At 45.3% G+C, this 124,886-nt stretch overlaps 2 protein-coding genes and 1 long non-coding RNA gene across 5 annotated transcripts; 2 read left to right on the top strand and 1 right to left on the bottom strand.

Moving 5' to 3' along the window:
* The first annotated feature begins 5,697 nt into the window (after window positions 1-5,697).
* Window positions 5,698-18,578, top strand: Umod (uromodulin). Its single transcript, XM_038316531.1, has 11 exons — window positions 5,698-5,862; window positions 7,447-7,578; window positions 8,670-9,455; window positions 9,540-9,647; window positions 10,829-11,037; window positions 11,904-12,052; window positions 13,804-14,049; window positions 15,299-15,461; window positions 16,058-16,139; window positions 16,816-16,857; window positions 18,354-18,578. Exons 2-11 carry the CDS (start codon window positions 7,485-7,487, stop codon window positions 18,413-18,415), a joined length of 1,941 nt encoding a protein of 646 aa, XP_038172459.1. The 5' UTR covers window positions 5,698-5,862; window positions 7,447-7,484; the 3' UTR covers window positions 18,416-18,578.
* A 5,141-nt stretch (window positions 18,579-23,719) lies between these two features.
* Window positions 23,720-38,241, top strand: Gp2 (glycoprotein 2). The gene is made up of 10 exons (XM_038316545.1): window positions 23,720-23,810; window positions 26,288-26,713; window positions 28,081-28,197; window positions 28,679-28,890; window positions 29,370-29,518; window positions 30,642-30,887; window positions 31,835-31,997; window positions 33,523-33,607; window positions 35,217-35,261; window positions 38,130-38,241. The coding sequence occupies exons 1-10, from the start codon at window positions 23,720-23,722 to the stop codon at window positions 38,186-38,188; spliced, it is 1,593 nt and encodes a 530-aa protein (XP_038172473.1). The 3' UTR covers window positions 38,189-38,241.
* Window positions 28,103-95,495, bottom strand: LOC119804824. 3 transcript variants are annotated; one of them, XR_005283848.1, is made up of 5 exons: window positions 89,297-89,481; window positions 88,364-88,488; window positions 69,521-69,610; window positions 33,660-33,780; window positions 28,103-28,214 (listed from the first exon to the last, which is right to left on the bottom strand). It is a non-coding gene; the product is annotated as an uncharacterized LOC119804824 (long non-coding RNA). The 3 variants fall into 3 exon arrangements; XR_005283850.1 differs by lacking the exons at window positions 88,364-88,488; window positions 89,297-89,481 and adding an exon at window positions 95,426-95,495; XR_005283849.1 differs by lacking the exons at window positions 28,103-28,214; window positions 33,660-33,780 and adding an exon at window positions 66,871-67,941.
* Between the last annotated feature and the right edge of the window lie 29,391 nt (window positions 95,496-124,886).

Here is a 124,886-nt window from a genome sequence, read left to right as displayed (position 1 = left end):
GAATCATGCTGAGCTTACGTTTCATCCTCACGTCCCATTTTCTCGGCATCCGTCTTCTGTACACTGTTGTGATGGCATCCAACCTTTAGGATCCCTTCTCCATTTCCCTCTCCTTAACATCATCACAGCCACACAGTGATTTTCATTCTGCAAAGCAGTATTCGTGGGTTCCAGCAATTAGGATGCGGGTATACTTGTGGGTCATTATTTAGTCCTTCATATTCATGCTGTTTATATGATTAATTTCATTGGGGGCTAGTGGGATTTCTGAGCAGAAGTGAGATTATTATTGCAGGGACTGTGCGCTCTAAATACCCTCTGGGCTTTTGCACTTTTCATTCGTCACACAAGGCAAAGTCTGTTTGTGTTTCCAGACTCTTAGAAACAGTTCCCATCCCCCGACACCTGACTTATTCACATCCAAGTGAAGCAGGGAACAGCCTGGGGCCCTGGAACTCAGTAGAGCCAGATGCCCCTACAGGGGCAGGTTTTAGTATTCAAGACACGATGCAAGACTCACCTGCTTCCACCTCACAGCCATGTGGCTGCCTGTCAAAGGAGGGTTCCGTGGGGGTTTGCTGGGACTAAATCGCATGGCTCAGAGCCCATGGCATCCAGGGAGATGGAGAACAAGGCTATTGCATCTTCCACAGGTGCACCTGGAGTCTCAAAGGTGGGGAGAGAAGAAACAACGGGCAGCGTGAGGGGGCACAGATACCCTCTGTTGGGAATGGCTTCTCTCTGCTCATTTCCTGTTCCTTCCCAATGTGTCCTCCACCTGTCATCCAAACCCCTTCTGTTCTGTCTGCTTAACTTCTCAAAACCCAATGTCAACTCCCGCCTACCGAAAAGGCTAGAACCACTTATCATTCTAAGATTCTTCAATGGATGATCAGGGAATACTCTTTACCCCTCAGGAAATAAAGTTGAATGAAGTGGTAAATCTGAATAGAATTTGGGCATTAGTTTGCAGTCAGTATCAGCTAGCTCTGTAACCTTGGGAAGTGATTCATTTCTCTGAACTTCCGTCTTCTCTCCTGTTTCATTGAGACAACATGAAAGTAGAGTCTAGACATCTCTTGTCACCAAATGCAGTTTCCAATGGCAGAAATGAGCTACATCTAATCCAGTTGTTGGCCCAAAGGGTCCCATGGGTGCCTACAAACATTTCAGGCTATTGCCAAGACTTTTGGTATCTCTCCACAAGCTGACCATAAGGCCCTGTTGCTGAAGACAACACAGGCACAACTCGTTGAACATGGAGTGAGCTGGTGCATACAAAAGGCCTTCTCCTCTATAGACTAGTGTTCATGGTCCTAGAAAGTCCTCTGGGTTGCCACCAGAGGAAAAAGGTAAATACCAACTCAGCCCAAAGCCTTGAACCTACAAGAGTAATCAGCCTGCAAAATATGCCAGTGCAACAGTGGCATAGAGTTTGTGGGAGCAACCAACCAATATCTCATTTGAGTTAAGGCATGAGATGGAACCCATACCCAGTGGTGCTTGGGTGGGCAAGAACCTGAGACCTAATAGGTGAAGAACCTAGGGGGAAACCAAACACTGTCCTACTAAAAGGACTTAGCAATAAAATGACTCCTAATGACATTCTGCCTTACCTAGTTCAGTGCCTGGCTCAGAGAAGCCTCCTCCTGCCACAGATGGGAACAAATACAGAGATCCACAGTCAGAAAATATGCAGAAAGTGAGAGACCTTGGGACACACGACCCTAAAGGGGATTTCTCCAATAAATCCCTCCCCTTCGGGCTCAGGAAACCTGCAGAAGAGGAGGCACAAAGAGTATAAGATCCAGAAGGGATGGAGGACACCCAAGAATCAAGGCCTTTTGGACGCCACAGGGAAGGAGCACATATGAACTCCCGAGACTGTGGTAGCATGCACAGGGCCTGCGTGGGTCTGCACCAGGTGGGGTTCTAGAGTTTCTGCACCAGGTGGGGTTTTAGAGTTTCAAGGAGAAGTGGACACCGGCCTCCATTCCTAACCCAGAAGCAAGTCTCTAATTGGTAGCCACTTGCAAATGAAAATGTTTCCTCCAAGGGAGTCTCACTTGGGAAACCAAACACTCAAGGGTAGTCCCCATGCCCAGCCCTAGATGGCCAACACAAAATGAACTGAACAACATCTTTGGAGGGTCTTTGTTTCATAATGTTAATTTAGGGAGCTTTTTTTTCCTTCCTACCTTATAGGTTCTTTACATATTTATTATGATTTCCAGTTTGTGGTTTTCATAGAATTCCTGAGTATGCGAATGTGTATGTTTCTGCACCCATATGTACTTCTTGTGGCTTTTCTTTTAGCTCTTTTACTTATTTGGTTGTTTCATTGTTTTCTGATCTGTTTGTTTATTTATTTTATTATCATTCCTTAGATGTCTTTTTGTTTACTAATGAAAGTCGGAAACAGGGTGTTCCCAGATGGGATGATAATTAGGAGGAATTGGGAAGAGTAGAGGGGAGGGGAGGATACCATAATCAAAGAATATTGAGTATAAAAAAATCAATTTTTAATAAAAGAAAAAGCACAGCCTGTCCCATGAGAAGAACTTGATAAGCAACAGTTGTCATGCCCTGTCCATATTGGTGAGTTAAGAGAGAAGAGGATTTCAAGGGACCCAAGTCTCCTTCAAAACCAAGTATGTACTGATGAGGAGTGAGATTGCATCCGGCAGCATGGCTAGCTTTGGTGGTGTGGAGTAATTTCAGTGGAGTTGGCCTTTCAGAAAGCACACTATTTTGAACTGGAGAGAGTATATACATCCTTTGAGAAATTTTGTCATGAAAAAATAGGGCATAAAGAAGCTTGGCAAGTGTGGGATCAAAAAAGTGTCACTGAAGGTTGTTAGTCTACACAGGAGGAGAGGATAAATGAAGGAGAGAAGGGAAGATATATTGGAGTACCAGAGGAGAGAGGGATCATCCCAAGAAGTGAATGGTATGGTCTTCATCCCAAAGAAAAGAGATGCAGATAGCCCGAGAAGATGAGGGACCAACAGCATCCATGAAGGATGCCAAGAAGTCATCTAGTGTACATAACTGGCAAGAGATGACAAGGATTGAGGAAGGTAGGATGAGCAAGAAAATGACCGATGGAGACACACCAAAAATGGTCTAGCTATATTGGATAAAAGTAATGGTTCTTTTCTTAAAATGTGGGTTTTAGTATGACCATAAGTCAAGGCCATCAGCAAGGCGACACTGCCATCAACAAGTTGTTTGCTATGTTCATAGATCCTAAGATAAGGGTATGTGGTATGCCATGGAGGCCAGGGGAATGGAGGAGAAAGGTATGTGCAGAAGTACCAGAGGAGTCAGGAAGGAAGGGAGCAGGGGGGACAGGAATGCACAAGTCTTTGTTTTTTCTTTGTGTGTATGGTGTGCTAATGTGCATAGATGTGCACATGAGCATGTGAAGGCCAGAGGTCAATCTTGGGTGCCGTTCTTCAGGCCCTATCTACTTTGTTTTTGAGATTGGTTCTCTCACTGGCCTGGAACTCATCAAACAAACTCTACTGGTCCTCCAGCAAGCCTCAGGAATCTGCATGTTTCTGCTTTCCAGTGCTGGGATTATAAATGCACACCTTCATATCCAGCTTTTTATGGGAGTGCTTGGGGATTGAACACAGGTCCTTATGTTTGTGTGGCAGACACTTTAGTGACTGAGTTACTTTCCTAGTACCCTACTGAGGTTTCTTCAGTTTGGAAAGGAGGGTGGGCTAAGCAAGTCTAGAAAAGATTGGTTTCTTGAATTTCAGTGAGTTCTGGGAAATGGCAGCTGTATTCCATTTGCTAATTCCCGGCTGTCTTCCTGGGGTGAGCAGAGCAAGGAATAGTAGTCCTGCGTGATAGCCCCACCAAGGAAACAAGTATGGCTCTTCAGTGGTTGGTGGACATAGGAAATGCTCCTTGTAGCAAGATGTCTGCATCTCCAGGAACTAGCTAGCCCAGGAATATCCACCCTCCCAGAACTAGCCAGACACCGAGACTGGAAAACATGAAATCTAGAAACGAGAAAACATGGTGCTAGCTAACACTTAAGAGTAGACGCTAGTCCAAGCTCTCCTTTCTCTTGCCTAAAGCTTTGCCAGAAAACCCTGCAAGGCACAGAAAAATCTTTAAATCCAGGAGGGATACCAGTGATGCTAGAGTAGCCCTCACATGGGCCCTTGTAAGAAAGGCATAGGGCACCAATAACTAGAGTTACAAAGAGAAAACTACGTGGGAAATAAACAAATGAGGTGGAAATGTTCTTTTTCGTAAAAAAGAAAAAACTGCAAAAGTGAATAAGAAGATATTTCTCATTGATTTTTGGCAAAGGAGATGAAAAATTGGTTAAAGCGATGCTAAAGTTATACTCAGAAGTAATTTGGACTAGAGGAAAGGTTATAATCATTATTACATTTTATTGCATTGTTTGCGGCAGGGTCTCATGCAGCCCAAGATGGCTTCAAATTCACTATGTAGCTGAAATGGCCTTGAATTTATAATCCTCTTGTCTGTACTCTCAAGCGGTCTGACTACAGTATGTACCACCACACCTAGTTTATGCTGTGCTAAGGACTGAGTCCAAGGTTTCATGCATGCTAGACAAGCATTCCCATAACCGAGCTGCATCCTTAGTCCCTGAGACTCATTTTAAAAATATCACTGGGATGTTGTTTGGAAAGCGCTATCAATATTCTTAAAAGTACACACTGTTTTGATCCAGAACTTTCACTTCTAGGAAATTAAGAAGGGGACAGAAAAAGTCCCAAGCAAAAGTCAATGTGGTTGTCATGGTCATGCTTCTTATGCAGTCAAAGTGGACATGTATTTGATATTTTTCAACATACTGACATCTATTCTACCAAATTTTGGGTTGTCACCTACATGGGATTGGGTCAGAAGGTATGTGTGACTTGTGGCTCGGCCTCTAGTGACCCTATCTCTGTGACTCCCTATTAGCAAAGCATCTGTCACAGAGTTGGCTCGAATCAAACATCACCATACATTTCCACCTGTATCATCTCTGTCAGCCACTGTCACTGCTCATGTGGAGTGAGGGGCATCTCATTTCAGAGGAGAAGAAAATGGTCTCATGAAAGAGAAAACAAATTCCTTGGGATACAATTCATGGAGGACCCAGGCAAACTCAGCCTGTTCGATTCTAAGGTTGTTTCTCAGCCCAGGGAACCTTCACTGTTTGGATCTCAGCCTTCTGTCTGACAGAGGATGTCCGGATGGTATTGTGGACTGCTGTTCTCAGCAACTCTCCTGCTCCTGTCTGAACTCTGGAGAAGAGAGCTGATCTGAGGCTGTTCCTCAGAGCAGGTGTGTATTCCAGACTGAAGCTAGTACTCCTTTTATCCTAACACAGGGATCTTTCAGATACTGTATTCTGCTTGGTCTCCTGGGCTTGGGTCCCACCTTGTCCTTGCCCAGAACCAAGGTTTTAGATACTGTCTTCTGCTGGGTCCCCTGGGCTTGGGTCCCACCTTGTCCTTGCCCAGGACCAAGGGAAAGCTCAGCATTTTGGCACTGCTTTGCCAGTTAATGTCTAACTGAGGAATGTCTTGCTGCCAAAAGTTGAAACACGGAGACCTTGTATTCCCAGGAACACGTGTGACCTTCAATGTCAATAATTTTGTGTCTCTAACTATTAGGGAAAAATAACAACCATGGTCTCATGGCTTGGAAAAGGTGAACACTATGCCAAAAGGAAAGAAAAATTCTGCCCCCGCAGGAACAATCTCAAGGAGCAGGAGCAGAGAATAACTGGAGGAATGAGTGCCTGCCAAGGGCAGGTGTATATATATTGATCAGAAGCACCTACTTATGAATGGACCAGTCCTGTCCTCCTGGGTTCAGGTAAGGCAAACTGGAGCTGTCATCTCCTGGATCCACTTCTTCTCTATCTACTCTCTTTCTCCTTTAGGGAGGTGGGAGAGGAAATTTAGCATCTGGATACTGGGGTAAGAGCAGAAAGATTCATTACTCCACTGATAGTCAACTTTGTGATCTGTGACATATCAACTTCCTTCTCTTTGAGGCAAAGCTTTTGAAATAGCCATGCAAGATGATTTTCCTGCATCCAGTGGTTTTCTTGAAGCACACACTATGTGCTAGATACTGGGCTTGTGGCAGTCAACAAAAGCATCTGCTATGTGCTGGGTCCTTGCTTTTGTTTAGTTAGCCATAGGAGTGCTATAGTGCTTTTCAAACTATATCATGTAGTTTCTACCTGAATTTTCTTCATTAAATAGACCATGTCAGCAGGCAACACACATTGTAAGGATAAGAGTTATCTTATAAACCTTTACTTGTGTCTCTGTGTGTGTTTCTTATATCTCAGACTCAGAAGGTGAAAGAATATTTGTTTTTTTAAAAAATATCTATCATTTTATTTATGTTAGTGTATGTGTGACTGCATGAATTTATGTGCAGCATTTATGTGTGGGTACCCACTGAGGCTGGATTGGAATTACAGACAGCTGTGAGCTGCCTAATGTGGGTGCTGGGCACCTGACCTGGGACTTCTGCCAGAGCAGCGAGTGCTCGTCACTCCTGAGCCATCTCCCCAGTCCCGAGAACATTTGTCATCGCAGTACAAGTTCTTTGAGCAGAGAGAAGCAGGCCCGACAGTTCCTATACACCAGCCAGTGGAAGAGAAGGTCCCTACTGCACAGACGAGAAGACTAGAACCTGTCACCTGGTGTCACAGTGCTGTGAGAGGTGACTCAGGGACTGGCCTCTGTTTCAGCTCAGTTTCCAAGAGTCTACCTCTGATGCCATCCTCGCTTGCTGCTGTAAAACTTAGGGCAATACTAGTATCCATCTAGAATGATTTTGGCTGTTGCAACCACAACCATTTTGAAAAACATTAATATGCCATATTGTTAAGTTAGTCATCTCCAGAGTTCCTTATCTTGTGTCTTTCCTTTACATGACTTGTCTAAAGATGTCAATTGTATTCGTTATTCTGCTTGGTGTCTAGCTCCTTGTTTGGCACAGAGCAGCCAATCAGTAACTATCTGTTGTATGAATAATTCGGTGTGAGCAAACTGTAAGTTCAGACAATCAAGAACAACCTGTAAAAACCCAAAGCTGCCTCTAATAAGGTTCTGAGTAGAGAGCACCACCCCATCTTGTGATTTTTTGCTCCAAACAAAAGATTCAGCTCTTCATAATGTGCAGTACATGGAGCATGGGTGGATGGGTATGGGGTATGGGGTATGGGTAAGGTGCAGGGGTGTGTCCACACACACAGAAGCCCACCAAAGCTAGAGCTACAGCCCGGCAGTTTTCCTGATCAACGGTGCACAACCGAGGCATTTCTTCTGTCTGTGGGGAGGGGAGTTAGACCACACATGTGCCTCACTCATCTCTGCTCTCGGGATTCCAGGCATCAGAAACACAAGGGAAAACACCTAACCCATCATTACCTTTGGGCAGGTGTTCCAGTACCAGAACTAGAGGGACGAGCAGGAAGCATGAGGTGGCTGTTCTCTTTGACCTGGTTGCTGGTGGTAATGGTGGTAACCCCTTGGCTCACTGTAGCTGGAGCCAATGATTCATCAGAAGCAAGTAAGTGTGAGTACGAGTGTTTGTGTGTGTGTGTGTGTGTGTGTGTGCATGTGTGTGTGTGTGCATGTGTGTGTGCATGTGTATGTAGTACCGTTCCCTGAGCTTAACTGAATCCTTAATTAAGTAAATCCTTAATTAAGATTAAGCAATCTTAATCCTTCTTTTAGCGCATTTGACATGATCTGTATCCTAAGCCCATTTCATGGATTGTAATGTGCCGAGACCCACTCAGAAGTTCTGCCAAGATGCAAATCCTGCTTTAGTATGTCTGACAAGAGGCCCGAGACTCTGAAGAAATTACAAAGTTTGGGTGATGCTGATGTTGGGCTAGAGCATCTCTGAATCCTTCTTGCGCTTCATTGTAAAGTCACAAACATGCGCAGTTACATAAGCGAATTGAACAGCCCTGGGTAGTTGATAGGCCCCTCTTCTTTAAGTGTGGGGCCGTTCCACCTGGCTTCCATCCTGGAGTAAATACAACTGTGGGGTCGTGGTTAAAAGCACATGTTCTGTGGTCATGCCATGTATGTACATCATGTTTGGCAACTTGTGAGGGACTTACCCCTCTGAGTCTCAATGTTCATGTCTGTAAATAAAGATAAATCAAAAGGGGGCCGCTGGTAAGTAAGCTCTAGAATAAAGGGTGCACATCCTTGTGTCTGACACGCAGTAAATGATGCTAAACAACTCTTTCCTTTCCAGTGTTGAAAGCAAGTGTGAATGTCTTGTCAAATGGGCTGGGAACAGTCTTCAGAGAGAAGGGACACAGGGCAGGGTCTTGGTGAAGGCTGCAGAGGCAGAGAGAGGACCTGGGCAGACTAGGAAGGAGTGGCAGCTTCGTCACACATCCTCCCCAGTTACCGAGGATATTGTGTGTTCTGCCCTTGGATCTGACAATGTGGACATTTTAAAAGAAGGCACAAAGGAAAGGCCATGCTTAACTAGATGAATAGGAGAATCTACTCGGTTGGTTGGATGGGCGGGTTCCAGGGGTGCCAGTAAGGTAACCAGTACTTTAAGAAGCAAGAAAGAATCTGTTTGGGTGATATCTGCCCAGCTGCCGGGTTCTGAGGTTGTGCTTTTTCTGCCAGCAGTAAAGTGTTCCGAATGCCACAGCAACGCCACCTGCATGGTGGATGGAGTGGTCACAACATGCTTCTGCCATCTGGGTTTCACCGGTAACGGGCTGGAGTGTGAGGACGTGGATGAGTGTGCCATCCCTCAGGCTCACAACTGCTCTGCCAACAGCGTCTGCGTGAACACACTGGGTTCCTACGCGTGCGTCTGCCAGGATGGCTTCCGTCTGACGCCTGGGCTGGGCTGCACTGATGTGGATGAATGCACAGAGCTGGGACTCAGTGACTGCCATGCACTAGCTACCTGTGTCAACAGGGAGGGCAACTACTCGTGCGTGTGTCCCAAGGGCTACGAAGGGGATGGTCGGCACTGTGAGTGCTCCCCAGGCTCCTGTGGTCCGGATATGGACTGCTTGCCCCAGGGTCCGGGGGGAGCACTAGTGTGTGTAGACCCCTGCAACTTATATGAGACCCTGGCCGAGTACTGGCGCAGCACAGAGTATGGTGCCGGCTACTCCTGTGACACACATTTGCAAGGCTGGTACCGGTTCACGGGCCAGGGTGGCGTGAACATGGCCGAGACCTGTGTGCCGGTCCAGCGATGCAACACAGCTGCGCCCATGTGGCTCAATGGCTCGCATCCGTCGAGCAACGAGGGCATCGTGAGCCGCACGGCCTGTGCGCACTGGAGCGGGCACTGCTGTCTGTGGTCCACAGAGATTCAGGTGAAGGCCTGTACAGGTGGCTACTATGTTTACAACCTGACGGGGACCCCCGAATGCAATCTGGCTTACTGCACAGGTGAGCAGAGCTGCACCCTACCTCCTTGGTCTGTAGGAGTCTAGAGGAACAAGGGGTTGACTGTTTGTCTTGATGATGTTTCAGATCCTGGCTCCGTGGAGGGGACTTGCGAAGAGTGCGGGGTGGACGAGGACTGCATATCAGAAAACGGCAGATGGCGCTGTCAGTGTAAAAAGGACTTCAATATCACAGGTGAGGCCCAGAGGGAGATGGGTTGAGAAAGTGATCAGCGCTTAGGGGTGAGGCTCATGCTTGTGTGGGTCTGGGACCAGAGGATACATAGCCAATCAGTGAGAAGGAAAGGTCACTAAGACTCTGGGTTGTTTGGGGCTCCTCCTCAATGGGCTCCAAAGGCACCCTAGGTAACCAGAAGTAACCAGAAATTACCGAGTCACCCGCCACATCAGAAACTGACTGCAGCTGGTCGTTCTGTGGCCAGTGCTGGATGCTGGCCGTGGGCCAGGGCCTCTCTCAGCCAGTTTCATCATGGTGTCATTGAAGATGGTGAGGTCTTTTCCAGACTTGTGTCAGACCGTCTGATGTTGCTTGTTTCCAAGTACTGTCTGTGTAGCGAAATGTGATGAAGACGTTCCTCTCCAGTTTGGTGGGATTGCTTCCTTGAGCTTGTCAGGGTGTGGGTGTCTTTGTTGCATTTACAAGTAAAATGTCACAACGTTAAATGTAAAAAGGAGCACAATGGTAAGGAAGTCATTGCACTTCTACAGATGTGCAGTGCTCCACACTGAAAAGGAAAAATTAAGAAACACTTCCAAAAAATTGAAACTTACTTGAGAGTCTTTGTCTCTCTATCATATAGGTCCTAAGGAATGAATTCAGGTAGTAAGGCTTGGCAGCAAAAACCTTTACCCACTGAGCCATTACACCACCTCCCGAATACTTGAAAAATAAGGAAAAATTCTAGTTATTCTTTATTGCCTACTCCAAACTTTGAGCCTGCTCTTTATCTGAGAGGGAAACTAACCAACAACATCTTCAGAGTCACTGCCAATGGGAAGACTGGCACCTGTGTGTAGCAAGGATACCAAAGGGTGGCAATTAATGTTTTCTTTTTTCTCTTTTTTTCTTTCATCTTGGTTGGATGTTGTTTAAGGCAGGGCCAGAAAAAGACCCTCAAACTACCTTAAATTGTATATACAATGCACTCTTAGGGGAACATGGAGCTGGATGGTTGATGATTGGATCCACACAGTGATGTTCATAATTTAATTTTGGCTGAGAGGGGACTATGATTAACCCAAGGCATCTTCAATGCCACCATCTGATGGCCAGTCCAGCAAGCATGCTGTGTCCCGGGGGATGTGTCTGGTCCTGGAGGAGAAGATTCCTAATCTTGTTGTATCTGGCCTTTTCAGATATATCTCTTCTGGATCACAAGCTAGAGTGTGGGACCAATGACATCAAAATATCCCTCAGCAAATGCCAGCTCCAGAGTGCGGGCTTTATGAAGGTTTTCATGTACCTGAGTGACAGCCAGTGCTCGGGCTTCAGTGAGAGGGGTGAACGAGACTGGATGTCCGTGGTGACACCTGCCCAGGATGGCCCCTGTGGGACAGTGTTGAGGGTAAGTCCTTGCCCGTGGTAATATCAGGGTTGGAATGACTGGTGCCTATTTAAGATCTAAGTCCACACCTTGTTGGATCTTTGGGTGAGCTGTTTGACCTGACTAGGTAACTTCAACACGGAGGGGTTGCCACTTCTCTGTAGGGATGTTAGGGTTAAATTAATCCATGTGTCTGGTGTGAGCTTGATCTGTAAGAATGACTCCCCATTCTGCAGATGGGAAAGGAAGGGCTAGGCTGACAATGATGGCTTCCAACCACTAAGGTTCACAATGGGACCAGAAGCAAGCCTGTCTATGTTCAGGGATCCCAAGAAGAGTGTCACCCCCAGAGGCCTCTGTGAAGATCAACCATTAAATGTTTGTGAGGCTGGCACCTAGTTTCCTCTTGACTCCATCCCTGGAAAGAAAATGGGGATAAGCAAAAGGAAAGGAGGGGAGGGAGACATTGCCACTGTCAAGGACAGTGTGAGATGAAACGTGATTCTCAGTTTTCAAGAGGAAACCTGCAGGTTTGGAACTAGCCCAGGTTTTATGGAGAACCCACAGCCACCATTCAGGTCTTGTAGATCCTGTGCTCTGCATGGATGGACTCAATTCTCAAGGAACCGTGAACCTCCATCCCTTTATCCACAAAGCAGGAATTCAGCAGCTCTGCCTCTTTAGGTTGTGGGAAGAATTGGTAGAACAATGCAGGAGGAGAATGTAGCTCAGTGTCTGGAACATGACGTCTGCTCCTAAAGTGACTGTTATTGTAACACAGAGACTGGGAGGGCAGCTTTCAGGGCTCCATAGACCAAGCCATTGGCTATAAAGCTCTGCTTGGGGTCTCATGTCTCTTTCTCCTTACCTCTCCTCACCCAACACAGACCAATGAAACCCATGCCACCTACAGCAACACCCTCTACCTGGCAAATGAGATCATCATCCGTGACGTCAACATCAGGATCAACTTTGAATGCTCTTACCCCCTGGACATGAAAGTCAGCCTGAAGACCTCCCTACAGCCCATGGTCAGGTGTGGCCATCAGGGGTCTCCAGTGCTCTGGGGAGGATTCACCCCACAGCCCTGCAATCCCTCAGCCCCTCATTCCTGAGATCTTCAGCTGCCTTGACAAGTGGGAACTGGCTTTGGAGTCTAGGGGTGCAGGGTTGGGAGGACACATAGTGAGGAATTCCAGAGCCTAGATTTCAACCCAGGCTCTGCCATCTATTAAGTTGATAGCTTTGGGAACCCATAGCAACTGTCTAACTGATGTCTTCATTTACCAGGGGGCTTTAATAATACTTGTGTGGCTTTTCTTAGGACAATCATGTTCTGCAAAGGGGATCAAATATCAGTCTCTGTCTTTTCATAAAGCTTGGGTGGCCCTGCTTCTGGAGGGGATTCTGAACAAGCATAACTTTTATTTAGATCTCAGCTTCCATTCTTCTCTGAACTGAAGATCTACGATTAAAGAGGCATTTACAGATCTCTTCAGAAGTGCCTTTTTTGGGTAGAAAGGTAGCTAGCTGGAGATGCGAACCAGGGATGCTCCATCAATTTTGGTGGAAAGTAACATCTCATTACTATGTAAAATTGAAAGTCTTTGAATATGATGGGCCACAGGCCACTGATGCTCTATGATGGGTCACAGATGCTCTATGATGGTCCACAGGCCACTGATGCTCTATGAAGAGCCACTGGCCACTGATGCTCTATGATGGGCCACATGCCACTGATGCTCTATAATGAGCCATAGGCCACTGATGCTCTATAATGGGCCACAGGCCACTGATGCTCTATAATGAGCCATAGGCCACTGATGCTCTATAATGGGCCACAGGCCACTGATGCACTATGATGGGCCACAGGCCACTGATGCTCTATGATGAGCCACAGGCCACTGATGCTCTATGATGGGCCACAGGCCACTGATGCTCATGTGGGAAGGATGACAGCTGCAAACACTAGTATTCATTGAGCATTTGCCATACGGCAGAAACATGTTAAGGATGCTGGGCTGATAATGTGTGTGACTTGCTTATATTGGGTTATTGGATGGAGTACAACCTGGCAAGGTAGTGCCCTGGAGTAATGTGACCATGTCCTAGGCCTCCCTTCAAGGTGCCTGAGAGCAACAGGTATGTGAGCAAGCCTCTCTGGGGTCAAAGATGTATCAGACTGTTCTCTCTTGTGAAGCAGATACTTGTATTGTTGGGCATTTCTCATGAACCTTATTTTATGTGACACCACTCTCTCTGTATCCTGTGAGAGATCAGACAGTGAAATTCACACCAGTGTGAGTGTTTAGATTAAAAACAGCCCATTTATAAGGCCCGATCTGATGTCGGTATTGGAAGGAACACCTTGACAGAGCCTCAGAACTCAAGTCTATAGGGCTCCTGATAGCTCATCTCTTTCTACCTGTTGAAGACTGAGACTCAAGAAGCCCAGGAAGGTCCCTGAAGAATTTATTCTATTTTGAAGGATGGTAGGAAGGGGGCACCCACAGTGCCTTGGACATGTGACTCAAGATATGGTCTATGGATCTGTAACACCAGAATCACTGATGATGAGTCCCACCACAGACCTGCTCAGTCAGGGAGGGCTTCTCTCCAGCATCCCCTAACACCCCATGCCTCTGAGTGCTCACAGAAGTCTGCCAAGCAGTGGTGAGGGGTCCAGGCCTGCTACTGAATGAGACAGTCCGAGAATACTGGTCAGAAAGGGTAGCTGTCTGCGCATGTTCTCAACCTGGTCCTCTAACGGCTCTTCCTCCTCTGCAGTTCCCTGAACATCAGCTTGGGTGGGACAGGCATGTTCACCGTGCGGATGGCGCTGTTCCAGAGCCCTGCCTACACACAGCCCTACCAAGGCCCCTCTGTGCTGCTGTCCACAGAGGCTTTTCTGTATGTGGGCACCATCCTGGATGGGGGTGACGTGTCCCGGTTTGTACTGCTAATGACCAACTGCTATGCCACGCCCAGTAGCAACGCCACAGACCCTGTGAAATACTTCATTATCCAGGACAGGTAAAACGGTGGATTCTATTTGGATGGGGATGGGGGTCATATTTTTAGAATTAATGGGAGCGGGGAAATACATCTTTATGTTCATCCTCCTTTAGCTTAAATTTAGCATTTTGACCCAACCCTGTGGACCTACCTATGCTATTCAGTCGTTTTTAGGTGCTATTCATTAGGACTCCCTAGATCTAATTATGTAACACATTATCAACTGTATTTTCACAAGTATGTAAAGCACACATATCAAATGTTTTAACATTTTAAGAAGTGTGCTTTGATTTAAGTGGTTTTCTTGGTATTTCTTGAAATATCTTATTTTTATACAATATGTCGTCATATTTGAAGAGGGTTGCATATGTTCACTGGAGGGCCAAGTGGGCATCCCTGACTTAGAACGTATAAGAAATCTGATGGAAAGGCAGGCTCAGAGCAACAGGCAGGCCGTGCCCAGCTGGGAAGAGTAAGGGATGGGCATGGTTAGCCAAGGAGCGGTTGAAACTGGGAGGGTGCCGGTGTGCTGTCTCTTCCTTGAGAGGCTATAGATAAATTAAACAGATATTTTGAAAGTCTGCTGTGTACCAGACTTTGTGGGTACCATGGTGAGGGGAAGAGATGAAATTACCTACCCTCATACAAATTAAATTCTGAAGGCAAGACAGTTAAATGGAAGTGAAATACACAGTGAAGAAGAGGCCTTTGGACAAGTGAAGCAGGGAGGGAAAGGCTTTGCAGCCCACACTGCAGGACCTGCCCAGAATGCCTGGCACACACAGAGCTTCTTCTGCATGTTGGTTTGTTTGGATGCTGCTGTGCGCATTGCAGATAGGTACACACACTTTGGTTGGCTCAGTGGCTGGCTGGATTCCCTCGTTTCTGTGATTACAGACATACATTTGACAGCATAAAATACTTAATAATTCTTGAATATGTTTCCTTGTAAATGAGAACGAACTTCTGGATTGTTCCAACTCTGTGGTCGAAGAATTTCATCATTTTTCTTTAGCCCTAGTCACAGGCAGCGCCTATTGTGTGCCTCACTCTGTTCTAAGCGCTTTGAAAAAAAATAACGTAATCCTCAGTTATCTTTTAACATTATTCCCATATGTGTATGGAGACGTTGAGGCACAGAGAAGTTTAATCAGCTGCCCAAAGTCACACAGCTAACTGATGGCGACGTGGCATTTAAGACCAAGAAGTAGAGCTCCAGAGTCTTGGCTTAATCAACCCCACCGGATGTCTTAATGTTCCCATTCAGATGTCCAAACACAGTGGATACAACCGTTCAGGTGATGGAGAACGGCGAGTCCCCTCAGGGCCGGTTTTCTGTTCAGATGTTCCGGTTCGCAGGAAATTACGACCTTGTCTACCTGCACTGTGAGGTGTATCTGTGTGACGCTGTGAATGAACAGTGCAAGCCTGTGAGTCATCTCCCTTCCTCCTCCTCCCCCACAACAGAGCGCTGGAACCCCCTCCCTCCCACCCCCTCCCCCCGCACAACAGTCTGCAGGAGTGCCTGTCTCTACCACCAAGACATGTGGCCAAAGGCATAAAGGAAGACACGTATTTGTGGCATTTTCCTATTTTAACATAAGGGCACATAGCTGCAAGACAGAGTGGGCAGGACCAATCAGGACACCTGGGCTACCTGGCAGTCAGGAAACAGTGGTGATATCAGGGGGCTTGGCCAATAAGTGGACCTTATTAGCAGACTACAAGCTATTCTCCCCATAGCAGTAACTTAAATCTTCAGTGCTGTGTGCAACTCAGGTGTATTCAAACACCACAGAAATTCACCGAGGGAGCTACTAGCTCATTTCCTCAATTGGAAAAGCTCAGTGAGCTGAAGTGACTAGTCCACAATCCCAATAAGGACTGGGGCTGGGATATGATCCACTATCTCCTGTATGAGGGAGGAGGATGCTCTTCTGAGCTGGCTGCCCACTTTTCATGCCAGGATCACATGTCACCTTCCTCTTAACCATGAGTGATTTTCTGTGTCACCCTTCCCCTGCAGAGCTGCTCTGGTACTAGACTGAGAAGTGGGAACTTCATAGATCAGGCCCGTGTCCTGAACTTGGGCCCCATCTCACGGCAAGGTGAGAGATTTATTCTTCTGTCATGTCCCTGAATGGGGAAGAGTCAAGGTAGCAGAGGCTGGCTTCTTAGGTCTGACTGGGAATGGAAGAGTGAGGAACAATGGACTATCAGGGCGATGAGCTGCCTTCTGCTTTTACCAATTCTAGTGCAATCATTCATTCGTCCATTGCAGGCACATGCTTTGGTGCTTGCCATGGTTTAGCATCTTGTGACAAGAAGAACAGATCCCACTGCCTTGGATCTTCTGGATCATTTTGGGGGAAACACTGTCCAAATGGCACCATTAAGACGCGTAGAACTGCAGTTGCCTTGAGCGCAGGGAGAAAGTGCACACAGAGTTTGAAGTTGTTCTGACTAAGGAACCAGACCCAGTCTTGGTGATGGGGAAGACTAGGGAGAAGCCAGCCTGTTAGGAGAACTGAGGGGAGCTAGGCCAGTGGTGGTGGCTAAGCTAGTATAAGCGAGGCTAGCCCTGTGGAACTGTGTAGATCCCAATGTGTTTTCTGTCTTTCTTCTGAAAGCATTATGGATGAGGCTTTCTTCAGATCTAGTGTGGGGGAGTGGGCTTCAGAAAGATGACCCTGGCTGCAAGGGGAGAAGACAGAGGGAGCTAGTCTCAGCCTCCTTGCAAGCCATGCACCTCACTTCTCATGAATCTTTCTGTTTCTCCCAAAGGAGTCCAGGCCTCTGTATCCAAGGCTGCTTCCAGCAACTTAAGTAAGTTAGTAACTTGAGTAAGCAACGTAACTATCCTTTCTGTATAGTAACCTGCTTCTATCTGGGGTTCTTAGTGGACTGGAGGGCTTAGCCTTCAGAGCCTGGGCTGCCAAAGGTGACTTGTTCTGGAAATGACTGGACCTCAGCTGTACTCATGTGCACATTTGTGCTGGCTCATAGTAGTGTGTTGGAACACAGGTGCAACCCAACAAGCTGAGAGAACACAGTATCTAGGTTTGTTTGCACATGTTCCTATCTGTACACAGATACCACACACATTTACATGTGTGCATACTTGTACATATCTGCATACACACAAAGCATTCACATTCCTATCTGCACACACACACACTCACATGTGTATGCACAGACCACACATGCTCCTATCTGCACACAGATCACATACATGTCTGTATACAAACCACACACACTCATATACACACAGATCGCACACATTCACATCTGCACATATATTTACGGGCATACAGACCATACATACTCACATCTGCACATAGATCACCCACTTTCATGTCTACACACAGATCATACACACTCATATCTGTGCACACAGACCATACACATTCATATTTGCATACATATCCCAATACTCATATATACACATACATATCACAAACGTTCATGTATGCACATGCTCATTACACACACTTCTATCTGCAGGCACAGATCACACATGTTCATGCTTTATACAGAGATATACACACAGTTGCAGTTGCCTGCATGCATGTAAGCGACTCAGATGTCCACATATATCCATTACAAACCTCTTCCCCAAGGCCATGCACACCTGCCCTTTTCTTGGCACACCCTGAAGCTGAAGCTCATCTCTAACACCTCACAAGCTGCTCCACAGGTTACAAATATTTGCTGAGAGCTATCATTTGCCAAGAACCCATATTAGTCGTGCACTGAGCCTATCAGACAAACAAGAAGCTCCGTATTTTGAGTCTTCAAGCCTCAGACCACAAAAGTCAGGAACTGGTGACATTGTTGCTGTCCTTTTCTGCTGCCTGCTGCCTGATTTGTCACCCCAGATGAAAACTGAATCCACACAGCCATTGCTGTTCTTGGCTTGTGGAACCCGGGTCTAAGAAGGCTGTTATGATGACCTGGGGTTTGGCATGAGCTCTGTGCCCCTGAGCGCAGAGCTGGAAAGTACGGTTCTCCCATGACATAGGTGTGTCCTCTGTGACTAGCCTTCAGGTCTCTGGGGGTGGTTGGGTCTGTTATGTGTTGCATGAAGGGCACACGCCAAGTCCTTTAGGAGACACTACTGTTTTTTTTTCCAGACTAGTCCACATAGAATGGAGCCTGAATCTACCCCACCCCCACCCCGTTTAGTGTAGACAACTGTTTTGAACTTCCTTGTCCAGATAGGGTACCTTCCTTCTTGGCTAGTCTGTAGGAAAGTGTCTTACGTTACTTTGCACGAAAGTCCACCAGCACCTGCCATGCCTCTCTAATTGTTTTCCTTTTAGGGATCCTGAGCATCTGGCTGCCTCTGTTTCTCTCAGTCGCTTTGACCCTGATGTCTCACTGATGGACAGAAGGAAACCTGGAGTGGCTCCCAGCTCACTTCCTGCCGGCCAGGAGGGGAGATGCAGGCTGGTTTCTGGCCATAGGAGAGGACTCACACTGCTCCCAGATTGCACTTACTCTCTCCCTTTAATCCTCACTCTCAAAACCTAGTTGTTATCTTTCAATGCTGCTCTCTCTCCAGATGGGACTTGTGGTACATCTGCACACGGAGCCCCTGTCTCCTTAAGGAATAATAATAATAATAATAATAAGTTTAAAACATCAGCTTTTGGAGTCATTATTTCAAATCTTCACTGAGCACACCACCACTGTGGGCACTGTCTGTTGTACCGAGCATCACATGGTGGGACTAAAGCAGACCCTTTCCCTATCTTAATGGACTTCACAGACACTCCAAGAAACTGGGATCTCAGAACAAAAGTTCTGCTATGCTACCTTAGAAAAAACACACAATGTGTCTGAACATCACCTGTATAACTATACACACACACACATACACACACACACACACACACACACACACACACACACACACACACACACATCCATCCATCCTTCCATTTGCTGAGCTGCTACTGTACCAGTTACTAAGCTATGCCAGGCATGTAACAGTGGATACAGACCGTGAGCAATGACTCAGAACTTGAACATGCAATTCCTTAGGCTGCCAGGGACTCCAGACATGGAGAGTTTAACAGACAACAGGAGATGGCTGATTCTTTGCAATGGGGGCAGTCAAGAGTGCTCTCACAAGGACACACTTGGCTTTTCCACAAATGAACTTTGGGGACTTCACACGTTCCAGGCTTACACTGGATGCTGAGAAACATTGGCAGATGAGACAAAGCCTGTCCCTGTCTCCGGGCATCTCAAGTCTTAGAGAAGAGATGTAGAAGCAATGGCAGGTGTCTTGTGTCTCCTTAGGACTCCTGCTCGCTAGACTTCTACAGCCAATCCTAAAGCTGCAGATCTTCTCTCAGACCCCAGCAGTAGAGGAAAGCACACCCAAGCCTTTTCCATGGGTAGAGAGACTTTGTGGGGCTTTATCCATGGACAGGGACCAGATCCCATCCATGCTCAGACACCCAGAGATTCCAAAAGTCTCTAGAAAAAAAAGTGTCACCAATGCTGATGGGAACTCTTTTCTCTGACCCAGCTGGTTCCCTGGCCTCTCACTGGGCCTTCCCAGGGTAGCCAAGGCCTCAGATCAGGGAAAGACACATGTGTGAGTCCAAAGCAAGGGCTGCTGGAACAGTATGTCTTATGTTAAGAGCTCTTATCTCACACAGACACGCACAGCACATGCAGGCTTCTTGCTATTATATAAGAGCTATGCAGGTGACCCACAGGCTAGTCCAGTGCTATCCCAACCACGATTAGTCTGTGTTCTGTTTGGGCCGGGGAGTCCATACGGAACGGTCTGTGCTGTGACTCAGGAGCAGCAGGACTTGAAGGGAAGGTCTGGGGCAAAAGAGAAATGTCACAATGCCATTTTTGCCCCTTCCACGTCTTTTCCTTTCTTGCTTTCTGTCTGCTAGTTACACAGCTTAATATAGCCCCTAGTTATTAATTAATTAATATTAATTAGATACCAAATTAAATGCCAGACACTTTTATGGTAGTGAGGAAGTAGCGAATTATCAAAACAGCCACTCTGGTAACAACAATACCTTGAAATAATAAGCATGCAATGTGACAAGTGGTGACAGGCACGGGGGAGGGGGAAAAGGCAAGCACAACATAATAGTCCAATAGGAGTGCCGTTTCACAAAGAAAGAACGGTAGGGTATGATAAGGTATGGCCTCCCTGACAGGCAGGAGTAAAGGAGTGAACCAGCCTGCTCGGGACAGCTGGAAAAGATTGTCCCAGGTAGCTGGAATAGTAACTGCAAAGATCCCGAGGCAGAAACTTGCGTCTCTCCATCAAGGCTGACGACACCTGGACATGGGACACATGACTCATGATAGGGGACCTAGAATATAAATTTGCTTTTGTCCATTTGTTTACTAAACAAATGCTTTCTCAGGGAAGATCAAGAGCCAGGTCCTCAAAGCGACTGCAGACTTGACAGACTAGTTACCAGGCCACGGAATGTGATTGGAGTTGTCCTGGAGAGATGCAGGGACAGAGCAGAGAACCAGACCGGATGTAGAGCTAGGTTCTCCATCCTAGCTTCCTGGCAGAGGCGATAAAAGGAAGAAAGCTGAGCATGGAGGAATCTAGGCAGGGGGAAGATTATGCAAGCATTTGGGGATGAGAAAGAGTTCAGAGAATCTGGCATTGGCTGAAGCTGAGCTGGTACAGCGAAGTCGGAGTAGAAACAGGAAGTGTAAACAGGGTCAGATCCCCAGGGCATAGTGAGCTCACAGCAGGGGATAAGACAGGCTGAAGAAACGGAGGCCAGAGAGAAAGCACAGAGACCAATCTGTAACCAACACTAAAAGCACCCTCTCGCGAGATAGAGACCTACATTTAGACTGGTCAAGTGAAAGCCAAGAAGACTCGATAGAACCAAGAGGAATTGGAAATGCAGAACGAAGAGCTTCCTGGAATTGAGGCCCGAGGAAGAAAAGAGTCAAGTCTCCAGCTTGGAAGACTGGTGAGCAGCACTGCCGTCGGCCAAGGTGGATGGTAGACAGAGGGAGAGGAGGGCAGTCAGGAGTGCTGATGGACTCCAACTGAAAGCTGTTGAGTTTGAGGGACCTCAGGTGTCTGTTCCCAAGAGGAGAAGCTCAGAAAGATCTGGGGACTCAGGAGAGCGATCTAAGATGGGACTCAGCGTGTCGGGGAATTTGAAATTGAGCTATAGTTTGCATCTAAAATGGCCTTCATGGTCCCTTCTTTCCTGCATTTGTTCCCCAGGTGGTGGTGCTATCTGGGATGCTGTGGTGCCCCTAAGAGATGGGGTGCAGTTGGCAGAAGTCCACCACTGGGGGCAGACTATTCAAGGTTAGGTCCGAGTTCATGCCTTCTTTTTCTCTCTACTTCCTGGTCTTTGGTGATGTGAAAAGCCTCTGTCACATGCTCCCATTGCCATAGACTAAACTAAACTGTAGTACTCTCAGCCATCATGGACTGAAGCCCCCTGTTCTGGTTGGTCTTCTGTCAGCTTGATACAGGCCAGTGTTATCAGGGAAGAGGAACCGCAATTGAGAAAATAGTTCTATGCTACTGGCTGGGAGAGGGGAAAGTCCGTTGTGTTTAAGGGTGAAGCCCCTGGTCGGTCAACTACACCCCCAGGGGACACCCATACATCCAGGAATATTTGGGCAGTACGAATTGGCCTTGGAGGAAAAAGAAGACATTAGGTAGGGGACAATGGGACTAGATCTTGGAAGACTTGGGCAAGGGACTAGATATGACCAAACTTTTAAAGTCTTTTTCACAGTTCTATGCCTTCTAATGTCTAGGCTAGCCCGCATATTTTGAGGACTTGAAGGGGCGGCTATACCAATGCTGACTTTGTCCAAAAGCCTTGGTCATCTCTTTCCATTCTACAATTCAGCCCGTTTCTTAATATGCCATTGGAAATGGGGTAATGGCGTTTCCTCAACCCCCTTCCTTCATTCTCTCACACTCCCTGGCACCAGATGAATAAAGAGGAAGTGCCCTAATGCAATTAGCTCGGAGCAGGCATTACACCGGACACCTACTGAGCAAACAAGCCTATTTGGTTTCTGTCTACTTTCCTCTGGGCATTTTTGCTTCCTTCTCACTCGTGTTTGCTTTGTGGGAATGAACATGGCATTGGTTTTATGAGTTTATTGGAGGATTAGATGAGAGAAATCGTGATTGCAATGATGACTGGTGTAGGCAACCTTAAGTACATATTGCAATTGCTTGCGGAGAACCATTCATGTGGAATAGCACCTTCTGGAAGAGTTTCCATGCAGGTGGCACAAAAGCCCTCCTTTCGCTACCCTTACGGTAAATGGCTTATCTTACCTACGTCTAACAGGCCCTAGCGCCTGGGAACTTAGCGCCAGTCCAGCCTCAGCACCAATCATGAAGAGCCACATGAGTGGGGAGTGTCAGTATAAATGAAGCAGACAGCAAGTTCTGTTCCCACGCTGGGCAGAAGAGGAAGGAGCCTCTGGGTTCTTCGTTTACGGTAAGTCCTGCTCCAAGGCCCAGCAAGCTTTCTCCTCACCTGCAGGTGAGTTTCACCCTCTTTACCTACTTGACTTGCCTGGGGCATCTGTAAACTTTCTGAACCCAGAAGTGATTCTGGACCTTAGCCATTGTCAAATGTTCCCCCAAATCAGTCAGCTTACAGTCCCAGCCATTGGCTGGCTCTGGCCAGCTTATATAGAACATCCTTTCCCTTCCTACTAAGAAGAAAGACACAGGTCTCCACTTGGGTTAGCGACTCTCAAATCGCAGCCCTGGGTGCTTCTCTGACCCTGCTCTCTTGTAATGACTCATGATATCCCATCAGAAACAGGTTTCTAGCTCCAACTGAACATTTTTTAGAGGCTGCAAGAAATCACCTAGAGGTCTCCTTTCAGGGCACAGAAGGATAACTGCCACCTGAAGTTGACATACATTTTATCTATCTATTATTTACTTGTTTCTTTGCTTTGATTATACATTCATTAATTATTCTATCATGTATTTTTTTTTAACTGGGAGTCAGTGTGTGCTATCTTCTGTACCGAGAGGGAGAAAAAGGGACTTAGGATTTAATCTAACATAGCACAATGCTTTTGAAATCCCAGAGGACCTGATGCTTATAATTAAGACAGACTACACTCCTACTCGTAGGTACCAGCAGGCATTAGAATCCCTGCCTTCAATTTCTCAAGAGTGTCTACTTCCACCTGCGAAGGAACTTTCCAAACACCGCTCTAAGATACTCTGCAGCGCTCATCCACCTTTGGCTTGCTCGTTAATGGATTTCATCCTGGAAAGCCCTTAATACAGTCCCTCTCCATTTTGCACATCAGGCCAGTAGTCTGGGTTTTGAAAACCCGGACCTGTTGCCAGGTCCATGTCATGTCCATAGCTGCACAGAGAAGCAGCCGTATAGATATGGTTTGGTTTAACTTAACTCTCGAAACTAAACTTCTTCACCACCAAATGGGAACCATGACATCACCTTCCTGTGGAGTGGGGCAGAGACTTAAGTGAGGTAAACCATGCAAGGGCCTTCAAGCAAATTTTGTCACATGATAGGTGCTGGACTGAGTTTCAACCTCACCCCCAGGCACAGCGGTCTGTTGGTCTGACCTGATGGGAACCTTTCCTTTCCTACAGTTACATGGAGAGTCTGCAGACTGCGGTGTGACCTGCAAGCCTCAGTTTATGGAAAAGATGGTGGGTTGTGACCTGCTGTGGCTGGCTGTGGCCTCCTGCATTCTGACGCTGGCCTCTTCATCTATAACAACACAGCAAGGTGAGTATCTGCTCGCCAGAGGTCACAGATACTCAGCAATACCTAGGGAGTGAGCAGGGCGGGGGAGCAGAAAAGGCCACTCAATTTGGTTCTGGAAAAGGGAATTGGGAGCAAAGACTCAAGACTCAGAGATAGAGAGAGCAAGGAAAGCAGCAATCTCTCGTAGGCTTAAAGGGCAGGGGAGCCAGTAACCTCAGCTTCTGCAGCCCCATTCTGAGGTTGATCAGAGAACACAGACTGGAAGATAAGAGGGTCACCCTATTAAACCCTTTTTCCTTCCCTATCAAGTTGCTTATCTGTAAAAACAAAAGTGCTAGAATTAACAATATTTCTGTCCCCCCCCCTCTCTGTGTGTGTGTGTGTGTTTGCTGTCTCTCCATCCTCCTGCCTCAGCCTTCTGAATTCTAGGATTAAATTCACACCCCACCACCCCACCCAGCTTCTAAAATCTGTGAATGACAGCAACCCAGACACTTGCAGAAAAAAGTTCCTAGCTGGGAGTGCAAATGTGAGCCCTATCTACGGTGGGAAGCGGGGAAGAAAACTGAGCTCCGAGAGCCAAGCTCCTACTCCCGTGGGAAAGCACAGGGTGCTCTGGAAATGACCCAAGAATAACAAGGACAATTCCTCTCCTAAGAGCAAACACAGGCATGATCAAGACTGGAAAATGGCCTTTTCCTCCTTTTTAAAAGCAAAGTCTCACTGGCACACATAAGATTGTGAGCCCAAAGAGACGCTTAGTTTATCATTCTAGGGGTAACTGGCTGCATCCGGGTGTTGTGTGTGGCATTGTACAGTAACCACCTCATTTCATCTTTAAGGACTTATCTCCAAAATGAAGCACTCCTACCCAAAACGACCCTGGCAGCCTGGAAAGTGCTTCAATTTTTTTAAATGGTTGTATATTTACTTATGAATATTAAATAATATAACAATACAACCACCCCTACATTCCTATGTTATCAAAGACATTCTTCCTCTAGATGAAACTTACCTATATATTTATAACTGTGTGTATGCACATGCATGTGTGTGTGTGCACGTGCGTGCACAGCATGCACATGTGGAATCCAGAGAACAACCTTAGAAGCCATTCCTCCAGTACCATTCACTTTTCTTTTGAAGACAGGGTTTCTCACTTCTGCCATAGCTTAGGTTGACTTGTTAGTGAGCCACTAAGGACTTAATATCCCACTTCTCCAGCACTGGGATCAGAAGCTCATGCTACTGTGCCCAGCTCTTTAAAGCGAGTTCTCTGTGACTGATCTCACATCTTCATGCTATCTCTTCAGTATCCCTTAATTATTTAATTTTTAAAAGGAATCACTGGAAAAGTCTCTATATGTCAATCACAGGAACGAGATTACAGGTGTACAAATGTCAGGGCTTGAGGTGTGGGAAGGGCATCTGGAAACCTTGAACAATTGGGGCGGTTTTGCATGTGAGTCTTAGGAGAGCCTTATCACTTTTCAAGGTCACCAGCCAGCAGATCAGAGTTGCCTTTAAATCTCCTCTTCCAGCCTCTGACCATCCCCTTCGTTACTTCTCTGCCTCTTCATACACCGTGGCTCACAAAGTGAAAAAACCAGCAGCAGAAATGGCCCTGTTAGATGCGTGGCTTTCAGTGGAGGTGATTTCAGCATTCTGGGACCCTCGGAGATGCCCAGTTTCTTCAGAAACGGCTACTGGCATGGAGAGGGTAGAGGTCAAGGATTCTCTGATTCTGTTTTGATGGCAGCTACACAATAGTGAATAACACAGCCAATAAAATACCAGTAATACTAAGCTTGAGATTGAGTGGCCTGATTGATTTGTGGATGCCGACCGGTGCTATTACCTACTGATAGGGTGGTACAGTGCTGGTTTTGTAATACATTACAGACTACAACCGATGTTTTAAAATGACTCTCTGTCCCTCCCTCCCTCCCTCCCTCCCTCCCTCCTTCCTTCCCTTTCTGTGTGTCTGTGTTTGCACAGGCATGGGAAAATTCCAAGGGTTATACAACAAATTTGTGCTTACTTCTAGAGATGTGTCCAGCTTAGGACAACTTTCATTTTATGACATATTTTGCCAAATCAAGCAACATGACATTTATTTCTGCTTAATTCACTTCACTAATATCTGGGGGTTTTCTCAGGGGTCCTGTATTATATATTGAGAAAAACAAGCATTGACTGAATGGACACACACAGTGTCCTGCTAGTGGCCCACAGAGAAGCTCTGTGAAACCTTGGGTGGGGCAGTTGGGTTATGTAAGGTGGTGGCTGGGATGTCCTTGCTGTACGCAAAATGCCATGGAACGTTCTTCCTGACCCTTCTGCTCCCTGAGTGACAAAATCTGGCATTAATTACTGCAATGTGTACTGATTGGCCTCCCTGGAATCATTAGGGCATTCAAAGCAGAATGGAGAATCCATAAAAACCCTGAAGGCTATGGAGTTGTTTAATAAACCTGCATGTTCTCCATTCTTCCCAGATATTGGAGGCCCCAGGAACAGTGGCTCTGATGGGCTGGACTGTGGCGCCTCTGGCTCCTGCTTTGACCCTTGCCAGAATTACATCACCCTGGATGACCCATCCAGAAGCACAGAGTACACGGAGGTGTCAGATGAGTGTGATGAAAATCTGCGAGGCTGGTACCGCTTTGTGGGGGAAGGAGGAGTGAGGATGCCAGAGACCTGTGTGGACGTATTCCGGTGTCATACCTCTGCTCCCATGTGGCTGAACGGAGCTCACCCCAACCTGGGAGATGGCATTGTCAGCCACACAGCCTGTGCCAACTGGAATGAAAATTGTTGCTTCTGGAGTTCTGAGGTCAAGGTGAAGGCCTGCTCAGAAGAATCCGAAATCTTTCATGTGTACAAGTTCCAGGGCACCCCTGAATGCAGTCTGAGATACTGCACAGGTAAGAACCCCTGAATGCAGTCTGAGATACTGCACAGGTAAGAACCCCCTGAATGCAGTCTGAGATACTGCACAGGTAAGCAGCAGCTGCAGGACAGGGTGACTTTTAGTGCCCAGGACTCAGAGGAGCCAGTAGAGGTGGTCAAGAGGAGACTAAGCAAAGTAGCCACCACTGGGCTCCTGTAAGAAACACAGATGGAAACATAATTTGGTAGCTGCCAGGCATAAGCCAGAGATTCACATTTAAGTGTGAGATAGCCTGAATTATAAATGCATATTGCCTAATGTCAGGCTAGTTAGAAGACTCAGTAGCTAAAATGTGCTTGCTATATGAGTGTGGGGACTGTGGGGACAACCCTCAGCACCCATGTAAAATGCTGAAGGCAGCCAAGCTTGCTTGCCTGTTACCCCAAGACTGGGAATCAGATATAGGAGTATGGGGTTTACTAGCTGCCAGTCTCGACCCAGGTTCAATGAGAGACCCTGTCTTAGGGGAATAAGGTGAAGAGAGGCTGAGCAAGACACCTGATGTCCTCCTCTAGTCTCTGTGCATAAATGAGTGCTCACACCCACACATCCATGCACAACACACGCACACACACACACACACACACACACACACACACACACGAATCATATCAAGAACCCAGGCTCATTCAAATTTTACTCTTCTTAGAACCTGTTTTCTTATCTGAAACAAAAGGGCAAAACTAACAGCTTGCATTGCTCACAGTGCACCTGTGACCATACTTTAAACATATCGATGCCCTGAATCTCCCTAGTCAGTCCATGAAATGGAGTCTATGTAGTCATTCATATTAGGATCTGGAGCATAGAAAGGTCCAAGAGCTCTCCCTGTGTCACAGGGCTGGGATGCAGAAGAGCCAGGCTTTAAACCCAGGTCCTATAACCCTGGCAACCATGGACTTAAAATCTTTGGCCTGGCAGCTTCAGGGATGTTGCTTACTCTGCTGGAATTGGGAATCAGGAAATAGGAGTTGGAGGTTTGTCTCTTCTGGCAAGAATCTCATATGTTTATAAAGACTGAAGGAATGACAGAGTTGGCTTGGGAGAACTCAGACCCTCTCTGCTCTGCATCTTATTCCTCTTCCTCTGTCCCTCTAGAACCTGAAGAACCCACCCCCACCCCTGAATTCACCACTGAACCCACCCCCACCCCTGAACTCACCACTGAACCCACCCCCACCCCTGAACTCACCACTGAACCCACCCCCACCCCTGAACTCACCACTGAACCCACCCCCACCCCTGAACTCACCATTGAACCCACCCGTGCACCCACCCCTAGAACCACCCCTGCACCCACCTTTAAAACCACCCCTGAATCCACTCTTGAACCCACCCCTGGACCCACCCTTGAACCCACCGAGTGTGATATCACTTGCCGTCCTGAGGAGAAATGTGTTCTACTCCAAGATGGCTCCTGGACCTGTGTCTGTAATCCGGATCTCAGTGTTTCTGGTGAGTAGCTCCTGGGGCTGAGAAGACAGGGCAAAAGGAATGAGACTTAAGAGGGTCAGGATAAGGCAGGGACCAGCGTCAGGGGCCATGGAATGGACATTGGGGAAATCTTGAGATTTAGTTAGGCTACTTGTTACAAAGCCAGTGGGTTTGCAAGGGTGAGAGGGTGGGGCCAGACTTCCAGGTCAGCTGGTGGAACACTGGTGGCACGGGCATCTGGCTTTAGTTTAGCGTCGAATATAGAACCACTTTGATTTTCCAAGAGCAGGTAAGTCAAGCCTGTATCTGAGATGCTTAGAAGTCTTCAATCAGAGACCTCTTTATCAGCGTGAGTGTGACTTCTGTTGGGGTCTCTGACCCCATCTAGGCTATCCTGCAGCTCGATGGGCATGGTCAGTTTGCCAAAAGGCAGAGAAGGAAGACATTCCTCATTGTTTCCAGTCCTCAGTCCACACCACTGACCTTACTCTTGGCCTCCTAGATCCTCAGAGTTTGCAGCCTGAGCTGGACTGCGGACCTAGTGAGATCAAGGTGAAGCTGAACAAGTGCTTGCTGGGAGGTCTGGGTTTCAAGGAGGAGATCATTGCCTTCCTGAATGACCGGAACTGCAGTGGAATCATGCAGAATGAGCCCAACAACTGGGTGTCCGCCACCAGCCCCGTTGGGGCTAGTGCCTGTGGGAACCTTCTGGAGGTAAGTGATATTCACACGGCTGCTAGTAGAGGGTGGGATCTGGGCTAATGGGAGCATCTTTAGAGCTGTGAGATTGTAGGCAAATAGCTTGTCCTTGTCGGGCTGCCAGGGTTCTGTGGATTTACACATGTTGGTCCATGTTGAAGAGGTTAGGCTGGGCTTAGCACTTCAGCTTCGTGAGGTCAGCTCTGATCACAATGATCTTCATTATGGGTGCTGTGGGAAGAGCAAGCATGGCAGCCCCTGACTCTTCCCCAGAGTTAATCATTCAATTTCTAGGGTTTACTCTGGGCTTCCTGTAAGTTCTAGCGCTGCAGGAAAAAGAGGACCCCTTTCTTCCTGCGGGGTTGGGGGGATCAGAATTCAGGGTGCCTGCATAGCTGGGAACACTGACTACGGACTCAGGCAGATCTGAGTTTGAGATAAACACCTACACACATCTGCATAAACTCATGTGCTTTCATTTTTTTATACCAAAGAACAATGGGACCCATGCCATCTACAGAAACAACCTCTCCTTGGCCACTGATTTCATCATCAGGGACTTCCTCGTCAATGTCAACTTCCAGTGTGCCTACCCACTGGACATGAAGATCAGCCTCCAAACTGCACTTCGGCCCGTTGTAAGGTATGATCACACACACAATCCGTGATGACCACACAGTGCTACCACTACAGGAGCTTCCGATCGTTACATTTCTGTACTGTAGCTAGGGACATTGAGAATGATCAAGAAACTCGTGACTAGTAAAGATTTTTTACTATGAAGCAATGCTGTACCATGGATTGGTGCTCGAAATGTGCTCAGGAAGCAAAAACTTCAGACAAGTTCACTCACCTTGAGGAAAAGGCAGCGAACAACCAATCATATCAACAGTCAGAATTGATAATCGTTTGCAAATCAGATAATGCAACGTAGGAGAAACATAGGGTGCTTCAGGTCAGTAGACATGGATCCCAGACCTGATCTTTGTATGGTAGAGATCGGAAGGGGTCTAGGAGGCTTTCCTGTAGGCTTGAGATTTAAGTCAAGTCTACTTTAGAAGAAATGGCACCTATACTCACAAGAAAGAGAATGACACAACGGTTTGGTGTGATTGGATCCAGGCAAGGCTTTTGTTTGCGTTTTGTTTATCACTGCCCCCTTTTCCCAGAACGAGGCTCATTAAGCTAGGTTTTATACAGCTCTAGAATTGCCAAGGGGTTTTTCTAAACTGTCAGCCAGAAATCCAGGGTCCTTGTCTCATCCCCCGATGGCCTCCTGGGCTCACAGAATTGCAGGATGAGAAGAGTTAAAAATGTCAAAGTTCAAAGGTTTTCAGGCTATATGGTGTTGGAGCCCATGTTCATAAATATAAAAATGAAAGTCATTCGTCCTGTTCAAACTGGGTTAGGCTGAAGCTTGTGGGGTGGATGCAAGAGACATAAGGCTAAAAACTGTGAGCCTGTAAGAGCTGATCCCAGGTGACAAGATGGTACTGTGTTCTAACCCGTGTTCCTTGAGTAAGAGTTTGATGTAGCTGCCACACAGGGGGAATGGGTGCACATCCTGGAGACAGGCTTGCCAGTCTGTCAAGTTCAGAGCTTAAATGCCAATAAGTGGTCTGTTGCAATGGATTATCAACTGGTTCATTTACAGATCAGAGATGCATCGTTTTCTCCATAATATTGTCAGAGTGTAAGGCTTGATTTGGTTGCTTCTTTCCTGTCAAAGCCTGATGTTTCCATTCTTGTGGTTTTCCTCGTCTCAGTTCCCTGAATATTGATGTGGGCGGGGCAGGAGAGTTCACTGTCAGGATGGCCCTCTTCCGAGACCACAGCTACACACAACCTTATGAAGGGGCCGAAGTGGAGCTTCAGGTGGAGTCCATGCTCTATGTGGGTGCCATCTTGGAGAGAGGAGATGACTCCAGGTTCAAGCTGCTGCTGAGGAACTGCTATGCCACACCCACAAAAGATAAGAATGACCCCGTGAAGTACTTCATCATCAGGGACAGGTATCAGTACACTCTGGGATTAATTGTTTTTGTTTATTTTGTTTTGTTCTTTTCATAGCTAAGTTTGGGATTAAAAAAAAGTTGTCTCATCCATTGCTTGCTGAGGTGCAAATTGATTCACTTTATTTGGAAATAATTTGCCTTTACATATTTTAAGCGTCCTGTTTGATCTTGGAATGTTATTCCTGATATTTTAACCTAAAGTATTAAAGCAAACTGGAAGAGTGGGGTAAATAAATGCAAATAATTTTCCATTTTAGTATTTATGATAATTTTTCTATTATGTTTACTGTTAAAATATAGTTCAGTTGAGTATTAATGGACCATTATATACATGTTTATATTGATTAAAGTGAATGTGATATATGAATATTACAGGACAAGATATTCTTGTATGTCCTTTAATGACAAAACAAAGGAAATGCCTGCCTGGAGGTTACAATTCAAATATTAATGGTGCTTCGTAAAATTCATGTTTGAGCTCAGCTGTGTGACCAGCTCTGTAATGAGAAATGCACACAGTGGTCTCCCTAAGTGCTCATCTCAATGATAAGAAATGTACATGCTTATCTCTGCTTTAAAGTCAAGGGATACATGGAGGGTTGGAGGAAAATGGATGGCATGATCACATTTCATTGTATATGTATATGGAATACTTGAGAATATAGAAAAATTAAAAAGAGTATGGAGGAAAAAAAATAAACTGGACCATGGAGGCACAATAAGAATAATTAACCAGACCTGGATCACTTACGTAGAAATGGGGACTAGAATCTTCTGATTCATCCTGGAAACTGGGCACCCCAAAACTTAAGCCATACAAACTTATTGCGGAAAGACAAACTAGAAAAATGGGAGAATGATGGAAAGAACCTGGGGCAGAGAGCTCTTTAATGCTCTCCAGTGTGGGGTTAGAAGTTACACCTTTGCCCCTTTCATTCTCCTAGCTGCCCAAATCAACACGATTCCACCATCAACGTGGAGGAGAATGGGGTGTCCTCAGAAAGTCGGTTCTCAGTACAGATGTTCATGTTTGCTGGAAATTACGACCTAGTTTTCCTGCATTGTGAGGTGAACCTGTGTGACTCCAAGAACGAAGAGTGTAAACCTGTGAGTGTCTCTTTGGACTGGTACCCAGTTGGCTGTCCACATTCATTTATTGGAGTCGTGGTTGGAAAGAAGGATGGACAGATGCATAAACAGAAGGAAGAGAGGGAGGGAGGGAGGGAAGGAGGGAGGGAGGGAGGGAGGGAGGGAGGAAAAGGAGTGGTAGTAGGGAAGGAAAGAAGGAAGTTGGTTGAATGGATGGATGGATGCTTGAAGCAGTGGAAAGACAGATGGGTGGGAGGCTGGATATAAGGAAGAGAAGAAAGAAGAAAGAAGGTCTAGACTGAGCATCCACAAAGCCTATTTATGAGCAAATTATTGTCTCTCCATAAGGCAGATCAACTTTCCTTGGCACAACATCTGTTATAAATGATTATGATGTTACCGGTTGAGCATCATTGATTCAAAAATTTCAAACCCAAAATGATCCAAACTCTTAAAAGTTTTTGAGGGACAAGATGAAACTCAAAAAGTTTCAGATTTTGTAGAAGGTTGGGTTGCAGATTCTCAGATTATAAATGACAAACTTGTAAAGACCATGAATGTTCCAAAATCTGAGAAAATCCCAAATGCTGACTACCTCTGGACCTCAGGTTTTCAGTGAGGGACAAGTGTGACCCTGTGGTTGATGAGGCCTTCTCAGTCCCTTCTCTGTGTCAGACCCTGCACTAAAGTGCCCGCATCTTATCTGCTTGAGCTCTCACAATGACCATTTAATCAAGCCTACTATGCAAATAAAGAAACCGAGGCTCAGGGAAGTCCCTGACACAGCCCCATATGGGGCTAGAGTATCAAAATTGGAGTGTTCTCCATCTGAGCTGTGACTCCTGAGCCCATACTTTTACACCTAATGGGCAACGTGTGAACAGCTGATATTTCTTGGGAGCTTACAATGTGTCTATATGTTGCTGTCATACTTCATGTTAATGTTTAAAACCAAATGTGCAGGGGTGGGGAGATCCGAATGGTAAAATGCTCGCTATACAAGCTGAAGGACCTGGGTTTGGATCCTGGCACTCATGTAAAAACTAGGATGCCAGCGTTGTCTGTAACCCAAGTTCTGGGAGGACAGAGACCCGAGGATTCTGGGGTCTCACTAAATCACCAGCCTAACCAAAAAAAGGCAAGCTCTAGGTTCACTGAGAGATCTTGATCAAAAAGGAAGATGACAGCAATATAAACAGACACATGATATCAATCCTTTGCTCCCCACATGCTTGTATGCATAAATGAATGTATGAATAACTAGCTAAATAAAACTAGATATGAACTATTTAATCGTAGATAGATAAAGACATTTGTCCCAATTACACAAGAGAGGATAGAGATGAGAGCCAAACCCAGGCATGTTAAAGCATGACTATGAATTCTTACGGATGAAAGAGACCATAGCATCAAAAAGAAGGCCATAGAGTAGGTTAACCAAGTGCTTAGGCCAAAGACTCACAGATGCTCATACCCTTGACAACCTGTACATAGGAACCAGGTGTTTACGTTTTGGTATAACGAGAGTCCCGTGTCTCTACAGTCTTGCTCTAGAAGTCAGCTCCGCAGCAGTGGATCAGGCATCAACTTGGCCCAGGTTCTAGATTTAGGACCCATCAGCAGGAAAGGTAAGTATGTGAGTCCCGGTGCAAGGACAGCTGGCCAAGTGTCGGTAATTACCTGTGGACGCTTGGGGTCACCAAGGCCAGCCCCCTCTGGGCTTTTCTTCTTTCTCGCTGCACCCATCGCTGTGGATGTGTCTTTCTATGAAGTGGAACTGTCTTGGCATTTAGGGCGGCGCCTGTGGAATAGAGGCCGGGTGTAACTCTTACATTCATCAATATACTTAATCCTCCCACGACTGTGTTCATTTAGTTGTTAGAATCCCAGGCTTGGAGAGATTAACAGACTCGCCTAAAATCACTTGCTTATGAGCGGCAGGAGTTAGAATGAACCCAGATGAGTCTGATTTCACCGCTTTCCCCCACAGCTGGCCCAGGGTCCTGTAATTCCTCTCTAGCAGGGTGAATGAGGTTTCCAAAATTTAACCACGATCCTCTGGAGATAGGAAATGGGGGAAACTTTGCAACCACTCTCCAACGCTTCATTCATCCCCAACAAGTGTGGAGACTCTACTGTCGTGGTTTTTTTTACCACCTGACTGGAGGAATAAGAGCCCCTCCCGCCAAGAAAGAAAAAGCTTTCTGCTTTGACGAAATTAAGATGCAGTAATATGAATTCTCATCAAATAATAGTATTTTTATCTGCACTCTGTGCTGAACAGCTTTATGTGTATCATCAGCCTGGCTGCTCATGGCAACCTCAGGCGCTCAGCACCGTTCCCTCTTCTCCCTCTGGGATGAGCAGGCTGAGCTGTCTCATGAGGAAGTTCTGCCTTGAGTGGTCCCATCCCCTCACTGAGCTCTCAACTTATAGCCTTGTGCAATGTCACAGAACAACTTGAGGAGGGGGGATTGTGGGCTCCCACAGTGGGAGCAAACACACAGGTCTTGTTATCTATTCATTGTGGTGACTGGATTGGTGGGGAAAGGACTAGAGAGGAAAGACCTGTTTGGACTCACGATTTCAGAGGTTTTGATCTACGGTGGCTTGCCTCCATGTTTTGGGGGCTCTAGCCAGGCAGAAGGTTCCCGAGGAAGAATGAGGTGGAACAAAGCTGTTCAATTCATTGCAACCAGGGAGGAAATGGGGAGGGAGGGAGAAGGGAAGGAGAGGGAGAGAATCCATGGAGCTTTCCCCATTTCCCCTTTAGTCCAGGCGGTAGAATAGTTACATGCACATTCAGGGTAGTCTTTTACTCCTTGAGCTGATCTCTAGAAAATCCTTCACAGACACACCGGGAACTGTACTTTGCCACCTCCTAGGAACCTCTCAACCCTTTCTAGCTGATGGTGGGAAGTAACCGTCATGCTGGAGCTGCGATCCCAACTCTGACACTGTCTGAAAAAAATCAACTTAGCGAGTTCCTTGACATCACTGAGCCTCTGTCTTCCCCCCAGCCAAATAGGAGATGTAAAGACTTTCTTCAGAAACCTGTTAGGAAGATTAGACAGAAACTGCATGGAACGTACTTAGATATGCGCCTGCCAAGTCACTGAGGCCTCCACAGTGAGGATTGCCAGTGAGGGTGGTGATCGGGTCCAGGAGGGCTGGGAGCAAGACTGAAGCCACCAGAGGATGCCCAAGGAGACCCTCACCTTCTGCTCTTGCCCACAGGTGCTCAGACTCTCGAGACCTCGAGTGGGGCTCCCGGCACTGCAGGTACATGACTTCCTTAGCAAATCACAGCACTGTGGAGTCTCTTTCCTTCCATCCCCCAATCCTCTGGACACCAGTGTACCCCCTTCAATGTGCCAGGCCCTGTTCTGGGGTCCTGACTCAGGAAATGATGCTAACCCAAGGGTGGTTCTGTAATCTAGCAGAGGAGACACTTGCTTAGCAGCAAGTGTTTTCCAAGTGTTACCCTGTGCCAGGAACTGTTCTAGGAACTGATAATACACTGCTGATCAAGACAGGCCAGGGTGCCTACCCTCATAGAACTTATGTTCCAGGACGATAAATAGACAATAAAAAGCAAAAAGAAAATAATTAGAAATAAAAGATGGGTAGTATGATAGGAAGCTATACGCACAAATAATAAAGTCTTAAATCAGAGAGAAATTTATTTCTCTAACAGATAAATGAAATCTTTGGGTAAGAAAATCCATGATTGAGCCATCAATCAAAGATTCAAGCTTCTTTCAGCTTACTCTTTCAGGTGTGGCCGTCATTTTTTTCCAGACAGGATTTCTCTGTAGCTTTAGAGCCTGTCCTGCCTGCCTCTGCCTTCCGAGTGCGGGGATTAAAGGCCTGCACCACCACTTCCTGGCCTGTGGCCATTATTTTTATGGTCCAAGATAACAGCCAGGCTTCAAGAGAAACAGCATGAAGGAATTCAGTAAGCATTATGGAATATTCTGGCAGCTGGCATCTCACATCTTCATTTATATCTTATTGTTTATTATCTAGCTATGTGGCTAAACCTGGCTGCAAATGAACATGGGAAATGGAATCTTTGTTTTTGATGGCCATGTGTCCAAACAATGTTTGATGGTGTAATGATCGAAGTAGGAAGATAGAGTAGGTCAGAACTGTTAGAAGAAATAATATTTGACCAAGAGAGCAAATGTCTCTAGATCAGGAACTACTAGATGAGTGGAACTCTACAGGCAGAGGCAACAAGAGCTGACTAAATAAGTAGACAGGGCATAAGCTCTTAAGTGTCAAGTGGGTGGACAGAGCCTGAGTGCATAGGGACCTAATTAACCATACCAGAGACAAGAGAGTTTCACATGGCACAGATATACCTGAGTGGGGTGTTGATGAATGACAGAATTTAAGACCAGAGCCGGGCGGTGGTGGCGTACTCCTTTAATCCCAGCACTCGGGAGGCAGAGGCAGGCGGATCTCTGTGAGTTTGAGACCAGCTTGGTCTACAAGAGCTAGCTCCAGGACAGGCTCTAAAGCTGCAGAGAAACCCTGTCTCGAAAAAACAAAAAAAAAAAAAAAAGAATTTAAGACCAGAGACATTGAAGAATATGTTTTGGATACTATGGAAAATACATTTTTTTTCTATCCTCTGAAAGACAGATATTAGTGAACCCAGATGGGAAAAGGTTCTTTTTGTGTTCAAATCCTCAACTTTGCAGCAGTCTAAGTGTTTCCCAAATAAGTACGGTTCAGTGGTAACTTCAGATGGCATTCAGAAAAGAAAGACCCATTGTGTGAAATGCATAGAGCACAGAATAAAAGCGCCTGGAAGTCAGGGACTCACGTCTCTGTCATTTCCACCACTTCTTCAGGTTAGCATCTTGCTCAGAACTTCCCAGGTAGGTTGCAGACATTGGACCCTTCTAGGTGAGGGGAATGGAGCTGCTGAGAGGGAACAGCCACCACAAGAGGGCTCTGTGCTTCCCATAATTTGCAATCACTCAGAATCACTTCTGAGGCTTCAGGATTAACTGATCAAATGTCTAAGTCTTATTGTAAAAACTGTCATACATTTGTGTTCCTGAGAATCACACTCCCTTCCTCACGCTCTAGGTTATTATCAAGTGACTTTCAATTGTTGGGGGTGGGGGACACTGTGATTTGGCAGTGGTCTCAAAGAGGTCGACATGCTTATACAAGACAACTGTCATTCAATATTTTCCCCCTCCTTAACACTGAACATTAAATAGTGTGCAGAAGACACACACATATGCACACATGTACACACACGCACACACACACACACACACATACACACACACATCCTACATATCGCAGTTTAATTTTCAAAACCAACACTCACACAATACTTAGCACATTCTAGGTACATATTTTATATTTTATCTTATTGAAGCATTAGATACTGAACCTAAAACCACACATTTGCCATGCAAACATGTTACCACTGAGCTGTAGCTCTCAGTCCACAAATGATATTCCAAATGCTTGATATAAATTGATTCACTTAAACCTTATGAAATCTGATAAATCAATAGGTGCCATTTTGTACATAGGTACCTTTTGTACATAAGGACATTTGGGGCACAGAGAAGGGTAATGTCTTATTCAGGTATACCCAGGTAGTTACAGAGTTAGATTCCTAGCTAGCTAGTCAAGCCTCAGAGAGAGCACATTCTAATCCTTCCTGCCTCTGCATTCTTAGTCACTGTAAGTAATGCTAGTGCTATAACCAATAACCCTAAATCTTCTATGCCTTTGTGCTAGGTGATACAGTTCTGACCTAGGAAGTCCTTAGAAAGCCAGGCTCCTCCTACCCTCTGGCAACATCACTGTGTTCCGTGAGTCAGATCTCGGACACTTGGCAAATGAAAGAGCTTGAGGGAGGCTTTTATGACTAGTCCTACAAATGGAATTTAAAACTTCCCTTATTTCATTGACAAGATGTAATCAGATGGTACCACCTACCTTCAAAGAAGGCTGAGAAAACTGCCCAGAAGAAAATGGGAAAAGCAGTTGTTGTCCCAACCAAATCTAGGGCGATGTTGCCTCCCCCTTCCACAGCAAGTGACAGGGAGGCCAGCTGGCATTGGCTGCTAAGCTCCAAAGCTCAACACTTGACTCATGTCCCTTGTGTTTCAGGGTTCCTGATGGCCTGGCCCATGCTCTTCCTGCCTGTCTTCCTGCCTTGGCTGTTCTGAGAGGCCAGATGGGCATCTGGCCGAGAAGCTCATGTTCTTCCCTCTGGCGATGGCTCTCATCCAGCCTTCAGTAGATCTGGATCCCTCTGTGTATCATGTATACAGCCCTGGTTCAAGGCTAGGCTGGGTTTGGAGAAAGGGAAGAGCATGCTCCGTTATGTTCCTCTTTTTCTCGTGTTGAGACCCTGCCAGCTTGTCCTAGGCCAGCTTGATCACTCATTAGTGAGGCTTGGAAAGAGAACCCAGACCCGCTTGGTTTCTCTTTGATGCTAGTAATTAGTGGAAATACAATGCATATTAATAACTCCTGGATAGAGGTGTCCTGTGAGCGGGTAGGAAATCCATGGTTCTTCCTAAAAGTCTCGCATCCTGAAAGCTGGTGAATTGAAACCCATTGACCCTGGCATTCATTCTCTCTGCTGTGTTTCATTCTGGCAACAGTCACATGGGAACATGCAGTTGTGGGGAGGAGAGCGAGGACTCTCAAAGGGGAGATTAGTACCACTCATCTATGCCCTCCATCATTACAGTGGCACCTAGAACTGTACACATCTCTACACTTGGGGCCCAGATGCTGGAAGAACTGTATATATAGACTTCCAATGGCAGAACTGCCATTACCATGGGGAATAGCCCTTGCTGCTAGCATTGTGGTGTGCTTGCTCTGGAGGACTAAGCAGGGGAAGGCAGACTGAAAATGATACATCAATGCTGTTGTGGGACTCTAGCCACAAAACCTGGAAGACAGGTGATGTCCCTTCCTGAAGACTTTTAACTAATTATTCCAAAACACTTTACAAATGCTTCCTTTCCTCACAGCTACATGTCGGGCCTCTCCAAGCTGACTTCTGGAAGAACCGTAGAAGCCAGAGTCAGAGCCTGGGTGCTAGGCATGCCTGTCTGCTGAGAGTTTCCACTGCACAGCCTTGTTCAGACAGGATACAGTTCCAAAACACAGAGACTCACTCCAACTAACTCAGGCAAAAGGGGAATAATTGTAGGTATATCACATTCTAGTCTGATTAATTTATGATTTCTAGAGATTATATTATTGTATGTATTGTGATGATATCAAAGCAAGAAGGCCAGGGGCAAGGAGTACATCCTAGTTACATACACACTAAGAATCAGATTGAAGAAGCCATGATGCACCCCAGTGTGTCCATCTTTCCATCCATCAGTCTTCCTGAAGCTACATAGATGATACATCTGCTGAAGCTACATAGATGATACATCTGCTTATTATCTGTTGTAAGGAAACACTTGTTCGTCCCAGCCATCCAGAACCGAAATAATCACACAGAAACTAAACTTTATTAGTTAAAACACTGGTTGGCCCATTATCTCTAGCTTCTTATTGGCTAACTCTTACAACTTAATTTAACCCATTTCTATTAATCTGTATATCACCATGAGGTCATGGCCTACCAGCAAAGTTTCAGCATGTCTCTGGTGGCAGATCCATGGCATCTGACTCTGCCTCCTTTCTCCCAGCATGCCATTTAGTTTTCCCTGCCTACCTAAGTTGTGCCCTATCAACAGGCCAAGGCAGTTTCCTTATTCATTAATGGTATTCAAGCATACAGAGGGAAATCCCACATCAGTTATCTTTGGGTGTCTCCTGCACTTCAGTTGCACATAACTTCCTAGTTCAAAGAGCGGCAGCGATGGTCTAGCATGTTGCTGTCCCCAACTCACACTGCCTTAGGACGATCCAATTTGCTGTTTGAATCAGGGTGTTTCCTAGCTCCCCACAACTGAGACTGGGTAAGTGGGACCAACCAACACTAAGTAGACAATGAGACTAACCTCATGGGTGGGTCAACATCCCACAGGCTATGAGGAGGGCACCTTCTGTTTCTCTGAAACCTTTAAGGTCTGTGTCTACTGCATTCCAAAGACAATGGTATGGTAGGAACTGGCCTACAGAAGAGGTCTGGACATCTTAAATGTCTCCTCTCTCAATGGCCCACTTTTTCTTTTAAGTAGAATGAAGGGTTTGGGGCCAGAACAAGGTTCTTATATCTTTTAAATGGTACAGTTCTTCTTTTAAGTATAATTCTACACGAACCCCAATAGTTTGAGACTAAAGCAAAAAGATTCCTGTTGCTGTTAGGTAGGAGGCTTATGTCTTCCATCTGTGACTCTATTTTCATCAGGACCTGATAGCAAGCACAAAATAACACATAAAGCTACCAGGAGCAAAACACTGGGACTTCCTGGGAAGTAGGAACTTGAGTATCTCCTCCAAAGAAAGTCAACAGAATTCTACCCAACTAGAACCAAACTTAGGTGTACAAATATCTGCTGTCTGTATGCCTGTTGGTATTATCTGTCTAGCCCTCCATCTCATCTACTTATCAACTTATTTAGCCACCTATGTGTCATAAAGCTAGCTAGGTAACTAGTTGTACTGCTTTTTACTCTTCCTACAAATGAGCATACTATTTGAGCAATAGTCTCTGACTTTTCCCTCCACTTTGTTCATATATACATTTTGTCAATATCAAATTTAACAGTACCAAATATCTGCTTAATCTCAGGCGTGGGTTATAGCTAAGATAATACATGACACATAATTCTTTCCCTCATATTGGTTCTGACAGAACATCCTTAAAAATACAACACTCAAATACATATATGCCCGCCCTTAGTTGCCAGTCCTGTGCACCTCAATGCTTCTGTCTATACTAACATACAAAGTCTAATAGATATGCATGATAAGGTTGTTATGCCCAAGGCCCTATCTTTACATGCAGAAAGTCTCACTTAAACCCTCCAGATCAGTCACTTACATATTTATTACTAGCATGAATAACTTTATAATGATCAATATTTTTAACATGCATTATGAGCATCCTACCTTCACATTAAATACCAAAAATAGGTACAATTATTCTGTCCATTTTAAAGATGAGTTAACCATATTTATGGTGGGGGGAATATAGATTTAAATGTTGAGATCAGGTCTTATGCCCAGGTAGGCAGACTTTGGAGCACATGCTCTTAAACTCTATGTTCTGCCTCCATTAATCAGTACACACACATTAGCACAGGTTCATATCGTTATGTGCCAGTAGAAAATGTGTACATGTATATATGTTTACTGACACACATGAACAGATATATGAATAAATAAACAGAAGCATGCAAACAGTTGCTGATATTCAATGCTAACATGCATATTATCATATGCATTACTCTGTGTATAAATACATACACAGACATATACCATACAGGGAAACTCACAGCTGATGCTCATGCATGAATGTATACTTACACACACACACACACACACACACACACACACACATCACCTATGAGACACAGGAACAACATTCTATATTCAAGCTTGTGAGCTAGGCTAACTCCAGCCATGTGTTCTTTCCCATGAGCTTTCTTCTTCCTCCTTGACTCCAAATGCTGCCCAGTGAGACACTGAATAAGAAAATGTCTGATCCAGGATGTCAGAGTTTCTACTGTGTTTTGGGTTAATGTGCTCCATTTCCAGCTTCCGGGAGCTGTGTAGTAGAAGGATGACAGGAATAACAAGAAAAAACTGACTCACATTCACAAAAACTGACAGTCCCAAATGGAGCCTCTATAGTTGGTGGATGATACCAGGACACAGGACACAGGGCACAGAGCACCAGGCACAGACAAGGGCACAGGGCCCAGGGAAGTCTTACCCTCTGGGGGGTTCAGAGTTTCCTTAGTGAAACAGGGCATACAGATTACAGGCAGACAAATCTAAGTGAAACTGAGACGAACTTGTTCATCTTGGGGAGGAGGAACGTTCTCTGTCCCCGTGAGCCTAGTCCTTTCATTCTGTAGATGGGAACTAAGGTTCAGAAGAGAAGTGGCATGTCCGTTCTTATCCCTTCTAAAATGTGCATGTCAAGGGGCACAGAAAAGAAGTATGGGCAGAGATACAGTTGGTGTCCTGTAGAAGATGTGGCATCGGGGCCTCCAAGCATCAGTTGTACCCAGTCCACTCCATTTTATAGTTCCCCCTTATTCTTCCCTCTCCCCAGCTGCAGGGATCAGCCTTTGATTTTCCCTTCTCATCCCCTCAGACTCATCTTCTAAGACTCTCTGATATCCACTCACTTCTCCCGAGCTGCTGCCATCCCTTCCCTGGGACACCAATTGCTTCCCAATTGGTCTTTCTCCAGGTTCTCCTCTTCCCATGCATTCTCTACAGTTCATAAGCTCTTAAAACAAATTTATTTGTTTCAATCTCTCCACCGTCTATGGCGCGAGTGGGAAGAATTTTGCCTACTTGAAACAAAAGCCTGCCACCCGCTGAGCCGCTGTTGGACTCTCCTGACTTTCCTCTTATGCTCACTCGCCTCATAAACCACACTCTAGCGACAGGCGTTTTCTAGAGCTATCCTGTCTCAGTTTATCTTAATTTGCTAGGGTTGCTCTTACTCCCTTCTCCACGCTGGAAGTGCCAACTTCATGATTTGAATTTGGGTCCTTTGTCCTGTTGTGTGATTTAGAGCTGATACCTTGCGGTGTCCGTGATCACACATATCACCTGCCCCACACACTCTACCATCCATCCCAGGATACCAGTTTCTGGAGGGCAAGGATTTTACAAATCCAAACACGTTTGGCTGAACAAATGAAGAGGCAGGCTGCCTTCTTTCTTTCTACCTGGATCTCCTAAACAATCACGCTGTCCTCTTCCGTAAGGAGGACAAACAGCTGAATAACTTAATTGTAGAAATAAAGGAGACCTGCTTAATTAGATAAGTATTGCAAAGAGTCAGTTCAGAATTTTGGACTCTTCCAAAGACGTTCATTCCCCTTCTGCCTTATAGACAGTGAACTTCTTTTCTGTTTATCTCTCATCCTCTGTGGCTTTGGGAGAGGATTGGTGAATTGATGGTATTCTTAAAAAAAACATTTTACTTATTCTTCGACAACTCCTTACATGTATAACACATTCTAGCCCTACTTACTGTCTTCCTTTTTAACCTCTTCCCACCTGCACTCTCTCCCGCTCCCCTCATCAGCTCCCCATTCTACTTTCACGCCTTCTGTTTCTGTTTTGTTGCCCCCTGGGTTTAACCAGGGTCCGAGTGGGGAAGCTACCCACTAGAGCACAACTCACCAGTGGCTACATCACTGACGACAATGACTTCCTGTCCCCCAGCAACCCTCAATCCACCCGCCATTGTCTCCCCTGGGGAAGCCTCATGAGGCCTTCTCATCAGGAACCGAATCAAGGAAGGCTGGGTGAATAAGGAGGAAGGCTGTGATCCTTTTTCTAATTGAATTGAAGAGTGCATGACGTTCGGATCAAAATAATAGTTATCGGCAGAGGGCCAGTCAAGAGAAACACAAAGGCGGTTATTATTTATTTGCAAAATGGGGGAGGGAACAAGCTTCAGACCTTAATGCTTGCAGTAGACAGCCTGCGATCAAATCTTGGGAAGTGTATAGTGACACAGTATCAGAAAAGACATGTGGGGCTTGGGACATAGCTCAGTACTAGAGCCTTGTCTAGAATGCGTGAAGTCATATATTCAATTAAAATATAAAAATATTTGTTTGGGAGCAAGTGACATATCAGATTCTTGGAGTCCTATCTAGGAGCAAAACTAATTTTGTTTTTACAAAATGCCTTGTGAATTGACTGCGTTGGTGAGGATAGGTGGACCTGTTTGAATATGTTTTATCCCAAATTCTAAATTGGCTCTAGGTTTCTTGAGAAGAATTAATTCTAAGGGACGGAGCCCTGCCCTCTGGTCTCCAGGCTACCCGTGCAAATGCTTCCTTCTTTACATGGCAAAAGAAACAAGCTGCAGGCCAGAGGTTGCCAGAAACAAAGGAGATACAAACTGTGGTGTCGTTTTGAATGTATCAGAGGAGGACAATGGCAGCATCACCACCATCAATCACTGTGCTGATTGTCATTCTCGTGAGAATGGATGGGAGCAGCTTCTCACCGCTCATTATGTGCTCTCTTACCCCCTATGTGTGGCCAAAAGGCCAATCTTGAAAATCAGGTTTTCTAGGTCAGGGAGGACTCGAAGTCAGCACACCACAGAGCGCTTTCTGAACACCTGTGTTTGTTGCTGCACTATACGCGCTAGTCAGGCTGTGGAGAACGAGCCTATGTGTCCATCGGTCGTTGACTAGCAGAAGGCTCTGTGGTGTGTATGTACACAAGGGGGCTTCACTGAATCATAAAGACGAAGTTGTGCTGTTTTCATGAAAATGGATGGCAATGGAGACCATCGTGTAAGCAAAATCAACCAGGGCCAGAAAGACAAATCTCACATATTTTCTATCTCCCGTGGACCCGTCAATCGTTTCTATATGTGATAGAAAAACGAAAGTGGAATTTGGTGGAAAGAGACATGGGGTTAGCAAGAGGGGAGGTCAGGTGAAGAAGCCTTTATGAGCTCATCTTTACGTCCATTGAATATCCTTTATGAGACCATCATTGCGTACATTGTGGTTTCGTTTCTGTTGCTGTGATAAAATACCCCGACAAAAGCATCTTTAAGAAAGCATTTCTTTGGCTGCAGCGCCAGGGTACAGTCCATCATTATGAGGAAGTCAAGACAGGAGCTTGAAGCTACCGATAACATCACATTCATAGTCAAGCACAGAAAGAAATGAATACATGCACACTTGTTGGTGCTCAACTCACTGGCTACCCGTCTTTACACTAAACACAGTTCAGGACCCCCTGCCTAGAGACCAGTGGCTCCAAAATGGACTGGCTTTTCCCACACTAACTAGTATAGTCGAGACAACCCTGACCCTGCAGACAGGACCACAGGTCAACCTGATCCAGACAATCCTTCATCATAACTCTCTTCCCATTTCATTCCAGGTTTTGTTGGCGACTAACACTATATCATACTTGCCCAGTAAACTCCCTCTTCCCCCAAACTGGGTTGAAGCCAGAAAGCTACTTATTTACATTGGACCTAGTTATAGAGGACAAAAGGTGAGCTAATTGCTGGCTCAGAAAGACTCGTCAAGCAGTGCTTGTGGCCCTTCACTTCCAGGGGTGGGTATCCCTTACCTTATTATATAAGACATGGTGTTATAGGACAAAGGAAGTTTGCTCTGGGTGTGAGGGGTCAAAGCCTACACTCCATACCAATGCCCTGCTCAGAATGATTTTCCTCTTAATAAAAGTCATTGCTGTGTCCTCCCTCCCACAAGAGGCTTAGTCTTTTGATTACTGGATGAATACTTCTTTAAAAAGCATGGCATTCAGTTGTTACATCTTGAATTTTAAAGATTGCATTTGCCATCATTTAATACATGCAATGTAGTTTGTGAATGCTTAGTATGTTTTAAGAAGCCTGTAAAATATTGTATATTGTTTGATTGAGTCTTTAACTCAATTTTCACAGTAATCCTTTGGCAAGGCTCTACTATTCCATTTTATACAGGGAGAAACTGGGTGACAGAGAAGCTTAATAGATATCCTCAATATTATTCAAATATCACACACCTGCTGCTTATTTGGTGCCTCTATGTGGGACAGTGCATCAAAGGTCACACTTTGCATCGGAGACACAGGTTCAAGAGTGTTATGTCACTTGCCCAAAGCAGCATAGTTCATGGGAGACCAACTATAAAGACATACCTTAGCTGATCTTCCTTGACACATCAGCTCCCTGTGTGACTCCTGATGGTCTATAATAGAAAAACCCTGACTTAGAATTTTGCCAAGTTGTCTGTGTACATACACATGTGCAAATGCATGTTTATATGCATGTACATGTGTTTCCATGTGCGTGTGAATGTGTGTGGTGACATTCACCAGTTCTGGCAAGGCTGAAGAATATTTAAACCACTCTCCCTGTGATATTGTTAAACTCAGAGCAGGCTTTGGACCTCACAGACCCAGAAGGACATCACTGATGATCTAATCCAACTTCCTCTCTGTCCCCAAGGAGGCTGACACCCTGAGTCCTAACCCAACCTCCTCTCTGTCCCCAAGGAGACTGACACCCTGAATGCAATGGAACTGGAACAAAACGGCTCACCCACTAATGTGAAAGTTCCAACACACCACTTGCCTTTCCTGGAGTCACTGTAAAAGAAGATGCTTGACAATCTGACTCTGCCATTGGCAAGCTGTGCATTTCAAACCTTCCTCCCCCGGCTCAGCTCTCTTTAACCTGGTCCAGCGCTGCCCCAAGACAAAGTCCCTCTTATAACCTTGGCCTCCAGTTAGATCAGAACCTAAAAGAACACCTCTCTAATCCTGAGAAGCCCAGGTAGAAAGAGGGTTCAAGGTCAGAGAGGAACAGGAAGAGGACTTGACTTCCTTGATTCCTTCAGACCCTAACTGAGGAACCCAATGAGGCAACCCATTGGTGAGTGGTTCCTAGGTGCTCAGCAGAATTGGTTTGCCCTGTCATGCTCTCCTGTTATGAGTAGAAGATAAGCACTTAGGATATCATTTTCAAAACAACCATATCTGTGTTATTCGGGGAAGCAGGCATGGCTGTTACAAACAAAGCCAGGTCCATCTACAGCCACAGAATACCTCTGCTATAGTCTATTGGCATACATACACAGCTCATGCCATGCCTCTCTGAGCGGTGAACACTCTTGTCCTGAAATAAGCTAGATGCAGTGATCCACGTTAGTAACCCTAGCCTGGTGGCACAGAAGGGTCTTGAATTCAAAGCCAGACTGGGCTCCATAGCAAAGGCCCGTCTCACAGGAAGTAAAACAGAACAGTAGATGCTCCCCAGGAGCCATCCTTTACCCCTCTCATCTTTACACCCCCCCCCAGGCTAACCATTCTCTCCTCCTATAGCTTCATTTATTTTTTGAAATTTCTACAAAAGGAATCATACGATAGAGATTTTTGAGCCAGCTTTTAATGTTCAAAGTTACCTTTGTAGGTTTTGTATTGTTTGTTGCATTTAATTACACTTTGATCATTCTGATTGCTGACATCTTTTTATTGGAAGAATAGAGCTCGCTTTACTGATGTTCATTGATCCGTCCTATTGTTGATGGGAATGTATATTGTTTCCAGCTTTCAAGTGATATGGACTTCTCAGACTCATTTACGTTGCAGTGTATATATTCAGCTTCAAATCTGCTGAATTCCCATCCATTCCCCAAAGCCGTTCCCCAAAAATGTTTCCTAGGCATGATGACATGAACATTCCAAGACCCATTAGCACCCAGTAGTAACAGCAGACTCCATGCCCTTCGTTTCTTTGGGTCCTCATACAAACAAGTCTTTATTCCATAGCCTCATGTGGACACAGCCCTTCTTAAGCAGACCCTGGGATCTTTGTACACAACACTTTATAGAGACTGCAGCTAGTCTGGGAGTTCTTTATCCCTAAGCAACTGTTGGCTTACACTGCTTTGATGCAATGATCATAAGTCTCTTTCCCTAAACTCCCATGATTCCAGGAAGTCTTTTGTCCCAACTCTGATCTGGGGTTCTAAACCTCCCCACTGGAAAGGGGCTTCTGACCAGCTGATTTCCCACTGGCCCCCAGAAGAGAACTTCTGAAGTCTGTTTGCTCCTGCTCTCTGCTGAATGGCCGATAGAGGGCACTGTGAGAACACACCCACAGGAGGGGCAAAGCTGTGGTACCAGTTCTTACAACAGCTATTGCCGGAAGGGATTTGCAAAATCTATCTAGTTCCAAACCTTCATTTTACAGATGAGCAAACAGATAGCCAGACAAGAGACAGGACTTGCCCAAGGTCATATGGCTGCTGTGTGGGGAGTGGCGATGACTCTTAGCCCCTTGGCATTCTGCACGCTGAGGAGGAGTTGCCAAGCACCCAGTGTGACAGCTGCCCTGGAGCTTGCCACAGCCTGTTTCAGGCCCTCAGTGCCAAAGGGCTCAGCTTTCTCCTTTCCAGGACAGACATAGACATTGCCTCTTTGACTTCATGATTTTGAGAAAGGGTTTTTTTTTTTTTTTAGATTATGATTATGGAGACCATTCAAGGTCCCAGTACTGTTGTGTGGAATGATTTTTGAGACTTGGTTACTTGTTTTCTGGTCTCCAAATTCACAGACCTCTGTCATTTCCTGTCTGCTACACCATCCATTTTATAGTCCCCACAGCTCTGAACTTATTCTTTATAATTATTCTGCTTATTTACTCATCTACCTTTATGTGACCTGCTCCAAGGCTTGTCTTTCAAGTCAGCTTCAAGTTCTATGGAATAAGCATCTGAATTAAACAGGCCTGGGTTCAAACGCCAGCTCACTGTATGCTTGCCAGCAACATGGCCTCCAATCATTCCCCAAAGTCATTCTCCCTACCTCTGTGAGGTGAGGATCCGTGCTTAGCCCTAGCAAGCTCTTGATTGCTTTTGTCTCTGGGCAGTAAACCCAAGAGAGAAGGATACATTTCATCTGTTGGAAGAAGAGTCAGGATGCTCTGAGGAGAGCTTCAGATGGGGGCACTGTGGGGTGCAGTCTATACTTCGCACGAGTAAGGCACTGGGTTCAATTCCCAGTACCCCTCTGCCAAGTGATCTGAAGTATTTAGAGGGGGGCAAGTAGAATATATAGACATTACTCCTACTGTGAAGTCATGGTGTTCTAGACACAAATGGAATCAAGAAAAAGAGAAAAATGGGAAGACTCAATTCTAGCATCCACATTATTAACCACTGCCTCTTTTCTACTTTAATTACATATGCTCCCTCAAGTTCTCTGGTTTGGTTACAATAGACAAACCACTGAACTTGTAACTCAACAATCTTGATTCTACGATACCTCGAGCTCAGCATCACCTACCACGTCGGAACTGAAGCAGTCAAGCCACATCCATTCTGGATGTGTCTAAGTGTCTACTTCCTGCTGTCTTCTGGGGGAGTTTTCTTGTCCCCAAGCTAAATCCCAAGGCTGTCACTCACCCTGGCCTTGTTCCTCCTTGCAAACATGATCCCTATGGCCCAGAAGTCCTCAGTCTCAGCAGCCAGGGCTATAAATGGCTCATTGGATTTTCAGCTCCCATCAGCACCCAGCAAACAGATCACCATAGGCGAGTCCTCCCACCTCTTAAAATTCCCTGCTGGGTTCTGCAGCAAATTGAGGTGATGTCTATGTGTCTTCCTACCCCTGTAAGTTGTAAAATCTTATAGAGAGTGATCCATCTGACTCCCCTCAAGCATCAAGTACAGAATCTGACACTTAAAGATAGTACATAAATGCTTGCAGAACATTAAGGGAGATTGACGGGTGGTGGATGGGTGGCAAGGTAGATTGTTAAGCAGATAGATGAACATGCATGCGTAGACAGATAAGGGATGGGTGGTATTCAAGTTTCTTTTCTGTTGCTATGGTAAACACTGTGACCACAATCAACTTGAGTAGGAAATGGTTTCATCTTACATTTTACAGTGCATCATTGAAGGAAGCAACTAAAGGCAGGAGCTTAAAGTAGAAACTTTGAAGGAATGCTGCTTATTGGTTTGCTACCACTGGGTTTCTTAGCTGGTTTTCTTATGCAACTCAGACCCACCTGCTTAGTACAGAGCCCCCCTGCAACAATCACCAAATCAAGACAATCTCCCTCAGACATTCCCGCAGGTTAATAATAATGGAGATATTTCTTCAACCGAGGTTTCCTCTTCTTGAGTGATTCTATTTTGTGTTGAGCTGATAAAAAAGTATAATTTGATAGATTGGTGGATAATTAAATGGTTATATAGATGAGTGGATGCTGCATAGCTAGTTGGATAAAGAACTAATAGATAGAAGGGTAGGGTAGGTGGTTATATAGATGGGTGGACAAATGGATGATCTATGAATTAATGGGTGATGAAATGGTTGGGCAGAGGGATGGGCTTATGGATAAGAGCCTTAGGGGTGCACTGATAAATAGGTGCATGCATGGATAGGTGGATGATTGATAATAAGATAAGTGGATAAGGAATGGGTGGGTGGATAGCTGAAAGATACGTGGTTGGGCGAATAAGTGGAGAGATGATAGATATGTGGAGAGTTTCATGAGAGGATGAATGAATAGGTAAGTGATTATGCCAGATTACTATCCAAAGATTCATATCTCATCATGTCAGCTATGCCCTATCTCTGCTAATGGCTTCCCATCACTTTTAGAATAAAATCCAAGGCTTATATGGCTCAGCAAGACGTAGCATCTTTTAAGTAGTTCAGCCTTAATCTATGCCAGCTTCCTCCTTATTAATGGTCTTTAGGCATGCTGGTCATTTTTCACTTTCCGGAATGAGTCAAGCTCTCCTCTGCCTCGGTACCTGTCTAACTCTCCTGTTCACTGTCTAGGGTGAAATTCCTCCGACCTCAAACAGTGTACTCCTTTCTCCTTTGAAGTTTAGTTTCAAAAGAAATAAAGTCTTGGGGAAGCCTCTTCCCACATCCTCCCTTCAAGTCACATCCTTCTCATCTTCTCCACAGCCTTTCTGTACCGTGTTCACACTCATTACGGTACTCCTCTGAACATTTGCAGTGTTATTGTCCATGGCTATGTTCCTGGTTGATCTGTACGCTTGAAGCGGGCAGGAGAGCAGGACTATGTCTGTCTTGCTCATCAATGTGTCCCTGGTACTTAGGAGATGCATCATGCTCTTGTTTTAGCAGGTGGTTGGATGAATAGATGGTTGGTTGGTTGAATGGTATGTTCTGACGTCAGTGGTGATGACACACAGCTGGAGTACAGCACGGACCACAACTCGGCCGCTCTCCTGTCAGGGAGCATCACCAATGAATAGCTTCAGGTACATAACCATGAAGTCCAATAATCTTGGAGTTGGTTATGATCTCTCTGATAGATACATTCAATTCAGTTTGTATTTGGAGAAATAACATAATAACAGGAGAAGGTGCCTCCTGAGTGGAAGAGACAGCTGGTTACATGACCAGTTATCTTCTTTAGCCTTAAAGGCAGAACCCATATTTTTTTTTGGAGGTGACAGATCCAGGTTTAAAAATAAAAGAGGGGCAATTGAGGTGACTCAGTGGTTAAGAGTACCTGAGGCTTTTTCAGAGTACCCATGTTTAGTTCCCAATACCCAAGTCTAGCAGCTCATGACCATCAGTAACTCTAGATTCAAAGGACCTGATGCCCATGGGCACCCCAGACATTATCATAAAAATAAAACATTTTAAGAATTAAATGAACAAAACCTCATTTTCTCATCCTTTTCAGGGAGGGATGTGTGTGTGTGACAAAGCTCTGAGCAGACGCAGTTTCTAGACCATCTCCTTCAGAGATGCTCTCACCTTGGAAGCAGACCCTTTGTACCTCTTCCCTCCATGCTTTTGGAACACAATCCTGGGGACCAAAGCTGTGGTGTCCCTGAAGCAATGGTAATGACAGAAGCTGAGGATGGATGTTAGAGAAAGTGGGGTGCTGAATTCAGAGTCTGGAATACTGGTGACATCTGAAACTTACCATAAGCTCTGTACCACCCAGCTCTGCACCAATCACCTCTGTACCACCCAGCTCTGCACCACCCAGCTCTGCACCACTGACCTCTGCACCACCCAGCTCTGCACCACTCACCTCTGCACTGTCCAGCTTTGCACTGCCCAGCTCTGCACCGCCCAGCTCTGTACCACCCAGCTCTGCATTTGTACCCCCCCAAAAAAAACTATTTTCAACAAGTCAATGTCATTTAGATTTTCTATTATGTGCAGCCAACTTGATCCACATCTGCTGTAGCTACTAACAATTTGGTTAGCCCAGCTGGGATTTGAAAACAAGTCCTCTATTCTCAATGCCCCTTTCATGAGATGGTGCATGTCACCTATAACCAGCCTGTCCATCCACAACCTTCTCTGTTCTTTCTGCTTTCCCCTTTAATGACTTTCACTCTTCCCTGAGACATACATACATACAAACATAACACAAACATATGTATGTGTATGTATATATATATATATATATATACATACATATATATAACACATACAGAGATAAAGAGAGAGATGGAGGAGAAGAGAGAGGGAGAGAGAGAGAAAGCTACCTTGCTTCAACCTTACAACTTCTTGCCATGTGATCTGTAAGTCTGAGCCTTGGCACTGACTTCAAGGAGTTGTCATGGAGATTAAGTGAGTTAGTGCTTCTAAAATACCTAACCCAGAGCGTCATGCTGGAACTATAGCAGCATCCCCTAAGGACTTTATAAAACATACCGTTGACTGGGCCACCCCAGACCACTTACATATGAATCTGCTGGGATGCAACCCAGTAATCATATCAAACCAGACCAAAGAGAAGTCTCTGCAGATCTTTCTAATGTTCAAAGCCACAGTGGATGGACAGACAAACCACAGGCAGACAGACAGGCAGACAGACAGACAGACAGACAGACAGACACACACACACACACACACACACACACACACCCCACTGGCCTGCCTAACATCTCTCTTCTAGATCTATTCTTTGTCTTAATGACACGCTTCTCCCAACAGCTTTCCCTCTAAGACTCTGTAGGAGGCTTGGTGCTTCTGAGAAGTACTTTCTAACAGAACCAACCATGTCTTCCTCAGGGTCCCAGTGTCACTGAGCAGATATTACCTGCCTGCATGTCTGTCTCTTAGCGCCTGTGTGTCACATGTCATCTGTGACCTGTCCATCCACCATCACCTTCTCTGATGATGTTTCTGAATTCCTCTACACCTTGGGAGGAAGGAGAGAAGAAGAAAGAGGGGAAGAGAGAGAGAGAGAGAGAGAGAGAGAGAGAGAGAGAGAGAGAGAGAGAGAGAGAGAGAGAGAGAGAGAGAGAGAGAGAGAGAAAGCTTTTCAACTTTAGGGTTTTCAAGAGCAAAAAAATGGTGTACAGTTTATCACTGTGATTCTAATTCTTGTGGTAATTTAACTAATTGATCATCAGGAGAGGGTATGACATATATTGACCCACTATGTGCCGGACATACTACTATGTCCTAAGACAAGAAACTATAGCGCTTTCCTCCTGTGATAAAAAAATGCCCAAGGAACACCACCCAGCTACCTTCAGCAAGCCCTGCTCTCTATGAGCACTTCCTCCTTGTCTGTAATTAGAGATAACCATGTGACAACATCATAGAACTGGATTATGCACACGAGACACCAATTCCTAGCTTGCGTGAGCTGCTATTAGCATCTTATTCTGTCATTCCCCATAACCTAGAAAAGTGCTCACTATTTCTGTATTTTCCATTTCAACAGACAAACCTGTTCCAAGAAACCTTTGCTTGCAGGATTATACAAAGCTAGAAAGTGGCAGCTCAGGGAGTAGGATCCAGGCCCATCTGACTTTAGGATCTGAGTTCCCCCTCTCCAGTTTCTTCCAGGCAAAGTGGCTCAGTGACATTGTGCCCTCTCCCCAAGGAGACTTGGGCCTGGGAACAAGGAACAAATGAACTTTCTGTGAGGTAGATAAAGACTCCAACTTGTGTAGCCAGGAACAGGAAAAGATCCCACCCACCCCCCATCCCCTGAATCTCTGTGGGTGCCCAGGAGACAGCCATAGGCTGCCTCCACAGGACCTCATGGCCAGAAGAGCTGTGCAGGAAGAAGTGAGCAATGGGGGTTGTCAATCAGAAGAGAAGGGATAAAGAGCTGGGGTGAGGGACAAGGAGGGGCAGTGACAGCACAGGACAACTGTCAGGAGCAGAAGGAAAAGCATCTGGGATTGTGGAGGGGGGCAGAGAGCTAGAGGGTAAAGAGGGCCCAGTGGTGCCCAGCTGATTTCTCCCCGGGTGGAAAAGCAGTTGCTATGACAACATCAAGAGGCAGATCGATGCCTGGCTTTGGATGGAGCTCTCAGTCACTGCCAACTAGCTCCCTCTTCTCTCCCTGAAGTGGGGAATGTGAGAGTGAGCATGGGGGAGGGAAACCACAATTCCCAGGGCCCTCTGGAGCCCCAGTGTGGGTCTCGGTCGCCCTGGCTAAGGCATAATGCCCTCCCTCTAGAGTTAGGAGATCTGAGACATGATCCTTCTGCCTCCTGTCCCTTTGGCTTGAGAGAACAGGGATGATGAGGAGTTCTCCAGAACCTGAGAGCCGGGAACCCTCCTGGTTGCTGTCACTAAGGTTGGAGGGCACAGGAGCCAAGCAATCATCTTTCTTCTATAGTCATGCAAAGAGAGCTGCTAAGGGCTGCAAGGCAAGTCTCCCTGTGGAACACTGCAGCAAGGACCCTTTCTCGGGCAGGAGGGGAACATTTCTGAGCATAGCAAGGATGTCTTCTATTAGCCTTAGGAGACAGGGTCACAGGGAGGATCCTGCAGAACCTGTCCCTGTCTCAACAACCAAACCTCCATTCAGTGATCATTTCTTTGAGCTTATAAATATATAAGCGCTACAAGACAGACACACGTGTTGACATCTTACCCAGGAGACAGGCAGGTAGGCTGGAGGTTCAGGGAAGGAAATTCAGTGCTCCATTCTTTAGCTCTGGCATGTTATTGGACTTCTTGTTTGTTTGCGTTTACACTTTGTTTTAATTTAGTTTGGTTTTAACCTTCTGGGCGAGGGTCTTCGTAGCCCAGGTTGTCTTGGAACTCGCTATGGACTGGAATTTATGGTGATCCTCCTGCCTCTGCCTCCTGAGTGCTGGGATTACCGTCATGAATTTCCAGGCTGAAGTTAAGTTCTGGGGCTTTTTAATCTATTCCTCTGCAAAGTAGGTCTTGGAAGAATTAATAATAACCCCTATTAATACAGGGGTTACTGTCAGCATTACATGAGTAATTAATGAGTAAAGGCAGCTCTCATTCTGTAAGTGATGGAAGTTGCCATCAGTTACACCTGGATAGATTGGCCTTGCCTGGCAAAGGTTTTCTGAAAGCATGGAGAGAGAGGAGAAAGGCTGGAGTCCCATGGGGTGCCAGGCACGATACCAACATTACCCAGCTTATGTTCCTCAGCAGTGCCAGAAAGCATGTCACCCTCATTTCTCAGATGAATAAATGGAGTCCTGGAGAGACCAAGTGTATTTATTGCCACAGTCACACTGAAGGCTAGGAATGGGCCCGAGATTTGAATGCATGCAGGTCTCTCTGGCTGCAGGTTGTTCATTGAGGATACAGTTGCAGAGCAGAGGCTCCTGCCCACAGAGGGTTAGGCTTGGGGGCCATCTTGGCATAAAGATAGATAGTGGTGAACAGGCTGGGGAGGCACTGAGACCCATCTCCCCGTCTCCCCTGCAGGGGCTCCATTAAGACATATTCTCAATGAACTCAAGTTCAAGGGGACACAGGCACTCTGGATAAACACCTGTGAGCAGTTTGCTACTGGCTTCAGCTGAAGAAGGAAGGGGAAGGTGGATGAGAAAGACAGCCTGCTCCAGAGCAACAAGCTTCCCCATCCTCTCTTCTCCAAAGCCAACAGACTTCCTTCAAAAGTCCTATGTGAGCAATCCTATGTCCTGTGGGTCAAATCGCTTCCCAGCAGTCACTTCTGACTTCCCACCGAGTCTGTCGTCATAGAGTGTGAGGTAAGGAGAGCGTTTCCCAGCAAGGAGGGAAGCTGACAGAGACTAGGGCTTTTCTGGGTGGGTAGAGGGAATGACGTTTGGCCAGAATGAACACACACGTGCCAGAGGACCTAGGAAATTCCAGGAAGGGCAAAACTGCTAAATGTCTCCAGCTGCCAGCCTGGAGCAATGTGCAGGAAGCTGTGGGCAGGCACTGACCCTGAGGAGAAGGAAAAGGGAACTTGGGGGATAGGGCTGCTACCAAGAAGACAGTGAGTTCTGCTAACAGCACCGGAAATCCAGCCCTCTGTGGTCTGCTTTGGCTTGAAAATGAATAAAGCTTTAATTAGTAAATTAATTTAGCTTGTGTGTTGCATGTGTCCATGTGATTGTGTGTGTGTGTGTGTGTGGTGTGTGTGTGTGTGTGTGGTGTGCATGTTTGTGAGTGTGCAGGTATGTGATCGTATAGTATGGAGCCCTGGGGAGATGTCACTCACTCTACCTTGTTTTCTCAGGACAGGAATTCTCACTAACCCACAAGAAAGCTTGTCATTTGGCTGGGCTGGCTGGCCAGTGAGCTTCCTGTCTCTGCTTTCTCCTCAATGCACACACAACCATGCCAGCTCTTCACATGGGTGCTGGGGATTTGAACTTGTATCCTCATGCTTGGACAGAAAGTGCTCTTACCCACTGAGTCATTTCCTCGGCCCTGAATGGAGCTTTTAAAACTGAATTAGAAGCAATCCTGAGACTGGTTCCTGATCCAGTCTATTGTTAGCTGATTAAACCCCAGGTATTGGCATCACCCTCAAAAAATAAAAACAAACGTGTGCAGTTGGGACCTCCTCCTTGGATGGCGATCGGGAAAATGGCATGATGTATCAGAAAACACCTGATGACAACTCCAACGATTGAAAGGCTTTGTGAGGTTTCTAAGAGGATCCGGTGGGGAGTAGGCTCCAAGGCATTCAAAGCCACACCACCATGGCTGGGAAGGGAAGACTGCAAGGAGACGGTGGTAGTCATGGCATCCTGCAAGAGCAGAGCGTTCCCTTTCTGTGGGTCAGATGGCATCAGCCCTGTTTTACAGATGAGGGACACTGAGCTACCCGAGTTCACCTTCTCCCTAAGTTGCAGCAAGTAAGGAACTTAGAAAGCTATGTAGGTATTTCATGTTCTAGTCTGATGGATTTTTCCTTAAATATTTCTACTACATGTTTTATTTTGAGAATTTTATACATTGAATTTTGAAATTTTCATTCTCCTCCCCCATCCTCTACCGGATCCTCCTCAATCTATATTTATCCAACATTGTGTCATTTTTTTAAATCCATAAAGGCATTAATGCTGCCTTAGGTTTATAACCATCTACTGGAGAATGCAAGTCCTACTGGGAGCTAGCTGTACTCTTCCAGAAAACTATCTCACCCTCTTCCCGAGACTATAGATCACCATGGATCTTCAGCTAGGAGTGGGGCCTCATGTTGACCTCTACCCCTGTCTCACTCCACGCCGAGATTTCCCCCTGGATTGAACTTCTTCAGACCTTGTGCATGCCGTCACAAGCACTGTGAGTTCCTATGTGCAGCCCCCTATGGTGCCTGGAAAACACCGAGTCCATGCAGTGATCCACTGTCTTTGGCTCTCACAGTCTTTCCGTCCTCCTGTTCTGAAATGATCTCAGAGCCTTGAGAGGAGGGGCGTGGGATAGATTCTGTCCCCAGGGAGGGCTGCATCTGAGGACAAGCACTCCTAGAGACTAGATATACCTTTGTATCCTCAGGCGAGAGACTTTATACCTCCCTGTGTCTGGTTCTTCACCTGTCAACCGAGGACTAGATGTGGTAAAGTATAGAAGAGACCCCCCCTACGCACTGTCAGGTATTGGAAACGCAGTTTAGAGAGCTTAAGTTCCTGTCTTGTCTCTTACTAGGCTTACTATGTGGCTGTTGTGATTAGTCTAATTGTTAACTTGACATACTCTAGAACCGCCTGGGAGATGGGGTTCTGAGAACATTTGTGAGGGGTTGTCTTAATTATGCTAATGGATACAGGAAGATCTGTCCACTGTGGGTGGCGTCATTCCCTAGGCACTGGCTATGCTGAACTGTAAGAATGGGAGTTGAGCAGTAGTAGGCGTGAGTTTACCGGCCCCTTCTTCTGGCCAGACAGGTAACCGGTTGCTTCAAGTTACTGCTCTTGACTTTCTTGCTATGATGGGCTGCAATCTGGAGCCAAAATAAACCCCCTGCCCACTGAAGTCACTTCTGTCAGAATACTCTGTCACAGTAACAGGAAACCACACTAAGACATTAACCCTGGATAAGCCACAGCCTCTCTGGGCTTTAGAGCATCAGAATTGCTAGGGAAACACATGAGCTTCCCATCTGGAGATTTCCATTTGGATGGTTGGGAGGAGGCCTGCACATCTGTTTTCTTTTCAGCTCATTAGATACACTGGCTATACTTTCAGAGTCAAAATGCCACGCATGATCCTAGGAGAATGTTCCCTGAACTGGCAGTATTAGCATCACCTGGGAATTTTCTAGAAATAACACATCTTGGCACAATCAGCAATTTAAAAAAAAATCAGAATGAAAAAAAAGCAATCTTTTTTTCACAAACTCTGTGTATAGAGTGTCTATTCAAATTTTGGAAATCTTGAACCAAAGAATTCAACCCTAAGTTCAACTGTGTTTTGGGTCATAGGCATTGGAGAAACAAAATGAAGGAGCTCTACAGGAACAGGAGAAGGTATGCATGGAACAGAAAAACAAGCGAGGTGGAGAAGAGCCAGAGAATCAGCCAAGACCAGGGTCCTTCCAAGTGTGTACGCTTGGCACACTACGAAGCCTGTTTTAAAAAATTAAAGGATTGGGGCTGGGAAGAAAACCCAGTCTGCCAACTTCTTCCAACATGAGCACAAGGAACTCAGTTTGATCCCCAAAGCCCACATGAAAAAACCAGGTGTGATGTGGGGTACACACCTGCAATCTCTGCACAGGGAGGACATAGGCAGGACCTGGAGCTTCCTGGCCAGCTATCCCAGCCCACTAAGAAAAGTCCAGGCCAGTGAGCAGCAGCGTCAGAGACTGGCTGCTGATGTAGGTACGTGTTACCCCCCCTCACCACACACAAACCCTTTAAAGTCTTCCGAGGATCAGATCAGGTTGTGCAGCGGGAAGGGGCTATGGCACAGAACAAGAATGGTCTGTCTTCCTGGAAAGTCAATTTACCCGAAGATGTTTTAGGAGGAAAAAGTTAAATGGTTGTGCCAGTGAGCGAAAGGAAGCACGACAGTTAGATTAAAGCCAACAGACGTCTTAGGACACAGAACGCCACCTGCTTATTCACTGCCGAGGTGGAAGAAAGTCTGCACGAGCCCTTTCTACTGAAATGTGGGCGTTCTGGATTGCAGTCTTGGTCCCAAGTCCCTCTCCTCACCCTGGGGACTCCTCAGTAAAAAACATGGCCTTTAATGACTGAGTTAATGGACTAATTTATCAGTTGTTTGACAGATCAGACAAATGGCTGGGCTCATACCTTATGCCAAACCTATTATTGAGTTTCAAGAAATTCCTGAAACAAAAATATACAGATATTTATTCCATTTCAAAGCTTACAGCTTAGTGTGTGTGTGTGTGTGTGTGTGTGTGTGTGTGTGTGTGTGTGTGTGTGTAGGGGTGTCATGGACAGGGTGGGGCATTAACCCAACTACTGCACAGATAGATTTGTAGTAGCAAGCTGAAGTTTTCTAACAAGTGTCCTAAATAGCAAGGACGTCTACAAACAGGTGACAAGATGAAGCCTACAATCGGGTTAGAAAGGGTATTTGGGGAAAATGCCATTTGAGCTCTGACTGGAGACACATGAGAAGCTTTGTGCCCGGGGTGTCGGGAGGTTTGTCTGATTTTGCCCACTCAGGTTTCTCGGCCCTGAAGTCCCTTTCTACTTAATCTGTTAACACCGACCCTTGTTAGGGGTGCACACCCGGCCCAGCCTGACCCATTTGACCTCTTCACCCTCTGAACTTCCATGGTGTACTCTTTCAGCACCCGTTGTAATCACCAACTCCTGATTTCTGTCATTTGGGTCCCATCTACGAGCCTCTATACCCAGGGAATGGCAACAGTAGACATGACTTGATCATAGTCTTCTAATTGTATTTATGGATATTTATTTTATTTTGAGACCATCTCATGTGGTTCAGACTGGCCTCCAACTTACTATATAGCTGAGTGTGGCCTTGTATTTCTCATCTATCCTGCCTCTGCCTCTTGAGTACTGAGATTGCAGGGGTGGACCACCACACTTGCCAAGAACTGTATTTTAAAGAGAATCTTTATTCAGCTTATTATAAGAAAGCCATATGCAAACAATGTCATAGGTATGCCTATGTAAAAGGTAACTAGGTGGTCCATGCTTTTGATCCCATCAGCGCTTGGGGGGCAGAGTCGGGTGGATCTCTGTGTGGTTAAGGTCAGCCATGGCTACATGGTGAGAGTCTGTCTCAATAAAAGGAGATTTCTCCCTTTGTGGTAAAAGGAGACATGTGAGTGACAGAGAAGGATGTCAGAACAGAGACATCCTCTAAGACACACAGGACAAGGGAATATGGATACTTTGTCTCATTGGCTTCTCTTGCTGTCTGTGTAGCATCATAAACAGCATCACGAGCTCCCAGGATGCTAGTGCTGGCTAGCTTTGTGACTGCAGCTTGTGAAGGTTACATTTGTTGTTGTTGTTGTTGCTTTGGGGAGGATGCCAGGGCTAACAAAAGTGCTGAGTCTCTAGGGACAGGGCTCTCTGCCATCTCTGTGGCACTCACGGCAGCTGTTCACATGGCTCTTAAAAGAAAGGGTCATTAACTCACCATGCCCCTGTCTCATGAGTGCTGGGATCTGTTGAGTCCTTAATCTCTTCCTTGCTCTCTGCTAAGTGCTGTACGTGTGTTTCTTCTTTGAATTCTCACTGTGACACCTCTGGGGACAGAGGTGGTCTTGTCCTTTCAGTTCTACAGAAGAAACTGAGGGTCGAGGCAAGGAAGAAAAAAAAAACTTGAAGAAGTTTGTACAGAAAGGAAGAGGTAGGGCTGAGTCTTGAACTCACATCTAGGCACTGCTGTTCCTAGCTGTGGTCTTAGCCCATGCCCAAACGCTTATGGTCGCTACAAACAACTCAGCATCCAGGCACTGCAAGTCTTGTTCAGTCCTGAGCCACAGACATCTCTTCTGAAGAACAGTGCCCACTTCCTCAGAGGAAACCCATGCCAAAGGACTTTTATGCAAAGAAAATAAGGACATATAAGTAGAAAACGACAGAAGAAAGAGATGATGGACTGCCAGTTAGCCTAGTGGAGTTGATCACATGATTCTTCTCACAAGTTCTTTTAATGGTGTCAAAACAGTTTGCATTCTGCAGAAAGCAGGCTTCATTAAGAACTACTTCTCCTTCCTTCCTTCCTTCCTTCCTTCCTTCCTTCCCTCCCTCCTTCCTTCCTTCCTTCCTTCCATCCTTCCTTCCTTCCTCTCTTTCTTCCTTCTTTCCTCTCTTCCCCCTCCCTCCCTCCCTCCGTCCCTCCCTCCCTCCGTCCCTCCCTCACTCCCTTCTTCCCTCCCTCCCTCCCTCCCTCTTCCTTCCTCTCTCCCTCTCTCTCCTCCTCCCTCTCTCTCTCTCTCTCCTCTCTTTCCTGGGTCTGTGTGTGTGCACATGTGCTTGTGTGTATGTCTGTACATGTGTGTGCCTGCATTCCTGTTTGTGTGTGTGTGTGTGTGTGTGTGTGTGTGTGTGTATGTGCCACAGAATGCTTGTATTGGAGGACAACTTGAAGAAGTCAGTTCTTTCCGTTCACTGTGTGGGTTTTGGGTATTAAATTCAGGTCATCAAGCATGGAGGAAAGTGTTTTTACCCGCCGACACATTTTGCTGGCCCCTATGCTTCAAACATTTCACCCTTTCCCAGGCTGGCATTCTGTAGCCTAGCACTCTCCAGAGATGCTGGGCAGTGGTCTCAGCTGTAACACCCAGTGAATCCTGACCCCTAATGCTCTACTGTGTGCTTTGTTGCTATGCTACTGCACTCCATTGGTTAGGTATGTTAAATACATTTCAACTCAACATTTTCAACTTATAATAATTTAGAGAAACATATGGACAGCCAAATCTGTCCCACCTACCCTATTAATCAGGTCTCACTCCTGTGAAGAACCACCATTGTCAGTGACCTGACTGTCTTTACACACAGTTTACATGAACAACCAAGCTTACACACGCACATGCACCACCCATGGAAAACTCCAGTCCCACATCCTGACCTATTTGTGCTCTCCACCCATAGGCCCAAAGCAATCACTTGTCTGCACATGCCTCTATGCTGGCCTACATATAGGTCTTATTCTCATCTATCCAACTATAATAACCTATCATTGAGCCAATATCTCCACACCCCTCTATTCGCTAGTCTACTAATAATCATCCCCTCATTTTTTTAATTAAAAAGATCAACTAACAAATTTTATGTGTATGTATGTGAATACGGTGTGTGCCTGTTGTAGAATAATCTTTTTATACACTGTTAAGATGTATCTTTGCCAACGTGCCTTCTGATTGGTTTAATAAAAGAGCTGACTGACTGGTAGCTAGGCAGGAGGTATAGGCAGGACAGGCAGACACAAAGGATGTTGGAAAGGAGAAGGGCAAAGTCTTGGGAGTCAGGAGAAGATGTAGAGAGAAGCAAGACGAGTGTCTGTGCTGAAAGGAAGTACCACTACATGGCAGAGAGTAGACAAGGCATACGGGTTAATTTAAAATGTAAGAGTTAGCTAGTAACAATCCTGAGCTATTGGTCAAGCATTTATAATTAACATTAAGTCTCTGTGAATTTATTGGGGAGAAGTAGTTCTGACAAAATCTCCACCTATATTCTCCCCTGTGTGTACATGGAAACCAGAGAAGGATGTCAGGTTCTGTAGTCACTCTCTACTCTCTCACTGAACTAAGAGCTAGGCTGGTAGCCAGAAAGCCCTAGAAATCTTCCAACTCTCCTGTCTCTAATCCTGCTGTCTCACAGCACTGGAGTCACTGTTGTATGTGTGACCACGCCCAGCTTTTAACATGGGTGTGGGGATTTGAACTCAAGTCCCCATGCTTGCACAGCAAGCACCCGCATCCTCAGCAATCTTTCCAGCCTTCACTCCATTCTGAACCCAAATCCCTGATTGGTGAAGGGGGCCTAAGAGACATGCCTCTGCCTCTGGCTTTCCTCTTGGCACTGCTTCTCCAGCCATACCACCATTTTTGGTCTCTCCTCAGGAACATAAAACATGGCTTCATCACAGAGTTCTGCACCAACCAGACCTCTGTCTCCTCTTCTACCAGCTCGTCAGTGGTCCCCATGTAAGTACTTCTCAGCTGCCATGTCTTCTGGCTTTCTCTGACTCCATCTTATATGACCATTGCTTTCCTGCCCCTCTCTATTCAAAGAACATGTGCCATTCAAATTCAATGTTGATTTTTGTTCTTTTCCTCTTCCAAACTATGTGTCCCATAAGGACGGAGACATTATTTACAATGCACCCCCAGTCTCAAAACTGGGTCTGGAATATAATAGGTACTCAAAACCTCTTTTCTTGGTGAGAGGCCAGCAAGGCCGCTCGGCAGGGAGGGACACTTGCTGCTAAGCCTGCTGACTCCAGTTGATCCCCAGGACCTGCTTGGTGGGAAGAGAAATCTCACTCCTGCAAAGTTTCCTCTCTCCTCCACAGGCATGCTCTGGGATGCATGCCTCGCCCAGGATAAACAAATAGACAAATAAACACAAACAGACAAACAGGAATGTTTCCTGGGTGATAAATGAAGAGTTCAAAACTCATTGTAGGGTTAGGAATACCTAGATGGTTCAACAAACATTTGGAGACCATTTGAAAGAGGGAGGCAAGAGGACAGAAGGGGGGAGGGGAAAAATGGAGAGAGGAAGGAAGGGAAGGAGGGAAAAGAAAACCAACAGGATCAGTTTTAGGTCTCGTGTTTTCTTGCTGAAGTATAATGGACATGCCATAGACGGCATACATAGATGTAAGCATACCCATCTGTAAATTTTAGCAAAATTTTATGGCTGTACAACCATTGCCACGATCCAGTTTAAAAATTCTATCCAGCGTATCTCCCTGCTGACATTCTCTCCGAGCTGGTGCGCATCCCCGCTCAAAGCTCCAGTCTCCAATGACCTCTGATTAGCTTCCTGACCATAACTTCACATTTTAAGATTAATGTAAATGTGATGAAACATTCCATTAGCCGTGCTATCTAGCTCTCCCCATGACAATGTCTGCCTTGCTCTCTGAAGGTGCATCCGTGTTACCACGTGCCTTAGCATTGTTTATTTTCCTTGCGGGATAGTATTTCATGATACGGGTAAACCACATCTCGTTTGTCCATTCACAAGTTAATAGGTATTTTTATTGTCTCCAATTGGGGCTCTTAAGCATGTTTCCATATATGTGGTTTGGTGAGAGGATAGGTTCTCAGATCTGTGGAGCAGATATCTAGAAGTGAAGTTGCTAAGTCACATGATTAGTGTATGAGAGATTTTACATCCTTAGAATATGTCTGGAGTTTCCCTAATGAGGTAAGAAAGTGCTCCAAACTGGAAGAGGGAAATGTGGGTAAATTCCTGAGCGGCAAGCTTGTCTCCAAGTCTGAAGTGCATGGCCAACTCACTATGTCTGTGCTTGAAATTCATCTGTGGCTGCGTGAGGTATCGCCTATGGGGAGACAGTGAAATCCTCCAACCTTCAAGCTACCACCTGAGCCTAACTTTTCACCCACCCAATGACTCTGAAGAAGTTTCTCCTCGAACAATGGTTTGAGTGATAAAACTGATTGTGGCAAATCCATGTGAGAGGGAGGGACATGTTCTTTACTGATAGATGGTGCTGACCAAACGTGAAGGACTGGAAGCCAGTGAACTCATTTGCAGGGTGGCAGAGGGCTTCCTGGCCACCGTCAAGGGTCCTCTTTCTATCACCATCTCCATCAGCAGAGATCCTGAAACCTGGACCCCTGCCTCTAACAATTCAGATAGTTCATCCTGAGAAATCCTGACTTGGATTTGAAGCTCAGCTCCTGCATGGCCTTGAGCATCATTTAAGAATCCTGTCGGCTCCTGGTACTCCACTTTGCTCTGATTGTAAACACCTTCACTTATTGAAGGCTGACCTCCGGGAGCGGACTCTCTCGGCCACACTTCCTCATCTACATGAGAAAATAAGGTGTGGGCGTCCTGCGGCCCTGTCCTTGGAAATCTTCTACAGCATGAAATCAGTATCGGCCCCAGGTTACAATTTTGGCTTCAACAGTCAGTGCCTGATATTCCTGACTTACCAATGTCTAATTTGAAGAAAACAAAGAAACAAACAAACAAAAAAAAACAAAATTAAAATAATGAAAATCTGCATGCAGAGCTTCTCAGCTACTAGAGTAAACAAAGTGTCCTTGTGGGGGCGCCCATTTGTCTACAAAAAGGACAGTGAGAAAATGATCGGCCAGGTGGACAGACGCCTTAGAATGTGCATGGTGCAATAGGTTCTAGCTGAGAAAATGGTACTGAGACTGCCTTGCAGGAGTGGTGGGTTGGGAGACTTGTGACTACTCGATGACCCATTGTGGGAAATGATTGATGGGAGTTGGGAGCAGAGGGCAGAGAGAGGGGCCATGTGGCAGGGGGCTGAGCTTTGAGGAAGAGGCTGCCAAGAGGAAGGGGTCCTGGCAATACTGCTGAGATCTCTAGGACCGCCTCCACCCTGTGTGCTTCACTGACAGAATTCCTGATGCCGGCTAGTGCACAAGGGAAAGAGATTCTACCAGCTCAGTTTTTTGTTTGTTTGTTTCTATTTTTATTTTATTAAAAACACAAAAAACTATCATTTTTATTTTACATAGCAATCCCAGTTCCCATTCCCTCCCCTCATCCCATTCCCTCCAACTTCTCCCCGACCCCACCCCCATCCACTCCTCAGAAAGGGGAAGGCACATTGCTTTGGGGAAGGGCCAAGGCCTTCCCTACTCTTTCTAGGCTGCCTTGCTCAGACTAGCTCAGTTTTAGAGGGTGAAAGCTCTTGATCAGGAGGCCTCAATGATAAGCCATCTTGATTGTCAACTTGGCGAGAGTTAGGGTTATCTGTAAACACATCTGTAGCTGTGACTGTGAGGCTGTCACCAGAAAGGTTTAACCAAGCAGAAAATTCCCACCCTGAATTCAGGCAGAGCTATCCTATGGGCTAAGGTCCCAAGATGAATAGAAAGGAGAAATGGGCTGGGAGCAAGGGAGTCCTCTACCACACTCATATTGGGTGCTCTGATACCTAATTCAATCCTGCAGCTGTTGAGAGTCTCCCATCTGAATGAGCTCATTACTACATTACTACCAAATTGGGCATAATGGAAAAGGATTTGATGTTTGTGCTGTCAATAAAACATTATTGGAACACGATCACGCCCATTTGTCTATACCTCATCTCTAGCAGCATTCCTGTTACAATGACAGAATTACGTAGTCACTACCAAAATGTAGTGGCTCCAAGAATTTGGGGAAAGCCATCTGGCCCTTTGCAGAGGAGTTTGTCTACTTCTGTTCTAAAAGACGAAGCCCCAAGGAAGTCTGTACACACAGCTTTTGGAAGGTGGGTGCACAGGAGAGTTCTCGGGAAACGAGTGTAGGAGCTTGTTGGCATGGGGCCTTTGAATACTGTGACTCGGGTTTCTTGTGGGGAATCTGAACCTCTTAATTACTATGATCAAATGGAGAATGGCTTGGAGGGTCTGTGAAGCACATGACAGCTTCATCTTGTACCTTGCTCATTCCCTGCTACCAGCTCCTGTGTAGAAGGAGTGGCGGGGCTGCATCCCGCCACCCCGGCTAGCTTTCCACCTGAAATAATTACATGGCAACTATATTCATTTAAACATTGCCTGGCCCATTAGTTTCAGCCTCTTATTGGCTAATTTCTCACATCTTACTTTAACCCATATTTAGTAATTTATATAGTACCACGAGGTGGTCGCTTACCAGGAGAGATCTTAACCTGCATCTGTCTTGGAGAGGAGAAGCATGGGGACTGCCTATGGCGACTGCCTGAAGCATCTTCCTTATCTCTCACAGAATTCTGTTCTGTCTATTCTGCCTACCTAATTTTCTGTCCTATTAAAGGGGCCAAGGCAGTTTCTTTATTAACCAATGAAAGTAACACATAGACATTCCTCCATCACTCCTGCAATTCTGAAACACACCTACACACACATATAACCACATGTGCACACTCTCAGATGGAGGGCCTTCACTATGTCTTGCCTTTTATTTTATTCCTACACATTCTTCAAAGTCCAAATCCTTTATGCAGTGAGCAAGCACAACTTTTACAGTTCTTTAGTAAGGAGTCAAAGACAGGAGTCGGGCAGCTGCCATTCCTCACCTTAAGAGGTGAACTAAGCGTATAGTGGGGTTTGGGAACACCCAAACCAGACCCCAACCTGGCTCTGGCGCATCAAAGAAGCCTCTATGGTGATAGAGATATCAGGACTAAGTACCTAAATAGACCAAGGATGAACTGACATGTCAGATTAGGTGCCAGAGTCTGGGGTGGAGGTGGGGGTAGAGGGCAGAGCCCCAGGAACCATCAGGGAGACGTGGTGTCAGGCTGGAGTACTGGGAACCACAGAGCTTCTGGACAACTAGATGGTCCCTTCCCAAAGAGGATGGTGATGAGCAAGAGGGTCATGTGGAGCATCGAGCATCTATAAGTTGTCTTGTTGGTGTCATCTCATCGAGTCATTTGTACACTCTGAGAGTGGGGACCTACTTTGTTTCAGCTCTGTACCCACGGCACATTCTGCCATGCCCCTCATGGGAGAGCACTCGGCTGGTGTTTATAGAATGTTGGACAAATGGAAACTCTTCAGGATCAAGATTCTGGTCCTCCTGGGCTTCTGCGGATCTGCCCTGGGACCCTGGCCAGGTTGTGGCATCAATACCCAGCATCCACTGGGCCAGCAGAAGAAAAGAAAAGACACCGTCAACATCAAATATTAAGTTAGCAATAGAATCAGGCTGGAAACCATCTTCTCTGCTAAATCCAGTACCCCCCTTCCACGAGGGTTCTCAGAGGGCAGATCAATGAAGAATTTTGCTGTGTGGCTGACTGCACATCCTCCATCAAGCGTGCACATTCATCTTTAAGGAGCTGATCAATTCATTTCAAGACATCATTCTTCCAAGACTAAGCAGGGGCTGATAAACAACACTCCAATGGTGGCTTGGAGATGAGATGAACCCTACATACAAATGAGGAAAATCCTACATATAAGTGAGGAGACTGACCCTTCAACAGCTAAACTTACTTGTGTTCACAGACCTGGCCAAAAAAAAAAAAAAAAAAAAAAGCAAAACATAGAATATACATAAAAACACAAGTCAAAAAAAGCAAAAAAAAAAAAAAAAAACAAAAACAAAAAAAAACACAAGCAAGTCTTCCTGGATCTCAAACCCATGCACTTACCCAACCAAAAGGGTTTTGAATGTGAGTAAAACCTTGCTTAGGGGGCCGTAGCAGATTGGAGGTCTTGTGTTCTGCCTTATGCAATGGTCTCTTAGACTGAAGGCTTTAGTTTGGGGTGAGCAACAGCCCAGTAGATTTCAAGGCTCTCTACTGAGTAGCTATGAGAACAGAAACTAGAATATAACTTTCACATTTTTACTGGTGACTTGGGCTGGTTTAAGATGGCTGGGCAGGCTCATGTGTCCTTTGCTTTGCCTAACTGCTTAGCTTCAAGTCTCTTTAAGCCTGCTTCTTCATGGCCAGGCCTGAGACCCACCCTTCCTCACCAGGAATAGTACTGGCACTGCCATGCTATGGATTTTGGGCCAAATAAGTTACCAACAGGGACAGTGGAGACAACATCCCATGGTCATGTTTAAGGTTTAGTTTCAGAATCTCCACATCCTGCCCAGGACTGACGACCGTACAGGAGGTTCTGGGATGAGAATACTCCTCTGCTTCAGAAGAAACCTTATCTGGGATTGAGGAACAATACCTACGTCATCTTGGGTTAAGATGCCACCTCGCTTCCTTTCACTTCTTCAGATACCTTAAGTTCCCAATACCACAGGGCCTCTGCACCTTGCCTCCTCTTTACCCATTTACTCTTTGGTATGATTGGCTACTTAGAGAAATGTGAGAACCTCAATCCCTTCCCTACCTCCCTTCCTCTTTCCTTCTCTTGGAGGCAACGGTCTGTAAGGAAAACCAAGGTCTCACCATATTCTCCACCTACAGTGAGAAGCAGAGATTGGACCCCACCAGCCAGTCCTTCACAGCTTCTGTCATTTTCAGCAAACAGAACGGTGGGTTGCGACATCAGATACAGCACCAAGAAAGCTGGCTTTCTTCAAGTGTACAAGTTCCAGAAAGTCTACCCTTCCCATCTCCCAGTCCCATTCCCCTTCAAGAGAATCAATGGTTTCTCTCTTGCTGGAACCAAACATCGCATTTAAATCCCCATTGTATCATTAAATATGTCTCTTGCATCCATACCGATTTACCAAATGTATTACTGGATTTTGTGTGTATCTTTTCTGTAAAGATCTATCTTAATCCAATATTGCCCATCTCCATTAAGGCCCCTCCTTTAAAGATTGTCTCTGTGGAACTCTCCTTAAGTGTCTTCAATTTCACCCCCACTGTCAGTAGTGGCAGCTTCATGAGGACCTACTATGTGCACTGTAACTTACACGATGGCAAATTATGTGATGTGGAACACCAGTTGGTTGCTAAAACCTTTAAGAGTGGCTAAATGAATTTTAATCTCTCTGATTTAACAGTGCGGCAGTAACAGAGGTGACGCGGAGACTCACAGTGTTATTAATCCCAGGATCCTCCTCGTCGCTCTGCCATCTTGAGTCTTCACTCCTATGCAAAATGCTGCATCACGGCATTGCAGCCGGCTGAGAAAAGAAACCAAGACAAGGAATGCTACTGTCCTTTAAGGACGTTATAGATGGCAGTGCAGCCATACACACACATCCTCTCCCCAAGTGTCAGAATTTACCCATAGGACTGTGCCTATCCGCAAGGGAAGTTGGGAAATGTAGTCTTTAGTCCAAGAGGCATGGTCTCAGAAATCAGACATTTTATCACTATGAGGAGAGCAAAGGGAGTATTTGGACACTACCAGCAACACTTGCTACCGCAATACAAGGTGGTCCTAAACGAGACCACCAGATTCCAAGGCTTTTGAATCTATGATAAAAACAAGAGCAAGTTGAAAATCAAATTGTCAGGGTGAGACAGCACCATCTAAACCAGGGATCCCTGCCTCAGTCATACTATGGAACAGCCCTCGATACTTGGATTGTCCTGTAGTGTGGCAGGGAAGATGGTGCCCCATAGGTACGGCTGTGGCTTCTATGAAGTAAAGGGAGATTCTCATAGCAGAAGATCCTGAAGGGTGGTCAATCCTGGATGGCAATTATAAAAACGATCCTTAAATGAGATGCTGGGAAGCCGTTAGGAAGAGGTTTGGCCTGGACTGCACAACACAGCGATGCCAGAACTCCTTTTGGGAGGGAAGGCTGGGCCTCAGGCCTGGCAATGGAGAAGCAGGCTGAGAAAGGCCTGAAGCTAAGCCATCAGGCAAACAGAGGATGCACTGGTCCTGTCCAGTCATGGTAAAGGATTCTACTTTGTGTCTTTTAAAACCAGGCTCCAGTCACTAGAAAGAATTTGGGAACCGAACTCTGATAAGTCTTGGTTGTGAGCTTAGACGTTAATGGTTGAGTCATCTCTACAGCCCAAGAATTCGAAGCCTAAATCCTAGCTGCTCTTCTCGTGTGGGATTAAGACAGGGTTCGTACGCCATTCTTAGGAGGCAGCGCCGTGCACTTGCCTGGAATCCTCCAGACCTTAAATAAACCTGGTTACGTCCTCCGCTATCCCAGGGCCTCTGCTCACACCTGCTCTTTTCCTGTAGCACCACCCTCTTCAGCTCATCTTGAGGAATCTTCTAGATCTATAGTAGCTCTGCAAGTCTCCCTAATGCTCACTCTAGTAAGCTACTCCCGACAAACTTCTCAAGCTCCTCTATTAGCCCTTTTCGCTGCTGTAACAAAGTCCTCCAGGCCAGGTGATATGATAAAGAACAGAAGTTTATTTCGCTTGCTGTTTTGGATGCTGAATGCCCAAAGAGTACAGATGGTACAGGCTCTGAAATGGACTCATCTTATGTTTATCATGTCGCAGTGGGGTCACATCCGGGAAGAAAGATGACATTAGGAAGTAAGAAGCCAAAGACTCTAGGAACCTGTGATCTCTTTGGATGACATGTGTCCAAAGATATGGTTCTCCCACTAGGCTCCATCTCTGAAGAAGCTCAGGTTCTCCAAACATGATGCTTTGGGGGTGATCTGCATGCAACAGAGGAAGTCCCTGCTCAGTACACTAAGGTTTTGCGATTACACACTTGGTTTTAGTGTTCAAGCTGTGTCTGTGAGCACCACAAGGACAGGAACGAGGTAGCTGGGAATATAAAGAAAAAAAAAGGAAAACCAACTTCTCTCAAGCCTGAGTGATCTTGTGATCTCAACACTGAGAAGGTGGAGAGGGGCAGATTCCTCGAGTTTCCAGGCCAGTCAGCCTCACCTAATAGGAGGGTTCCAGGCCAAGTGAGAGGCCCTGCCTCAAAACCAAACAAAGTCACCTAAGATGGACAGTTCTGGAGGAATTACACCTGAGGTGGTACTGGCCTTATGCAGTCACACACACACACACATGCACACCCGCATGCGCACATAGAGATCAGACAATGTTTGCCTTTCCCTGACGATGAAAAATGTTCACGGTGAGAAAAACTGAATTCAGGAGCAAATTGTATAACGCAATTTTACTTCTGTTTAAATAAAGATTCATTTATTCTGTTGACAACATGCATTGTTGTTAGTTTTCAACGGTGGCTGGAATTTACTGAGTGGCTGCTATTTTTCAAGTGTCATGCTAAAAGCTGAGGACCAAGTAATGAACAAAACAAACATAGTTTATTAGGTTATCCTCACCAGCCCCTGGACCCCTCTCTCTTGGAATGGTTGCTAGCTTTCTGTCTCTCTAACGAAAAACCCGAGATAACCACATTATGAGGGAAGGTTTACTTGGATCCATTGTTTCTGTGGCTTTCAGACTGGTAATGGGCAGACCATTGCTTTGAGCCTCTCGGGGGCACTGCTGATGGCAACAGCTGCTCTCCTGAATGTCAAGAAAAAGAAGGGAAAGGAGAGGCAGGGTCCTGCGATCCTCTTTAGGGACTTGACTCCAATGACCTTCAGGCATCCCACTAAGCCCCAAGGGATGTACCACCCCACCCCAAGAAGACCAGTCTGAGGATCCAGCCATTAGCCCATGGGACTTTGGAAACTTTTAAAACCATAGCAGCTGAAGGTTCCTGGAGCCAATGGTTCAAACACCCAAGCCTCAGTTTATTTTACTAAAAGTGACTTCAGTTATTAGCAATGTATTTATTCTTGAAAACTGCTATACGTGCAGAACACTTCACGTATGTCCTCTCTGTGACTTGGAAAGCTCCACTATATTCACTTCCCACCTCTGCTCCTTCCCTATCTGCTCACCAGCCTTCCGGGTGTCCCTAGTATACCAGGTATGCTCCTGTCTGGCCTTAGTACTTCCCCAAAGCAGTCCTCCTGTCTGTCTGGTCTTCTTTCCAATATCTCCCCTCAGAAGAGGCTAGGCAGCCTAAGAGTTCCTGAACCTTCTGGACACCTCTCCACCGACTTACTCATGACTACTCTCTGACATGATTACATTTCTCTTCTTATTTGCCATTGTCTTCCCTGATCAGCGTCACCTCTACAAGAACAGAGATCCAGCTTTTCTAGCCCCTAGCAGAGCTTCACCTTTTAAAACTCTGCCCCTCACAGAGCCAACATTTAATTAATTGCTGTCAGAGCCAGGCGATGCGGTGCAGGCTTATAATCCCAGCACTCTGGAGACAGGCAGGAGGACCACAGTCTAAGGCTGACCTGAACTACACAGTTGAGACCCCTGAATCAAAATCTTAGAAACTGGGAGAATAGCTCAGTAATAGAACTCTTGCCTAGCATAAGCAAGTCTCAGGGCCACCCCAGCACTGAGATAAAAATAAAGGAATAAATAGGTATGCGAATGAAGAGGTGGACGAATATGCCCTGCCCCATGTTGCCCACCACAGAGGATGACGTACGGAGACACACATCTTTATTTGTACCATTGCTTTGTGGTACTTTTCTTCCCATTCCCCCCACAGAAGAGTTCTCCTGGGCCCAGTCTCACCTGAGAATTCTCTAGAGTTATGAAACTAGTATTCATTTCAATATGCCAGACCCTTCCTTCAGGCCGCTTTTCTACCATGGTGTTGAGTAATTATCTTCCAGAATCTACAATGGCTCCAAGTTTTGATTAAATGCTTTCCTGGCTTTTAACATTCCAGGCCAGCCAGTCAGGCTAGGCCCTCCCATGGCATCAGCTGGTGCGGCGATTGACTGAGATGAACCTTGTCCCTTATTTGCAGCCATTTCCTTGAGCATTTTGGTCCAGGCTAGGAGTATGACATTATTGATTTGTTCTGCTCCACTCCCCAACAGCCTCATCTGCAAGAGCAGGGATCTTTATGGCTTCAATAATTTCCCGTAGTGCAGAGAACTCTTTTGTATTTTTTACTTGGCACTCTGCAGTTCTGTAAATTTTTTATGGACTCTGAGGTTAAATTTTGTCCCCTGCTTCCACATTCATCAGGATGTTGGCTTGGACTCTAAGAAAGTACATGACCTTTTTGTGCCTAGGTGCATCCTCTACCACCCTGGTATCTTAGAGAGGGCAGCAAAGGTGGATATAGGGAAGGAATGAGGGAGGGGGAAATAGACAACAAGAGAGAGACAGAGAATATTCTAGAATTGCTTATGTTCTATGTCTTACTGAAAAAAGATAAAAAAAGAAATAGCTCAGAAAGCTTTAGTGGCTTTCCCAAATTAACACAGAAGAAGGTAAGTGTCTCCTGCTTCTGGGACAGTTATTGGTGCTCACCACAACATTTTTTTCTCCTGCTCGGTACAAAGTAGAATTGCTCTTCTTCTCTGAAGAGTCACATGATTTTCTGTGACCACGTGGGAGTCCACTGCAGTATTTCCAGGTGTAAGCCTTTAAGAACACCCGAGTGACAGATTAATTATGTTCTTTCTACCCTCCAAGGGTAGAGAATCCCTCCACCTGGAGCTGTAAAGGAAGATAGACTCAAGAAGGCCACGGAACATGACTGGGAAGTAAAGCTACCATTTTCGGCACCGAACTTCAGAGACAGACAAGCCTGGTGGTGCACACCTCTACGAACAGCACTCGTGAGGCTGAGGTGGGTGAATAGCAAGTTCAAGGCCAGGCTAGGCAACATTGGGAGAGCCAGTATAAAACAAAACAGAGCAAAACAAAACCACACCACCACCATAGCAAAAGATTCGGAGCTCTTCGCTTCCACCATACAGCCCAGCTCATCCTAACAGATGCAGACCCTCGCCCAGAGCCTCCAGGGATAAAAAGGAAGTCTTGAGATCTTGGTCAGATAACCTGGAAGACTGGGGCAAGGAGAGAAAAGGAAACTGGAACTACTTTAACATCAGATTTTCCATCTACAGCTTTGTTTAGAACAAGAGTTAACAAAGCTATAAAACAAGGTTAAGCCTACTTTATTAGACAACGAGTCGGTTCAAACACGCCCTTAGGCTTCCTTTCAGGCTGCAATCGGCACGTTCCCCTGTGCTCAACGTCACTCATCTCCCTTCTCCTCTACTCGCTTTTCATTTGCTCATCCGCTCATTCAGAAAATGTCTTCTGGGTTCTTGGCATCTTCAAAGCTTACTGTAGACACGAAAGTGTCAAACTGTTACCTGCCCTTCCCATTGTCATCAGCCCTCAGATATACTTTCAGCACAGTGGGCATTGTTCAAGTTATGAGAGCCAACCCAAGTCCTTTCTATCAGAAAGCCTTTCTGATGCTCTTTCCTCCAAAACACGTTTAGCCCCCATTGCCTCTGGGCTTATGATGGCTGGATTTGTCTATGGAGCATCTTGTATTTCCACAGCTCAAGCATTTGTCTCCTTCACTAGGCAGAGGTCATTCCTCGGTGTGTTGGAAGCTTAAGTGCTCAACTCAGTCTGTGTCCAGTACACGTATGTTGAATGAAGGAGAGAGAGATGTTTGTTTCACCTTGTTATTATCCCCTATTTTGCATTCAACATCCCAGGATCTTAGCTCTCCAAAACTCATTAAACCATTTAAAATAATCCATGTGTATCCTAAATATTTCTTTCAGAAGAAAATATAATTTCTTCCTAAAAAAATGTTAAGCATTGATCTTTGCAACCTTATTTTTAATTATTACATTTTACATCACTTTATGGTATTTTATGTGTTTATATTACCCCACTGATGGAGGAGTATCTATGTGTTACTTTCATTGGTTAATAAAGAAACTGCCTTGGCCCCTTTAATAGGACAGAAAATTAGGCAGGCAGAGTAGACAGAACAGAATTCTGGGAGAAAGAAGGCAGATGCTTCAGGCAGTCGCCATAGTCAGTCGCCATGCTTCTCCTCTCCAAGACAGATGCAGGTTAAGATCTCTCCTGGTAAGAGACCATCTCGTGGTGCTATATAGATTACTAAATATGGGTTAAAGCAAGATGTGAGAAGTTAGCCAATAAGAGGCTGAAACTAATGGGCCAGGCAGTGTTTAAAAGAATACAGTTTCCGTGTAATTATTTCAGGTGGAAAGCTAGCTGGGTGACGGGGACCCAGCCCCGCTCCTTCAACATCCCACCATTTGTTGTTGTTACCTTTTTTTTGAGGCATGGTCATACATTGTAGCCCACGGTGACCTAATGCTTTTTATATACTCTAACTTCAGCTTCCTAAGTGCTGGGATTATAGGCATGAACTACCATACCTATTTCATTTAATAATTTTCATGGCTGTATAAATTTCTGCTGTATATAAATATAAAAAATTCAGCAATCCCTATCACTGGTCATTTAGGCTGTTTATACATGCTTGCTATTTTAGCACACAGTTTTAATGCCTGGAGGCTTGCTCTAAAGACAAATGTTTTCTCTTGTCATCTCTTTCCCATAGTCATAGTGGTTGGGTCAAAGGATATGAGTTAGTTTAATAGTCTGATCCAGAGTTCTAGGACCCTATCTAGCTGCATGTTTGAGCAAGTGTTTAATGTACAGACTTCCCTGTGTGGACTGGGGTAGAAGGGGAGCTATTGAATATCTCTGTGTTGATCTAGGCCAGGAAAAGGAGAGCTCATGGGTATTCTGATATGTCTGAAGGAAAGGGATCATGAAGGCTGGTTTATTGAGGAGAGTAAATGTCCATTAATGGGCCTGCCCCCTGCAGGCCTTAGAATGTGATTGTAGTCAGTGGGAATGTCCTCCTTCTGGTTGCATTTCAAACATAATAAATCGTGCCTGCCTTCATTAGCTCAGAGCTTGGAGCGTAACAAGATGTGGAGTGTCCAGCAGCCTTTGCCTTTCCTCCCACTGCATCTGCACCATCGATCTGTCCAAGTCACCCGAAGTCAGCTTAGCCTTCCGATGGCTGCTCCCTGCTCAGCTGCCTCCCTTCCCACACTTATATCCAAGCATAAACCCAGCTTTCTGTGCTGTGTTCCTCAACCGCATTTGACATAATCCATATTTTCCACTTTAAATATTTATAGCAAACTTGGAGAGAAAACATTCTAATCTCATTTCACAGTGAAGGTCAGAAGAGCGAACGCTCTGCGGGGACAATTCTCTCCTCATCTTCGGCAGCATCGAGGATGGAATCCTTTAGCCCAACTTCAGCCTCTGAACTCCCACCCCCACGATCCTCCAGATGCTCCTTTTTATGGGGTAAATAGATCAGAAACCACTCCCTGATAGAGGATACTATATGGAAGGTTACATTGCATTGCTTTTATGGATATAAAAATACAAGTCTGCAGCAACCTCAGAATACAGATGTAAAAGCATTCAGAAGAAGCAGAGGCTACACTTCACCCACCATCCAGATAACCATGTTTAGCAGTTGGTGTCTAATTTTTAGGACTTTCTTACAAAAAGAGATTATATATAACACATATGCTACCTCAAGATTATACTTTACATATCCCTTTAGAAACCTCTTTTTCTAATTATAATGTCACCAGGCTCTTGCTCTGGACTCCCCTCCGCTGCTTGTCCTTATGAACAAGATGCAGTGTAATACAGAGAGGAGGAGGGCATACCCTCAAGGGGTGGGAGTGGCCACTGGCCACAAAGACCATTTCCTTTATCAACAACGCAGATAGGTTTTATAGACGTCTGAAGTGTAAGTTTCTGGAACTGACAGCTTTCTCGGGGGCATTTTCCTGTCTGGATTGTTGACAGATTCTTTGGATGAACTCTTACGGGCATGGGTGACAGAACATGCTCAGTCTTTACCAGAAGTCCTTCTATATGGTCACCTCAGAGCTGTGATCTGGAAACCAGGTTTACAGAGTTATCCGCTTATGACCTGCAGGGCAGGACAGGATGTAAAGTCTCCCACCAGGGCTAGAGACGGGACAGAGGTCTGTTTCCTCTGCCCAGTCCTACTGCTCCAACTCTCATTTTATAAGTCGCTGATTAGGAGGGCAGAGCCCATCCTCAGTGCCCTCTAACCCTGCTAATATCCATTAAGCGACCTAACAATAACTGAATTGCGGGAATCCTCTTTGTCTTCAAGAGTGTATGTGTGTATCTTACTCGTACCATAAATTTTAAAGGCAGTGTCAAATCCTGTCATATATAAATGCAAGAGATAGTTAATCAATGCAGTATCACTAGGCATCTAGTTTGTTATCATCTTTAAACATAATTTAGAAGGGCTGAAGCGATGGCTCAGGCTCAGCAGGTAAAGATGCTAGTTTCCAGGGCTGCTGATGTGAGTTCAGTTCCTAGGACCTGCATGGCGCAAAGAATCCGACAGGCTGTCAGCACACTGTTGAGCACATGCCTCCCTCACGCCGAAATAATCAATGCAATAAAAATGTTTAAAAACCTTAAAGACTTGGGACCTCTTCTCCAGACAGATCTCCCCCTCTAATTTCTTTTATTTAAATTTCTTGATGCAGATCAGCTAAGGACTGGAAGCTTTTTTTAAGCCTTTGACTCATTTTACCAAAAAGAAGGACAGAACCAGCCTGCTCACATGAGCAACGCCGAAGTCACTGTCTAACACCACTAGTTTTGAGCATGAGCCCTCTATATTTTCAGCCATCAGGTAGCAGAGGGAGAAAATATGCAGCTATTACCATGCTGTCTCGTTTCAACAATATAGCCCTGTAACATTAGGCTGGGATGTGTAGGAAACATTCCTTTTCTGTTCTGCCAGTGTGCACATTCAGATGCCTTGCCCATCATCTCCGTTGGCGTGCTTAGGGATGCTGACATCTTAAATGGTACAGAACTGATGCTGTAAACACTGCTCGGTGCATCTTTCATCCTTTAATGCTGTGTTCTTCTGCTGTGGGGATTTGAAATTTTATGTAATAACATCCATCAGCTTTTTTCCCTGGGTGATGTCTTTCTTCCATTTCCATTTTCCAAAGAGAAAAGAAACTTCGTGTATACAGTTTACAAAGGTTTCCATTTGTTTCCTATCTGTATACACATCCAAACAATGTGAAATTTGTTATAAACCGTGAGGTAGGGACCTCACTTTAACTTGTCCCATAAAGCTAGTTTATCTACCCAACAGTTTTCAATGTATGATTCGTTTTTCATGCTGATTTGAAATGGCACACTTAGAAAGTCTAGGGTGGTTTGTTTGTTGTTGTTCTTGTTGTTGTTGTTGTTGTTGTTGTTTGTTTTTGAGTCAGGGTCTCTGATAGACTAGTTTGGGCTCAGATTCTCTCCGTAAAAGGTTGTCTTTGTATTTTCCTCTTCCTGCCTCTACTGTCACACGCTGGAATTGTAAGCATGTATAGCCAAGCGCACCCATACCCTGCTTTTGCACCACCTTAGAGGGATTTATTCTTCGGTTTTTGTTAATCTCCTCCTCAGAAAATCTCTGATTATTTTCAAATATAAATTCTTATGGATGAAATTTAGTATTTCACTAAGCAGTAGAGAAAACTAAAAATAGTCTAATGGGAATTATATAACATTACTTAACTCTGGATAAATTGGTGGATACCCAGCACCTATTCATCTTTTATATTCTTCAGCAAAGAGTTGTAGTTTGCTACAGCATAACACATACACATTTTTAGTCTTTTACTTTATTATATATTCAGTATGATCATAGTTTTATTAGAATTTTACTTCATTGTTGGTTGTCACTGGTCCACAGTGAAGCTGTCAGTCTTGTGTGTTTAGGATATACTTGGCATCATGTTTGAAGATTATTTGGCAGCTATGGCCAACACCATTGCATCACTTCCTGGCCTTTTGGCTAAGGTGGAGCTCAAAGCCACGTCACTAAACTTCATAGCCATTTGGTTGCATCACAAATGGGAAGAAAACCTGTGGATGGGGTTTGGGCAGTGGTCCAGCACTTGTTAGCATGTGTGAGGCCCTGAGTTGGATCCCCAGCACTACAGAGAACAGAGAAACAAAATAAAACAGGACAAAAACCATTCTAGATCTTTGGTACCCCAGGCTGGTCTTGAATTCATTATGTAGCCTGCTGTGACTTTAAACTTCTGATCCTCATGCCTCTATCTCCTGGTGCTAAGGTTATGGGTATATACCACCAAGCTGTTTATTCTGGGATCAAATCTAAGGCTTCCTGCATGTTAGATAAACGCTCTACCATTTTGCTCCATCTCCAGCCCACTCCCTCCAAAACTACTTTGTGCATCTGGGGTTTCACAGTGGGAGAACTCTAGCAAGGCCTGGGCTTGATCTCAGCTCAGGAGAACGGGTATCGGCCATGCAGATTCATCTGGACAGGTATAAGAACCATATGGGGTACCTGATGAGGGTATTAATTTGTTTGGGGGCTTTGCTGCTATTGCTTAGTTTGATGTTTTTATGTTTTATGATGTTTTGACATCTTAAGACTGTGCTAACCAAGCAGGAAGTATGCTCCCAGGAGCTACTTAGATCCCTGAACCTCAGTCCTATCAGCAGCTCTTCCTGTGCAAGCCAATCTGCCACATTCAAACACTTCCCTTAGCAGGCTTGGACATCACAGGCTAGCTTTCCTTGTCCCTGTCACCATCAGACCATGTACCATGAAATCAGGGAAACCACACTCCACAGCCTCTGCTGTCAGTAATTACCCTGTCTTACCATTTCTTCCAATAGAAGTCTCAATATGTCCCCTTTTCTAGGCTCTTCTCCTGTTCTGCCCATCTTCTGATCAGTATGGTGTGTTTAGGGGGTATATGCTTCTTCTTATGGAATTGCCCCTCCTCTTGGAAACTGTGAGTTGGTATTGGAGGTTCTTCTTTCTATGTGTTGCTTTCGTTGGTTAAATAAAGAGACTGCCTTGTCCTTTTGATAGGGTAGCCCTTAGGTGGGTGGAGTAGAGAGAACAGAATTCTGGGAGAAAAAAGGCAGGCACAGAGAGCCACCATGAAGTCGCCAGAGTCAGACATGCTGAATCTTTCCTGGTAAGCCACGGCCTTGTGGTTCTACACAGATTATTACAAATGGGTTGAATCAAGATGTAAGAATTAGCTAATAAGAGGCTAGATATAAGAGCCAGGCAGTAATCTAATTAATACAATTTCCATGTAGTTATTTCGGGGGTTAAACTAGCCAGGTAGTGGGACACAGCCTGCCGTACCTCCCTACTACAGTGAGTGGAAGTCTTTTCCTCTTTGTTGGCCTCTCTGAACCTCTCTAACAACATAGCCTGCATTTAAAAACAATATCTCTATAAATATCCAGAATGGACGCTAGAGGAATCAGCCAGTCCTGGGTTTTGGTGTCAGAAGTTCTGGAGTTTTATTTAAACTTTGTGGCTTGCTGGCTCTGTGACTTTATACAAGTGTCCTAAATCCTCAAACACTCTATGTCTCTGAGATTGGGGTCTCTGGATGGGAGGACTTGCAGAAATTCACAAAGCTGGTGGGTAGCTGAACAACTGGAATTCAAACCTGCGTGCCTTTAAATACAAAGTTGGCACTCTTGACACTGTAGACCACATTTTTCCTGATTGTATCCTTTATCTTGTCACCTCTGAAAGTCCTCCAGGGGCCTAGCTGCCATGCAGAGTCCCTGATAGCATCACCCGGGTCCATCTCTAGATTCTGGAATGTGAATGGGGAATAGGAAAATACAGGGGATTCAATACAAATGACAGTTCCCATCGAGTGTCCTTATGAGTCAGGGTCTTAGGAACTGTGTAGACTTAGTACAAAGCCAAGGCATGCTCTGCCTACCCAGTACATGATGTAACTCGCCAGAAAACAATACTAAACAAGCAGATGAGTGACAGGAGCATAGTCACTAGGGGCGTGGCCTAGCTCAACACTTGCAAGGAAAGTGTTCTACAGTTTGAGTTCTGTCTCCCACCCTCTTCCTCCTCCAAACTTACTCCATAAGCCCAGCAGTGCACAGTAGTAGAGTTCTTTCAGGGCCTGGATTTCATCCCAGTACCATCCCTGGTGTCATGGCTTGGGGACACTTGGTCTACAGTTCTTGAACAGACCCAAGAATTTTCAGCTCCCTCTGTGCTCTTGGGCAGTGAGAGGAAAGAAAGAACCCATATGGTGTTTTCTCTATATGCACCTGCCATTTGCCTGAAGTCTGCTTTCTGCTTCTAAGATGTGCTTTCATAAAAACCCTAAACAAGAAATGAAATTTGAAAAAAATAAATTTATAATCACAGGTTCATGTAAACCCTGAAGCAAGCCATCACAGCTCAGAAAACAGACTCAGAAAGCAAAGTCTCACTCAAGCCCCTTCATCCAAGAAATGGCATGGTTATTATTTGAAGCTGCATCTGCCTGACTTTTTATGAGGAGCAGTTGTTGAGACAGGCTCTAGTGTATTGAAGGCCAGCTCAAACCCACTACCATTGAGAACTGCTTTGGGTTGGTATTGTTGCTGTTGTTACTGCTATTTACCTTGCCCATCTTTTGCTTAAGTATTATGGTTTCTAATTTGATTTTTTATGGGTTTTCATGTGTTCTGGATGATGAAGTAGACTCAGACCTCCCTCTATAACCAAAAAGCTATCTACAATTGAAATAGCTCACAAAAGAAAATATAGTTTGCTGCAATGGAGTCTCTCTGAGTCCACAAACCATGCTTAAGGACAGGCAGGCCCCATGCCCAGCAATAGATGGCCAACATGAGATGAACTGAGTTGTGTTTTTGGAGGTTTTACTTGCTTTTATTTGTTTATTTGTTTGTTTGTTGTTGATCTCATCTTTTAGCCTCACAATGCTCTGTGGATTCTTTTTGGAAAAATATATTTATTGTATGTGTACGGGTGTTTTGCCTCCACGTATGTCTATGCAAAACAGGTATGCCTGGTGCTACCAACACAGAAGAAGATATTGGGTGTCCTGGGACTGGAGCTACAGACAGTTGAGGCTGTGAGCCATTATGTGGGTACTTGGAATTGAGCTCCTTGATCTTCTTGCTCAGCCATTTTCTTTATCCGTGGCCTTGGATTTTTGATCTTTCTGCCTCCATTTTCTTCACTACTAGGATTGTAGGCATGCACCAACATGTTCAATGAAGATGCATACTTTTCTTACTACTGGATATTTAACCCGATACTTCACAGGTGCCATCAAATACTCTTACCACTTAGCTACATCTCTAGCCCAGTGTCTGTTAGACTCTTGGCTCCTCTGCCCCCCATTTTGATATAGTTAGTGCCCATTCACATGCTAGCCTTGACTTGTTCTCTGGTTGGCTGTTTGCTGGAAGTCTTCTTGCTCCAACAAGTTATTAATAAATATTCATAACACTACAGGTTGCAGGTGTATGGACTTTCTTATTAACCAACACTATTGGTACCTTTGCTGGTTGTTCAAGATACATACTGATATGTTCCATGTTGTACTTAGTCTGGAAAGCCTGCCATGGTCCCAAAGCAGCCTTCTTCAATAATAAGAACTAGGGTTGTATTTAGGAAATTATCTAATAATGCCCAGCACAATGGATTCTACACATTAAGCACCCCTTGCACACATACCCTAAGAGTTTAAAGGAAGAGTTGACATTCACTGATGCACATTGTCACACAATCTGCGATGGAGTGTTCCAGGTTATTCAGAGTAGCAGGTGTTCTCTGGAACTAAGCCAGATTCTTTTACCAGAGCAGCTGTGCTCCCTAGCCAGCTCGGAGCCATCCATCAGTCCGCTCAAATTCACTGTCTCGAGGACCTGTAGTCCATAAAGTCATTATGACTCCAAACAGTCCCAAGCGCTACCCTCGGAGTGGTTCCAAGGCACACTGTTGCCCCTGCTATCAGGAGCACAGTTCTCCTTGGGTGGCTGCAGCAGCCACACGAAACAGCCAGCAGGAGAAAATCCCTCTGCTGAAATGCTCTGCATTCATGTCAAGGAAACATCTGGCCCGGAAGCCAAGGACCCCACAGCCTTTGGTTTATGTTTGACCTCAAGGAACCCTTAGTCATCGGAGACATAGCCACAAAATCACATCAAAAAAGACATTGCAGTCTGCTGAGGACGCCAGGTCCAGAGCCTGCAGGGCATATGGCGGAGCAGACTAAGAGGGACTTCCTGTGCTCAGGCGCCAGTCTCACTGGTGTGTCTTAGCACCAATGACTACGGTCACTTCCTCCTGGTAAAAGGCTGAGGACCCCAGAAGCCAGAGTACCAATCAGACAAGGGGTCAGGAGAAGGGCTTAGTTACATCTTATGAAGTAACTTGGCTGGTTTGGGGCTTTTGGGTGAACAATAATCCCTGAGTCCCAAGAGTTCCGGTGAGAAAGGGACATCAGCAGCGCGTATCACTCAGTTGTGGTTTGGAGCTAACCATGGGGACTTTATGATAAAACCTCAACAGCAACGGTTTCTTTAGTCACGTATTGTTGTGCACAATAATCATTCTTGAGACTCATTCTACCTCCCTTGCTGGTGTCCTGAGTCTCCCCACCTTTCCCCACAAGTCCACCTTTCCCCCCGAGTCTCTCCCTTTTCCCCCAATCTCCCCACCTTTCCCCTCGAGTCTCCCTACCTTTCCTTCTCTCTACCAGGCTAAGTTCTTTTTCCACACTGCCTCAGTAAATCCTTAAAACTCCCTATGAACAGCAGTTTCGAGGAAGCAGCATATTTCGGGTCTTCAGTGCACAGAGCCGGAGAAAGGTCATGCTGCTTTCCATAAGACCCATAAAATGGAGTAGGCTGAATGGAGGTTCCCAAAGATTGTAAAAATCCATCCCTATAACCTTCTAGTGTTGCCAGGCATGGTAACATTTTTGCAGATGTGGTTTAAGGTTTTGAGACAGGAGAGTTTTTCTAGAAGATCTGGATAGATACTCTTCTGGTTAGATTTTGTCAACTTGATACAAACTAGAGACACCTTGAAAGAGAGAACCTTAACTGAGGAACTGTCCCTATCATACTGGCCTGCGGGCATGTCTGCTAGGTATTATGGGTAGTGTCTTGATTGATTGATTGATTGATTGATTATTGGTGTGGGAGGGCCCAGCCATCTGTGGGCTAGTCTACCAATGAGAAGGTGATCCTGGGTGCTATAAGAAAGCAGGCTGAGCACGCCAGGAGGAGCAAGCCAGAAAGCAGCCTTCCCCCATGGCTTCTTCTTCAGTTCCTGTCTCTGAGTCCCTACCTTTACCTGCTCTGATGTCCCTCAGTGATGGAGTATGCCCTGACAAATAAACCTGTTCTTTCCCAGGTTGCTTTTGGTATTTCCTCACAGGGACAAAAAGACCAACTACTACAAGCCCTAAGAATTCTCCTGTGTCCTTACAAGAAAAGCGGATACATGGTGAAGACACAGGTAGATAAAGGATAAGGTGGTGTGACCATAAAAGCAGCAATGTCATCATAAACTGAGGCCTGCTGGCAACTGCCAGAGACAGATGCAAAGAAAGGTTCTGGGGTGAATGTGGCCTTGAAAATAGCTTGATTTCAGAGCCTTAATGCCTAGGCTGGAAGTGGAGACCATTTCCTGCTGCTTTTTTTTTTCTTGTTTTGTTTTGTTTTTGTTTTTGTTTTGTTTCCAGTCAGCTGGAACTAAGTTTCAAATCCGCACACTCTGCTACCCCCTATGATTACCAACAGTGGGAGTGTAACAATGAAGGACTTCTGCTATACTGGTGTGAAACTTTGTATCCCGTACTCTAGATGACAGCCTTTGGATTCCCAGTCACTGCACTCACCTCACAGGTGTGTAGTGTGGGTGCCTCCCATTCTCAGTCAGTGGCATAGCCAAGCCTGAATGGACTAAATCCAGGCCCATCTTTCCCTGTCTTCCCAGACCCACTCCTCACTGAAACGGCTTCCTATGCGTCAGGCACCACGTTCTGCATTCCCACGTGCCTGCTCTCTCCTGGAATCCTGTGGGACTCCATGTCTTACAGGCGAGAAAACAGATTCTGACAGGATAGGATGCCCAAGGATGCTCAGAAAGACCGTAGCTGTGCTAGAACGTGGAAACCAGTCCTTGACTCCAGAGGCCCAGCTAACTCTCTGCTTGGCATATCATCCATTACAGCTTAAACTCGCATGCAGGCACCTTGGCAGCTTATGTTTATAGAAGACATTAAATTCATTCTGTGCTCATCACATTCAAGAGGGCCAAGTAGGTAGAGGACATAAATTGGGCATGTGCTAAGCACCTCTGGACTCTGTGAACTTTAGCTGATCCCCTTGAAATTCACAGCGTATAGGTCATCTGCAGGAAGCCCAGGAGGGGCTTTGCAGCAAGGTGCACCAATGCCTCCCTGTGGAGCTTCTCTTTGAGGAGTCACAATGGCATTTTATGTAATGTTCTCTATAGGAAATGGTACCTGTACTTTCCTCATCCCCCTGGACCTGGTTTCCATAGGGAACCCATCTAGGAACTTTCCTTTGGACTTAAGACTTGTGGTCTCTCTGCTATGCAGTGTTGACTTTCTCCTCTGAGACTAAACTTTCTACAGTCCTGTATTTCCAGCCCAGTCTCAGGTGTACTGAGGGCAAGCTTGCAACACTCATTGCCCAGTTTTTATCCTGATAAAAGTGGGAGCAGTAGCCTCGTAGGTCACCGAGAACTTTCTGTACACCTGTCTGATTCTAATAACACCCTTGTGAACCAGGGTTTAGCTGGGATCTCATCTAATAGCTCCAGGCAGATGAAGGTGAAGATGCTGACCATGACTGAGATGGTGCCAAGTGGCACCGACCCTCATTCTGTGGCAGACACTGTTACAAGAGCTCTTCATGCATAAACTCTGCCAGTCTTCACAGCGCATCAAGTACCACACTAGAACTGGCGTTGAGGGGAGCATAGATGAGGACATAGAAGGCCAGGGAAATTATAGGTTTCATCTCTACTCACTGGAAAAGGCAGCGAGTGCCTGAGTATGTGTAACCCTGACAGGTCGCCTGTTTACTTGTCTGTGGGTTCTTTACTGCTCCAACAATAAGGATGAGAGTGGAAGAAAACGAAGACAATGTAACCCCTCCCCCATCCTAATTACTCATTACCTGATCTTCCACAGGAAACACTGGCCCACCCCTGCTGTAGTCCCAGAACTCATCATACAAAAAAGCCCAGTGTCTTTCCTTTCAAATATCTCCCTGAAGCCCAGATGGAGCAATATCAAGCACCCAGCAGTGCAGCCCTGTGTCTCACAGATCTGCGTCCAATTCTTGACCTGAGAAGCTGTCTTAATGTGGGACAGCAGTCTTCATCTATAACCTTCTGCTGGGGTTGGGTGTGGTTTCTGTCCCCACTTGGGTCCTTGGGGTGTTGCTGTTTGGAACTGGTGGATCCTTTGGGGCTGGGACCCAGTAGGGAATCTTTGGGTGACTAGACTTATGCCTTTGGAAGCTTGTCCTCGCAAAACTTCTTAAGGTTGTTTTTTTCTTGTACTGAAGAATAATCCCAGGGCCCTGCAAAGGCCAGGCAACATTCCACCATTAAGTTACAGCCCTAGCCTTTTTTTTTAAACTTAAAATTTGAAATAAAATCTCACTGGGTAGCCCAGGCTGGACTCATATTCCTGATTCTCCTGTTCCAGCTACCTGCACCGCTGGGGACATAGGCATGCCCTATCACTATCGGCTCCACCTTTTTGAATTGCTCTGAGAAACTGTTATAAAAGAGTCAAGCTGGAGCCAGATATTTTATTGTGGTAACAAAAGCTAAGTAGCACACTTAAGAAGATGTGTTTATGGAATGGAATTGTAAGATACCTTGCGTAAAATGGCAGGTAGGCAGTAGCTACAAAACACATGCTCAGAAACCCTCACTGACACAGGTGAGGAGGCCACTCCCTTCACCTCCCTGAACCCCAGTTCCACGCCACCATCCACGGAGAACTAACACCTGCACCCCCAGTTCCACGCCACCATCCACGGAGAACTAACTCCTGCACCCCCGGTTCCACACCACCATCCACGGAGAACTAACACCTGCACCCCCAGTTCCATGCCACCATCCACGGAGCACTAACACCTGCACCCCCAGTTCCATGCCACCATCCACGGAGCACTAACACCTGCACCCCCAGTTCCACGCCACCATCCACGGAGAACTAACACCTGCACCCCCGGTTCCACACCACCATCCACGGAGAACTAACACCTGCACCCCCAGTTCCATGCCACCATCCACGGAGAACTAACACCTGCACCCCCGGTTCCACACCACCATCCACGGAGAACTAACACCTGCACCCCCAGTTCCATGCCACCATCCACGGAGAACTAACACCTGCACCCCCAGTTCCATGCCACCATCCACGGAGAACTAACACCTACACCCCCGGTTCCACACCACCATCCACGGAGAACTAACACCTACACCCCCAGTTCCATGCCACCATCCACGGAGAACTAACACCTGCACCCCCAGTTCCATGCCACCATCCACGGAGAACTAACACCTGCACCCCCGGTTCCACACCACCATCCACGGAGAACTAACACTATTATTCTACTGAAGTGCAAAGCAGCCCCCATCTAATTCACATTTGCAGGCCATCATCACTATGCTGTTTCAGTCCTGCAGATGCAGACAGAATTCACCAATCTCCAGCACAGCTGGCCACCTCCCTAGAGGATAGGTGGAGGAGAAAGAGCCCGAGTGGAGCGGGAGACCAGCACTTCCCCGGGCAGCTGGAGGCCTTGAAACCCTGTCAGCTGTGTAGCATTCAAGTGGCCCCTCCAATAAATTAGACGAGGCGACATTCAGCGGAATTCTCAGAACCCTGCAAGCCGATGGCTTCTATAGAATCCTTTAATCATGGGAGGTGTGTTGAATCTGCCTCGAATCTGCCTGCCGGAGTGGTCTCTGGCCCCTTTGTGGGATTTCTGGGGTGAGAGACAATTTATCACACGACTTTCCCTGAATAACTTCCCATGGGCCTGCTTGAGAGCCCAGCCACAGCCAATAGTGACAGCTGACATTTGTTGACTACACACATTCCTGACTCACGGTAGCCCAATGAGCAAGAGCTACACCTCGGTTACTTTTCCTCCCTCTGTGACCAAATAAATACCTAGCTGTAGGGAGGAGGCTTTTCTTTTGGCACCGCTTAAGGAGGTCTCATTCGTCCCTGCCGGTGGATCAGCCTGGTACATGGCAGGGGAGTTCACAGCTGCTGTTTCTTGTGTCTTGAAGGATCTGGAAGCATAAGGTAATGGAAGTGACTGGGCTATCACCTAAAAGACCCCTGCCCAGGACCCCACCCCTGCCAGCCACCCTTCATGAACTAAGGGTCCTACAGCTTCCTCGAACACCACACGAGTCTATGGGGGGACAGGTCAGATTCAAACCATAACGGTTTCCAGTTTACAAATTGATGATACTGAAACCCAGACAGCTAGAGGACACACGTCACTGACTTGTGCTATCCCGTGGAGCCAGATAAACTCAGTTGTGAGTCCATGTAAGCTAAGGAACAATTTCATGTCACTTAGTCCTGATGTCTGCATTAAAATAGACACACCTGGCTCCAGTGTGTATTGTATTACTGTGAGAACTAAGTGGACCATGTTAAACCTCATACAAGCAGGGATCAGAGTAACAATAGCAGCTATGGTTTTCTGGGCAGATACTCGCTTTTTGCATGACCTATACCCCTTCCTCTTCCTGGTATTAAATAGCACTTTTTTGTTTCTTAAGGACCTGCAACTTGCCACCTCCCCATGGATTGGAGGCAGAAGTAATTATAAGCAGAAGCTGGCTCTTATCTGTCATCTCCTGACACCAGACAGGCTAGACACCTCAGAGCTACTGTAATTGGTTCTGATTCAGGCCCATAATTACAATGGGCCCAGAAGTTTCAGAACGTGGAGTTATTGGTTGAAATACTGGGAAAGAAATGCTTTTCTCCCATTGACATTTCAACCTGAAGCTTCTGTGGCCCTCCAGAATGAGGCAAGACCAAGGAAATCATCTCCAGAAAGAAAGAGAGCGACTAGCTTTCTACCTGGTCATGTCTCGTGCAGCCTCGAATCCAGACAGATCTGAAGGGAGAGTGTGGGCCTCTCCATTGTGGGCAGCCAACAGGTTCTCTGTTTCTGCTGAAGTCAGCTGAAGCAGACACAGGTTTATTTTTACAAGTCTTGATCGCTGCATCCTCTCTGGTGGGCATCACTGAGGACACAAAGCCAGGACACAAGGGTCCTCGTCTCAACCTCAGTTGTCTTCCCCTCCTCATCGCTCCACCAGCCGTGTCTCCTTTTCCAGGTTGGGCCATCTCCTTCTGTTCTTATGTCTCTCCCTGGTTTCCAGCTGAGCCTTTCACAGCATGCACCCAGCCTTTGTTTCTCTGTGGTAACAACCTCAAAAGACTAGCAGTATTGTCTTCAAGCCAAAGGGGCAGAGGTCAAATATTTATTGACTGCTTACAGGAGACTGCACTTTAAAAGCATATGAATAAACTAAGTGATGAGCTACTAATAACAAAGATATTACCTCTTTTAGAAAGTCTTCTAGAACCTTCTGTCCATTAAGGCTAGGCATTTCTCCTTGGGCCTCCTCCCACCATATTTGCTAGTATTTGTGGCATTATGTTATAGTTGTTGGTTAATAGGCTTCTATCCCCACCAATCTATAAGGTTCTTGCAACCAGGTTATTTATTTATTTATTTGGATATCATAGCGCTGTGCTGGGTTAAGTTGTAGTTCTCTCAAACATATGCATATGTTCTAGTCCCCAGAATCTGAAAACACTCCCTTAGAAGCAAACAAAATGTGATTAAATTAAAGGTAGTAGACAGGAGTTTATCTTGGATGAGGGAGTTGAGCCATAAGTAGAGTCACACATGGACTAGGGAGGAGCCTCAGAGGAAGGAGGCTCAGCTGGAAGTTCAAGTTGAAGTAATGTCAGTGCCAGAAACAAATAATGAGTCCTTCCTGAGAGCCCCCAGAGGGAGAGCAACCTACTGACACCTTCATTCCAGACATCTAGCCTTTAGCACCGTGAAAACCTGAATCTCCACTGTCTTAAACCACCTGGTTTGTTAGAGCAGCCACAGGAAACTAAACAAACGTTAAAGCAAGCTCTGTATACAAGGCTCAGCACAGGGTGCACGGGTCAAGAAAGCCATACAGCCGCCATCCTGATCCATCAATTCAAATGGATTGCTAAAGCTTACAAGGGTAGGGTTGAAAGTACTTGTCTGCTTTAGGAAAACAAAGGACAGTCAATTAGTGACGCCTGCTGTGAGTTAGGAAGGAAGATTATGTGAGCGTGAACGTTATGTAAATGCACTTCCCATGACTGTGTCCAATATTGGGGTTTGAACGTGAAATGGCCCCTATGGACACCTCTGTTTGAATATGCCACCCCCGCTTGGTGGTACTGTCTTAGTAGGCTGTGGAACCTTTGGCGCAGGGGCCTAGCTAGCAGAATGGGCTGCTGCAGAGGGCCTCAAAGGTGATATGCACTTCCTCTCCACCCAAGCTCTCTGTTTTCTGACCTGTCAAGCTCCTGCCACTGTATCAGAGCTGCCTCATCTGCCATTCCTCCTTTGCCATCCTGGACTGTATCCCCTAAAACTGTGAGACAGAATAAAGCCTTTGCTCCTTAAGTGACTTCTGTCAGGTGTTTTGTCACGGCTTTGCAAGGGTGAAACTTCCTCTCAAGGGAGATGTTAACTGTGCTTACCCCGTCCTTATAAGGTCCCAACTACAAACCAAAGTTCAGTTATATCAAACTTCATCCCAGAGAATCAGGTTCTGGGTGAACCAGTTAATTAAACTTGTGTACAAAGCATGCGTGGGTGAGGTGTGAATGGCTGAAGTTTGGGGTGTGGGTAACCCCTGAGAATACTTCACCCAGCACGGATGATGGCTTTGCCACAGTCACGTAGATGGAGCCCCTTTCGCTTAGTCTTTCCCATCCCATATACTGCAGTACCTGAGACACCATTGTATGCAAATGGCTGGGAGAAGTGGCTGGATGCTCAGATGGAGGTCTGATAACCCTCCTATGAGGGAATGACAGCCGTCCACACCTGCTGGGGATACTCTGGGCACAGCTTACCCAATGAGACAGTGACTGTTTTTCTCAGAGGACAGCGCTTTTCGGCAGCCACTTAGCAATGTTCCCCTCATGGCTGGTGTCACCCACAGGGACTAGGTTACCTTTCTTCTGCATTGTGTCTCCCAGAGCCTGACGTGTGGCAGCTGCTCCATAAGTAGTGCAGTTGTGCAGGATTTTGGGGGTTTTAAGCCACTCACTATATCATAGAGAGCATAATCCACTATGTTATCATATAATAATAGTGAGTTAGGAGGTAACTCACTGCGTCATTTAAATGTCATTTTAGCTACTGCACCAAAGACCCAGAGTAGCAAAGGCTACAAAAATAGAAGGTTGTTTTCCCCTCCGATGGTCATGATGAGAACGTTCTTAGGTTGGCAATTTCTGAGCTTGTTCCTTTACCATTCCTTGCAAACATCTCTCATATTAGTATCACAGAGGCATTACCTATCAACCTGACTATCAGCATGATGAGGAACAGGAAAATGTGGAGAAGAGCCACGTTATTTTGTTTAAGGGTTTGGTTCAGAAATAATGCACAACTATATGCTAATAGCCCATTGGTTGGAACTTGGTCACATTGTTACCAAGTTTTAAAAAATATGGAGAATATGATCTTAACTTTGAATAACTATGTGGATGGCTCAAAATCAGCGATGTAATAGAAGACTGTGTATTAGGAGAAAATCATTACTATGTTGAAAAACGACGTTAGGCCTCTTACTGCCTGCATCCCCCTTAAAGCATGACTAGTGATGAAATCTCATGAAGGGAGATACATTGCTGGCTTAGGAACAAGGGAATTAGTAGGATTACCATGCCATCTTCTTCTCAGTTCTACCCTTTATCTGTCACTGCGTGGCAGCTGCTGAATTATACACCTTCATGAGAGCCCATGGTTGGAGAGAGTCTTACTCCCTCTCCCAATTCCTGGGAGAATCCAAAGCTCACTTTAGAACAAGCAGCTCTGGTGGGGAAGACAGGACCCTGTAAGAACACTATATTGGAGCTAAGCCGGCAGGAAGACAGCTTGAATGAATGAATGAATGAATGAATGAATGAATGAACTTGGACACCTGAACCCATCCTCATGTATGTCTGGTTGGCATTTCATAAGTCAGCTCCTCGAAGGCCAATAATTTTATTTCTATCTTCCAAGAGGCTGGGATGATTTGATGAACGTTTGTTGAGACAGAGTCAAAGAATCAATACTTCCCATTAGCCTCAGTATCGGAGAAATGATCAGTGGACAAACCCATGCTAGCGTGAGAGTAGACACGGTGGCACAGGTACCACGGGGAAGATAACCGAGGACCTGGAAAAGCCCCAGAGCTGTGGTTTTGCTGAGTTGGCTCTTCATGCCCAGCAGACGGAAGATTCTCAGGGTACAATGAGGGCAGTGTGTGCCAATTGAGTCCAGAAAACCGCCTTCATTACCACACCGTTTCTGTGATCCTTTACATCTAAATGAGACCCAGTGGGGTAAGTTCGGAGGATAATTACCAGGGATTTTGCAAGGTGGCTCATTAACATAATTCCCCTAATTAGAAACCAAAGAAGCTCCCGTTGAAAATTTTCCACTAAATATTACAGGGCCATAATTCCTGCATCTTTGAGTGCCTAACTCTGCATTCTCGTTCTAAACCTTGCCCCTTGTACTGTAGAAGGCTCAACTTTGGGGACCTTCCTTCATTTATCAAACATTTACCGAGCTCTGGTGTCGGGTATCAGATTAGGAGTTGAAGATATAGAGATATAATGTAGCCCTGGAGCTTAAAAAGCTCACAAATTAACAGGAGGGACAGAAGGGTAGGCATTCAGTTGTAATGGAAAGGATCTATGTTCTCTCTGTTTGTGCATCTGTTTGTATATACACACATGTGTGTGTGTATGTGTGTGTGTGAAAGAAAATGGGAAGACATACAAAAAGTTCCATTCCTCCAAGAAACAATACCCACAGATGAGTTTATTAAGTCCACTGAGATCTCCACAAGGATGCCTGGAAATGTACAGAAGAGGCAGTGATCAGAGCTTAGCCACACCTACCGGCTCTGGCTGAGGTCACTGGAAACCTCTCGGAAAGTGCTCCCTGCTCCAACTCACACACACACACACACACACACACACACACACACACACACCTAGTGGTGCAGAAGCAAATAGTTGCATCAACCAAAGACAGGACCTACTATTGATGCTGAGATCCCCCAAACTGACAAACCATAAGCAGAGATTCAGATCCAGCATGAACATTGGCCAAAATCAATGAGAACTTGAGAAATGCCAGGAAACAGCTTATATCCTACCCTTGTCCCCAGGCATTGGTACTGCAGAGAGCAGGAGAGAAGAGATTTTGTGGAGCCTGGTGGAACCAAGGGCCAGATACACCTCTGTGGGCAGAGAGTCCAAGGATGGGTATAATCTATGGAGGTCTGGGTTGAAGATTAACCCTGAGGCTGAATCAACCTTCCTACTATGGCTCCCACTGCAGGCGATGGAGGCTCCAGCAAGAACTCCCGTATCCCCCACCCCATCCTCCATGCCTACTGGTACCAAGCTTGAGAGAGAGAGAGACCTGTGCAAATGCAAAAACCTGAAGAGTGCAGTTATAGCCTTACAAACATCAGTAGAGGAACCGAGAATTCAGTCCAAAGGTAGTTTGTTTAAACCACACTGGGTCAATGCAGAATCTAAATCTGGTTTAGTAAGTTTGAACTAGAACTGCCAATTGCATGTGCCCCATCAGCACAGTTTTCTACATGAACCATCTAAGGGAAAACTAAGAACTCAAAACATCCCACCCAGCAGGAAACACCGGCTGACGTCATAATATTTTTAACCTAGTGTAGTTTCATTTTTTTCTATTGCTATTTGCTACCGATTACTATGTTTAAACTCCATTCTTGCATAACCATCTCTCAGTGATCTTGTTTTAGTTTGCAGGTACTTCCGTTAGGCTTTGGGTTTTATGGCTGCTTGTATATGTCTCTACCCATTCAATTATATAATCGTTATCTTTCTCACACACAATCCATATACTTACCCTTCCAACCCTGCCTCATCTTTTCCTCTTTTATCCTCCTCACGTTATCTTCTACTTCTTAACTATGCCCTCCCATGACTTAAATAATCTTTAAATTCTGGACCCTCACAGCATCCCAGTTTTCCCTGTTCAGCTACTGTCCACTCCTCTAGCTTTCCTGTGTGTCTAATAGTATTCCCTGGCCCTAACCCCATCCACTCCCCTTCCACTCCTAACTTTAATATGCTGTAGGAAGTCCTACGGTCAATAATTACCTGCCCACTGGGGCGTGGCCTCTCATACTATTTATGCCCATGTAGAGCATGCGTCCAGCTTCTTTTCCAGCTGTGGGATTCGGTTTCTGATCCTCGTTCCAGCAGAAGATTTTGATTTGTGAATCTACTCCTAAATAAATAACCATATATTTCTCAATTCTGAGCTAGTGTGGGATTTCTTTTAAGCATCCTTCTTCATTAGTAACTAGTGTCCTACCTCACATGATACTGTCCTGGTCCCCACCATGGTTATTGAAGTTAAAGTGATAGCTGTTTTTAGCTGGCTATTGTGACACTTGAGGAGTGGGTCAGTCCAGCATTGTGGCTGCTTTTGCAGTGAATAATCTGCTCTCAGAATGACACGGGGCCCATACCTAGTAGCTAAGTACATAGATTGAGGGATTAGATGCTCAATGATGCACCTCGATTCTACTACGACTCAGTCCTACGTCAACATTTTGAGTGCTTCAAATGAAAGAACACAGGCGATAAAATCTAATCTGTAAAATAATCTTGATACTTGATCACTTGAAGGCAGCTCACTTGTCCCCTGGAAATCCCAGTTCTAAAATATCAGGTCCCAGTGAGAATAAACGAGAAAAAATTTCAAACAAAAATGAATGAATGGAAGAATGTTTAAAGAAATCAAAGCAGATCAAACAAGCTTTTATATAAATCAAAAAATACAAATAATACTCCACTCTTGACATCCAAGTAAAAAACATAGAGAAACATCTGAGTTAAATTAGGTGGTAGATGAAATGGTCTTACCAAACATCTTCAGAAGGTTCCGCCCAAACACTCTTGAATGTACATTCTTCTCAACAACTGGTGGGACTTCTGTTAGCAGAACACAAAGCAAATCTTTAAAAATACAGGCAAATTGAAATAATTTCTTGTAGTCTTCCTGACCCAAATATACTAAAGCTGGAAATCAAGAGCAACTGAAGGACAGAAAGAAGTTCACGAGGAACGCGCCCCATTCTGTGGAATGACGAATGTACTGGACGGCTAGACTGTGACTACACTACCAAAGAAATTAGGAAGAGAATTTCAAAACTCTAGAAAGTACAGTGTGTCAAAAACCCACGGGATAAGCCGGGCGGTGGTGGCGCACGCCTTTAATCCCAGCACTCGGGAGGCAGAAACAGGTGAATCTCTGAGTTCGAGGCCAGCCTGGTCTACAAGAGCTAGTTCCAGGACAGGCTCTAGAAACTACAGGGAAACCCTGTCTCGAAAAAACCAAAAAAAACAAAAAAAAAAACAAAAAAAACAAAAAACCATGGGATACAAGGAAAACAGCCTTAAGATGGAACTTTCCAGTTACAAATGATATTAAAATACCAGAGAGATTTCAAACAAATAACAGCAGTGAACCTTACCACCTTGGAAAAACAAGAACAAGCCAAATCCCAAATTGGTACAAGGAAAGAAATAATCAAGATGTGGTAGCAATGAATGAAATGGAAATTAAAAGCAACATGAAACAAAGAATCAATTGAACAGTATTGGTTCTTTGCAAAGATAAGTAAGACTGACAAGCCATTAGCTAAACTAACAAAAACAAAGAAATCTACCAGACCTTTAGAGAGAACATCCAGGCTTCTCAAACTAAGGGAATGCTACAAAATTCTTTTTACAAAGCCAATATCGCTATGATACCTAAGCTAGATAATGGCACAACAACAACAACAAAAAATGTAGTCTCATGTCCCTGATGAACACAGATGCAAAAAATTCTTAATAAAAACATTTGCAAAACAAATTCAAGAAATATCAAAATGATCATTCACTACAATCAAATTGGCTTCAGACCAAGATGCAGGAATGGCTCAACATATGCAAATCAATAAATACAATGCATCACATAAATGGACTTATGGACAGAAATCAAGCAATGACCTCAGTAGATACAGAAAGGACTTCTGAAAAAATTCAACATCTTATTGTGATTTTTTTTAAATCCCAAAGAAACCAGGAATTGGAAGAACGTATATCAGTATGATAAAGGCTATGGGACAAGCCTGATACCAACATTATATGAAATGAGGAAGACCTCAAAATATCTCCATTAAAATCAGGAACAGGACAACCAACAATGCACAGATCGCAACACTAGGGAGACAGAGGCAGGCGAATTTCTGAGTTTGAGGCCAGTCTGGTTTACAGAGTGAGTTCCACGACAACCAGGGATACACAGTGAAACCCTGCCTCCTGTCTTGGGAAACAAACAAAGAAACAAACAAAAAAAGCCAAAACAACAACAAAAAACAAAAACAGGAAACGCAAAGTTGCATCATCCACAGGAAAATAGACCTAAATGAAGACAGTCATATCAAGCAATTCTCAGAAGGACAAATATCAGATTTTCTCTCGTTTGTGGTTCCCAGCTTTCATATAGACACACGGAGTCACACGTGTACTCGTGATATAAAGCAGAAGTGACTCTGGGGACAAAGGGCAGTGACGGGACAGGGGAGGACGAGAGAGCAGCATTGGGATATGAAGGAGAATGTGCTCAGAGTACATTCTATACTATATAAAAATGTCCTGTGACCCAGTGCCATGTACAATGAATAAAAGAGCAGAAAAATGAAAAAGAGAAGGAAAACCCCTAACAACTCAGTTTGGTGGAGGGATTTGAGATGAGGCAGGGGGTTAGGGAAATCTTTTAAATTAAGGCAACATGTAAGCTATTTTGAAGATCAAGTAGGTGATAGAGGATAAAGGCATGTCTGGCTGGAAAGCGGCACATACAAAAGACTAGGGTCATGAGACACAACACTGAGTCCAAGGAACTGCAGGGAATTCAGAATGTCTGGAGCTTCAGAGAGAAAACTGGGAAGTGGGGCAGGCATGTCTATACTGGCGGGTGGCAGGCAGATCCAATATTCCTGGGAAATCATTGTCACTGAAGAGGGAGGAAAGCTGGGGTTGGGGTTCAGTGGTACAGCACTGGCCACACACACAGACAGCCCTGAGTTCTATCTCCATCCCTGGGGGCAGGTAGGTAAGGGGTGAGGGAAGACAATGGTCCAACCACTTTCTAGTTGATATCTAGAGGATTTTACCAGAAAACGTTTCCTCTTACCCTGGAAACTTCTGCTCTCAGATCAATCTACCCAACCCCTGCTTGAAAGTAGCCTTATCAGGGGAGCCAGTATTCAATTTGCCTGTGAGCTATACCTGATTGGTTAGAAGTTGAGCACATTGTTCAAACAGGACAAATCAGATTTTAGGAATGTTTTTGAGTATCCATGCAGAATAGTCTACGTAGTTCAGGGAACTGGGAGATACCTTGACTTTCTCAGCTTATCCAAATGCATCACGAAAGGTCTTGAGAAAACAGAACATATAAGATATGCAGGTGTGGAGCCCAGGAGACAGTTCAGAGGACCAGCTGCTTGCCATTGAATGTGACAACCTGAAGTTGAGTCAACGCCCATGTAAAGGTGGACAGAGCAAAGCAAATGTGTAATCCCAGCACTCCTACTGCAAGATGGGATATGGAGCCACCTCCAAAAGCTGAGGAGCCAGCTTGCCTGAGAGACTGTTAAATAAGGTAGAAAATAAGTATTGGATACCCCAAATTGTCCTCAGACCCCCCACGTGTGTGCACCTGCACTCACATGTACAAATGCACAAACATAGACATACACACAACAGACAAATAAAAATTGATTAAAAATATGTGTGTGTGTGTGTGTGTGTGTGTGTGTGTGTGTGTGTGTGTGTAAAATGTAAGAAGGAATTTACAATGGGATTGGCTAGTGCAATTCTGGAAGCTAAGACATCCCATGATATGTCATCTGTAAACTAAAAAAACCAAGAAAGGCAGTGGTAAAATTCACTAAGAATCCAAAAACCATGAGAAGCCAGATTCTAAAGTGCAAGGGCAGGAGAAGAATATTCCAGCTCCAGAACAGAGAGAAAATTTGCCTGTCTGAGCTCCTCAGTGGTCGGATGATGCCCTCCCCACAGTGCGGGAGGGGTGGGCCTTCTCTACTAAGCCAGTCTCTTTGGGAAACAACCTCACAGACATGTCATCTGGATATCCTTTGACTCAGTCAAGATGGTAACACACGAAATTGATTCTCACTTTTCTGGGAGACAAACTTGGCGGTGACGGGGATGACTTTCCTAAGATCATGCAAGAAGGCTCCCAGGCCCACACTGTTCCCACACTCTTGAGTCAAGAGCAAAACAGCTTTCCAAAGCAAAATCCACCCTTTGTGCCTCTGCTCCAAATTTTCTGCTGGTCTTAACATTGTTTCAGACCCGCCCCACCTCACTTACTTTTGCCTGACACGATATAGCATCTATCTTGTGAGAAATAGACTGTAATGAATATACTGCTTAAGCGAAGACGGTTGACAGGAATATAAATACAGGGCATGATATATAAGCTTCACACATCCCAATGGCCTCATTTATTAACATCTTGCCATGCTAAATTCACAGAGCATATTTGTCTCTATCTGCGTTCTCATAAAATACTGCTTATGCCATCGCTCATATCTAAACCCTCCCCAGTTTTGCTGTTAGATTACTTTTCTCTATGTCAACCTCAAGGGCAGGTGGATACCCAATAGGACTCAGCATTTGGTGCATTCAGGATGGCACTCAGACTTGGACTAGAGCGGAGCTATAATGCTCCTATAAAGGCTAAGTTAGAAGATAGGATGGAATTTGAGTGTCGGTGTGGGGGTGCATGTGTACGCACGCATGTAATGTGGTCCATGTCAGCTAACTTCCTCCATTACTTCTTACCTTATTTATCGGAGATAGAGTCTCTAGAGCTCACTAACTGATGAAGCTGGCTGGTCAGTAAGCTCCAGGAATCTGCCTGCTTTTCAGTGCTGGGCTGAGATGCCTTCCACCAGGCTCAGTTTACACAGGTGTTGTGGATTCTCACTCAGGCATTCATGGAACAACTGAGTCATCTCCCCCAGCCCCTCCCGGGGGAGTTTTCTCAAGGAAGGCTGCTTCCTGGGTCAAGCTCTTCACCAATTACCCATGTAATTAACTTGAACCAGACCTCTAGTAAGGCAATATTCATTTATCTAATCAGTATTTATTGTCTCGTTAAGTTCTAAACTATGGAGGTAAAATGGATGAATTAGCCACGACTCCCTCTAAAGTGTCCATAGCAGGATGAGGGACACAGATGCACAGATAAATCATACTGACACATGGTAATAAGCAGGGTTAGTGGTTGGGAAGGCAAAGGCTCTGGTGGTGGAGTCTCTGCTGGGTCAGACACTCCACTGCTTTATGCCATTGCCTCATGTTTATATAGGAACCTTTATGTTAAATCAAGGAAAATGAAGCTCTTCATATAAAAAAGACTTGCTTGAATCAAACAATTAGAAAGCAGAAGTGCTGGGGTTTGAACCCAGGTCTTCTGAGTCCTGCAGACAGCACTTCATTCTCTGGTTCCTTTCATGTATTCAGGTTTAACACTGGTAGCATCTAAAATACACAAGGTCCTCCTTGTTTATTTATTTCAGCCAGCTGCTTCTGTCCCTGCTCTCTACCACCTATAAAAACACTTTAAGGAGCAACTTAGATTCATGCTGGTATGTATCCATTGGCTATTGCCTGCCCGCTCTCTGTTCCCTTTTCTTCTGAGAGAAGTGTAGAACCCTCCTCTCTTCTGCCATCTGGAGATGGAGCCATTTCCATTCAGATGGCTTTAGCTGAAGCAAGCCCAGCCGCAGTGACAAATTCAGGGAAAGTCTGTCCAGTCTACAAAAATGGGTTTCAGCACTTTGATTGGAATGGGTGGGGAAGTTGTCTGTCTGCTTGAGGTTACTAAGGAGGTGGAGTAAGCCTAGAGCAGCCCATGGCCATTCTTGCCTGTCCCTGATGAGGACTTACTATAGAATGAAGCCAACATAGAGAAGGCCAATGTTGGCAGAGCCAAGTTGTAGGAACAGACTAGCATCTGATTCTTTCCTTCTGCTGCTCTCAGGATTGAACACAGACACTTTCAGAAGTCCGTGTCCTTTATCACCAAGGCATACAAGGCAGAAAACATCACAAAATAATAATAATAATAATAATAATAATAATAATAATACCCTATGCATACGTTCATTAATTCATCAGTCTTTTCTTTGACTTCCCGGGGGCCGAAGCTAAAACATGGATAAAGCCCACCATATTGTTCAACTCCAGCAGCCCCCACTAGCTCCCCATCTTTCCATCTGGGACAACAGCCAAGGGGTGCAGCAGAGAAGTCTAGTACTCAGAATTTCCCATGCTATTAGATCCACCCTCATCCTTGGTGAAACAGGGAGAGGCTGAGAAATGCCTCCTCATTCATATTGATTGAGAAGAGAGTCTTATAAGTCTAAAACCATTCCCTCCCATAAACTCCTAGAAGAAAGGACTATGGGTGGGAAGCTAGGAATCTTGTCTAAACTCCCCCTCACTGTGCTACCAAGGAAGTGGCTATGAAATTAACTAGAAGGACGATCTGAACCATATGAAGATAGCAAAGCAGGGAAATGGGACAGAACTTAACAACATGTTGGTGCCTACAGAAAAGGCAAGACAGCTGGATGAGATTGATGCCATCCTGTCATGCAAGTGTATTAAAATCTCACGTGTATAGAAAACAAGCAAACACGCATTAGGGGTGTAGATACAAACCATCACAGTGGGTGCTGTGGGGTGGCAGCCCAGATTAGGAATGGGGATATGGGAGTGGGAAGAATAAATAAAATGGGAGGGGCTTTGCATAGGCCGGGGGTAAGGTCCTGTGATTCAGGCCGTGGAACTCTCAACTTTCTGCATCCGAGCTTGCATGCTCAATGGAAGGAAGCTTCCCAAAATGTCAAGAGTAGTTGTTTGGGTCAGGGATCATTTAAAGGACAGAAAAAGAAACTCAAGAAAGCCTAAATTAAAAGAAAATTTGTTTTATGAATGTACTTGTAAGGAATGTAGGATAGATCCAAGGATCTGTGCTTTGGGGTGAGGGGGCTATTGTACACCTCCCCCCCTTTTTTTTTATCAGAACCAGCACACTATGCCTCTCTTTGTGCCTGCTTCTTACCCATTCCCCTGGGGTCCAGCATCTTTGCATATCCACCTTTCCCTCCTCTCCGCCCAGGGAAAGCTTGGCCACGGCAACGCTGAAACCCTTGATAAAGGATCCACACACCTACACAAACCAGCAAATCTCCTTCCTCCAACTGACTGCAATCTCTCTACTGCCCTAAACTGGGGAGCTACAGATGCAGCTAGCCCATCATGAGTCAGCAATGTACCCCCGGGCTTAAACAGCTTTGTTGATGGGAAAAAAGGAAAGGGATGGATAAAAGGGAAACAAACCCGGGGCCAGAAACTAAGAAGACAGCAGGAGGGAAGATTACAATATCTTGCACAGACTGTCCCTCCGTGGTAGGATTAAGGATAATTATATTTTCTCCACTTTTTAGCCTTATCAAGTTTTCCTAAAGAAACAGGAGTTTGGGATGAAAATGATTAGTGCTTAAAGGCACAGGCTCTGCGGTCAGACACAATGTGTTCAAGTTCTGTCCCCTTTGCTTCTTGGCTATGTGGACTTGTCTTATCCCCTGAGCTCTCTGGATTTCATTTTACTCCGCCGCAATGCAGTCTGGGTGACACTTTCCCACGGTTGTTTTGAGCATTGAGACTAACGGAGGTCGAAGGTTGAGTTGCTTCTCATCACAGCAACCACTTAGGAAATGCTATCACAGTTTTGTTCTTCGTAATTTTTATAGTTAAAATTATTATTATTATTTTCTTTACAAAAACACCTCGTAGCCACATGTCAGCCATTATTGAGCGGGCAGTACCAGACTCTGGAGTTATGCTTGCTGTCGGGTCACCCCATGCCTCCTTGGTATACAGCATTTATCTGAGCTGGAAATGGCTGCTGGAAATTGCCACTGGCTATGCACCCCACACCCCCAGGCGGAATCAATAAGGAGAGAGGGCTCCCTCTTACTCGCAGCCCTCAGCTACTAACTCTAATTGACCGTTACCAGGCACGCTCAGAAGGGTCTCTGGGCTCACATGTTAATTGACTACATAGCCACTTAATGGGAAACTCCCCAATTCCCCAAGCCTGAGCAAGCTGTCGGCTCCCTCCTCGCCCAGTGCATTCTGGGAAGACCATGGAAGAGAGAAGGTCAGCAGGTGGTGCATCTGATCAATTAATTAGGAGCATGTTGAGCCGTTTGACTCAGAGCCTAGTTAATCGCATAATTAAACCTTACCCACTGCCCCCACCCACCTCAACTCTCTATCACGGGGTTCTCTCCAGCCCAGCAGCAGCCTTGTTTGTTGAGAGAGGACTTGGCTTGCTGGGGTCTGTCCAAGGCAGTAAGACAGTCCCTCCCCACTGCTGCTCTCGTTGGTCTGAATTGATTTTGTTTCAGTTTGGGGAGAGAGATGGTGAAAGTCTGCATCTTCTGGAGCTGAAGAATCTGGCTGGGGAAATTGGAGTTTCAGAGGATCTGGGGAAAATAAAGGGGATGATCTTCCTCCAAAGGCTGTGGGGCAAGAGAGCAAAAGGGGGTGGGGCTGGAGGGAGGGACAGCGTGAAAGGACCGAAGGGGACTATGGGAGGACACGGGAAGGAGAGAAATAAAAAAGTGTATATGGAAAAGCCGTTAAGGAAACCCATTACTTTGGCATTCTAACTTTACAAAACTAATAAAACTAGGTTGTGTGAAGATTGGACAGAGCAGAGCGGAGCGAAGCTTGTCAAGGAGAAAAGCTTAATGCAGTTCTGCCTCCACAGGTCTGCTCACCCATCCTCCAAGGATTGCTGGAGCGCGCTTGGCTGAGCTTTCCGGCTCCACTCAGGGGAACCTGACCTTTGTTCATGACACACATATGTGTAAATTAAACGAGATCTTCCCCAGGTTCCCCTGAGTTGAAAGTGGCCACAGGGCCATTTTGTCCAGTGACACTCTAGTAGTGACCTAGCACAAATAAAGCAGGGGGCCTCAGGCGGTGTCCTGCTCTCTACCCCTTCTCGGTTTTATCAACTTGAAGACAAACACAGAGCCTGGAGATAAAGCAACGATCTAGTGACCTTGAAGGAAAACCACAGATTCAGGGAGATGTGTAAAAGCTGAGGCCAATGGCATATTTGAGCATTATCCACTTATCGTGAATATTGGTGAAACGCAGGTGGTCCACTCTGACCCACAGCTCGAAACATTCTCTCTCTGTCTCTGTCTCTCTGTCTCTCTGTCTCTCTCTGTCTCTCTGTCTGTCTCTACTCTCTCTCTCCTTCTCTCTCCTCTATCTCTCTCTCCTCTCTCGTCCTCTCTCTCTCTCTCTCTGTGTGTGTGTGTGTGTGTGCTTATTAGATGTAGTAGCCCTTTCCAATAGGCTTGGTTGCTCCCTAAACACTGAATGAGCAGAAAGTCACACTGCTTGTCAAAGGAAAGGAAGACACAAAGCTTTTTCTCTGAACCTTGGAGGAAACTGGCCTTCCCAACAGTAGAAGACTCCAGCAAAAGGGCAGAATATTCATTCTCATACTTAACTTTGAATCTTAAACATGTGACTTGTTTACCTACTAGAAAGAGGTAGAGATAACAGGAGTGTACCAGCTTTAAGAGCCTGGGGATTAAAAAGCCTTGAATAGGGTCTTTGCATGAGGACCTATATACATCCCATGCTGACATAAACCTGATGCCAGGGCACATCGCTATAAAATAATAAGGATCATTACACATATAAAGAACATGTGCTTTGACTAGTGTTGTTAGCAAGAGCGATTCTCTACTGCGACAAAACATGGAATGCAGCTTAAAGGTTTATGTGGGTTCACATTTTGGGTGGTTTCAAGTCTTGACATCATTGCTTTGGTCCTATGGTGGATACACCATAGGGAAGAGGTCAGTGACAGAAGATACTTATTAATTTCATAGCAACTAACATTGAAAGAAAAAGAACAAGACCGATGTCCCACAATCTCCTTCAAGGACACAGCCCCAATTACATAAAGCCTCTACTGGCCCCACCCCTTATACAGGTTCTGCACCTCTCATAGGGCCAAGGTGAGTACCAAACCTTTAGCACATGGGTCACTGGGGCTATGTGAATTATGGCATATAGGATTAGTGGAAGATTACATGATATAAGGTGCTTAAAAACTCATATTGCAGTGGCAGGCCCACGGCTAGCATGCATAAATCTTGGCTTATACCTGAAATGGAGGTTTGGGCAGGAACAACAGCTTAGTCAGCAAAATGCATATCTTGCAAGCTTGACCCTCAAAACCATTTCAAACAACACGTGTGGTGGTGTATGCTTCAAATTCTGGGACTGAAGAGGCAGAGAGGAGGGTCTCTCACCAGACAGCCAGTCTAGACCACTTGGTGAAACCCAGACTAGTGAGACTCTGTCATGTGCTGAGGACAATCCCCAGAACATGGCTACTTCTGGCCTTATAGATGTGCGGCTCCCACAGAAATACATGAAACATAGATACTTGAGAGGAAACAGATTAAGACATTTATAAGGCTTTTTAAAGAAAAAAAGATTAAAAGAAAAATGGGGAGGAGGAAAACCCCCAGAGTTAGGGAACTCTGAAAGCAGCAGAGCTTTATCCCACCCTGGACTTGGAAACCCCGGGGAGCCAGCATTCCTGCATTTGCTCCATGGTGGGTAACCCTATGACCTCAAGCCAAACTATGCACCTTGTTGGAACTTCAGCTTCCTCCTCTGTAAGATGATCGTTAATGCAGTGTGTTCCCAAAAGGGCGTAAAGTGTGTGTTTTGCACGGGGAAGCCGGGACTCATACAGGACGGGTATCCTGCTGAGCACTGAGACAAATTGCCTTAAGATGACAGCCCCCACCTCTCAATAAAGGTTGTGCTCCAGCAGATCCCAGGAACAACCAGAAGAGGAGGCTCAGCACAGTCCTCACGTTGAATGAACGCCTCTGCGAAGCTGTAAATTACCAAATCCCTTGTTTCAGCTAAATCAAACCTGCTGCGGATCCCATTGGCATTTAATAGTGATATTATAACCCCAGGAATAACAAGTGAAAGTAATTAAGTTTAATGATTCCAACGAAGTCACTATGCTTGATTGCTGTGTGTACGCCTAATTATCTTCCATTTTTTTGTTGTCATTGTGCATGGGTATAAATAAAGCCTATTGGGGGAAAATAGGCCCTAATTTTAAGATGTATTAGGCAAAGTTGGCCTGTGCAGCACCTTTCCAATGGGCTTGGTTGCTCCCGTGAAACACTGAGTGAGCAGAAAGTCCACTCAGCTTGTCAAAATGGACCAAGGAAGAAATATATTGAAGCCCTTCTCTGAACTGATGAGGAAAATAGCCTTCCCAACAGTAAAGACTTTTCTTAGTAAAAAGGCAGAATATTCATTCCCACACTTGACTTTGAACATGTGACTTGCTTCAACCTAATAGAAGAGGTAGAGATAACAGGGGTACCAGTTTTAGGAGCCGGGAATTAAGAAGCCTTGAATGGGGTCTCTGCATGAGGACTCCAGATGGAATTTCCAACACCCACATAAACAGTTGGCATGGTGCCAGGCACCTGCAATCTCACTGTGGGGGAGATGGAGTTAGGAAGACATCCAGGACTGACTGGTCAGCCAACCAGCTGCTGTGGGGTAATGCTCTTGTACACTGTAAAGATTTGTCACCCATACTGATTTAATAAAATGCTGATTGACCAGTAGCCAGGCAGAAAATACAGGCAGGACGACCAGACTAAGAGAATTCTGGGAAGAGGAAAGGCAGAGAGAGACAGTCACCAGCCAGACACAGAGGAAGCAAGATGAGAATGCCTCACTGAGAAAAGGTACCAAGCCACGTGGCTAAACATGGATAAGAATTATGGAGCTAGCCGGGCGGTGATGGCACATGCCTTTAATCCCAGCACTCGAGAGGCAGAGGCTGGCGGATCTCTGTGAGTTCGAGACCAGCCTGCTCTACAAGAGCTAGTTCCAGGACAGGCTCCAAGCTACAGAGAAACCCTGTCTCGAAAAACAAACAAACAAAAAAGAATTATGGAGCTAGTTAATAATAAGCCTGAGTTAATATGCCAAAAAGTTATAATTACATAAGTCTCTCTGTGTTTTTTGGGGACTGAGTGACTGCAGGACAGAATGGGACAGAAACTTCCTACTACAGCTAGCCAATCAGTGAGGTTCAGTTTTGGTGAGAAATCTTACTTTCAAGAAATAAAATATGCCAAAGAAGTATTGAGGAAGACACCCAGTGTCAACATCTGCACCCCCTCCACATGCATACACATACATGTTCAAACACACACAAACATCTAGAAGCTTGAACATACACACATGAGCACACCACACAGTACCATAATGTCTACCATTGCAAGCTGTGTTCCTGCATCACCAGCATGGCTGGGCTAGCATGCTAGTCTCTAGAAGGAATGAGAAAGGTGTGAACTGCTATGCCAAGTCCAGTCTAGGTCAGCTGACCCTGGCAGAAGCACAAGTACAAGCACAAAAGATGAACCTATGATATTACATTATCCTACTTGTATTATATTATCACTGGCTTCTTTATTACATGTCTACCAAGCCTTTATTTCTCATACAGCATAAGGACTTTAGAACCTTTGGCTCTAAAACCTTGGAAGCACCATTTGGAATTGTATCATGAATAATCATTTCCTGGAGGCAATTTTTTAAGGTTTTCCTTAAGACTGGGTATTACTCCAAGGGAAAATTAGAAGCTTCTTGTAGCAGTGTGATCTAGGTCACTAACATAACACACTGCTACAAGTGATCTAATACATGAGAAAATCTCCAGAGGCAATGGTTGCCTGGTTCCCTTGTTTTTGAACATGTAAGAAATGACATCACAGTGGGTAGCAGTGATGGAACAGATCTGCTCACTTCATGCAAGCCAGATGCAATGAGAGCAAACTTGCATTTATAACCCAATTCCTTTGTAATCCATTATCCAAATTCATCCATGAGGTCCCATTGTTTGAGGTCAAATCCTTCAGGACCCAAACAACCTACCAGACAACCTTACCTATAATACTGTGGCACTGGGAATCAAGCCATTAGTATATGAGCACTGGAAATGTGCACACATGTGCATGTGCACAAGTGTATGCATGTATGTGTGTGTGCATGCATTCCTCTCTCTCTCTCTCTCTCTCTCTCTCTCTTTCTCTCTCTGTGTGTGTGTGTGTGTGTGTGTGTGAGAGAGAGAGCGTGTGTTTGTGAGCGTGTGCTTGTGCAGGCCAGAGATTGGCTTCAGGTTCCTTTTCTATTGTCTTCCATTTTATATTTTGAAATGGTCTCTCACTAAACCCTGAGCTTGCCATTTTGCCTAGACAGGCTGGCTAGTGAGCTTCCAGTATCCACTTGTCTCTGCCCCGTCCCACATTATTGGGGTTAGAGGAATGCGCCACCAACCCCAGCTTTCACATATGTGCAGGGGTTCATCACGTCCTCACACTTGTGCATAAGCACTTTACCCACTGAGAATCTCCACAGTCCCACATTAGGGATACATTTAAGATCTAAACAATAACCAGCAACCACCCATGGCCAAGAGAGTTGAAACTTCTAGCGGTCTGGCTTTCTCTCTCACTTCACACACCCTCACCTTCTGACTCCTATTGGGTCACATCACACTTTCCACTCGAGTTTGGCTGTGATGGAAACATCACACACTGTATAGATTCATAAACACTATGGATCCTGGATTTATTTTAATTTTGCTAGTCCTAGAAAGATCCAGCTTTCTAGCATCCACAGTTCCTCCCAATCATTCAGACCATCTTGTGCTTTGCCCATAGTTGCCATCCTTGTATGTGGTCCCTCTTCTGGAGTCTGGCATGGACAACTTGTTGTCTTTGTATCAGTAGATCAGAGTTACATAAGCTTTTACCCCCTATAGTTATGTTAGTCTAGCAAGCTTCTTATACTTTATTGTGTGTGTGTGTGTGTGTGTGTGTGTGTGTGTGTGTGTGTGTGTGTGTGTATGTGTGTGTGTTGAGGCCTCAATTGCTCTTCAACTTATGCTTTGAGAAAAGTTCTCTCACTGGGCCTGGAGCTCAATGGTTCAGCTGTACTGACTGGTCAGAGAGCCCCAGGGATCCTACTGACTTCACATTCTAAGCACTGGGATCATAGGCATGGGCTCCTGTGTCTAGCAAGTTTCTTAAATAGTCTAGTGGCCAGTCTCTACATCTGTAAAGTGGAGACAACAGTATATGATCTGTCTTTCATGACTATTAGAAATCAACAAAATGACACAGTCAAAGTGTGTGGCGAACTCCCTGTCATCGTCTAGGCCAGCAGTGAGTGACTTAGCTCCTCTCATATCTTCTGCCTTTTTCCCAACACCTTTCAACTTTCCACCTTCTTGCTTCTTTTTATCCCCTTCATTCCATATTTCACACAATGCACAGAGGAAACTTGAAAAGCTGCAAATACGACCCTTATCAAAACCTTCTTAGTACTTGAGTCCAGAGTGCACCCCCTCCATGATAATATTTTTGTGATTTTTGGAGGACATAGGACTTACCTGGAGGAAGTAGGTCACTAGACATGGACCTTGAAGGATATGGCCATCTCTCTTTCCAGTCTGTGTTCTTTTGTCTGCTTCAGTGTAAAGATCCGCCGCTCTGGACTCCCACCACCATGCCCATTCCACCACAGCCAACTAAAATCTCTCTGAAACCATGAACAAGCTAATCCTTTCCTCACATAAGGGATTTCTGCCAGATACTTTGACCATGGTGACGGAAAATTGATTAAGTCAACCGACACCAAGCTGTATTGAGGGTGAAGGGATAGTTAGTGGAAAAGCAAGGAAGATGTGATTCCAAAACACTCAGAACACTGGTATAGATCAACTAATATCCATGGCAACCATGGTCATGTTGTTCCTTCTTACCTTACTGAAGGCGTTTCTAACACATCTGCTCATTTATACAATAGTCATGAGTGCAGATTATAGAAAGTGTCACTGTTAACAAGACCTAGCAATAAAGGCCACAGAGACACCTCCACATGCCTAGGAGGACCACTGACACCTTGCCTGAGAAATGTATGTGGCATAGCCTTTTAGGGACTAAAATCCCCTTGGAATTATGAGTGGGTGAAGATGTGGATAGTCACAGAACTCAGCTTAGCTGAGAACACACTCTGGAGTAACCTGAGTCTGGATACATGAAAATTCTAACTCTACCCCTTCCATTTGCTAATGAGGCATGGACCGCACCAAATGCTCCACACTTCAGAGCCTTGATTTTCTCATGTGCAAGATGGGGAGAATAATAAGACCTAGCCATTTGTACAAAGGGCTTAGTGCCCTTGGAAAAACTCACGGTTGACAATGATTGTGGTGGTGGCAGTTACAGGCTGGCTGGAAACAGATACATGATTAGATAAAGAATAGATGCTAAGATACTATCTGGCAAGAAAGGATGGCTTTCTTTAGTGGTGTGTGTGTGTGTGTGTGTGTGTGTGTGTGTGTGTGTGTGTGTACGCATGCCTGCATGTGGTGTGGTGTAAAACAATGTGAAAAAGTTTCAGCCATCTTGGACTGGAGACTCAGACCCCTCACCCTCTCTGCCCCTGAAGGCTTCCCAAAGTTCTGTTGCCAGAGGACATCTGGGGGAAGCACTTCCCTCCAGTTTGATTAGCTTCTCCTTGTTAATTAATAAGGTTCAATGTAATTTAATTTCATTGAGAGGAACTGGCTCAGAAATCAAGGTCATTTAATTTCTGAAAGACATTGGAAAGGTTGCTTTTTTTAGAATGATCTTTCTGCTCCACTCCCCTTGAAATGAGAAATGCAGTGGCTCACACAATGGCTTCAAGGTTATCTGAGACCACCTTCCAAGTAAGAGGGAAACTCTTTCTGCAGGAGTTTAATTAGGTCAGTACAACTAATTCTTCTTTTGCTGCTTATTCAGTTCCTTCCTTCTGTAATTACTACCAGCGTAGGGCTCCTCACACACACAAATGGAACTGAAAAAAAGCCCTGCAATTATCCTTTATTTCTCCTTCATGCAAGAAAGGAGGGGGTGATCCACTGCATTGGATCTGTGTAAATTTGAGGGCCGAGGTCTTTACAGCCCTCCACGCGTAAATAGCAGTGTCACCATGACTATGCAGGAGTGGGAGGGCATGTTCCGATGCAATCCTAACACCATGACATGCAAGTCTCCCCAACTCCGAGTCTACAGGAGATGACTTGGCATCAGAACAAAGGGAGGTAATTCAGGCACATGCTGTCAATCAATAAACATAAATCAATCCAGTGCCTAGCAAAGACTCAGCAGGGTGTTAGGTGAGTGGAAATACTTGCCAAGGATATAAAAGATCTCAGGTAGGTTTGGTGAAGCAGATCATTAGCAGACAAAATAAATTAACAACATCCAGATTGGGCTTCAGAAGCAAAGGCATTGCAGGTCCGAGTATTGGGGAGGGGTGATGAGGATGCTTCCTAGAAAAGGAAGACTCCAGTAATGTCCAGATCATTTTTCCATTTACAAATAGTCATGAAGTGAGTAATTTATACATAGAAGATTTTATCTAGCTACTTTAGGCACCAAGTTTCATTTTCTTACCATTCCTTATTATTTCCTAAGGGAGATGCATTCTGTCCCCACTTCACAGATGAGAAAATAAAGGCTCAGACATGTTATACAAACTGCTCAAGGGCACATAACAATGATGAATGGGAGTCAAATTCATGTTTCTAGCCTTGGAATCCAATACAAACTGGAGATAATGTGGTCAATGGCAACACATGCATGCAATACCAGCACATGGGGTGGGGGGGAGGCTGAAGCAGGAAGGATCATGAGACTGAGGCCATGAGGGGTTACAGAGCAAGGCCTTGTCTCTAAAAGAAAGTGGGAAAAATTGGAACTTGTTGGTAGGGAAAGAGCATGTAGGTTGCTGTCAGGACCATGAGTGAGAAAGAGCTTGGAGCAGAGCCCTGATGCCAGTGCCCACAGGTTGGGTGCTGTGGCCATGCCTTCTCCCAGGTGCCTTCACCCTCACTCTTTGGTTGCTTCTTTCTCTATTCTTGTTTTGATTGTCTGTCTTTCTCCCTCTAAGAGAGCAAGGATGTGAATGTTTGACTACTGCAGATTATGCAGCGCAGAGACTCCTGGCTGGCAGGAAGACAGCAACCAACAAGAAACCTGTGGAATGGCAGGTCAAATCTAGTTCCCTGAGGAACAAGGCGAAGAACTTGTAAAGGCACCTGTCTACAGCCATCCTGAGTCCCACGCAATGTCAGCACCAAGGACAGCTCCCCAAGGGGCCTGGGGATCCTGACTGTATTGGAAGTCATGGTCTCCTGTAGCCCAAGCTGACCCGGAACTACACAAATATAGTTGAGAATGACCCTAATCCTCTTGTCTCCATCCCCCGAGCACTAAGATTACTGGTGTGAGCCACTGTTCTGGGGAACTGGGAAGAAGGAGAGGGGTCTCCTTAGATGGGAAGGACACCTACCAGCTCAATAAAACATCATTTCCAGACAGCTAAGCTGTTATTTTCCCATTACTACTGCTATGGAGTCACATTGGAAAGACTTGAGACAAAGAAAACTCGCCAGCATGACCAGGAAGACCCAAAGGCTTTGCTGGTCCATGGCCCTACTGGTCCTCTCTGTGCCTGTCTCCCTAGCCTGGCTAGAATAGCAAATGCCCTTCAGGACTCTGCAGACATCAACATTAACTTGGATTCTGATTTTGTGAATTCATGTTTTCCTGGGGAATATTTTCAGTAGTCTGTGTTCAACGCAATTATTGAAATTATGCCTAATTACGCAGTAGTGGTAAATAATAATCTCTTAGCTACAAACAACATGCACCATTTCTGTGATGGGGAAAGATTTGTGTAATTTTCTGGGAAACATCCTCATGCAGGAGTGCCAATTAAGAAAGAAAGGAAACAAATGCTTTGGATTTCGGTTGTGATGTGGCTACTTCTACCCAGTGCTATCCAGGAAAAGTAGCTTTTTATCCAGCCTTGGGACTCTACTCATTGAATAATGGCTGCCATTATTGCTCTTAATAATGGGTACTTTTAACTTAGCTTGTTACCATGTGCCAGAGCTACTTTAAATTGAAATTCAAACTCAGTGCTCTCTTAAGTGCCTTCAGAAAACAAGGAAGCATTACAAGTGACTGAAGTGGGCTGTGTTTGAAGGACAGCAGTGGAAGACGTGGGGTCTGTGGTAGACTGTAGTTTAACGCTCCCTCCATAGGTTCTCATCTACCTGCCCAGCCGAAAGCTAAGGTTGCCATGTCGAGATGCAAGAGTGGTACTTCCGGGTCTTTTTTTCCTCCCAAAGTCAGAAACAGGAATTTTAATATAAGCTTTGCAGATCTTAAACTAAAATCCAGACTAGGTCTCCCAACAACTATGTGCAGCCTTCAATCCCATTGCTTCCCCCGCGTCAAACGCCTCTGAGAAGACTCGTCTTTCAACGGGACCATTGTTGATTTGGTTGACTGTGACGGGGAGAGGGGAAGGGAGATTGCATAGGGCCAATGTGGTGGCTTTAAGAGTCAGTGTTATTTAGTCTCCTGTAGAGACTGTAGACAATCGTAAGAGGTCTGGCTAGAGAAGACAGGTGTGGAAGGTGTCTGAGAGGAATGCCAGCAGCTGGAAGAGGGGGCTGGAAATGGGTAAGCCTGAGTCTCAAGGAAAGCCTGTTCTCTCCCAGCACTCATTAGAAGGGAAGGGGGATGTATTAGCTTCTTTTGTGTTGTTAGGATAAAATTCCATGCAGAAAGCAGCCTGTGGGAGAAAGGGTTTGTTTGGGCGAGTAGTTCCAGAGGGATTGAGTCCACCATGGCGGGGAAAGCACAGTACCAGAAGCATGAGGCAAGCTTCTTGCATGGCATCAGCAGTCAAGAAAAGGGTAGACAGAGAGCAGGAGCAGCAGAGGTGTACTCCACAAGTGTGCTTAGCCTTCCCACAGCACCACCACCACCTGGGGACCAAGTGTTCAAACTCATGAGCCTATGCAGGTCATTTCATCCTTAAGTCACCAATGGGATGATCTGTCCTTGGGGCAGGCAATACAGGGATCCAAAGAGAAAGAGGGTTGGGCCACCAAAGTGAGAGCCCTGCAAGGGTGGGGCCAGAAAGAGATTGCACCATGACTTCTGCTCATCAGAGTATTGACGCTCCATACGCTCCCCACCTCGGTGTAAATGTCCCAATCCAGGGAAGACCAATGGGCAACTTCTGATCTGTCACAACCTCAACTTCCCTCTGCCACACTCACTGCACATGGCAGCGTGTGTTGGTGTTAGAGCCACCTTCTGTCACAACTATGGGAGTGGGGCTTCTGTGTGTCCCGCTCACCGCTGTAGCCCATCCTTAGCAGCTTAGTTCTTGATGCATAGTAGGGCCTCAGTAAATAATGCCGTGTGGGAACAGGCGAGCAAATAGCCCTCTGACCTTGGGTGTGAGCTATTTCACAGCACGGTGCCTCTCCCATGAACTAAAGTCATAGAAAAGACTATTAGACTTTCTCTTTTTCCTGAACTAGGGTGCAATGAAACTGTGCACTGTGTCCACATCTAAGAATCCGACCCCCATGAGTTTAAATCATCCGCAATAAATGCATATGGACCTTCCTCCTGTCATCCCCTAAACAATACAAATAACCATTTACAATCATTTGGTATTAAATCAGTAGAAACAATTCAGCTGCTCACAAGGGGGGCATAACCGTATGATGTTCTGCATGAGGGACTTGAACATCTATGGGTTTTAGTATTTTCCTGGGACCCGGAACACATCCATGAAAGTCCAGAGAAAACTATATTTTGACAGTTCTCCACAACAGCCATGTAAGTATGTTTATCCCAGGGTTTTAATTGAAATTTTTATTGCATCTATTTATTTAGAGAAGGGCATGTAGGAATCAGAGGGCAGTTTGCAGGAATTGGTTCCTCCTTCCATTATGTGGGTCCTGGGGATCAAACTCAGACCATCAGACTTGATGGCGGCTGCCTCGACCCAGAGTCATCTTGTTGTCCATCTCCTAACTTGTTCCTGGGAAAGACCTTACAGAGGTCGAATGACTCCCTCGGGGCCACACAGAGAGGAGGGGAGACCTGAGGACTCCCACCGCGACTGACTCTGTCAGCATTGTTTTCCTCATAGGAATCTGAAAGGAGAAAACCATTGCCATAATTTCTATTTTAGACCTGAAATGTGCCCCAAAGGCCCACATGTCAAAGGATTGATCTCAAGTTTTATGGCCCCTTTAAGAGATGGGACCCAGTGGGAGGCCTCCAGGTCACAGGAGACATGCCACCTAGGGACCCAGTGCCTTCCTCTTCCATCCTTCCTCTTCCTCCTTTCTCCCTTTCCAGATATGCACTGAGGGTTGTTCTGCCGCACACTTCCCACCGTGGTGTGAGGTTTTAGCACAGGCCCCAAAAGCAGCAGGAAGCTTCCAACACTATGAGTAAGTGTCGCCTTCGCTTTTTATAAAAGGTGCTGATCGAAGATGTTTGCCATAGTAATGGAAGGCTGGCTAATATATCTTTCATTAGTGGAAACTGACTCTAATTTCATAAATTAGTTGCATTTGTTCTTAGTCGTGAAAGATTGGTCTGAACCCAGAAGGCAGAGGACATAGAGATGATCTTGCACGTGAAGAAATATGTCAGACAAAAATCCCCAGGTAATAGGCCAATTCAAGGATAATCACTGAAGTTAAAGGGGAGTCCTGAGAAAGACCAGGCCCATACCACTAGGATCTTGTGTTACTACATCTTCTCAGTGGTTGTTTACTGTGTCAGGGCCCAGGGAACAGCACACTCTCACTTCCTGTCCTTACGCAGTCTACAGTTCTTCAGCATTGACTCCCCGGCATTGCTACAAAGGCCAAAGGAAAGCAGGAAAGAAAAGACTTTGAAAGTACACACACACACACACACACACACACACACACACACACACACATCATATAGACACTTCTCTAACCTGGCCAAAGGGCAGAATACAAGCTAAGAGTTAAAGTGGTTCTTCAAATGTAACTGCATGGCTGTTCTTACCAGCAGAATGGTCAGTTCCAGGAAACAAAAGCTTGTACTTATCAAGACAAGGCCCTTGATCTTCAGAACGCTCATGTTATCAAAAGTCACACCATAATCCTATGGTTTTAGGACACTGAAGATGTCAGACTTGCAAAGACAAAGTTGCAAGAATATTGGGGGGAGGGGAGATTCTTCAACAACAAAGCATTGTGTGTGTTCGTGTGTGTGTATGTGTGTGTGTTATTATACAGGTGTGTACATGTGTGGTTGTATGTGCACTTACACTCAAAGGCCAGGGCTCAACATCAGGCATCTTCTTCAATCACTCTCCATTGTATTTTTTGAGGCAGAGTCTCTCGCTGAACCTTGACATCTGCTTATTCCAGTTCTACTTGACTGGCTACCCAGGACTCCTGGGATCCAGCTTGTTCAACACTGCGGTTACAGACATGCACAACAGCCATTTCAACATTTAGCATGGGTGCTGGGAATCCGAACTCAGGTTCTCAAGCTTGCACCACGGGCATCTTGCCCACTGAGTCATCTCTCCAGCCCTGAAGGTCTTGTATTTACTAGTAGGCATGATTGCATTGTTCCTGCAAGCTATAAAGCCAACAGGAATGAAACCTGGCTCCACTGGGAAAGTCCTAAACAGCCCTGTGATTAGACTCAAATCAGTGACTTCCAAGCATCATGGCTTTGAGTACCTTCCATCTCCATGAGAGCTTTTAAAATCTGTTGATGCCTGTACCCAGGCCAGTGATTCTGGCTTAATTTGTAGTGGTGTGCCCTGGATGTGGGTTTTGCTGTTTCATTTATTATGCATTCATTCTTTCGCTTGTTTGTTTGTTTGTTTTTCAGTGCTGGAGAGAGACAGCCCAGGGCCTTGTGCATCTTAAGCAAACTCTACCATTGAACTGTATCCTGCGACCTATGTGCAGCGGCTGCTGCTGCTGCTGCTACTGCTGCTAACAGTGGTTCTCAACTTTGGTCACAATTACGATCATCTGGAGAGTTGTTTGTTTTCTTTTAAATCCCAGTCCATTTGGGAAGATGGCAGATGGCACAGTCCATAAGATGCCTACCGTGGAAGCATGAGGACCTGATTTAGGATTGACAGCACCCATGAAAAAGCTGGGCAGAGAAACAGGTGCCTGTAACCCCAAACTGGGAGGAGGATAGTGGAGAAGACAGGTGGGTCCCTGAAGCTCCCTAGACACCCAGTCAGCCTAACGGAATTGATGAGCTTTGGGCACAGAAAGAGAGACCCTGTCTCAAAAAAAATGAAGGTGGAGAGCAATAAAGGAAAGATACCTGATGTCAAAGTCCAGCCTCCTCATGTTTACATATACTTATGCATGTGTACCTGCACAACTACGCACACACACACAACTACACACTCACACACAACCACATAAACACACACAAAGATCTAAGCTGCAAGGTACAACTCAGGCAAGATGCATGATAGTCAATGGAGGTGAGCGCAGGCCTTGCTGTACCTCAAAGTTCTTGTGAGCAGTCAGTCAGCAACAACCACAGGAAAGTGTAGGAACATTCCCCAGCAGGCACAACTGCTCCACGAAGTGGCCTTGAGTCCCTCTACAATGTGTGTGTTCTCTACTCATAACTCTATAATAGAGGTATAAGTAAGGCAAGCCATGGCCATTAGCTTCACTGAGAACACCCGATCATTTCCCACTCTGAAAACTGGCTTGGGCCTCGGCTAATTTCTATGGTTTACAATATTGCTAACCAGCTGGGCTAAGGTTTATATTAGGGGTTAATGGTTAATGAGCACTTGGTTTGTAATAGGCATGGGCCTAAGCAGATGACAGAGACATGACTTAATGAATGTTCAGAACAACCCTAGGCGTTACCATTACCCCAACTTTACAGATGAAAGATCAGATGCCGAGAGGTTCTGTAACTGGCCTAGGATGGAGTGAGTCGGTATTTGGGATGCAGCGACCTGGCTTCCAGGCCTGCACATTGGACATCCTTATGGTAGGAAGCCTGAGCAGAAGTTCAGAGTGTGTTCATCTCATCTCATTTTATGGCTGCTCAGGGCTGGGAGGCACTGTCCTTTATATCCCAGCTCTGGTTGCTTCATGGTTGGTGACCTCTGAGCTGGTGGCCTTTCTGATTAGTCCCATAGGGTCCCTTGCCTCCTCTGACTCACAGGATTTAAGGAAGGTTGAAATACACTCCAGAACAGGAGTGGTATAGGTTCAGATGCCGAATACTTCATGCCTCGGTGTCTTTGCTTAGGAGGAATTTTATCTCCCCACCTCTCTGGTTATCTGTAAATTCGCTTTCCATGCTTGGCTCAGATCCATTTTTCCCCTCTGAGAAACTTCCCATGTCTATTCCTTCCCACCCCGAGATAAAATCTCTAGCTAAGAATGAGCTTCATGGAGGGGCTAACACTTTCCCAGCAAAACTGTCTTGAAGAACAATCTGGGTTGTGGAGGGACAGTTCCCAGACTTTGGCCACTTTGGGACACCCAGGGAAAACTGAGTGTTTCTGAGTAATGGCATAGGAGGAATTCGGAATCAGGAGGGAAAAAGGATGTGGAGAAAGTCTCAGAGGCAGGAGGTATTAGCAGGGCTGCTGAACCAGAACATCGAGGGCAATGCTGGCCAATGAGGTGTTCTCCTCCACACCCCAAAGAGTCTGACAAAAGAGCTGAACCTTAGAATAAGACTATCTAGCAGTTTATCTTAAACCATTGGCCATGCTATAATTGAACCGCTTGTATCACTCTATTCAACCAAAAGCAGCAAGAGGAGCCTGGCTTTCAGGCAGCGTTCTCACTTGAGGGGCATTTTGGAGAGGCAAGGAAATCAGCTTTGTTGCAGTTCTGGACAAATGCAAGAAGCGAGAAGAGCACAGGCCAGAAAGCAGAAGATAAATGCTCCTCACACTAATGGAAATTCTAGCTGGAGATTCAGACATAAGCCATAGGATTTAGGGACGTCTAATCCAATAGCAGGAGCTGCAGTTGGAGATATGAGCCGTGCTATTTAAATCTTCAAAGACGAGACAACTGCAGCCATTATCTAATTACACAAAGTCCCTTTTAATGATGGCTTCTCAAAGGCGCTAACCTGTCTTGTGCGGATGGTCAGTGTTCCACAGAGTCTCATACAAAGCACGTCTTAAAGTTTTGATTCTGGTCATACTGAAAGAGTGATATCTGCAAACACTGCAGATGCCCCTTTTATTCTCTTTTCTATGCTGTCCCTGTTGCTGAATCTCAAGTCCCTACCATCTTTGTCTAATTTTAGTATCTGCTGCTAGGTCAACCTCAGATGTCAACATTAGCTGTCAGTTCCTTTCATATGCTATTAAGGATGCTTTGAATTGCCAGTAAAAGGAAATTCAACGCACAATGGCTTTAATAATGGGGTATTTACTACCTATTACTCACCATGTGCTTCACCTCTGATCTTGGAGTCTCTGTACCATTTGGCCAACAGCCGAGAAATGCTGATGGGGCTCACTTCTGAGTGTGTGAGAAACTAGGAAAAGGAAAAACTCAACAGGAGAATTTTGGAGTGCATCCATGTTCTGCCATCACAGGGATCTGTCAGTTTCAGACAACATGGCCCAATGAAGACAAGGAAGGTTCAAGTGTCTCGGAGATGAAAGGCAAGGTCCATGCAGAATGGGCTGGGAAGAGGTAAACTACCATGATAGCAAAGAATGAAAGCGATGGGTATGAATCACGGACTCACAAGCAGCTGAGACAGTATAGGCATCTCCGCTCACCAACTCCTGCTACTGCCTTAAAGGGGACTCTGTAACAGACTGGAATTAGCATTCCCCGAGGAACACATCATGAAGGCTGTTTTGTAAAGTGCTTTTCTTGGCAGTTTAGGCATAGGAGTTATAACCCATAATCCATTGTAAAAAAAATAATATAATAAAATAAAATAAGCCATGCCCAGTGGTGTGTGCTTGTGATCCTAGCTCTGGAGGAGTGGAAAGAAGCAGATCTTTGAGATTTGCTGGCCAGCCTGGCCTACTTGACCAGTTTCAGGCCACTGAAAGACATGGGCCCCAAAATAAAATAAGATGGATGTCACCTGAGGAATGACACCCAAGGTTGTCCTCTGACTGCCTTACACATACACACACACCACCACCACCACCACCCCTAAAAACACTGGAGGCCAAGAAGGGACTTATCACCTGACTCAGCATTGTTTGGATTCCATCCGAGTTAGGCATGATCTAACTGCGAGCCAGTTCCTCCCCACACTTGCACTACACACTATTGCTCATCTCCCAACATTTTCTTGCAGTTCAGCTACAGAGCCTGAACTGGTCCTCCTATGTGAAAAATCCAGCACTGGACAAAAAATGCAGTTTGAAGACAGCCACAGCTAGCAGAAGCCAACCTGATAATACTTTCTAATCATATTCTTTCTCCCCTTTTCCTTCTCTTCTCTCCCTCCCTTTTTTTCTCCCTTTCTTTCAACTTGCTCCTCCTCCCTTTTTCCCTCTGCTTCCCCTGGGTCTCTCCTTCCTTCTCTCTCCCCCTTTTGTTCTTTCTCACTCTCTCCTGCTCCCTTTCTCCCTCCCCTCCCCCTATTCCTCTCCCTCTTGATCTCTCTCTTCCCCATCTCTTCCCTCCCCTTCCTCTAGTACTGCAACAACTTTTTGCTTCCCTGCCAGATCTGCTTCTCCAAACCAAACCAAAGAGAACAGCATGATCAGAGGCATGAAGGCAAGGTCAGGGTTTAGATGGACATGTCCTTGGCTTTCTAAACTAACTCTTCAGACTTCTATCATCAACATGCTAGGTTTTTTTTCTTCACACTCATCCCTTCAGGATTTACATTTATCCTCTCAGAGCTATAATAATTCCAAGCATCAGAACTTTAAGTATAGTATTCATATTCTGAACAAGAGGAAGAAAGCGTAGTCTTTTCTCTCTAGGGTAAAGAACACATTCCCTAGATGCTCCCCAGTGGGTAAAGAATGCATCATGCATCTCCTAGAAATTCCCCAGACTTGGGCCATAACTGGCAAAGGATGCATTCCCTGGAATAGAGGTCACCTAAGACCATTGGAAAACACAGATATTTACATTAGTAAATAATAGCAAAATTATAGTTACAATGGAGCAACAAAAATAAAATTATGGTTGGGGGTCACCACAACATGAGGAACTGTATTAAAGGGTCACAGTCTCAGGAAGACTGAGAATCACTGCCCTAAAAACACATCTCCTAGAAGTTCCTCGGACATCTGAAAACATTTTCTCATACCCTTAGCCAGAGCTGAATTCCCTTTCTCTCTCTAATAAGAGGAAAGAAACTCCTTGATGAAAACCCGATTTCTCCTTAGGATAGGAGGTGCTCCATCCTCTCATGAATGGCATTCCTTAAGGAAATCGAGTTCCATTATCAAGTGAAGAGAGAGCTGGTGAAAGGAATCCTGGGTAAATTGTTGTGCCCCAAGTGTATCCCCAGTTACAAATTGAACATAGCGGTGCTTACCTGTCGTCGCAGCTCTGTGAGGACGACAGACACAAGAGGATAGCTGGAGTTCAGTGGCCATCCAGCCTCGCAAATCAGTGAGCTTCAGGTGCAGTGAGAGACCCTATATCAAAAACCATATGTAAAGTACAGAGCAACCGAGGATGACATTGATGTCAACCTCTGGCCTCTGTGCACATAGCAGCACACATTCGTATAGGTTTACATGAACGTGTTCACACCATGCACGCACTGCATAACATTTTAATCTTTCTAAATGATAAAGCGATCAAAGATGTCTACTGTTTCCTGTAAGTGAAGATTGCACTCAATATCCTTTTCCTCGGGTGTCGAAGACTTATTGATGCCACTGTGATTATTACACCTCATGTTCATTCTTTGGTTCCAGAGACTTTTATGAAGTGCAGGAAGTATCAAGCAAAGGCTGAGCTATATGCGGGAATTATAGGGTAAGAGTCTTGCTCCTGGCAGTGGACTGAGTTATCCCTTATGTTTCCCATAATTTTGAAATCTGTAACCTAGTTCTTTTAATATAAATATCTCCTTTGTCCAAATATAAACAGAAAAAGTGGTTTTCTAACTGCTGCCATCTTGAATCCCCTGGTGTTGCTTGCTGTGACAGAGGTGGAGCCAGAATTTGGATTGGTTTGTCTCTGAGCTCAAAGTGACCATTTCTCTGCCACGCATAACAGCCACGAAGACTTATTTCTTCTGATACACATAACATCATAGCAACATAGCAATGCAGCTTGTGCAAACGTCTGTTCTCTGTGTGGTGTGGGGGATATAGCCAGTTCTCTTTGCTGGTGAGTTCTTATTCTATTCTAAACAATCATGTCCTCATTCTCTTCAACAGTATGGGACATTCAAAGAAAAGAATGTCCAGATGTATAAAGATTATTTCCTATTGTAATGACAATAATGAAGAATTTCCTGTGGCTACAACTAAGAGGTCACTTATGGCCATTTTCTGGGTGCGGCAAAGGTGAGTGGAAAAACCTTGTTTTTCAGGGAATCTTAGAATTAACACCCCCTCATGTAGTGTACTTGAATTAAACAGCTTTTTTTAATGCATAAGAAAACATTGGGGATAGTCAATTTATAAAGTAAAAAGTTTTACTTTGGCTCACAGTGTTAGAACTTCCAGACTATGATGAGCTGGCTCCACTGACTTGGGCCCGAGGTGAGGCAGTCCATAATGGTGGGAACACATGACAAAGCAAGACCACTGTGTACAGACCGGTTTCACACACCCCTACACAAGGCCTCCAGGACCTCCCCAAAGCGTCACTCCAGCAGAGGGGTCTTCGGAGGACACTCAGGATCCAAACCACAGCAGCCATAGACCTCACCTGCCTTTAGCTGAAGGAGGAATTGTCTGTAAGGAAGATAAAAAACTGATCAAATATTGATCTTTGAATAGAATCTTTGAGTAGCAGTAACATTTCCATTTATAGTACACCTTTAATGTAAGAGATGTGCCAAATATTTTTCATTTCTTCATTAAATTACCTCATAGTGATGAAGGAGAGACAGAGAGAGAGACAGAGAGAGAGAGAGAGAGAGAGAGAGAGAGAGAGAGAGGCAGTTCAGCCTCTAGCTTTGTGACTAGGAGTCAATCGCTTTGTAGGTCTTTCTGATTAAGTGGGCATCTGATTAAGGGATTTTATTTTATAAAAAAACTAACTAGAACCGGGCGGTGGTGGCGCACGCCTTTAATCCCAGCACTCGGGAGGCAGAGGCAGGCGGATCTCTGAGTTCGAGGCCAGCCTGGTCTACAAGAGCTAGTTCCAGGACAGGCTCTAGAAACTACAGGGAAACCCTGTCTCGAAAAACAAAACAAAACAAAACAAAACAAAAAAACAAACAAAAAAAAACCTAACTAGAGTTATGTAGGCTATACATCTTCATTGTAAAACCTTTAAACAACGCAGGAGCATAACACTTAAGACGTAAAATTTCCTTCACCTTGCCAAACCCAACGCCACTTGTCTTCTGCTCCAAATCTCCACACTCATCCAGATTTTCTTTTGTGTGTTTTTCCAAATAGATAAACTCTTAGATGATATACAAACCAACTCTGATATATATATATATATATATATATATATATGTGTGTGTGTGTGTGTGTGTGTGTGTGTGTCTGTGTGCATACATTTGCACGCACACACACATATGCAGACTATGGCTTATTCCAGGGTTCACTTTGTTTTTACTATTTAAATTTTTCTTACATTTATTTATTCATTTGTGTTATCTATGTGTGTTCATGCACAGGTGTGTGTGTGTGTGTGTGTGTGTGTGTGTGTGCCACAGCATACATGTGGAGGCCAGAGAACAACTTGCAGAAGACACTACTGATACTTTCCCTTCACCATGCATGCTCCAAGGATCAACTACAGTCCCCAGACCTAGTGGCAAGGATCCCCACCCACTGAGTTATCTCCCCAGAACCAATTCTAGGATTCAATTTTTATTGTTTTCAAATTATACTGTGAACTAAGGTTGCATCTAACAATCAAAGAGATTGTACTGTGGCTGCTGCTTTTCTTATTGGCACATAAAATAGCAGTGAATCATGCAGCATTTTAGAAAAACAAAATGCGGGGGAAGTAGAGCATCCACAGATGGAGTCCTGTGTGGCTTTCTAGGACAGCTTTTTCACTTAGGGCTTTCTCATTCATTTCTGCGCCTTTGTAATTGGTGTTTGCATGACTACACCTGCCTTTAGGTAGCTAAGTTCCTTGGAAATGAATTGTTACATTATTGCTAAGTTTTCCTGGAAGAAACAATACTGGACCAGTCATCATTATCCCTAACCTTGGGATCCATGCATATGTATTTGTGGAGGAACTATTCCTTCTTGTAAGTTCTCGAAGCTACCATGGTAGTGGGAGGGAAAAGGAGCACCTAGATGGATGTTCAGATTTTGTGTCTACGACTTCTAAGCTGAGTGCCTCAAGGGAGTTTAAATTCTCCTCCACATTGGAGGTCTGTAAAGAGAAAAATTTTCAGTTGTGTGGCTGATTCAGTCTCTTTTTTCCAATATGTGTGTATGTATATGTGGTGTGCGGTATTTGCCTGTGTGTATGAATGTTTGAACATACGTGTGTGTACCTACAGAGACCCAAAGTCATCATTGAGTGTCTTCCATGATCATTCTCCATCTTGTTTCTTGGCTCCAAAGCTTGTCAATTCTGGCTAGTCTAGTCACCCAGCTTGTCCTAGAAACCACCCGTAGCTGTCTTCTGAGTGCTGGGGCTGTAGGCAAGCATCATGCCTACCCAACTTTTACTTGGCTTCAGGGCCTCTGAACTCTAGCTCACACACATGTCCAGTAAGTGATATTTTTTTGGTAGATCCGTCACTCCATTCCCAATGTTTTGTCCCACTAAAAATCCAAGAACAAGAGCAGTTCATGGGTTAGATGTGGTTCAAGGGTTAGTTTGCTAGCCCAAGTGAACAGTCCACAAACTTGTGTAGGAATGGCTTATGTAGCCATTCACAGAAGCCCCGACCTGTTCCTCACCCAGAGACCTGACCAGTGTAAAGTTCATAACCTCTTCAGACTTGAATTTCTAACCTTCAACTGGGAAACAAAGTAAATTATTGTAGAAAAGTTTAAGTAAAGATGTTGCTAAATATAAGTGAACTTCTGAGTTCCATCCATTTCTGAG

This window comes from Arvicola amphibius, chromosome 1 (genome assembly GCF_903992535.2).
Source record: "Arvicola amphibius chromosome 1, mArvAmp1.2, whole genome shotgun sequence".
Classification (NCBI taxonomy): domain Eukaryota; kingdom Metazoa; phylum Chordata; class Mammalia; order Rodentia; family Cricetidae; genus Arvicola; species Arvicola amphibius.
This window is presented reverse-complemented; position numbering and strand designations above follow the sequence as displayed.

What these genes read in the sequence shown, in the direction of transcription:
- Umod (XM_038316531.1), top strand. Translation starts at nt 7,485, where the DNA reads ATGAGGTGGCTGTTCTCTTTGACCTGGTTGCTGGTGGTAATGGTGGTA. An exon ending in CAATGATTCATCAGAAGCAA is followed by an intron (nt 7,579 to 8,669) that starts GTAAGTGTGAGT and finishes TTTTTCTGCCAG; the next exon opens with CAGTAAAGTGTTCCGAATGC. An exon ending in AAAGGACTTCAATATCACAG is followed by an intron (nt 9,648 to 10,828) that starts GTGAGGCCCAGA and finishes TGGCCTTTTCAG; the next exon opens with ATATATCTCTTCTGGATCAC.
- Gp2 (XM_038316545.1), top strand. Translation starts at nt 23,720, where the DNA reads ATGGAAAAGATGGTGGGTTGTGACCTGCTGTGGCTGGCTGTGGCCTCC. An exon ending in AGGACCCATCAGCAGGAAAG is followed by an intron (nt 33,608 to 35,216) that starts GTAAGTATGTGA and finishes TCTTGCCCACAG; the next exon opens with GTGCTCAGACTCTCGAGACC. An exon ending in TGGGGCTCCCGGCACTGCAG is followed by an intron (nt 35,262 to 38,129) that starts GTACATGACTTC and finishes CTTGTGTTTCAG; the next exon opens with GGTTCCTGATGGCCTGGCCC.